Source organism: Hyperolius riggenbachi, chromosome 9, assembly GCF_040937935.1.
Source record: "Hyperolius riggenbachi isolate aHypRig1 chromosome 9, aHypRig1.pri, whole genome shotgun sequence".
In the NCBI taxonomy this organism is placed as follows: domain Eukaryota; kingdom Metazoa; phylum Chordata; class Amphibia; order Anura; family Hyperoliidae; genus Hyperolius; species Hyperolius riggenbachi.
The window spans coordinates 259,170,917-259,315,095 of record NC_090654.1 but is presented as its reverse complement, the minus strand read 5'-3'; the positions used below and the strand labels follow the sequence as shown (position 1 = coordinate 259,315,095).

The 144,179-nt window shown below is 46.4% G+C and overlaps 2 protein-coding genes across 5 annotated transcripts in view; one reads left to right on the top strand and one right to left on the bottom strand.

The window, feature by feature from the left end:
- Positions 1 to 42,512: 42,512 nt before the first annotated feature.
- LOC137533172 (disks large-associated protein 5-like) lies at positions 42,513 to 108,509 on the bottom strand. 2 transcript variants are annotated; one of them, XM_068254403.1, is made up of 20 exons: positions 108,379 to 108,509; positions 102,726 to 102,970; positions 100,765 to 100,973; positions 96,009 to 96,083; positions 95,869 to 95,929; positions 91,391 to 91,705; positions 79,405 to 79,472; positions 77,131 to 77,366; positions 72,615 to 73,450; positions 72,022 to 72,136; positions 70,662 to 70,747; positions 70,410 to 70,570; positions 69,128 to 69,220; positions 66,380 to 66,602; positions 66,092 to 66,281; positions 64,210 to 64,270; positions 60,600 to 60,789; positions 47,181 to 47,245; positions 44,289 to 44,372; positions 42,513 to 42,879 (listed from the first exon to the last, which is right to left on the bottom strand). In XM_068254403.1, exons 2-19 carry the CDS (start codon positions 102,952 to 102,954, stop codon positions 44,295 to 44,297), a joined length of 3,291 nt encoding a protein of 1,096 aa, XP_068110504.1. In that variant the 5' UTR covers positions 102,955 to 102,970; positions 108,379 to 108,509; the 3' UTR covers positions 42,513 to 42,879; positions 44,289 to 44,294. The 2 variants fall into 2 exon arrangements, with proteins under 2 accessions (XP_068110504.1, XP_068110505.1); XM_068254404.1 differs by having other exon boundaries at positions 96,009 to 96,080.
- Positions 108,510 to 118,860: 10,351 nt separating this feature from the next.
- Positions 118,861 to 144,179, top strand: part of FBXO34 (F-box protein 34) — a 78,686-nt gene continuing 53,367 nt past the window's right edge. For 2 of the 3 annotated variants that reach the window (XM_068254400.1, XM_068254401.1), the window contains exon 1: positions 125,631 to 125,896. The gene's annotated coding sequence lies outside the window, so the exon portion shown is untranslated. Of the gene's footprint in view, positions 118,932 to 125,630; positions 125,897 to 144,179 lie in introns of those variants that run through there. The other variant, XM_068254402.1, reaches the window with a different exon arrangement.

The following is a 144,179-nucleotide window of genomic DNA, read 5'->3' as shown; positions in this document are numbered from 1 at the left end:
CTTTGCTGGTTTTGCATCATATATTGGTTCATTGCCCATATATATGCATACCAGCACGTTTATTATTTTCCTTGTATTCGTGTTACGTTGATACATCAGTGACGCTGATATATACGTACACCAACTGTTTATATCCTGTGTTCAGTTAGTCAGTTCTAGCACGTTGATCACCCGTGCTGAGCTAGTTGTCCTGTTCCTGGTCCTGTTCGTGGATTGCGTTCATCTCTGCGAAGAGATAACGAATCCTTCTGAATCCTGTCCTGTTACCGTTTGTGGATTGCATTCATCTCTGCGAAGAGATAGCGAATCCTTCTGAGTCCTGTTCCCTGTATTACTCCAGTCCTAGTCAGCGTTCCTGCTTATGTCATATATCGGTTCATTGCCGATATATACATATGTTAGTCAGACGTTACAAATAGTTTCATTGATAGCTGTAATTGTAATACGCTAGGAATACATACTTATTGTATATTTGTCTGTGTTACGTTCATCTATCTTGATCCTGCTATTTCCTGACTATCCTGTCCTGTCTTTGTGAGGCACGCCATCGCCGCAACGCATTGGCTGCCTCATTCCAGTCTGTGTTATTGTGGACGCTTGCTGTCACTAAGTAGTGGCTAGTTTAGCAAGTGTTTATTCTGTTTACCTGTCCTGATCTCCTCAGTTCTGGTTTGTGCGCTCAGCGCTACTTTGCGCTGAGACGTTATAGCGAAAGCATTGTTTGTGGCTGTCAGATCTGCACCGGCTCTGTGCGCCACAATCTCCTGTTGGAGTCAGTCCTCCCCTCCACTATACTAGGGATAGCCTGTTTCCTTGTGCTAGTGTGTGTACCTCCTCCACGTCAGCTCATGCGTTGCATGCTGACTGTGGAGAATACACCACCAAGCCTTACACAGGGCAGTGGAGTTGGTACAGAAATCCACCGACTCCAACTCCTCAGTTTAGGATTCCTCTGACTCCTCGACTCTAACTCCTCTAATTTGCATATTACAATCTTGTCGATTGAAAGTATGCAAAATGAAATTAGTCCATTAACTACCAACACTTAGGAACTTTAAAAGACAACTGAAGTGATAAGGATATGTTGACTGCTATATGTATTCCCTTTAGTCATAGACTAAAACTAGTACTTGTAAAAGGTACAGACCGGAACAAAGAACATCTATTAGGCCCTAGGCAATGTAACGGTGGGTACATGTAAGGGTGATGTGCAGGTACTCTGCAGAGGAATGAGGAGATTCTTCTTCTATTACACATTCTTCATGCACAATCTGAACCAGGTTTATGGGTGATAGACAACACCTCTGTGTTCAATGTGCACAACATTCTCAGTGGATTCCCTGCAGCTCTGTGGAGAGTGCATATGTAGAGTATAGTACTACTGTGTAACAAAGTAAACCTGAGACAGATGAAGAAAACGTTTTACACATACCTGGGGCTTCCTCCAGCCCCCTTCAGGCTGATCAGTCCCTCGCTGTCCTCCTCCGCCACCACCTGGATCTTCTGCTATGGGTCCAGGTACTTGAGCCAGTCTGGCGTAGTGCGCATGCACACACTCAGGGCCGGCCCTAAACTTTTTGCCGCCTGAGGCAAATTTAGAAAAAAATTGTCTTTCTTATCAGTGAGGGTCACACTGTAGTCACTTCCTGTCTGAGTCAGGACTGAGTCAGCCACTTACATTCAGTCGCTTGCAAAAGTATTCGGCCCCCTTGAAGTTTTCCACATTTTGTCATATTACTGCTACAAATGTGAATCAATTTTATTGGAATTCCATGTGAAGGACCAATACAAAGTGGTGTACATGTGAGAAGTGGAACCAAAACCCTACATGATACCAAACATTTTTTTTCCAAATAAATAACTGCAAAGTGGGGTGTGCATAATTATTCAGCCCCCTGAGTCAATACTTTGTAGAACCACCTTTTGCAGCAATTACAGCTGCCAGTCATTTAGGGTATGTCTCTACCAGCTTTGCACATCTAGAGACTGAAATCCTTGCCCATTCTTCTTGACAAAACAGCTCCAGCTCAGTCAGTTTAGATGTACAGCGTTTGTGAACAGCAGTTTTTAGATCTTGCCACAGATTCTCGATTGGATTTAGATCTGGACTTTGACTGGGCCATTCTAACACATGGATATGTTTTGTTTTTAACCATTCCATTGTTGCCCTGGCTTTATGTTTAGGGTTGTTGTCCTGCTGGAAGGTGAACCTCTGCCCCAGTCTCCAGTCTTTTTTGCAGACTCAAAGAGGTTTTCTTCCAAGTTTGCCCTGTATTTGGCTCCATCCCTCTTCCCATCAACTCTGACCAGCTTCCCTGTCCCTGCTGAAGAGAAGCACCCCCAGAGCATGATGCTGCCAACACCATATTTGACAGTGGGGATGGTGTGTTCAGAGTGATGTGCAGTGTTAGTTTTCCTCCACACATACCGTTTTTTGCATTTTGGCCAAAAAGTTCAATTTTGGTCTCATCTGACCAGAGCACCTTCTTCCACATGTTTGCTGTGTCCCCCACATAGCTTGTGGCAAACTGCAAATGGGACTTCTTATGCTTTTCTGTTAACAATGGCTTTCTTCATGTCACTCTTCCATAAAGACCAACTTTGTGCAGTGCACGACTAATAGTTGTCCTATGGACAGATTCCTCCACCTGAGCTGTAGATCTCTGCAGCTCATCCAGAGTCACCATGGGCCTCTTGACTGCCGTTCTGATCAGCGCTCTCCTTGTTCGGCCTGTGAATTTAGGTGGATGGCCTTGTCTTGGTAGGTTTACAGTTGTGCCATACTCCTTCCTCTTCTGAATGATCGCTTGAACAGCGCTCCGTGGGATATTCAAAGCTTTGGAAATCTTTTTTTTTTTTTTTTTTTTTTTTTTTTTTTTTTTTTTTGTAGCCTAAGCCTGCTTTAAATGTCTCAATACCTCTATCCCTGACCTGTCTAGTGTGTTCTTTGGACTTGATTGTGTTGTTGCTCCCAATATTCTCTTAACCCTCCTGGCGGTTTGCAAAAAAATCGCCAGGGGGCAGCAAATCTTTTTTTAAATTTTTTTTTTTTTTTTTTTTTTTTTTTCATGTAGCGAGACAAAGTCTCGCTACATGATAGCCGCTGCTCAGCGGCATCCCCCCAGCCCCTCCAATCGCCGCCGGCGATCGGAGATCCCGTTCAAAGAACGGGATCTCCCGGAGGGCTTCCCCCGTCGCCATGGCGACGGGGCGGGATGACGTCACCGACGTCGTGACGTCAAAGGGGATTCCGATCCACCCCATAGAGCTGCCTGGCACTGATTGGCCAGGCAGCGCACGGGGTCTGGGGGGGGGGGCGGCTGCGGCGCGACGGATAGCGGCGGATCGGCGGGTAGCGGCGGCGATCGGGCACTGCACGCAGCTAGCAAAGTGCTAGCTGCGTGCAGCAAAAAAAAAATTATGCAAATCGGCCCAGTGGGGCCTGAGCGGTGCCTTCCGGCGGCTTACCCCGAGCTCAGCTCGGGCTTACCGCCAGGAAGGTTAAACAACCTCTGAGGCCGTCATAGAGTAGCTGTATTTGTATTGACATTAGATACACACAGGTGCACTCTATTTAGTCATTAGCACTCATCAGGCAATGTCTATGGGCAACTGACTGCACTCAGACCAAAGGGGGCTGAATAATTACGCACACCCCACTTTGCAGTTATTTATTTGTAAAAAAATGTTTGGAATCATGTATGAGTTTTGTTCCACTTCTCACATGTACACCACTTTGTATTGGTCTTTCACGTGGAATTCCAATAAAATTGATTCATGTTTGTGGCAGTAATATAACAAAATGTGGAAAACTTCAAGTGGGCTGAATACTTTTGCAAGCCACTGTACCTGATATTTAACTCTTTCAGGCAGAGAAAGGGGAAAAAAAGGAACACAGCATAGTTATTTGCGTGCTAGGCACTGTACATACACATGTCTATCTCATCATGTCACATGTCACTTCGGGTATCCTTTAAAGGGAACCTAAACTAAGAGGTATACGGATTTTCAAATAATACCAGTTGCCTGATTCTCCTGCTGATTCTGTGTCTCTAATACTTTTAGTCGCAACCCCTCAACAAGCATGCAGATCAGGTGCTCTGACTGAAGTCAGACTGGATTAGCTGCATGCTTGTTTCAGGTGTGTAATACAACCACTGCTGCAGCTAAAGAGATCAGCAGGACCAACAAGCAACTGGTATTGTTTAAAAGGAAACCTCCATATCCCTCCCAGTTTAGGTTCCCTTTAAGCTTAACCTGGCATGGAGAGGAAGGAGTTAATGTTTAGGTAAGGGTGGAGTTAACTAGGGATGATCAATGAGATGCAAATTTCTCTTAACAGTCAAATGTCCTCTAAATTTTATATGCAGCTTAAATTTGGACCTATGAGAATAACTGTCAGTTTTTGTGGTACAGGTTCAAGTTGTATAATTTTCATGAAATTTGAATGTTTGAAGAAATTGATTTGCTTTACATTCCGGTAATTATTATTTATATAGCGCCAACATAGTGTGTGCGCGTGCGTGGGTGGGTGTGCGCGTGCGTGTACAGAGGGGGCTGCAGCACACAACAGGAAAACCGTGACAGGGGCTCTTGGTTACGCTTTAACATGTTTAAGCTCACCAACTGCGCCAAAGTGTCCCCTGATCTGGTAAGTCCTATTCTAACCAGGCAAAAATGCTAGTTTTTAATCAGCGTTCTAGTGAGGTGTTTTTAATTTCATTTCTTCCATTTAGCTGACCCCTGGGCTTTTGGCATGGTTCCCACTAGAATGCTGATAAAAACTAGCATTTTTGCCTGGTTAGAGTAGGACTCACCAGATCAGGGGACACTTTGGCGCAGTTGGTGAGCTTAAACGCGTTAAAGCGTAACCATGAGCCCCTGTCACGGTTTTCCTGTTGTGTGCTGCAGCACCCTCTATTTATATATTTCTTATGGAGATTGGGGTTCTCCAGTGCTGCGTGCATAGTATTGCATAAAATTCGGTTTGTGCTGCTCATCCCTTGGCATATATATAGCAAGGGAGATTGACAAACTAGATCTCATGAAACGCAGATCTGTGGTGAGAACACTGTAGCCAGACATTTAGTAATGATGAGCAGATTCTACCGAGACAAATCTCTCTGAATCTTAGAGAGAGATTTGTTGGCTGCCCATACATCACAGGCGGATTCCCAATCCATTTCAGCATAAAATCTCTCTGGAATTGTCCGCTGCCGTTCCCCAGTGTATAAAAGTACTGTGTGTGTGTGTGTCCTGTCCCACCACGTGGTGCCCTTCCATCCTCTGGATGTTCTGCTCTTCCATACATGCCACCGGTGCATGGCATGTGGTGTGTGATGGCATGAATGGAAAAGCTGTGTATTCTGATGACTGGCACCATGTGGTGGGTGACACAGCACAGGTCTTACATAAATGTACACTAGGGGTATAGCGCCGTTGGTTTTGTTTTTTTCAATATCACTCGCTGTTACAGCCGTGCACCCGATTGACCATTTCAGCCTGGCATATTGCAGCATGTTCAATTGGACATGCAGTTGGCGGCACTTATTTTTTTTAATGGTTTTCTGATTTGATAATTATGGAACTGGATGGTTGATAGTTGCCAAGTCGTGTAATGTATGGGCACCTTTACTGTGTTGTAATCTCTCCCTGACACAATACAATTCTCTGACTGACCACACCCCACACACCCACACCACACCCACCACATTCTCACCACGCACGCACACCCACACGACCGCACACCCACACGACCGCACGCACGCACACCCACACGCACGCACGCACGCACACCCACACGACCGCACGCACGCACGCACACCCACACGACCGCACGCACGCACGCACACACGACCGCACGCACGCACGCACACCCACACGACCGCACGCACGCACACCCACACGACCGCACGCACGCACACTCACACGACCGCACGCACGCACACTCACACGACCGCACGCACGCACACTCACACGACCGCACGCACGCACACTCACACGACCGCACGCACGCACACCCACCCACACGACCGCACGCACGCACACCCACCCACACGACCGCACGCACGCACACCCACCCGCACGACCGCACGCACGCACGACCGCACGCACGCACGCACACCCACCCGCACGACCGCACGCACACCCACCCGCACGACCGCACGCACGACCGCACGCACGCGCACACACCACCACACGCGCACACACCACCACACGCGCACACACCACCACACGCGCACACACCACCACACGCGCACACACCACCACACGCGCACACACCACCACACGCGCACACACCACCCCACACACCACCACCACACACCACCACCACACACCACCACCACACACCACCACCACACACACCCACACACCCCACATACCACCCACCACCACACCACCACCACCACACCACCACCACACACACCACCACACACACCACACACACCACCACCACACCACCACCACACCACCACACACACAACCACACACACCATACCACACACACCATACCACACACACCATACCACACACACCATACCACACACACCATACCACACACACCATACCACACACACCATACCACACACACCATACCACACACACCATACCACACACACCACACACACCACACACACCACACACACCACACACACCACACACACCACACACACCACACACACCACACACACACCACACACACACCACACACACCACACACACACACCACACACACACACCACACACACACACCACACACACACACCACACACACACACCACACACACACCACACACACACCACACACACACCACACACACACCACACACACACCACACACACACCACACACACACCACACACACACCACACACACACCACACACACACACACCACACACACACCACACACACACCACACACACACCACACACACACCACACACACCACACACACACCACACACACACCACACACACACCACACACACACCACACACACACCACACACACACCACACACACACCACACACACACCACACACACACCACACACACACCACACACACACCACACACACACCACACACACACCACACACACACCACACACACACCACACCACACACCACACACACACCACACCACACACCACACCACACCACACACCACACACACACCACACACACACCACACACACACCACACACACACACACCACACACACACACCACACACACACACCACACACACACCACACACACACACCACACACACACACCACACACACACACCACACACACACACCACACACACACACCACACACACACACCACACACACACACACACCACACACACACACCACACACACACACCACACACACACACCACACACACACACCACACACACACACCACACACACACACCACACACACACACCACACACACACACCACACACACACCACACACACACCACACACACACACCACACACACACACCCCACACACACACCACACACACACACCACACACACACCACACACACACCACACACACACCACACACACACCACACACACACCCCACACACACCCCACACACCCCACACACAACACACACCACACACACCACACCACACACACACCACACCACACACACACACACACACACCACACCACACACACACACACACCACACACCACACACACCACACACACCACCACACACACCACCACACACCATACCACACACCATACCACACACCATACACACCACCACACACACCACCACACACCATACCACCACACACCATACCACCACACACCATACCACACACCATACCACACACCATACCACACACCACCACACACACCATCACACACCATACCACACACCATACCACACACCACCACACACCACCACACACCATACCACACACCATACCACACACCACACCATACCACACACCACCACACACCATACCACACACCACCACACACCATACCACACACCACCACACACCATACCACACACCATACCACACACCACCACACACCATACCACACACCATACCACACACCACCACACACCACACCACACCACACACACCATACCACACACCACCACACACACCACACCACACACCATACCACACACCACCACACACCACACCACACACACCATACCACACACCACCACACACACCACACCACACACACCACCACACACCATACCACACACCATACCACACACCACCACACACCATACCACACACCATACCACACACCATACCACACACCATACCACACACCATACCACACACCATACCACACACACCATACCACACACACCATACCACACACACCATACCACACACACCATACCACACACACCATACCACACACACCATACCACACACACCATACCACACACACCATACCACACACCATACCACACACCACCACACACACCATACCACACACCATACCACACACACCATACCACACACACCATACCACACACCATACCACACACACCATCACACACCATACCACACACCACCACGCACACCATACCACACACCATACCACACACACCATCACACACCATACCACGCACACCATACCACACACACCATACCACACACACCACACCACCACACACCATACCACGCACACCACACCACCACACACACCACACACACACCACACACTCTCTCTTTAGGGGAAGTATACAGAAAGCTGTCTCAGATTCCAGCTGGCTGTTTCTACAGTTAGGAACTTATTGAGGAAATGGAAGACCACGGGCTCAGTTCAAGTTAAGGCTCGACGTGGCAGACCAAGAAAAATCTCAGACAGAAGCAACGAATGTTGAACAGTCAGTCAACCCACAGACCAGCACCAAAGACCTGCAACATAATCTTGCTGCAGATGAAGATGATGTGCATCGTTCAACCATTCAGCGCACTTTACACAAGGAGATGCTGTAATGCGAGAGTGATGCAGAGGAAGCCCACAGTACAAACAGAGTCGCTTGAGATATGATAAAGCACATTTGGACAAGCCAGCTTCATTTTGGAATAAGGTGCTGCGGACTGATGAGTTATTTGGGCATAACAAGGGGTATTATGCATGGAGGAAAAAGAACACAGCATTCCAAAAAAAACATCAGCTACCTACAGTAAAATATGGTGGTGGTTCCATCATGCTGTGGCACTGTGTGGCCAGTGCAGGGACTGGGAATCTTGTCAACGTTGGTGGACGCAAGGATTCCACTCAGTATCAGCAGATTCTGGAGGAGACCAATGTCCAGGAATCAGTGGCAAAACTGCAGCTGCGCCAAGGCTGGATCTTTCAACAAGACAGCGACCCTAAACACTGCTCAAAATCCACTAAGGCATTCATGCAGAGGAACAAGTACAACATTCTGGATTGTCCTCCTCAGTCCCCAGACCTGAATATAATTGAAAATCTGTGGAATGAGTTAAAGAGAGCTGTCCATGCTCAGAAGCCATCAAACCTGAATGAACTAGAGATGTTTTGTAAAGAGGAATGGTTAACAATACCTTCAACCAGAATCCAGACTCTCATTAGAAGTTACAGGAAGGGTTTAGAGGCTGTAATGTCTGCAAAATTCATTTCTTTTTTTGTGGTGCCCAAAATTTATGCATCTGCCTAATTTTGTTTAAACCATTATTGCACACGTTCTGTAAATCCAATAGACTTCATTTCACTTATCAAAGATCACTGTGTCTCTCCTATATGATATATTTAACTGCCTTTTTGTTATCATTACAACCAACGATTTATACAGGAAAATCATGACCATTAACAAGGTTGCCCAAACTTTGGCATCCCGCTGTAGAACACAAGATGGACTGACTAATCCCTCTCTCCACTGCTGTGTATATTTGCCTGTGGTGGGATCTCTTTTCATTGGCCGTTGGGTTTGTACAACATGACGCCCACTTCACTCTTCCTGGCAAAATTTGGCACGGTTACTGGCTGTCGCTTTGACCACCCGTTTAACAAGATGCCAAATGAACCTTTTTTTTTTTTTCCATGTGTGATATTTATGAAACAAAGGTGAAAATCATATATGTGGGTATACTGTATGCTGTTGTTCTTATTAATTAAAGGGGCGTATGATTGGCCCGACATTTATTCTGCAGCAGGAAAATAAGCCCACAAATACAGCCAAAGTGATTAGGAACCATGTTTAGCATAAAAAAGTCTTTGGAAGTGATGGTTTGGCCCATAGAGACCTGATCTCCACGTGGAATGTGTCTGGGATTACATGGAGACAGAAGGTTGTGAGGAAGCCTACAACTTCACATCTACAGAAGATCTGAGGTTAATTCTCCATTGATGATTGGAACAACCTGCCAAGTGAGCGCCTTCAAAAACTGCAAGTGTACCTAAAATAATTGATGCTGTTTTGAAGGTGAAGGGCGGTCACCCCAAATATTGTTGAAGATTTCTCATCTTGTTTGTTGCATTATTTTAAATGATGAAAAATAAATGCTACTTGGATTTATAAAAATTATTTTGTCACCCAAGTTTTTTTTTTTTTTTTTTTTTTTTTTTTTTAAAACCTGCCTTAAACTTTAGCACAGAACAGAACAGAACAGAACAGAACAGAACAGAACAGAACAGAACAGAACAGAACAGAACAGAACAGAACAGAACAGAACAGAACAGAACAGAACAGAACAGAACAGAACAGAACAGAACAGAACAGAACAGAACAGAACAGAACAGAACAGAACAGAACAGAACAGAACAGAACAGAACAGAACAGAACAGAACAGAACAGAACAGAACAGAACAGAACAGAACAGAACAGAACAGAACAGAACAGAACAGAACAGAACAGAACAGAACAGAACAGAACAGAACAGAACAGAACAGAACAGAACAGAACAGAACAGAACAGAACAGAACAGAACAGAACAGAACAGAACAGAACAGAACAGAACAGAACAGAACAGAACAGAACAGAACAGAACAGAACAGAACAGAACAGAACAGAACAGAACAGAACAGAACAGAACAGAACAGAACAGAACAGAACAGAACAGAACAGAACAGAACAGAACAGAACAGAACAGAACAGAACAGAACAGAACAGAACAGAACAGAACAGAACAGAACAGAACAGAACAGAACAGAACAGAACAGAACAGAACAGAACAGAACAGAACAGAACAGAACAGAACAGAACAGAACAGAACAGAACAGAACAGAACAGAACAGAACAGAACAGAACAGAACAGAACAGAACAGAACAGAACAGAACAGAACAGAACAGAACAGAACAGAACAGAACAGAACAGAACAGAACAGAACAGAACAGAACAGAACAGAACAGAACAGAACAGAACAGAACAGAACAGAACCTTTGTGACCTATAGTTTAAATCACTTAACAAGGACGGCCTGGGGGCCCCTTGCAGGACCCGACCCGCGGTCCGCTGCGTCGGGGCCCCAGGCCTCCGGCCTGGGGGCCCCTTGCAGGACCCGACCCGCGGTCCGCTGCGTCGGGGCCCCAGGCCTCCGGCCTGGGGGCCCCTTGCAGGACCCGACCCGCGGTCCGCTGCGTCGGGGCCCCAGGCCTCCGGCCTGGGGGCCCCTTGCAGGACCCGACCCGCGGTCCGCTGCGTCGGGGCCCCAGGCCTCCGGCCTGGGGGCCCCTTGCAGGACCCGACCCGCGGTCCGCTGCGTCGGGGCCCCAGGCCTCCGGCCTGGGGGCCCCTTGCAGGACCCGACCCGCGGTCCGCTGCGTCGGGGCCCCAGGCCTCCGGCCTGGGGGCCCCTTGCAGGACCCGACCCGCGGTCCGCTGCGTCGGGGCCCCAGGCCTCCGGCCTGGGGGCCCCTTGCAGGACCCGACCCGCGGTCCGCTGCGTCGGGGCCCCAGGCCTCCGGCCTGGGGGCCCCTTGCAGGACCCGACCCGCGGTCCGCTGCGTCGGGGCCCCAGGCCTCCGGCCTGGGGGCCCCTTGCAGGACCCGACCCGCGGTCCGCTGCGTCGGGGCCCCAGGCCTCCGGCCTGGGGGCCCCTTGCAGGACCCGACCCGCGGTCCGCTGCGTCGGGGCCCCAGGCCTCCGGCCTGGGGGCCCCTTGCAGGACCCGACCCGCGGTCCGCTGCGTCGGGGCCCCAGGCCTCCGGCCTGGGGGCCCCTTGCAGGACCCGACCCGCGGTCCGCTGCGTCGGGGCCCCAGGCCTCCGGCCTGGGGGCCCCTTGCAGGACCCGACCCGCGGTCCGCTGCGTCGGGGCCCCAGGCCTCCGGCCTGGGGGCCCCTTGCAGGACCCGACCCGCGGTCCGCTGCGTCGGGGCCCCAGGCCTCCGGCCTGGGGGCCCCTTGCAGGACCCGACCCGCGGTCCGCTGCGTCGGGGCCCCAGGCCTCCGGCCTGGGGGCCCCTTGCAGGACCCGACCCGCGGTCCGCTGCGTCGGGGCCCCAGGCCTCCGGCCTGGGGGCCCCTTGCAGGACCCGACCCGCGGTCCGCTGCGTCGGGGCCCCAGGCCTCCGGCCTGGGGGCCCCTTGCAGGACCCGACCCGCGGTCCGCTGCGTCGGGGCCCCAGGCCTCCGGCCTGGGGGCCCCTTGCAGGACCCGACCCGCGGTCCGCTGCGTCGGGGCCCCAGGCCTCCGGCCTGGGGGCCCCTTGCAGGACCCGACCCGCGGTCCGCTGCGTCGGGGCCCCAGGCCTCCGGCCTGGGGGCCCCTTGCAGGACCCGACCCGCGGTCCGCTGCGTCGGGGCCCCAGGCCTCCGGCCTGGGGGCCCCTTGCAGGACCCGACCCGCGGTCCGCTGCGTCGGGGCCCCAGGCCTCCGGCCTGGGGGCCCCTTGCAGGACCCGACCCGCGGTCCGCTGCGTCGGGGCCCCAGGCCTCCGGCCTGGGGGCCCCTTGCAGGACCCGACCCGCGGTCCGCTGCGTCGGGGCCCCAGGCCTCCGGCCTGGGGGCCCCTTGCAGGACCCGACCCGCGGTCCGCTGCGTCGGGGCCCCAGGCCTCCGGCCTGGGGGCCCCTTGCAGGACCCGACCCGCGGTCCGCTGCGTCGGGGCCCCAGGCCTCCGGCCTGGGGGCCCCTTGCAGGACCCGACCCGCGGTCCGCTGCGTCGGGGCCCCAGGCCTCCGGCCTGGGGGCCCCTTGCAGGACCCGACCCGCGGTCCGCTGCGTCGGGGCCCCAGGCCTCCGGCCTGGGGGCCCCTTGCAGGACCCGACCCGCGGTCCGCTGCGTCGGGGCCCCAGGCCTCCGGCCTGGGGGCCCCTTGCAGGACCCGACCCGCGGTCCGCTGCGTCGGGGCCCCAGGCCTCCGGCCTGGGGGCCCCTTGCAGGACCCGACCCGCGGTCCGCTGCGTCGGGGCCCCAGGCCTCCGGCCTGGGGGCCCCTTGCAGGACCCGACCCGCGGTCCGCTGCGTCGGGGCCCCAGGCCTCCGGCCTGGGGGCCCCTTGCAGGACCCGACCCGCGGTCCGCTGCGTCGGGGCCCCAGGCCTCCGGCCTGGGGGCCCCTTGCAGGACCCGACCCGCGGTCCGCTGCGTCGGGGCCCCAGGCCTCCGGCCTGGGGGCCCCTTGCAGGACCCGACCCGCGGTCCGCTGCGTCGGGGCCCCAGGCCTCCGGCCTGGGGGCCCCTTGCAGGACCCGACCCGCGGTCCGCTGCGTCGGGGCCCCAGGCCTCCGGCCTGGGGGCCCCTTGCAGGACCCGACCCGCGGTCCGCTGCGTCGGGGCCCCAGGCCTCCGGCCTGGGGGCCCCTTGCAGGACCCGACCCGCGGTCCGCTGCGTCGGGGCCCCAGGCCTCCGGCCTGGGGGCCCCTTGCAGGACCCGACCCGCGGTCCGCTGCGTCGGGGCCCCAGGCCTCCGGCCTGGGGGCCCCTTGCAGGACCCGACCCGCGGTCCGCTGCGTCGGGGCCCCAGGCCTCCGGCCTGGGGGCCCCTTGCAGGACCCGACCCGCGGTCCGCTGCGTCGGGGCCCCAGGCCTCCGGCCTGGGGGCCCCTTGCAGGACCCGACCCGCGGTCCGCTGCGTCGGGGCCCCAGGCCTCCGGCCTGGGGGCCCCTTGCAGGACCCGACCCGCGGTCCGCTGCGTCGGGGCCCCAGGCCTCCGGCCTGGGGGCCCCTTGCAGGACCCGACCCGCGGTCCGCTGCGTCGGGGCCCCAGGCCTCCGGCCTGGGGGCCCCTTGCAGGACCCGACCCGCGGTCCGCTGCGTCGGGGCCCCAGGCCTCCGGCCTGGGGGCCCCTTGCAGGACCCGACCCGCGGTCCGCTGCGTCGGGGCCCCAGGCCTCCGGCCTGGGGGCCCCTTGCAGGACCCGACCCGCGGTCCGCTGCGTCGGGGCCCCAGGCCTCCGGCCTGGGGGCCCCTTGCAGGACCCGACCCGCGGTCCGCTGCGTCGGGGCCCCAGGCCTCCGGCCTGGGGGCCCCTTGCAGGACCCGACCCGCGGTCCGCTGCGTCGGGGCCCCAGGCCTCCGGCCTGGGGGCCCCTTGCAGGACCCGACCCGCGGTCCGCTGCGTCGGGGCCCCAGGCCTCCGCTTTTAAATTAGCTAAAAATGTGTTAGGAAGAATTCCAGTGAGCTTCCTCAACTTTTGGAGCAATTGGATAAGGTTGTGAACTCCGGTAAGTTTGTTAAAGGGACCCTGAAGCAAGTTGTATATTATGGTTGCCATATTTATTTATTTTCCTAAACCAGTTGCCTGGCTGTCTCTGCTTATAATGCTTTTAGCCATAGACCCAGAGCATGCATGCCTTGCAGCAGATCAGGTGTTTTTTGACATTGTCAGATCTGACAAGATTAGCTGTATGGTTGTTTCTGTTGTGATTTGGACTTTACTGCAGCTAAATAGACCGCAGGTCCGCCGGCAACTGGTATTGTTTGAACAGAAGTAACACAACATGTTTAGTGTCTAGAGCTAAGAGAGTAAATGGCAAGGCCTCGAGTCGCCTCTTAGGCCCGTTAACTGGGCCATGTCGGTGAAGGGTGGTAAACAGGCAACAGCCACCCGGCTACCTGTGCTGGAGAAGAAGGTGGGGGGTGGGGGGGACAGCCACCCGGCTACCTGTGCTGGTGGAGAAGTTATGGGGGCTGCTGCTTTTCAATTAGGAGGAGAGATACAATTGCTGTGCTGTGTGTGGAAGGAATCGATTCCTTTCTGCTGATAGTGCCAGACCACCTATTTGCTTTCTGCATGACCTTTACCTTTTTTTTTTTTTTTTTTGTCCCCTACAGTTCTAGAAGCAGACCTGAGCGCTTTATTTTGCCTGCAGCCATAGTATCCATATTGTGTGGGGGCCGGGACTGGCGTAATTCTAACACTACAATGGCCTCAATTCACTAAGCTTCATCAAACACTTTACTAAATGTTTGGTAATTTGCCTCATGGGTAAAATCTAATTTTGAATTCACGAAGGTGTTATAGATTTATTGAACATTTTATCGATAAAACATTCGATAAATCTATAACACCTTAGTGAATTCAAAATTAGATTTTACCCATGAGGTAAATTATCAAACGTTTGATAAAGCTTAGTGAATTGAGGCCATTGTATTTTTGTGTTCAGTGTATAGTCAGTACATAAATCTGTGTTCCTCTGGTGTCACATGATGTCTGATCTCTCCTCTCTGCAGTGAGTGTAGCAGTAATGGGGATTCGGTCCTGTCATACACCAGCGTACGCAGTAAAAGCTCCTACCTGGGCAGCGATAAGATGGGATCAGGTGACCTCTCATTCTAACGTTTGTAACAGGGCTGTGGAGTTGGAGGAGGAGTCGGAGCAATTTTGGGTACCTGGAGTCGAAGTTGGAGTTGGTAGTTTTATAAACTGAGGAGTCTGAGTTGGATGATTTTTGTACTCCACTCCACAGCCCTGATTTGTAAACAAGCTTACCCCATACACAGGCTCAACAAAAGTCTTTTAAATGCACAATTATAAAACAAATTGTTTGCTATTGTTCAAGCAACTGATAAGACCCAGCTCAAGTCAATCCAACTGTTGCATTGAGCTGGGTCTTATCAGTTGCTTGAACAATAGCAAACAACCTTTTTGGTTTGTTTCAATAGCAAAAGTTGTTTGTTAATTGTGCATTTAAAAGACTTTTGTTGAGCGTGTGTGTGGGCCTTTTTGGTGTTAGAACTACAGGAAATGTTTTTAATCTAAAGGACACCCGAGGTGAAAATTAAACTAATGAAATAAACAATTGTATTCATCCTCCTCCTCCTAAATATGAATTATTGATATTCCACAATTTTATTTTGTATTTAAATCTACTTTTTAAGTTTTTATTGTTTTTGCTGAATGACACATTCATTGAAGTATCCCAGAACTAAAATCTATGAACTCTTGACCCTTTTTATCTCTTTCCAATTGCAGTGATATGAACAATGAAAACATGCAGTTATGTTACAGACAAGGCTATGGGTAGACAGTCATACACAGGGGTGCTCGGATACCCCTTATCAAAATCCGAATTGATCCGGATACCCAGATATCAGGATCGGATATCAGAATCCAAACTTTGCGGTATCCGCGTATACATGGATATCCGAACGCATTATCCGAACGCATTTTTTTTTAAGGGAAACACTAATTATGTGGAGACTTAAAGGAATACTGTTGGGGGAAAATGAGTTGAACTTACCCGGGGCTTCTAATGGTCCCCGCAGACATCCTGTGCCTACGCAGCCACTCACCGATGCTCCGGCCCCGCCTCTGGTTCACTTCTGGAATTTCAGACTTTAAAGTCAGAAAACCACTGTGCCTGCGTTGCCATGTCCTAACTCCTGCTGATGCCACCAGTGGTGTATAGCACAAGCCCAGTATGGTCTGTGCACGCGCAGTACGCTCCTGGTGACATCAGTGGGAGCGAGGACACGGCAAAGCAGGCGCAGTGGTTTTCACACTTTAAAGCCTGAAATTCCAGAAGTGAACAGGAGGTGGGGCCAGAGCATTGGGGAGTGGCTGCACGGGCACAGGATGTCTGCGGGGGACCATTAGAAGCCCCAGGTAAGTTCAACTCATTTTCCCCCGACCCCCCCCCCCCCCCCCTCCCTACAGTATCCCTTTAAAATTAACATCAGGACTAGGTTCCAGACAGTGGCCGTGCAGCCCACATTGTGTCCAAAGTCCAACCGCACAACTGGGACATCAGTTTTCAGCTCAGACATCTCAAAAAAATTAAAGCTATTGTAGTGGCGTAATAACTGGTGGCAGGCTATTGTGGTGGCAGACTGGCAGTGGCAGCTGAAGATATAGTTCTGTGTGGACCCTGGTGGTGTGGTGGGGGTACCACAGACAGGAGCAGCAGGAGTAGGTAGATGCAGCTATTGTAGTGGCATAATAGCTGGTGGCAGGCTATTGTAGTGGCGTAATAGCTAGTGGCAGACTGGCAGTGGCAGCTGAAGATATCGTTTTGTGTGGACCGTGGTGGTGGGTACCACAGAAAGCCGCAGCCACAGGAGGAGTAGGTAGATGCAGCTATTGTAGTGGCGTAATAGCTGGTAGTGACAGCAGAAGATATAGTTTTGTGTGGACCCTGGTGGTGGTGGTGGGTACCACAGACAGCAGCAGCAGGAGGAGTAGGTAGATGCAGCTATTGTAGTGGCGTAATAGCTGGTAGTGGCAGCAGAAGATATAGTTTTGTGTGGACCCAGGTGGTGGTGGGTACCACAGGCAGGAGCAGCAGGTGGAGAAGTAGGTAGTCATGTAGATGCACCCTGGCAGTGGGAGCAACACAGGCAGCAGGAGACAGGAGGAGGAGAAGTATAACGTGTGGCAGGCAGCATAGATATTCCACCATGGCACCTAGCGTTGGTACCATGGCACAGTTAAAACATTACAAAGTAGAGGTTCCAGGAAGCGGTCGTACTGCTACAGTTGGGGCCTCCCCACAACTCTGACAGCACAGTTATCAGCCCAGACACCTCCAAAAAAAATTACACAGCAATTGTGTGGCACCTAGTGTGTTGGTACCACGGCTGTAAAAGAATTTTGAACCAGGCTTATTACTCAAGACGGAGCCTGGAGGTTGTGGGGGTAAAGGGTGGTAAGGTAAGGCAGGCATAGTGATTTCCAGCCACTTAATTTCCCCCTCTTGCCAACAACAGGGGCCAGGAATTCACCAACCAACCAAGCCTGATTTATTTTGGAAATGTAAGTCTGTCCACAGACTGGGTGGACAGACGAGAGCGATTCTCGGTGACCACACCACCGGCTGCACTGAAGCACCTCTCAGCCAGCACTCTGGAAGGGGGGCAAGCAAGGATTTCCAGGGCATACTGTGCCAGCTCGCTCCAATATCCAGGTGCTTGACCCAGTAATCCAAGGGGTCTACAGGGGTGTCGCTGTCAAGCCCACTGTAGGACCCCATGTAGTCTGCCACCATCCGGGTCAGGCGCTGGTTCTGGCTTTGATAGCCACATGCTGCTGCAGGCACCTCCTCAGTCGGCAGCTGTACCGGCGCGGCATTCAGCGCCTTTCTGAGAGACAGCAGGTTTGATGGGCGCTTCTTCTGCTGGACACAGGCAACTGCTTCTGTGCTGGCTGGACTGTGACAGCAGGGGGGGGGGGGGGGGGTGGAAGTGTGGGGGAAGGCTTCCTCCAAGCGCTGAACCAGGGACCGTTGCAAGTCCCTCATTCGACGCACAGGGTCTCCTCTTACAGGCAAGAACTGATGCAGCTTTCCCTTCAGCTGTGGGTCCAGCATCAGGGTGATCAAGATGTCCTCCCGACCACGCATCTGCTTCACCCTTGGGTCACTGCGCAGACACTGCAGCATGTGCGCTGCCATGGGGAAGAGGGCTGCCATCTCTGCTGACACATAATCATCACCCCCAGTGCGGTCCTCCTCCTCTGATTCCTGAGCCTCCCCCTGCTCTCTCCACTCGCGCACCATGGCAGCTGCACTCGGCTGTGCCTCCTCCTCCTCAAGGTCAGGAACCTCTAAGTCCTCAACCTCCTCCTCCTGCCGCACAGAAGTGGACTGTGCAGGTGGCTTCTGCTCCTGCTGGATCAAGGCTTTCTCTCCCACTTCCAGCAGAGCATAGAGGGACTTGTCCAGCATGCACACCGGGGCACCCACTTACACAGCGGCGCACGGTCCCGGCTGACCATGTTGGTGGCCTCCAGGAAGGGTGCCAGCACCAAGCACACCACACCATTTTGCCCCACTCAGCACTGAGGATGATTTCTGGGAGGTGGGTGGTGCCGTCCCGAACACTGTGGAGTCGGTGGTGGCTTTGGCCAGGTATTGGTTGACAGCCTGCCTCTGTTCAACCAGACGATCCAACATGGCCAGGGTGGAATTCCACTGTTAGAACGTCTATGATGAGACAGTGCCGGGGCAGGTTCAGCTCCATCTGCATGGCTTCCAGGGAGGCACCTCCCGAGCGGCGCAAATGACCCACCATTTTCCTAGCTGCTTTCAACAGGGGGTCCATCCCCTGGTAGACGCTCAAAAATGTCTGCACCACCAGGTTCAGGACATGGGCCAGACAGGGGGATGTGGGTGAGGTCTCCCCGATGGATGGCAGCAACAAGGTTGGCCCCATTGTCGTACACCACCTCTCCGACTCTCAGGCCTCTGGGGGTCAGCCAACTCCTCTTCTGTTCTTGGAGTTTGGCCAGGACATGGTCTGCCGTCAGTCTGTGCTTCCCCAGGCTGACCATCTCCAGCAGCGCTTGGCAGTGGCGGGCCTTCACACTGCTGCTGAGGCTTAAACATAATGCTTTTTTGCCAGATGGTTGAAGCTGGAGGTGCCGTAGTTGGAGGGGTTGCAACCTCTGCTCAGCTTCATCTGGCACACGTTGCAAGTTACAAACTGGCTGTCCACTGAGGGCAGATCAAAAAACTGCCAGATTGGGGATAGAAATTTGCACTTACGCCCCGAATGAGCTGTTTTTTTTTTTTGTTTTTTTTTTCCCCCTCTCCCTGCGGTGGTTGGGGCCTGGGGTTGAGTGGTGCGGCTGGTGGTAGCGGCAGAAGATAATGCAGCAGGCTGTGGGTCCCGCATTCTACGCCCACTGCTGCTCCTGCCAGCAATGCTGATCCTCCTTGACAGACCCACAGACGCATCCTCAGACTCAGAGCTAACTTCCCCCTCCTGTGGATGGTAGTCTTGGTCCTTCATCTCGTCGTCATTATCGGCATCATACTCCCCCCCCCCCCCCCCCCCCCCCCCCCCCCCCCCCAAACAACTGCTGGGATGTTGCTGACCCCCCCCCAACTCCTCTTCTGCGACACATCAGGCACGGACTCCCCCCAACAATCACTGTCCCCATCTGTGACTCCTCCACATACCCCATTGCACCCAGAATATCCTCCTCAAACTCATTGGTAACAGCCCTGATTGCGCTCGCGGTGCCTGGAGTAAAGCGCATGCTGATTGAGGGTAGGCTGCCCGCTGGGGTCGACATGATGGCCGACGAGTCCCCATGCACTGCTGGTAGGCTGCTGCTTCTCCTGCGACCAGGAGAGGTGGTGGGGGTGGAGCTCTCTGTTGTAGAGCTGGTGGTGGCCATCAGCTGCATCACAGGCTCGGCGTCTTTCTCCTCCAATTTGCGGCACCGACCCTGCTGAAAAATGGCCGCTACACGCTGCTGCGCCTCTGCAGCGTGACTCCCCCTAACAGCTGAGCGCCCAGTGCATCCACGGCCAGTGGCTAGCGGTGGAATGGACACTGACGTGGCAGAAATGCTGGCTGTGACGGTGCCAGCAATGTTCCCTCTCTTCTTGGCCTTGCTGCCCTGCCCCCGACTGCCAGTGCCAGTAGACGTAGTGCAAGTTTGTGTGGTGATATCACCAGATAGATGTAGGGTACTTGCACTTTATTGAAATCGGTGTTGGACTTTAATGAATCTGCACGGACAGCAGAGTAGAACACAGTGTGTACACTAACTGTCTATCTCACACACAAGGGCGTAACAATAGACCCTGCAAGGGGTGCAGCCTCAGGGGGGCCCAGATGCCACAGGGGGCCCCGGCCTGAGAGACTGACAACTAAGGGCAAGGAAAGAATAAACTTTCTGCTCTCTGCACAATTGTTCTAATGACTGCATCAGCTCAGCCACTGATAACGAACCATACAAATTTTTGTAAACAACGATTTGTTGACAGTCCTTATTCAGTGTACAGGGGGAGGGGGCCCCATCCAAAGTTTTGCAGCGGGGCCCAGTGATTTCTAGTTACGCCACTGCTCACACACACTGACACTCAGCAGCACAGCAGAAATGCAGTAATCTGTAGTAGTAAGCTAACACAGACAGTACTACTCTAACTAGCACTGCTGTACGAAACTATGAAGGGTAGAGATCAGCAGCACCATGAAGATGGGTACTTTCCCTTGTCTAGGATGTCACATGTGCAGCCTGATTTTTAAGGGAGAGAAGTTCAGGCATCCGTCTAAAGGTACCGAGTTCAGCATACATAGTCTTTATACATGTGATTCTTCATATGTAGTTCATCTATTAAAATGCCCACGTGGGCTGTTATATGTGGGAGAGACCACCCAGCGTCTGCATGAACGTATCCCCTCGCATAAATCTGCTATCAGGGCCGGGAATATGACTCAATCTGTCTCCGCCCACTTTACTCAATTCCACCACTCTATACCACAGCTCCGGGTACAGGTTATAGATGGGTTTCCTGCTCATTTTAGGGGTGATAGGGAAAGAGAATTACTTAGGCGGAAGGCGGGTTGGATCAGGAGACTGGGTACCCTGGGAGGGGGTGGACTCGACCATGATTATGACTTATCCTTTTGCATTTAAATTGGATAGAATTTGTGTATATATTGTGCCTCTGCTTATATGTGTGCGGTTACTCATACTGTGTTGACTGCTGGGTCCAGGTGTGTGTGTTTCCCCTACTGGGTTACACTATTCGTACACTGGGAGTTGCTGTTTTCTCATGTATGATTCTCTTTATTGCTATAGTACTTTGTACATCTGGTACCATGTTGAATTATTTTGAGAGGTCTTTTACCTATTATGGACCCTTAGCTCTACTAAACTACAGCATTACGGCCTTTTTTCTATTTTTTTGTTTAATGTTTTTGTCTTTATTAGTATTTTATTATGATGTTATTGCGTCTGTATGTGTCGTTTTGTGTGTTTATGCGTTTTGTTCTCATACTTGAGAGCAGATGTACGGTTCCAGATCGGTTTTCCGCGTGCATTTTTCCTCATTGATTTACGCATACATTTTTACACATCAGGGCGGTTTTACGCATGGAAGCGTCTAACGTCATGACGCTCGGGTTCTGTTTTTTGTTTCTATTTACCGGTTTCCGGCGGCTCGCATCTTCCATTGCCCTCTGGGAGATTGGGAGGAGTGATACGACTAAGCTGTGGTTCCCCATCAGGTCCTCCTAGGCTGGTGAGTGCTGATTGGTCCATATTGGTCTGACACTTTTTAAATTGTGCTGTTGCAACGGCTACTCATTTAAATATCTGTCTTCCATCAGGTCCTCTCATTATGCTTTGTTCTATGATTGGACACTGATGTTCACATTTATCCTGGTGTTCTGTGATTGGTCCATGTGACCTTATTGAGAATGTATATAAATGCTTTTGTGGTTGTTATTTCTCTTGTGTGAGCCTATACAGCTTGAGGAAGGAGTTCATCTCCGAAACGGCGTCTGTCGCTGTCCCTGGGCGTTATCTTTTATGCAATAAAGAGCTTAAATACATCTTCGTGGTGCTGCTGATCTCTACTCTTCATGCTTTGGGAGCTGCTGAACTACAGTGCCATATCAGCCTAGCACACGTCTACCCTCACTAGGGTGTCTGTCTAGTGTGGTGCACTAAATAACTACAAATAATACAGTAATCCTATTCCCTAAACTATACTGTAGTTAAGGCTAATAGCAGAGGCCTGGCCTGTGAGCACAAACAGCAGACACAGACATAGACTAGCAGAGCTGCTGCAGCAGAGACCGTCAGGCCTCGTTCACATCATTTAGCGCAGATGGCTGTGCGATCGGAACGCAACGCGTCCAATCGCACGCCATCTGCGCTCCTATGCGCTGCGCTGCAGATCCCATTCATTACAATGAATGGGATCTGCGCTGCGTTTCACAAAAATGCGTGCAGTACGCGATAGCGATATGATGGGAACGGTAGAAGGGCTGTCTATGCCCTTCTACCGTTCTTGCGTGTCGCACACTATACGCGCTGCCAAAATGCGCACGGCAGCGCGTATAGTCTGAACGAGGCCTTACACACACTAACTAAATACAAACAAGATACAAGCTAGCTAACTAAACAACAATCAGAGTACAGGTGTTAATGTGCAAAAACGCTAGGTTTAACACAGTACAAAGCACTTGCTTTAGCCAAACAGAACTGGAGATGTCTCTCAGTGAGCAGTCACAAAGCAAGGACGAGTTCCCTCAACATGGCCGCCTCTTTATATACAGGGGGGGGCTGGCCAGGGTTCCCCTCTGTGATTGGTTGCTAGGGCTTCTGCTGGGAGCCCTCTGATTTGGCTCAATGACATCATGGACGTCATCTCCATGGCTTCAGTACCCGGATTTGGATATCCACCAGATATCCGACCAGATATCTGGGTTGCGGATAAATATCCGCGTAGTGCTATTCGGATTTGCGAAGGAATCCGGATCCAAGGTCAGATAGCTGGAAAAGTTCGGATTATCTGGATAGTTTGGTTGTCCGGAATCCGGATGAGCACCACTGGTCATACAGTCTGCCCAGTAGAGGAGACGCACAGCAGAAATGGAAATCAATCCCATGCCTGTACTGGTGTTGGAATGTACTACCGCTGTGTAGGGGGAGCATAATCTGCCTCTCACCCAGCTGATTCATGTATGCTCCCCCAGCCAATGTGGACCATTCCTAATGAGCGATGCACTTGGAGACTCCTAAATGAATCAGCTGGGTGAGAGGCTGATTATGCTCCCCCTACTCAGCAGTAGTGCGTCCCAACGCCAGTACAGGCACAGGATTGATTTCATGAAGTTTATTTCCTGTACAACAACTTAAAAATCCTGGTGACTTGCACTCTGTATGTGTCAGCAGTAAACATCACTGATTGACACAGATGTGTTTGTGACACTGGTCCTCAGGGCAGGGGACACTCTTGTTGTTTGGTTTTCTGCATACATTTTCTGCACGCCATGTGTGTTTATATGCAGAAATACATGTGCATTTCACTGCCTATCAACTGCTCGTGGAAAAGCTAGAGGTGAGCGTAATGACTTAATTACGATTTCGCGAAATTTTGCGTCATTAGTGTAAGTACGATTATGGCCGTAAGTACATAATCGTCATGAGAAGGATTTCGCGAAATTCCGCATAAGCGTAATTTTCGCGTAGCTTTCGCATTACAGTGGGTATCGCGAAATTACGTTTGCCTTGCATGCAACCGTTTGTAAGCGTAGTTACATAACGTAATTTCGCGATACTTCATATTACTCTCATTGATCACAGTGTAATTATTGCGTAATTATAATTATAGTATAATATATTATAATTATAGTATAAAGCAAAATGCTAGAAAAGGCAAAGAAATGGTGTATATGAGTTCTGCAATGTGCTCTCTCTCTCACTCCTTCTCCTACAGAAACAACAACCCACAAAGTGAAACTAACATGGCTGCCAGATTATATACTAGGAGGGTGGGTCAAACTACAATTGGTTGTTCAGGATGTATCTCAAAAGAAGCCTGTAATATGATTGGACAATCTCCAATGCCCAGACACTTTCCTGTGTCTAGTAATTACTATTATAAACGAAATTACTTTAATTTTCAAAATTAAAATTTATTTCTTTTTATAGCTAACAATTAATTACGAAATTCGCGAAATTATGAAGAAATGCGAAATGACGTTATGGTTTAATGTGAAATTACGGTATAGTTGTACGTGAAATTACGTTATGAACGAAACGCGAAATTACGCGTTGAAAATTACGCTTACGGTATTATCAATTACGATTTTAATGTCAATTACGCTACCATAATTTCGCGCCGTAATAGAAAATTTCGCATGCGTAATTATAGTAACGCGAAATTTCGAAAATTTCGGCTCAACCCTAGGTAAAGCTAGAGATTCTGATTCAATTGACAAAGCGATCAAATTTATTAAGGAATCGACCTCAGTATGGTTGATAGAAAGTTGATCGACTAGTGACCCACACACTGCAAACTACATCCTATGCGATTCACATTCGATTTGACCGATGTTGTCTCCATGCTCTGAATGCAAATTTCGATTGTCATTTGAATGACATGTGAACAGTAGCCGATTCCTGAGCAATTGACCGATATCGTGCATCCAGCTGGTCAATTAAACATGAAATTAGCCACTTTTCATGGAATGGGAATTTTGGAACACACTCGATTCTTTCTCGATTCTATAAAATGATAGAATCGCATGGTCGATAGTACAGCTAAATCGCTAGATGTATGGCCACCTTAAAGTGAACCGAGCATCATTTTTAACTCCCAGGACAGCTCTATAGCAAATTAAAAATGCATTCTAAAAATGTGGTTTATTATTAAAACTTTCATTTTACCTCATCTTTTTACATTTAGGGGTTCAATGAAGCGGTGTCCTTCTACCTCTTCGGTCAGTGCAAGGAATTGCAGACAGAGGAGCAACAGATGACGGAAGGCAGATCTGCATAATTTTTAACACCCAGGGCAGCTCTATAGCAAATCAAAAATGCATTCTAAAAATGTGGTTTATTAAAAAGAAACAAAAAAAAACCTTTGTTTACCTAATCTTTTTACATTTAACCACTTCACCACTGAGGGGTTTTACCCCCTGACCACCAGAGCAATTTTCACCTTTCAGCGCTCCTTCCATTCATTCGTCTATAACTTTATTATTACTTATCCCAATGAAATGAACTATATCTTGTTTTTTTTTGCCACCAATTAGGCTTTCTTTAGGTGGGACATTAAGCCAAGAATTATTTTATTCTAAATGTGTTTTAAAGGGGAAATACGAAAAAATGTGGGAAAAAATTATTATTTTTCAGTTTTCGGCCATTATAGTTTTTAAATAAAGCATGCTACTGTAATTAAAACCCATGAAATGTATTAACCCATTTGTCCCGGTTATAAAACCATTTAAATTATGTCCCTATCACAATGTTTGGCGACAATATTTTATTTGGAAATAAAGGTGCATTTTTTTCAGTTTTGCATTCATCCCTAATTACAAGCCCGCAGTTTATAAAGTAACAGTGTTATACCCTCTTGACATAAATATTTAAAAAGTTCAGTCCCTAAGGTAACTATTTATGTTTTTTTTTTTTATTGTATTTTTTTTTTTTTTTTAATTACAAAAAAAAATAAAAAAAAAATTGGGGAGTGTGGGAGGTAATGAGTTAATTTATTGTGTAAATGTAATGTTTGTATATGTAAAATGCTTTTAGGGTGTAGTTTACGATTTGGCCACAAGATGGCCACAGAGTGTTTGTTTACATGCGACCTGTAAGCGTCCGGAAGGACGCTTACAGGAAGCAGTAGGAGGCTGGGAGACGCACAATGATCTCGCTGTTTCTGAAAGAAGCAGCAGATCATTGCGGGGGCTAGATCAACGAACGGGAATGGATTTTCCCGTTCATTGATCTCCGGGCGACGGCATGCACGAGCGGCGGGTGCGCGCGCACGAGCGGCGGGAGCGCGGACAGCGGCGGTAGCGCGGAAGGTACGGGTTTCTCCGTCCCTGGTTTTTTAGGAGGGAAAAAAGGGGCGGAGAAATTCGTACCGCTGGGGGTAAAGTGGTTAAAGTGATCCTTAAGTAAAAAAAAATGACTTTTACTAACCTTTTTTTATCACTTTAAATGTAAAAAGATTAGGTAAACTGAAAGGTGTTTTTTTTTTTTTTTTTTTTTTTTTTTTTTTTTTTTTTAAACCACATTTTTAGAATGCATTTTTAATTTGCTATAGAGCTGCCCTGGGTGTTAAAAATGATGCAGATCTGCCTTCCATCATCTGTTGCTCCTCTGTCTGCAAGTCCTTGCACTGACTGAAGAGGTAGACTTGAGGATCACTTTAAGGGTTAAAATAGCACCTCCAGTCCATGAAAGGACTGGGGACCCAGAGCAACAGATGATGGAAGGCAGATAAGAAATCACCTCATTAGACTTAATTGACCACAAACAAACTCCCCTTGTACTTCAAACAGAAAACAATAATCACATTTGAAGAATTTCACACCTAGCCTGGATAATGGCAGTGGAAAAGTAGCAGGGGGTTGAGCTTTTGAAACATGGCAGCCCTTTCAGCTATTTGAAGCCAGGAGCTGCTTAGATCCCTTTTTTAAAGAGGCACTGAAGTCTCCTAAAAATCCGCTTTTTATTATAAAATCCTCTTTAGCATTACTGCCCTAACTAAAATGCTGCATCCCCGCGGCTGAAATCTAACTAAATTCCCCCCCCCCCCCCACCTCTCCCCCACACAATCCACGACTTTCTTGGTCGTGGATTTTGCTGCTGGAGGAGGCAGAGCTTTCAGCCGTAGCTCTGCCTCCTTGCGCATCTATCAGCGACGGATCTCTGCCTCTCCCCCGCCCCTCTCAGTGAAGAAAGACCTGAGAGGGGCAGGCGGAGGCAGTGATCCGGCACTGACTGACAGCGTGAAGAGGAAGAACTGCAGCTGACCACTCTGCCTCTCACGGAAACACTCCCCGCACTGCCCCCCGGGGAGTTAGGGGGAATTTAGTTAGATTACAGCCGCAGGGATGCGGCGTTTTAGTTAGGGCAGTAATGCTAAAGAGGATTTTGTAATAAAAAGATGATTTTTAAGAGACTTCAGAGTCTCTTAAAGCATGAAGTAGCTATTCAGGGCCTGTTTCCACTACACACGATTTTTCTGTTTTTGTTTTTTTTTTCTCATAGGCATTCATTGGAGTCAGTTTTGCATCCAATCTGCGTGTAGTGGAAACAGGCCCTAAGGCCTTTTTTCCACGGAGAGTTGATAGGCAGTGAAATTCCACACAAACTCTCACAACTGCTTGCTACTGCCTAACTGCTCACTGCTGCCTGATAACTGCTTGCTGAACACACAGTACAACTGTCTGATGAAAAGAGGCCTTAGAGTTCTTAGTTTTTTTTATGTGCAGAAAATGCACACAACAGCCAATTGTGTCCGGTACGAGAATACTGGCCGCAGTTAGAAATGGACGCGTGTGTTGCCGCAAAGCTCATGTCTAACGGCAACGTTCATGGTTGATAGCCGTATACTTTTACATTTACATTTGAAGTAATAGAGGGGGGAGCCTGAGCAGCAGCGCAGGGAGGGCAGCCCGACCTCTCCCTTCCTATATAGCGGCTATGTGCGTATGTTTAGTGTCGGAAATATTTATTGGTTATGTCGCTGTAATATTGGGGGGGGGGGGGGAGCCGCAGGGAGGGCAGCCCGACCTCTCCCTCCCCTTCTCTCCCCGCGCCGCCCTCCGTGCTCCCATCTCGGACTCAGAGTAATGCGCACAGGGAAGCGATGTAAATAACTACCTCACCTCCAATTGCCGCCGGTCTTCTCCTCTCTACATAGCCGCTATACACACGCTTTTCAGCGTGTGTATAGCGGCTATGCAGAGAGGAGAAGACCGGCGGCGAGTGAGCGGCAATTGGAGGTGAGGTAGCTATTTACATCGCTTCCCTGTGCGCATTACTCTGAGTCCGAGATGGGAGCACGGAGGGCGGCGCGGGGAGAGAAGGGGAGGGAGAGGTCGGGCTGCCCTCCCTGCGGCTCCCCCCCCCCCCCACATATTACAGCGACACAACCAATAAATATTTCCGACACTAAACATACGCACATAGCCGCTATATAGGAAGGGAGAGGTCGGGCTGCCCTCCCTGCACTGCTGCTCAGGCTCCCCCCTCCATTACTTCAAATGTAAATGTATATGGCTATCAACCATGAACGTTGCCGTTAGGCATGAGCTTTGCGGCAACACACGCGACTGTGCCGAATCATAGCCGTTACAAAAACCGATAAATTCTGCGCGTCCATTTCATCTGGCGGCTAAATAGCCGTTGTCGAATTGTGTCCCCTACTTCAAGGCTAGTCACACTAGGGCAGACAGATACATTTACAGTTGCACTGAAGCGTACTGTTAAATGCTTCTAAACTGCTTCATAGGTAATGTGCAATGGAGCTTCCCTTCCATTGGTATATTTGTACAGGATACACAATGTGAGTCTTGGGCTTGTCCATGGCATGGAGGGGGGGAGTTAACATTTGGGGAGGGGTGGAGTTAACTAGGGATGATCAAATGAGATGCAAATTTCTCTTAACATTTAAATGACTTGTAAATGTTATATGCAGCTTGAAGTTGGACCAATCAGAACAACATTCTGTCAATTTTTATTTTGTACAGGTTCAAGCTGTATAATTTTCATGAAATTTGAATGTTAAAATAAATTATTTGTATCTCATGACAGTAATCCTTCCCAGAATTCACACACACACCATAGAATAAATCACAGCCATGCCAAAACCACTCCGCTGGTGAGTCTCAGGAGGAAGGGATGAGCAAGAGGAACTCCAGTGAAAATAGTGTAATAAAAAAAAGTGCTTTATTTTTACAATAATTATGTATAAATGATTTAGTCAGTGTTTGCTCATTGTAAAATCTTTCCTCCCCCCGATTTTTTACATTCTGACATTTTATTACATGGTGACATTTTTACTGTGGGCAGGTTATGTAGCTGCTGCTAGCTGTTTTGGCCGTTGGAGACAGCTGTAAACAGCTATTTCCTGTCTGTGAACCTTGTTACATTGTGGCAATCTGTCAAAAGTACCGCGGTCCTCAGAGCATCTTGTGGGAGGGGTTTCACCACAATATCAGTCGTACAGCGCCCCCTAATGGTCTGTTTGTGAAAAGCAATAGATTTCTCATGTAAAAGGGGGTATCAGCTACTGATTGGGATAAAGTTAAATTCTTGGTTGGAGTTTCTCTTTAGGCGCACTAACCTCAGATAAGGAGCACTAACCTCAGATAAGGAGCACTAACCTCAGATAAGGCGCACTAACCTCAGATAAGGCACACTAACCTCAGATAAGGCGCACTAACCTCAGATAAGGCGCACTAACCTCAGATAAGGAGCACTAACCTCAGATAAGGAGCACTAACCTCAGATAAGGCGCACTAACCTCAGATAAGGCACACTAACCTCAGATAAGGTTAGCGCTATAGTTTGTGCCCGCTTAGCGCCGGTTAGTGAATCAAGCCCTGATCTCCACATGGAGCGTATCTGAGATTACATGAAGAGACAGAAGGATGTGAGGAAGCCGACATCCACAGAAGATCTGTGGTTAATTCTCTCAGATATCTGCAACAACCTACCAGCCGAGTTCCATCAAAAACTGTGTGCCTTCAAAACTCCATAAATTCTTCTAGGTACGCTTGCAAAGTATGGTCACACCAAATATTGATAAAGATTTCATCTGTTCATTCACTGCATTTTTATTTTTTGTTGAATGATGAAAATAAATACTTGCGTTTATAAAAGCATTCTTTGTCAGAATTTTTTCCACCCCTGCCTTGAACTTTAGTGCACTACTGTGTATATGTATGTGTTTGTATATATGTAAATGTGTAAAATTATTTTATCGCACACGCGCACGCGCACACACACACAACACACACACACACACACACACACACGCACCACACACACCACACACACCACACACACCACACACACCACACACACCACACACACACCCCTGCCTTGAACTTTAGTACACTACTGTGTATATGTATGTGTTTGTATATACTGTATGTAAATGTGTAAAATTATTTACACACACACCACACACCACACACCACACACCACACACACACACACAGCTGGGTTGCATCGGTTGAATTGCCCGATTCAATTCGTTGTCGTTCACTAGAACGATCGTTCTTGTTTTTTTTCATGCAGGATTATCGATCCAATTATCGTTATTGGCCGTTTTGGATCGTGTACTCAGCATTAGGGTTAATATGTGGAGGGCAAGAGCGCTGCATATGTTCTTTTCTATTAGCCTCACCCTCAGCTAGATGTGCTGCATTGGTTAAATTACATTTTGGCCATGCCTATGGGGCTTGAGGCTTCGTCCCATGACAGTTATTTGACAGTTAAAATAAACCACCACATCTGACTGAAGTAAGGCTTTCCTGTCCACCCAGTTAGCAGAGTTGCCATACCATCATGCTCCTAGAGTGTCTACCATTCCTGGCCCGTCCGCCGCTGGAACCATGCATGCCTGAAATCATTCGCAAGATGAGCGTTACAGAGCTTATATCCCACTTCAACAGCTTTATGGCAGTGCTGCAAAATGATTCTACATTCCAGCAGAGGAGACACATCTACATGTGGTTTATTACAATGCTGAAGGCCAGGCCTGATGCAGCCGACCTCCTCACTGAAGATCTTGTCCCTATGGCCATTAGAGGTGTGTTGGAGGCAGAGAAGGCTGGCCATGATTTCGCCTTCCAATCTGCCCAAGAACTTCTGTACCTCCTTGCAGGGATTTATGGAGAGATTGTGTTGTATGAACTGATTTGTTCCTCCAAGCCTGATAGGTACTCTATTTGGGTTTTGAAGACCCTCAATGTGATTATAACTCGTCCCGACATGACCGATCACAGTGTGATGGCTCTGCTGCTACACCTAAACACAGTTATGGAGGCATCACACAACACAGAAGTTAGGAAGCATCTCATCAATGTCATTAGGAGCTGTATGGCATGCCTTCCACGTGATCCAGAGAAGAAGCTTACCGTATTGCGGCAATTGCTTGTAAACATCTGTGAGAACCTGGAGGCCTGGGGTAAGCAGTGCAGCCCTGAGATGACCTTTCACATTCGCATTACAAGCAATAGAATCCAGGCCTATCTGGATTCTGCTGGCCAAAGCATAAGGAGATTCCCCCTGGTGCCATTCCGCCTGGATGCGGGCTTTCCAGTTACTGTGACTCTGCTAAGACATCACCGTCTCATCAGACAGTTGGCCAAGAGGTCTGTCGAATCTTGGACATGGAAACAGATGTTCACCGTTATGACTGTCTTGCTGCGTTCGACCATCCAGCAGAATAGAAGGACCGCTGTCCTCTTCATCGCCGAAGTCCTAAAACTTGCCAGAGGCCTGAGTTCCAAGCAACACGGACTAGTTATCCGTGAAGCGCTCCACCTGCTACAAGACAAAGATAGGGTCATCCTGTCCGCTGCCTTGGACTGTATTGATCGCTCTGTAGACCAATGCCCAGAAGAAGCAGCCAAATATAAAGTTGAGCTTATGAATGCTATAATCCTGAAAATTCACCCTGCGTACAAGCGCGTCATTAATCAGCTAATGAAGACTGCTGCCATGGCTGTAGTTCCACTGTTCAGGAAGAATAAACATACGAGGCTGATGAAAAATCTCCTAGTGGTAACCACGTACTATATAACCAAGGCTGACCCTGCTACGGATCATGAAACGCTGCTCTGTTCCCTCCAGCTTTTTGGCGCCGTCGTCAGCAGACTTCGATCTTGGCCATTCAGCCCAGCAGCCGACCTCATCAAAGCACACCTTCCCATCTTCCTGCTGTTGCTTCACAGCATAAGATGGGCACTTGCTGAATGTGCAGATACCTGTGTGCGTCGGTGTCTTCCCCATCTGGGCATACGGATGGATGCCAGGGCCCTGATGAGGTCAGGGTACCTAAAGCACCTATACCGCCAGCTTGACAGAAAACATCTCTTGAAGTCTGCCCTTTTCTGTTGCATCAATAACCCTTGGAGAATCACACATGTTGATAGTCTGAGCAGACACATCTGCCTGATAAGAGACAACATGTATTGCACGGTGATGACGTCTCAAGACTTGCAAGACCTCAGGAAACTCCTGAACACAGCAAAGAACAGCACATGGCCAGAGACCAGAGAGAAGGGCATGGTGGCAATGCATTACCTGGCATTAAAGTGGCCCTGCCTGAAAACAAAAGACCCGATTATTAGCCATGACTCTGATTCCAATGTCTAGAAGATCATCCCTTCATAGATGTGTGTTTAGCGTCCAGAAGATCATCCCTTTAGGATGTGTGTTAACTGTTGTATTAAGTGATCAATAAAGTTACCAAAAACAATTATTGGCACTCTTAGTGAGATAATATTTATTGTATTTATAAAGCGCCAACATATTACGCAGCGCTGCACAATAGATAAATGGGTAACATACAAGGTAGAACATACAGGAAACGCACAACAAAACAAGATCATGCAAATTATTTGATAACAATAGTGTCATAGGTCAAAATAGACTGTTCTAGTCCACAAGAGGGGTGATTGACAGTAAGATTGCATAATTAAGCTGGAAACATTAGAGAGGAGGGCCCTGCCAGAGGCTTACAATCTAAAGAGTGGGGGTGGAGACAATAGGTTCATCTGTTGAGAGGGTGTCTAACAGAACATATTATGGTGCTGGTGTAGGGGGGTATGCGAGCATGAAAAGGTGAGTCTTGAGAGCTTGTTTGAAGGTATTAAAGGTGGGGGCGAGTCTGATGGCTGGTGGGAGTGAGTTCCAGAGAGTAGGGGCAGCCCTGGTGAAGTCCTGCAATCGTGCATATGACTGAGATATGCATGGTGCGACTAGGCGCAGGTCATTGGAGGATCTGAGGGGGCGGGCTGGTATGTGCCTGTGGACCAGATCAGAGATGTAGGTTGGGCAGGTCTTGTGCACTGATTTGTAGGCCAAGCACATAAATCTGTACATTTCCTGTCCTGTCAGTTTTGCATCAGTTTTCTACCGGTTTTACCTGATTGGACCAGAAATGTACCTTTTATGTGTGAGCACACCCATAGAAACACTTACAAAACTGATGCAAAACTGACAGGACTGGACCAGAAATGTACAGATTTATGTGTGAACACGGCCATAGAAACACATACAAAACTGACAGGACTGGATCGGAAATGTACACCTTTTATGTGTAAACACAGAGAACTGATGCCAATTGTCAGAAACAGACAATTTTTACGTGTGAACCAAACCTAAGTTAATATATGTATTGCAATATATCTTTCTAGGTAATGGTGACCAAGGGTTTTCCAGGTTGCGGAAATGCCTGTATGAATGAGCCCCAAAGTGATCCTTTCCCTTTTATATGTTTGCCCGAACTTGTAACGCTAGCATTTTTTATTTCTTTCCAGTATTTTATAAAGCAAGCTAAATAAATATTACGGTTAATGGCCTCATCTAAAAACATTTTAACCGCACCTTACTTAGTACAAGAACAAAAAGTGGGATTATAGTCAAAATTACATTATTGCTTTAAAACATTAAACACATTAAGGGCTTGTTTCCACTGTTGCGACGCGATTTCGGCCGCATTCCGACGCTTGTAAAAACGCATGCGGATGCGTTTCCACATGCGTTTTTACCCGCGATTTCGCCTGCGATTTCGCATGGCAGGATGCCATGCGAAATTAACCATGACACTGCCAGGGCTAAATAAAATTGAAAAAGGTGCGAAATCGCACGCGAAATCGCGGGTAAAAACGCATGTAACAAACGCATGCGTTTTTACTATTAAATACATTAGCGGCGATTCGCACGGATTCCCGACGCAGGCGAAATCGTTGGCTCTTTTGTGCGTTTTTTTCACGCTGAAAAAAACGCACCTCAACAACGCTACAGTGGAAACAGGCCCATCCACTTGCATTACATGTGCGGATCTGCATGCGTTGGACGCATGCAGATTCGCGATAGTGGAAACGAGCCCTAAAAATCAGATATGAATCACTATAAGGCCATAAGCCCACTACAGATCGCTAATTGCAATTCCAATTGCTCAACGTTTTGGCTAGAGTTCTTCACAGTGATTTCTAGTACTTTTTTAGAAGCGAGTATAATTTAGTGTTTAGCGATAAAAGCGACTTCCTTTTTTTTTTTTTTTTTTTTGGTGTGGTTCAGGTGGTAAAATCGCTGCTAAATCGCTTTTGTACAGCAGTCCTATACTCTTATATTGAAGTACAAACGATCCAAAAATGCTGCAGAACCTGCACTTGCGATTTGCCACTCATTCTTGATCCTCTGCGGGTGCTGGGGGAAGGAGAAGTCAGTGTGGGTGCTAGAGGAGGGAGAGGTCAGTGCAGGTGCTGGGGGAAGGAGAAGTCAGTGTGGGTGCTAGAGGAGGGAGAGGTCAGTGCAGGTGCTGGGGGAAGGAGAAGTCAGTGTGGGTGCTAGAGGAGGGAGAGGTCAGTGCAGGTGCTGGGGGAAGGAGAAGTCAGTGTGGGTGCTAGAGGAGGGAGAGGTCAGTGCTGGTGCTGGGGGAAGGAGAAGTCAGTGTGGGTGCTAGAGGAGGGAGAGGTCAGTGCTGGTGCTGGGGGAAGGAGAAGTCAGTGTGGGTGCTAGAGGGAGAGGTCAGTGCAGGTGCTGGGGAAAGGAGAAGTCAGTGTGGGTGCTAGAGGAGGGAGAGGTCACCATGGGTGCTGGGGGCGCGGGTAATTACGTGGATAATGGGTGTGGCCTCTTGCGGCTGGGGTGGAGCTTAGTTTACGTGGCCAGAAAGGGAAACTTTACAGCCCACCAACAGCTCCCGTTCTGTGCTCATTAGCCTCATATCTAATTCACAGCAACGGCACAGTGTCGGCAGTGCTGATTTCCCTCACCTGCTCTGTCTGGGCTCCCCAATTTAGCCTCCTGTCACAGCTCAATCCCTCTTCTGTTTGGCATCACATCATATGTAATCATCATGTGACGCAGGCCACTAGAGGGCACGAAGATGACACATCATTGGCACCCAGCTGGAGCACATGAGGGAACTTGGCATCTGCTGGTACTGCGCCCATGTTCTGCATTGTATTTATGTTCCCAGGGATACCACAGAACTGCGCTAGCTACCGCATGACTACCGCGTCTCGGCCGCCTCTATATGCACATGGCGCCTGTAGGCTCGAGCCTACAGTGCCTAGTGCAAAATCTTGCCCTGCTTCCAGTACCTTGGAAACCACTCAAATGCTTTTAACTGTTCATTTTATGCTGTGTTTAATGCTTTAGATCATAGACAAAATTTGTGTGTAAATTATCAAAAATAGTTTAGTTTTTTTTTTTTGTTTTGCTTTTATTAATTTTACCACCAGGTCTGATTTGCACCTTGACCATCCCTAATCCTAACATTTTTCTTTCTTTCTTGATATACTTTTGTAAACTTCTTTTGTGTTTAGAAACACTTCAGCACAGACTGATGGATTGAGTGATGTCATTGTTTTTTTCCATGCAAACAATGGCAGTAGAGGTGAGTATGAAAGGGTCGGGTCAGGACAGCTTGTTCCAACCAAAAGTGGCCAATAGTACTGTATTTTTTGGAATATAAGATGCACCTAGGTTTGGGGGCAAAATCCTCCTCCTCCCCCCCCCCCCCCCCCCTCCTCCTCGCTGGCCTCCTCTGCTCCCATGTGTAGAATAATTTGTGGCAGAGCGGCTCACCTCACAAGCAATTCCAGCCGCGACTAGCAGACCTCTCATCTTCCGCGCAGAAGCCTTCACTAGGGAAGCTGAGAGGGAGAGAAGAGGTCTGCCAGTCGCCACTGGAATTGCTTGTGAGGTGAGCCGCCCTGCCGCTAATGATACGAACCACAGGGGGAGCAGGGAAGAGCAGCGGGGGATGGAGGACCACACAGGGGGACAAGGCAGGGAATAAACCACGCCTTTCCTATCTCAATTCCTATCGATTAATTTAACCACTTGCCGACCGCGCACTCATAACGCGCGTCGGCAAAGTGGTAGCTGCAGGACCAGCGACTCACATCTGCGTCGCCGGCTGCAGGCTAATTAATCAGGAAACAGACGCTCGCGCGAGCGGCTGCTTCCTGTCAATTCACGGCGGGGGGCTCCGTGAATAGCCTGCGGGCCGCCGATTGCGGCTCGCAGGCTAAATGTAAACACAAGCGGAAATAATCAGCTTTGTTTACATTTGTACAACGCTGCTAACAGTAGCAGCGTTGTACCAGATCAGCAATCAGCGGCCAGGGATCGCTGTCACATGACAGGCAGGAGCCTGTTAGAGGCTGCACAGGACAGATCCGTTACTGTGCAGCCTCCGATCTCCGGGGAAGGGAGGGAGGAGAGGGAGCGGGGGAATCCTGCAGTGGAAGGGGCTTTGAGGTGCCCCCCCCCCCCCCCCCCCGCCAGCCACACGCAGGCAGGAGCGATCAGACCCCTAAGCACATCATCCCCCTAGTGGGGAAAAAAGAGGGCGATCTGGTCGCTCTGCCTAATGTTTGATCTGTGCTGGGGGCTGTAGAGCCCACCCAGCACAGATCTCATTAATCAGCGCTGGTCCTTAAAGAGAATCTGTATTGTTAAAATCGCACAAAAGTAAACATACCAGTGCGTTAGGGGACATCTCCTATTCCCTCTGTCACAATTTCGCAGCTCCCCGCCGCATTAAAAGTGGTTAAAAACAGTTTTAAAAAGTTTGTTTATAAACAAACAAAATGGCCACCAAAACAGGAAGTAGGTTAATGTACAGTATGTCCACACATAGAAAATACATCCATACACAAGCAGGCTGTATACAGCATTCCTTTTGAATCTCAAGAGATCATTTGTGTGTTTCTTTCCCCCCTGAGGGGGGAGTTCATAGCAGAACCACAACACTGAAGAACTTGGCAGCCTTCCAGACACAGGCTGACAAGTCTGACAAGGGAAAGATACATTGATTTATTACAGAGACAAAGATAGTACAAAGTGCTGCAGTAAGCCAGAACACATTAGAATAGCTTTTGGAACTTGTAGGATGATAAAAAACAGGATGCAATTTTTGTTACGGAGTCTCTTTAAGGGGGGGTAAAGGCTGGGTCCTCAAGTGGTTAAGCTGTGCCAAAAATGTGAGGACCTCTGTCCTCCACATCCCCTGGGTTAGAAGAAAAGAAAACATTTAAAAGATAACCGAAGTGAAAAGAATATGTAGGCTGCCATATATATTTCCTTTTAAACAATACTAGTTTCCTGGCAGCCCTGCGTGTCTGGCTGCAGTAGTGTCAAACACCTGATCTGCATATATATCTGCTTGTTCAGGGTCTATGGCTAAAAGTATAATTCTGGGTACACACGATACGTTTTTCCACCCGATGGTTTTTCCCGCTAGATTCTGCACTCGATTCTGCGCTCAATTCTCTTATCTTTCGCTCATTTTTCTTATCTTTTTCCATTCACTTCTATGAGAAATCGAGCGCAGAATCAATCGGAAGGGGAATATCGGACATGACGGGAATTATTTATCGAACCCATCGATCGACCGGAAAAACTTTTTGTGTGTACCCAGCAATAAGAGCCAGAGGATCAGCAGGATTGCCAGGCAACTGGTATTACTTAAAAGGCGATAAATATGGCAGTCTCCATATCACTCTGGCTTCAGTTGTCCTTTAAAGACTCTTGCAGAAAAGTATGTATTCTTTGTGCAATGTACATGTTTGCAGAGCAATGGAAATTTCTCCCATCCTGTAACCAACAGAGTGTAATAATACCATAAATAATATTGTGTTTGACCGGTTTCTTAGATGTCCCTTCCGGCAGGTGTGTCCCCGCCCCCACACACACACTGTCAGGCCACACACCCCCACCACAACAATTATATTGAACGAACCTCTCCCTAAAGGTGGCCACTAAGGGCTCGTTTCCACTAGTGCGGCGTACGTCTCGCAGACACCTGCCGGCACTGAGCGGGTGGGCGGGATCGCAGGCGAATCCCATGAGCTATGGGATTCGCAGCCTTCGCCGCAAATTTGCGTGGGGTTCCGGCCGAATCGCTCCCGCAAGCGATTCGGCCGTGGCGCGGTTATCCCCTATGGCAGAGTTTCCCCGTGCGATTCATGTGCGGAGAAACACTGCAGAATCGCGGCGGAAACCGCAATAGTGGAAACGGGCCCTTAAGGTTCAATTTCTAGCGGAAAATAGTACAAGCGATCGGAAATTCTGATCGGATAGGTTGTAAATCATCTCTGATGGGCACAATCTGTTACAAACTATTATAAAAAACGGTTGGATTTTTGTCAAACCAAAATTTGGATTTTCTTGTGGGTTGGGATAGATAGGAAGCAAAGATTGATTGGTTGATGGTGTAGTGAACGATTTCACTTTCAATCAGAATTTCTGATCGAATTATTTTTCGCTTGAAATTTGATCGTTAGTGGCCACCTTTAGGGAGATGTGCAAACTGTGTGGGCTTTTGGGGTGCAGCAGGAATTTCATAGCCTTATGAAAACTCCCAGAGGCAGCAAACTTGAATGGCTGACAGCAGAGGAAGTAGAACACCGAGAGAGGACCAGAAATGCTCTATATGAGATCCAGATCCTTCCCCTCCATAAGTAAGGATCTGACTTTTTTTCCCCAGATTGCTTACAGTGGACCTGAACTCAGACCTCCTCTCTGCTCTAAAAGATAAACAGCAGCATAATAACCATTAAACAAAAAACATTTCTGTGTTACAGCTGAAACAAATCCTAAAATAAATCTGCAGTGTGTCTACTTCCTGATAGAGATGTCGGCGAACCCCTCACCCTGTACTACTTCCGGGTCACTATCACCCGGAGTAGTACGGCTGCGCTGGGCCGGCGGTGCGCTTCTTTGATCGCGTGCCTGTTGCCGGGTACTTTCTGCGCATGTGCGTGACGTCATGAGTGACGTCACCCTCATGCTCAGAGAGTAGCCGGCAACAAGTGCGGGATCAAAGACGCGCACCGCCAGCCCAGTGCAGCCGTACTACTCCGGGTGATAGCGACCCGGAAGTAGTAGGGGTTTGCCGGCGAACGGTTCGCCTACATCCCTACTTCCTGGAAGCAGACATATTGTTAACATCCTATTGGCTGGATAGCGTGTGCGAGAGGCAGAGGACATTGTAACTATTTTCTCAGCCAGAGGGAACTGCAGCAGGAGTGAGTGGGTGAGCTAAGTGGCAGAGGTGTATGCCTTGCCATAAGCCTAGTGCAGTTAATCCCTGGGTCCCCTGTATAAGCGTTTGCCTGTGAACTGTAGGGGCTGGCTTTACTGTGTACTCCACATGTGGTGGAACTTTTTAATGCAACTTTTTTTTATGAAGTTTTACAATAAAACTAGACACTTTAACGCTATGAGGAGGTCCCTCCTGTCTTGCTTATTTGCACATACAGATCTGGAGCAACAGAAAGCGGATTGCCAGTGAGGCTGCTGGGTGGCCAATACCTCGAAGGCGATAATGGGCCCAGGTGGCCGCAGGATCTGGTGAGTCTCCCCCTGAAGGGGGGGGGTCTGCTTTTCATCTATCTATCCTCTGATGTTTAAAGTACAAGTATCTTAGAGCGCTGATTCCCCTTGAACTTTGATTGATGGTGCACACATCTAGGAATAGCACTCCCAACGGCCAAATCGTTGATCATATCGAGGATTGGACTGTGGTTGATGCTTGTTGGGGTTATATCACCCTAAATTAATATTTGTATTTTGCACATATATACGAGCGCAGTATTGGGGTGCTATATTTCTTCATCATTGCCTGGGCGATGGTTCTGGTCATGCTCTTCTAGAGTAAAAGAGCATTGATGGGGAAATGGTGTTGGCCGTAGATTTTCTTTTTCCGGTAGGAACTTATACTGGAGGCATCACGGTTTTTTCCTAAAATCGTACTAAGTTAATTGGTCCCTACCCCATCCATTTGCCCCATTAAACACGCTAGATTTTCAGCCCAGGTGGCCGATTAGGGCCATCTCTGCCAAGGATCTAGTGTATGTACAGTGGATCCAATCCTCCTCAACAAATCACCCACTAAAGTGCAGAATCATCTTGCCCAAAAACACTGTTCACCCCCTTATTAAAGGGGTTCTGTGGCATGTGTAAAAAAACCAAAAACTAACACTTACCTGGGGCTTCTATCGGCCCCCTGCAGCTTTCATGTCCCGCGCCATCCTCTTCCAATCCTCCGTTCCCCACCGCCGGTCCCGGTCTAATTATTTGTCTAACTAGACGAATAATGCTTGCTCCCGCGCGTGTCATCGGGAGCTTACTGTGCAGGCACAGTATGAAGTTTTCTTGTATTGCGCCGGCGCAGTAAGCTTCCGATGACGTGTGTGGGAGTGACCACACGCACGGCCACGCAGCTGCACTCTAGCTGCAGGAATAATTAGAACGGGACCGGCGGCAGGGAACGGAGGATCGTAGGAGGATGGCGCGGGACATGACAGCTGCAGGGGGCTGATAGAAGCCCCGGGTAAGTGTAAGTTTTTCTTTATTTACACATGCCACAGAAACCCTTTAAATTGAACCAGAGACGAAGCACCCTCATTTATTTTACCATATATATCAGTGGGAACATTAGAGAAAACACCTAACCTGCTCTGTTTCATTCTTCACTATTCAGCTTGCTTCTTATCAGCCCTGATAAAATCCCCGACTGAGCATTCAGTCTGGCTTTGCTATAATGACTCCGCTATGATTCCTGAGCAGAGCCACAAGGGGGCAGGCTTGGGCTTGAAAAGACACCAGAGAACACAGATTCAGCTATAATGATTCCTAAGCAAAGCCAGACTGAATGCTCAGTCTGGGATTTTATCAGGGCTGATAACAAGCAGGTTGAGCAGTGAAGAACGAAACCGAGAGCAGGGTAGATGTTTACTCTGTCCCCACTGATATATATTGTAAAATACATAAGGGTGCTTAGTCTCTGGTTCACTTTAAAGGGGTTCTGTGGCATGTCTAAATAAACAAAACATGACACCTGATATATGTCCCCACTGATGTATATGGTAAAATACATGCAGGTGCTTTGTCTCTGGTTCACTTTAAGGATGAGCTTCTGAATTTGGAACTGTTCTGAATGTGACAGAACAGAAACATACAGCATGTGGCTGGTGGCAGAGGGTTTAACTGACCTTGGTTGCTGCGCTGCAGAACGCTGACGCTTCCTCCTTCACAGCCAGAAGGAGGAAGTATCGGAAAGATGGAATGTGACATGGAGCGCTGTGGCCAGAGGCAGCGACAAGGGTTAGTTATTCCCCCCCCCCCCCCCCTTTGTCGCAACAGAGTTCCAAATGTGGAGGCACATTACCCCTCATGCTCCACTGTGTGCCACATGTTGTGCCCCTCCCCATAACACAAGACTGTGGAGTCAGAGTCAAGGAGTTGATTTTTGTACCAATTTCACAGCCCTGGTAAATATTAGACTAAGTAGCCAGAGCAATTTTGGGTACCTGGAGTCAGAGCTTTCATAAACTGAGAAGTTACATGATTTTTGTACCAGCTCCACAGCCCTGCCATAGCAACAGAACATGTTTTATAGGCTAACGAATTGTCCATAAAGTACGCTGAAAGGTCATGCCATGAAATGTCCAAGGCATCGAGTCCCCGATCCCTGCAGGTGACAGTGATTGTGCCTGTGTACGCACATTTAGACTGTGGCAGGGACTATGGTAAGTATTCATTTGTGAGCTCCTCTGAGGGACGCATTGTGACATGACTATGTAAAGTTCTGCAGAAGATGTTGGCATAGATAATAATAAATACATTTTCCAAATTAAGAGAGACAAATATTACACAGTCCACTTTATTTCGAGTTCTATAAAACAAAAACATAACATCCTCTTTTCAAAAAGAGAACACAACCCAAATAACATGTAACAGAGCTGGTCACAGTGTACCCTGGTACAGAAACAGGAAATCAGAGCATTGTAATACAACTTGTTACCGTGAGATATAAATACATGGAACAGTAAAATATAAACATTGTAAGTACTAAATACATATATATAGAAAGAACAAGATGGCCTCCGTACACTGCGGGTAAATGCATCGGTGTGTCATCTTCTTAAAATAGACTCGACATACAGGAAAGATTATTCTTCTACCACGGCTGGAGTTCAATTCTAAGAGAGGTGAAGTGATCATCGTTCTTAACATCTAAAAGAGAATAAATATATATATATTTTTACGATAAAATCCCAAGCTCATCTTCAGTGAGGTTTTGTTCACATTATAAATCGCCAGCACTATGGCAAGCACTGAGCGATTTATACTGTGATTTTTACAACGCTTTTCTAAGCGCTTTTGCTCAGCAATGGTTTTTTTTTTTCACTTCCTGACATCATTCAGGAAGTGAACTCTTTAACCCGGAAATGAATAAATATAATGTATTTATTCATAAAAGTGTTAGGGAAATCGCTATTAAAGTGCTTTTTCAAGCAATTTGCGATTTCCCTATACCTTCCATTTAGCAGCGCTCAGTAAATGGTACATGTAGCGCTTTTGTGATTTCAATAAAATGGAAACGCTTACATGTGAACGCCGTCATAGAAAATCATTACACAATCACTTTTAGGCCACAAAATCGCCAGCGCTTAAAACAAATCAGTAAATGCTCATAGTGTGTTCAGCCCTGAGATACATTTAATACTTTTTAATAAAGAGACTATTCCGTCTGATATAAACATGCTACGGATCCTCCTCTCAGATAAAGTTATAATTACTTGCCAAGTCTGTTTTCTCCAACTCTCTCCTGAACCCCACGTCTGCTGTCATGTAGCCCCGCCCCCTTGTGGAAGAGTGTCATGGCCTTTCTCTATCCAAGATACAGGACGTGTCACGGAAGCGACAGAGCATTTCTCTGCAAGGGGCCGGAAGCCGTCACACACCGGGTTCAGGGAGTGAGTGGAGAAATGTTTATCTTAGACTGAATAGTCTCTTTAACCACCCTGGCGTTCTATTAAATGTGCCAGGGTGGATGCGCAGCACTATTTTTTGAATTTTTTTTTTCTATTATGTAGCTAGCCTAGCGCTAGCTACATGACTCCCCCCTCCCTGCGGCGTCCGCCCAGCCCCTCCGATCACCGCCGGCGCATCTTCCCATAAGGAAATTCGGTTCTTAACGGGATTTCCTTTAGGGCTTCCCCGTCGCCGTTGTGACGATCGTGATGACGTCATCGGGAGTCCCGATCCACCCCGCACTGATTGGCCAGGCTGCGCACAGTGTCTCGGGGGTGCCCTCTAACACAGCATGTAGCGGCGCATCGGCGATCAAGTTAGACACGCAGCTAGCAAAGTGCTAGCTGCGTGTATCAAAAAAAAATTATCAAAATCGGCCCAGCAAATAGTACTGTTATTAATTAACGGCTTATTGGCTGGTCTGTCTTTTTACCTGAGGGAGGCGAGTCCACCCGCGTCCCTCCTTTTAGACGGTTTTTAATTATTTTATCCTTGTTGGCGCATCTGTTGGTTTTGTTTCTTCTAACTGTTGCTGTTATACTTCAAGAAAACAAATCCTGTAAAACATCCCCCCCTTCCCCCCCAAAAAAAACACAACACAAACTTACAAGTTGCTAGTGCTCCATCGGTGAAAATTCTATCAAGTCAGATGTAGCAATGCTTGGCACATAGTTTGTGGGGGTGCGATTGACCTGTAAAGAAAATCAGTAACAGTCTAAGGTGAGCTTATAATAAAGCAGGGATGCGCCCAATGGCGACTTTTCTGCACATACGTCTAGTTTCAGCGGACATTGAAAAATGGCTAAATACAATTCACCCTCTTAGTGACAACTCTGGCTCTTGCTGTGGCTGGCACCCAAATTAGTCATTGAGTGCCGCTATAGCTGTAATTCTCATTATAGCCCTTGGCGGCACCCAAAACATTGGCGAGTTCCCGACTTATGAACAGCCCCATTCCTTTAGCAGAGGATTTGCAGTGGAAGTAGCAGCGGTTCTCTCACCTGCTCCGGGTGCCTCAGAGATGAGTGACGTCTCACCCTCACTCTTGCATCACGTAATGATGGGATCAGGAAAGGCCGGCACTAGGGGAAGCAGGAAGGGTGAGAGGATGTCGCGGATTGCTAGAGGCGCTTGAGCAGGTGAGAGAACCGCTGCTGCTTCCACTGCAAATACTCTGCTAAAGGAATGGGGCTGGAGGAGCGTAGGAAACATAAGGGGGACATAACAAGGCACAGAGGGGAAGACTGGAGGTACAGGGGGACAGAGGTGGCACAGATGGGGACACTGGAGGTACAGGGGGACAGAGGTGACACAAAGGACAGTGGAGGTACAGGTGACACAGATGGTGACACAGATGGGGACACTGGAGGGACATAGAAGGGGACACTAGAAGCACAGGGGGAGATAAGGCACAGAGGGTGACAATGGAGGCACAGGGGGTCAGAGGTGACATAGAAGGGGACACTGGAGGCACAGAGGTGACATTGGAAACACAGGTGACACAGAGGGGGACACTGGAGGCACAGGGACAGAGATGACACAGGGGGGCACATGAGGACAGAGGGGACCACAGGTGACAAAAAGGGGTCACTGGGGGCACAGGGGAAAAGCGGCAACACAGAAGGGACCACTAGAGGCATGGGGGGGGGGGGGGGGGCATAGAGGAGGTACAGGGGACAGAGATGGCATAGGATTCCAACTCTACAACAGATTCAGTTTAAGAACAAACCTACAGTCCCTATCTTGTTTGTTAATCGGGGACTACCTGTAAAGTGTATGTGTGTTGACTGGCTTATGCGTGGGTGATGTGTGGACTGGATGGGGGGCTGTATGCAGAGCTGGCGTTGGAGCGTGCTGTAGAATGTATAGCTACCTCTCCTGGCTCCGCCTTGCATCTTCGAGTGTCCGTGGCAACTCCTGAACTGGCCTGTAGGGCTCACTGTGGTCACATGACAGCGCGCTTGGAGCTCTAGCAGCCAGTTCAGAAGCAGCCGGGGAATTGGCCCTTATAATACATGGAAATGGTAAGGTGTGTGTGTTTGTGTATAAAGTTTAGCAGCTCAAAGCTGCAGCGGCGAAGTGTCACCCTGACCAATACAATGCATGCTGGGAGATGTAGTATATTAAAGTGACTAAATACGAAGAGATGAGGTCACATTAACGTACTGTTTCTCCCAGTGTGCATTGCGGCAGCCAGGGCGACACATCCACCCAGTTATGAGCTGCACTCTCATAAGTTGGAGCTGTGCATTTAGACAGGGAACCAGGGAGCAGACGCTTTTAGGAAAGGAGAGGTTTGTTTTATATTTTATGGTGCTTATGTTACTTAAATTGCACTCTGCTCAGCCTACAGCAGACAGGGATGTGAGTGCTTTGTTCTGCTATTTGTTGTTTAAATACTGTTACATTTGTTTTTATTGATTTTAAATGAAATTAAAAAATAGGGAAAAAAATAAATATTGAACACATCTTTGGCTTTGGTTTGTGTATAAAATAGGTTTTATTTACAGGCTTCCAATGTGTATTTTAGAAGAAAATTGAAAAAGCGGCTTGCAGGTTGCAGACGTGTGTGTCGGGTATCAGATTCACCTGCAGAGTTGTGGGTGTGAAAAATGAGATCTGTGCAGGCCTTTAGCTCCTGTATTAAAGTGGACCTCTGCTCTAAACGATACACAACAGCATAATAACCTTTAGTGCCCATTTACACTAGAAGTGCTTTTCTGAGCGTTTTGCGATTGATTAGTGGTTTTTAAAATCGCTCCAATTCACTTTCATTAGAATCGTGGTAAAAATCGCTGTGATTTTCGCATACACTATTGCAAAATCGTGGTGATTTTTTTCCACGAATTTTACGAAAGTGAATGGGAGCGATTTTACAAAAACCACTAATCAATCGCAAAACGCTCAGAAAAGCGCTTCTAGTGTGAATGGGCCCTTAAACAAAAAACATTTCTTTAGTGCAGCTGATACAAATCCTAAAATAAATCTGCAGTTTCTACTTCCTGATTCATGGAAGCAGACACATCCTGTGCTTTTACATGGGCTTATCTGCCATGCAGTCATGTGACCCAGGGAGGGATCAAATTACAACTAGTGATTAGACACAAATGAGGGGGAATTACACAGGCTAAACTCTGTTAAAGGATACCCGAACTGACATGTGACATGAGATAGACATGTGTATGTACAGTGCCTAGCACACAAATAACTATGCTGTGTTCCTTTTTTTTTTCCCCTCTGCCTGAGAGTTAAATATCAGGTATGCAAGTGGCTGACTCGGTCCTGACTCAGACAGGAAGTGACTACAGTGTGACCCTATCCGTATGTCTCCCAGGTCTGGATTTGAGCAGCCCTGGTCATGTGACTTCATAATTGAAGACCCTCCTAGTGAGTATGGTAGAGGTTTAGGGTACACAGTCAAGGTGATTTATATCTATCCATTGGAAAAAAAAAACACCCTGGGCTTTTGGGTAATAACTACGAAGAAACCATTTATTTACCATAAATACTGAACAACGTCTGAAACTGTCATCATGGAAGTCCCGTGGATGGTGTGTCCTGACTCCTAAAAAGAGAACAAAAAATATGCCTATAGTGCTGGAATATAAACACACTTCGCAAAGTCAGTTTAGGTAAAAAAGCATCGGACTGTATTTCCTTTTAAAAAAAGGAAAAAAATTTTATGGTTTAAAGAGGAACTGTAGTGAAAATGACAATGAATAAAATTGCTTATTGTTTGCAATATTCGGTCATAGATTATTTAGTCAGTGTTTGCCCATTGTAAAATCTTTCCTCTGTTCAGAATCCGCATTGTTAGTCTGATGGTAACATACCACGGTTTTTTTTTCTCCTTCCTGTGAATGTTCTCTTGTTTTTCTTCCTGACTAGAGTGCCTTTATTTGCTCCTTGATGTGATCGCCGGTGGCAATTAATGTATGTTTACGTCTTTATAATGCTGCATTTAATGTATTGTATTTTTTTTTTTTTATACTTTTCCAAATAAACTTGGTATGTAAAAAAAAAAAAATCTATACTCTGCCCAATTTACAGTCTGAAATTTATTGCTGATGGTGACATCTTTAGTTCTGCCAGGTAATCTGTACGAAATGTTTGTTACCGAGAGTTCTATGCACAGAGGGAGTTGCTTGCTTGGCCATTATTTCCCACAATGCGAAAAGGTTCACAAAGGGCAAACTGCCAAGACCTTGGTCATGACATCACACTGTTGGAGGGGTTTCACCTCTATCAGCCACACAACCCCCCCCCCCCCCCATGTTCTATTTGAGAAAGGGTAAAGACTTCTCATGGGAATGGGGGGGGGGGGGTGTAATCTGCTACGAATTCGGATCTATCCTTGGTTATAAGTTTCTCTTTAAAGAAATGCATTCTTGCCTACAACAATACACAGTAACATAAGAAATACATGTGCTGGGGTAGGTAGGTGCTCTTTTATGCTGATACTTAGTCTGATCTGGATGAACATAGATTTGCTTTTGTTATACAATGGGTAGGTTGGTAAAACTTCTGTCTTGGACCGTGTGCTGGTGCTTTCTTTCTTTTTTTAAAGTATGACCCCGACATGATACTATTTCAGGAGACACATCTGACCAGAGACTATCCTGAGGCTACATAGGCATTGGGTGGGATGGATCATTTTATACACCTCTAACTCCCGCACAGTCTCTGTATTAGTGCATAAGAGGCTGCGGTGGACAACTATCAAAAAAAGGTAGACTCAAATGGTAAATACATTTATGTTCATGCAGAGCTTGAATCCCTCCCAATTAAGTTGAAGTATACTTATCCCCTGCTGCCAATCTCAATGTGTTTGATTCCTTTTTCCTAATGCTGCTTGATGACAGGGGACCCCCATTCTATGTATGGGCGATTTTAATTGAGTAATACAGTGCTGTTGACAGATTTCTTGCCCCAGGTCCCTGCAGGAATCCTAGTCACTCAGATTTAGCAGGATGGGGTGGTATGGTGGTTGGAGGACCTTTAACTCTGGGGACCTTTTGAGAATATATCTGGGTCTGGCTAATTCCCTTGCGCTATCAAGACTTAAAATGAAGAATCTCTTCCCAGTTACTCATTCAGATTGACAAGGAAGGGGACTCTTTTAGCTCCCCATGGAAATGTAATAGTGGCTGGATAGTGTACTTGTTAAGGGCTCTGCCTACATCAGGCAACTTGGCGGCCAATCTACCATCCGTTATGATCGAACTGGATGAAAATCAGTGCCGCCAAGTGCATGCCTGACCGACATTGTAACCAATTTTAGGCCGAAAATTAATTGCACTGTTAATCGCGCATGCTGCAAGTTGTTGGGTCAACTTGCTTGATCGGGTGCGCGGCAGGAAAGGTGTGCAATTTCACGATGATCGATTAACACGACAAAACCCCCAGCGCTGTTCCTCTTAATGAATAATGCCCCCCCCCCAGTGTAAGGTATACATCACCTATCAGCGGCCTCCGCTTATCCCCCGTTGCTCCGGGTGCACTCCGCTGTCCATACACAAGCGCCCCACGTGGTTTCCTAGTAAGAGCGCATGTTTGACATCACACACACACCCTTGCTAGGAAACCACGTGAGTTGCACATGTATGGAGAATGTGCCCCAAGTAGTGGGGGACAAGCGCAGGCTGTGGACAGGTAATGTATACATTACACTAGGCACCGAGGGAGACATTTTTCATTAGGGGACAGCATTAGGGCGGCGCACAAGGCAGATTCCGGATGGTTTCATGCTAAAATTGATCGGGAATCAGCCTGTGGTGTATGGGCAGCTGACAGATCTCTCTCTTATCAGATTTGATTAGAGATTTGTCTCTTGGTTGAATCTGCCCGTATATCGCTAGATGTATGGCTACCTTAAGCTAGCACTTATTCAGTAGGAGACCTTGGGCAAGACTCTCTAACACTGTTACTGCCTATTGAGCACGCCCCAGTGGCTGCAGATCTGGCGCTGAGTCTGCTGGGAGAATAGTTAGATATTAATGTTCTGGTTCTTGTCCGTGTCTTGTCTTTTTTGCTATCCCTATTCCCATCTCCTGATGGGATGGTCGATTAAATCACTGGGTATTTCCTTAGGAATGCGTTTACTTTCTCAGTTACTACAGTGTGGGATTCATTCAAGTGCTATTTACGCAGTTGCTTGAATGCTACAGTGTCCTTTATTAAAAGGGACTGTGAAAGTGGAACAGTTGCTTTTATCCTTTCAAAAGATGGAGAACTCTTACCAGCTCAGGTGGAATGCAAAGTGGTATGAAACTAATTATTTCTTCTTTCCTCTAAAAGATTATTTACAGCATAAAACCTATTACAAGAAAAAGAAATGGTAGCAGAGCTGCATTCAAACAGTTAAACACAGCACTTTGCTCTTCAGTGAAATGCTTGTTGCTACAGCTGAAGAGGTGATAAGTCCTGAAACTGAGTTAAAAGTAAACAGAGCTGAGAAGTGATCACTAGACAGATAATATATAAATACAGCAGCTATGCAAGAAAGTGCAATGGCAGCTTTCGGAGCAGATAGATTGTACTTTAGGAACTTATAATTTGTAAATAGACAATATTACTTGTGCATTAAAGCAAATATATTAACTGTACGAGTAATAAAAAGTAGGAAAACCTTTTTATTGAATGTTATGTCAAAGTTTAATCCCGCTTTAACCTTTATGTAAATCAAAAAGTAGAGCAGCTCTTCTTTAGTAGGCAGTCATTCTTTGTGTGGCAACTTTACTGGCAAACTAGTGGCTTAATTGGTGCTTGGGGCTTGTCCACTATTCCCTGTGTTGATGGGAGTGTTGCCGGATATACTCCTGACATACTGGAGCAGTTTGTGCATTTTTACCAATTCTATACCTCACAGTCTTGTCAGACAACTGCAGATATTAAACAATACTTGTCTGACTGTACATTCCCTACTCTATCTGCAGAACACAACAACATGCTACATGCACCTTTTATGCTGGATTAAATTGAATTGGCTGTGGCCACGCTGCAAAATAACAAGGCTCCGGGACCAGGTGGTATCAGGGACGATATGTATAAATAGTGACAGGAGCTTCTGTCCTCGGAGCTCCTTACTGTAATCCAAAGAATTGCTCCGCATACTGGTCTCCCCCAAAGTTGGAATGAGACCACAGTTGTTCTGTTAACCTCCTGAGCGTTACGCCGCTCTGGAGGTTTTGTTAGCCTGAGCCGACCCAACCGAATTTAAGAGGTTTACTGGTTGTATTACAAGTTAGGTAACACTAGGCTAGCTTTTTTTAGGTCTCCAGCACCCCCTGATAGAGCCACTATATAAATGGGCCAGCCTTGTTCCAGCGATCGCGCAGCCTTCCCACATAGCTCCATTCCTCTTTACGGGGAGGATTGTACATGTCGTCACTGACATCATGAGCAGACCCGAACCTCCCCATAGAGAGACCGGCGCTGTGCAGGAAAGCTGCACAATCGCTGGAGCCAGTGTGTATATAGCGGCTCGATCAGGGAGTGTCAGTGACCTAAAAAAAGCTAGCCTAGTGTTAGCTAACTTGTAATACAGCCAGTAAAACTATTAGAGTCACTCTGGGAGGCCAAAAATACCGCTCAGGAGGTTCAAGGACCTCTGAGGTGAAAATAAACTAATATGATAAATAATTGAATTTACCGTATCCTGCTTCTAAAAATGACTTTTTAGTTATCTCAGTTTTATTTTATATTTGCTTTTAAGTTTTACTGTTTTATGGCCTCTTCTCAATGACACATCCATTTAAGTATGCAAGAGATAAAATCTGTGAACTATTGAGCCTTTTTATCTCTTTCCTACTCTCAAAAGCCATTTACTGCCAGGAAAGTGTTATATGGCTGCAATGCCTTATCAGTGAGGGTTACATTATAGTCTGACCCGAACAGGAACCATCAGGAACAGTCACTTGCATACCTCATTTTTTAACTCTTTCAGGCAGAGGAAAAATAAGGAACCCAGCATAGTTATTTGTGTGTTTGACACTGTACATACACATGTCTATCATCAGGTCACCTCGGTTGTCCTGTAATGGGAAGCCTTTACATCCTAATGCGGCTTCCCTCATCCTCTTCACCCTCCAGGATCCAGCCCCCCAAAATACAGCTGGTTGTGGCACAATAGCTCCTGCAATGTTTACCTGCCGGACTTCAGTGCAGGTGCAGTATTGGCTTTCTAATGAGCTCTGGCGGTAATAGCCGATCCTGATCGGGTCCACCCTACCGTGCAGGCGCAAGTTACCTGCGCAGTAAAGTGGACCTGATCAGGCTTGGCTATTTCCACTGCAACCAATCAGAAAGCCTCTTCTGCGCTGGAGCCGGGAAGGTAAATATTTACATCGCCACCGTTCAGGGGTTGCCAGCGCTGGATTCTGGAGGGTGAAAAGGATGGGTAAGCCTCATTAAGATGCAAAGGCTTCCCCCTCCTGGGGTAAGTATCCCCCCCCCCCCCCCCCCCCGACATGAGAAAGATCCAAAGCATTGCGGTACATATAGACCCATCTCACTGCTTATTGTAGACTTCAAGGTGTTTACTAAAGCTCTCACCAACAGTCCTGCCAAAGTGATGTTAAGGTGGCCATACACTTGTTAGATTAGCAGCAGACAGATCAGAAAATCTACTGATGATCTATCTGATGTGTTTAGGAACATTTTTTTTTTTTTTTTTTACTAGGAACAGATTTCAGTATGAAATCTATTGAAAATCGATCTGATGGCATTGTTGCCATCAGATTACCTTTAGGTCCAATGCAAAATGATAAGCCATCTCAAGAGATAAGCCTACATTTTCCAACATGTCAGATCGATTGAAATCGATAAAAAAAAAAATCGGTTGCAAATTGATTGATTAATCGGTTTTGATCGATCGCAAATCGGCTGAGTGTATGGGCCCCTTAAACTTCATACACCCAGATCAGTCAGGCTTTATGCCTGGCAAGAGTACCTCTATTATTAATGCACTCTAATCCATTCTAAGATCCAGCACAATGTAAACGGGAGATAGAGCCCTGGAGGGATGTGGTTTTGACCAGAGATTCCTTGGGTGGGTGCAGGTTTTGTTTCAGATCCCAGGGCTAGAATCTGCTTAATCTTTAGGAGGGCAGCAGTCGGGGCTTTAGACATCCATCAGAGGTGCGGGGTCGCCCGCAGGAGGAAATATCCTCACGGAGTAAGCTTTTGGCTGCAATTGGGACAAACGGCATGAAGCGGTGCATCAGCGGTCACTTCAAGGGACCCCCCAAGTGCACTGGGGAGAAGTCTGAAATGGTGAGCTTGATGAACTTGTGGTTCTTATCTCTCGTCCGGGGGACAGTGTGAGTAACCCGCAGTGTTCTATCGTTCCCTCAGCAGCATGCAAGCATGATGTGCTATATGGGAATGTCTTTGAATAGAGACAACAATTCATATACCAATGCAAGGAGCCATATGGACTTGGGCTGTGCAATCCTTCTTTTGGGAACAGACTGTACCTTAAATCCTTTCGTTAAAGGTCACCAATATAGCGCTATATTTAGGGAAGAGGTGTGAATGCTGAGTGGGTGGCCACCGCTCCGGTTTTTTTAAAAAGAGTTTATTCAATACTAGGGGATCTGTTTGCATTATTGTATGTGGAAATTTGTTTTGTACAATACACAGCATTTGACGCAGACTTCGATTCTTGAGTAATTTGTTATTCTAAAGGTGCCCATACATAGTACAATTTTTTTATTTTTTTTTATTAGATAATTTAGTTCAATTATTCCGTTGAATTTTTCCAGCATGTCCGATCAAATTTTTCTCGAAAAAACTGGATAATCGTTACAATTTCGTAATCAAAAAAAAAAATATTTTAAACTTTCATTTGATTCAATCATGTAGATTGAATAAATGGGATAATCAAACGTTTTTATTGTACCATGTATGGCCACACACCATACAATTTTTTAAATATCTGTTCAATTTAAAAATTACAACCAATTTTTCTAATTGTAACATTTCAAAAATCTGACCAATGTACCACGCATGTATGTTCATTTTTTCCCCAATTATGATAAAAATGATTAGAAACTGTCAAAATTGCTAGGGTTGTGTACATTAATGAATTGGCAATCTAACACACACCATACAATCTTTAGAGAAATTGAAGAAAAATATCTGGTATTCCAGATCGATTAAAATCGAAAAAAAAAACAAGAAATTCGATCGGATTTTTCAATCGAATGAAAAAAAAAAAGCTTTTGATTTTTTTGGGAGATCCGATCTTTATAGAATTACTGTAAAATCGGATCACTTTATTGTATCGTGTATGGCCACCTTAAGCCGTCACAGTTTGCCCAGTGTTGCCCTTTCTTTTCTCTATAGCCATAGAAGCACTGGCTATCAAAATCAGGCCGTTACCACTTACTGTATATGGGGGCTCCCGATAGACCCATATCTGTCTATACGTAGACAACATTATTCTGTACCCATTCCTTCTTGAGAGAGGCTATGGACCTAATAATGAGTTGGGGAGATTTTCCAGCCTCAGAACCACATGAGAGAAGTCCTGCATCTTGCCCTTAGATTGTGATGCAATGAGCTCAAGTTCAACAGAATGCCCCCTACGGATAGTAAAACATTTCCACCAGCTATGGATTATCATTACTAAAAACCCCTTGTGCCTTATTCCATGCAAATATTACCCCTCTATTGTCTGATCTTCAGGCTAAATGTAAGGTCTGGAGCTGTCTTCCTTTGGTGGTAACAGGCAGAGTGAATCTACTGAAGATGATCTCATGCTCCAAGATTTTATATATTGTTCAACATGCTGCTGTTCCAAATCAAGAAATCCTTCTTTAAAAGTATACCTAAGGCCCGGTTCACATTAGCGGTTGTTTGCCAAACGGACCGGATGACCTGACCGGATCCGGTCAGGTTGCATCAGGTGGCAATCAGGATGCGATCCGGATCCGTTTGGCAAAATATACGTAAAAAAAAAAAAAAATGTTGGGGTCTGGGAGGTCAGCAGAAGGGGGACCTGTGGAATCAGGCCCTCTGCTGTTTAGCACTCACCTCCACCTCCGACATGCTGCCAACACCTCCAGCTCGTGCTGCTCCACTCCAAAATGCTTGCCCATGTGTCCCCAGCCAATATCGCCGCAAAAATCCGCATAGGAAGTGGGGTAGAAGATCCGGATTTCTCAGCCAGTGTGTTGTGCGGCCTCCGGTTCCCATTTGTTTGTATTGGCCGGATGGTGCAGTCCGGCTCCGCCCCGGATACGGCTGCCGGAGGGGCCGGATGAAAAAATAGCGCATGTTGGAACGGAGGCCGGAGTCCGGATCCGGCCCGGATCCGGTTCTGCAGAACGGACCCATGTGAACGGACGCATAGGCTTTAATTGCTATGCCGTGCGTCCGTTCCGTCCGTTCTGCAGGCGGTGCGGCTCCGGCACGGCGATTCCGGAGGGCCACCGCAAGTGTGAACCGGGCCTTAGCCCTTTATAAATTCTGGAAGAGTGAGTGAGAGAGAGTGTGAGAGTGAGAGAGAGTGTGAGAGAGAGAGAGAGTGTGAGAGAGAGAGAGAGAGTGTGAGAGAGAGAGAGAGTGTGAGAGAGAGAGAGTGTGAGAGAGAGAGAGAGTGTGAGAGAGAGAGAGTGTGAGAGAGAGAGAGTGTGAGAGAGAGAGAGTGTGAGAGAGAGAGAGTGTGAGTGTGTGTGTAGAAGTGGATAAGCTTGCTGCACCTCCCATGACCCAGCATCAGCCTCCGCTCTTCATACAATGGCCTTGGTACTGTACAATGCTGTAGACTAGTGTTCCCCAACCCTGTCCTCAAGGTCCACCAACAGGGCATTTTTTTTTGGAAAGCCACAAGGGTAGTTAATCAGCTTTGCTGAGACTGATTATCTCGCCTGTGAATGTTTGTGGTTTTCTGCAAAACATGGCCTTGAGGACAGGCTTGGGGAACTAGGTTGTAGACGACGCAGCTACAATATGTCCGAGGAAATTTTGCACACTCCAGCGGGAAGACTTAGCCAGCGTGTGTACCCTCTGACTTAGGCATACTGCACATGCATGCAGAGTATGGCCACTTGGGCACCAGAGGTGAGGTGTGCAGTTTAGACAACTTAAAGAGAACCGGAAGCAAGAGGTATAGAGAGGCTGCCCTATTTATTTCCTTTGAAACAATACCAAATCCCTGCCTGTCTTGTTGATGCTCTGCCTCTAATACTTTTAGCCATAGACCTTGAACAAGCATGCAGCAAATCACGTTTCAGGTGATCTGACAAGATTAGCTGCACGCTTGTTTTAGGTGTGCGATTCAGACAGTATTGTAGGGCTGCCAGGCAACTGGCATTGTTTAAAAGGAAATATGGCAGCCTCCATGTACTGCTCACTTCAAGTTCCCTTTAAAAGTCTAAAGGACAGGTGCAAGCTTTCCCCCCCCTCCAAAAAAAAAACAGCTGGCAGCTTATCTGTCCCTCACTGCAGCTACCTGGGATCCCCTCGGTTGCAGATGCTGACCTAGCCACGTTCTGCGTAAACACAGTACTTCTGCAGCTGTGCAGAACGCTCCAACCCACGTGAGTAAAATCACGAGCTGCGCGCTCGTGAAAGCACAGAGGATGCCGACCTGGTGAGGTTAGCATCTGCAATAGAGGGGATCCTGGGACACCAGAGCTGTAGCGAAGGATATTTTTTTTTCTTGGGGGGGGGGGAGGGGGGGGGGGGAGTTCGGGGTCCTTTAAAGAAGGATTAACCTCCCTGGCATTTTGATTCCCGCTGCCGTGCGGCTGCTGGGGGGGATTTTATTTTCTCTTTATTATCTCTTTCGAGGCGGATCGGCGGCGATTGGAGAAACACGCAGCTAGCAAAGTGCTAGCTGCGTGTTTTGAAAAAAAAAATTATTCAAATCGGCCCACCAGGGCCTGAGCATTGCCCTGCGGCGTTACTGGACGAGCTGAGCTCGTCCATAACAGACAGGAGGTTAAAGAAGTTTGACATAATATTCAATAAAAAAGGGTTTTCCTTTTTATTACCCATACAGTCATTTGCTTTTGAGCACAAGTGTTTTTGTCCATTTACAAATAAGTTCCCAAAGTACAGTTTAACTGCTCTGAAAGCTGCCATTGCATTTTTCTCCATAGCCGCTACATATATATATTATAACATATCCAGTGATCACTTCTTAGCTCTTTCTGGTTCTTCTATGTGTGCACACAAAAGAAATGTGGAGTTTTATACCACTAAGGGCTGATCTCTTATACACATCTTTTGAACGCTAAAATTGAGGGACAACAAATTGCTACAATAGGTAAGTGGAGTCAAACTATCCTCTCAATGCAAGAAGATGAATGGGGAGGATATATTCTTATCAGGTAAATTGTCATCATGTGCATCCCATAATAGGCTCATCCAGCGTTATACTAGACCGTGTCACAATGAAATGATAAGAGCACTACATCACGCTGCAAATTGTCCCAAATGTTATGCTAGAGATGCAGACATTTTTCATGGTACATGGCAGTGTCCATTGGTTGCTGAATTTTGGGGTGAGGGAACTCAAATACTATCTCACATCAAGAGCATCGCTGTTCCGTTGGAACCTAAGCTGTGTGTTTGGTATTATAGATGAGCAGCATTATTATAGCATATGTTAAAGAGAAACTCTGTTTCTAGCTAGAAAGACTATGGTTATTGTATTTCCCCTGACCAACCACAGATACCTCACTGGATGACTATAGTAGATGAGACTATTCGATCTGAAAAACTATTACAGCCTACACAATGAAAGTAAGCTGATGGCTTAGCAAAAAAGCCCTAAGTTGTGCCTGCTGTAAACACGTATAAAAACAGAAGAAAAAGAACTTTTGTTGCATAGCTAACCACCATCTATAGAAACATAAGCTATGTAATGTGTTTAAATGCACATATAACACTATACCCTACATAGTAATACATCAAAACTAATGCTGCGTACACACTGGCGACTACGGTCGTTTGAAACAGCTAATTAACGATCGTTCCGCCGACAATCGGGGAAAAAAAAAAAAAAAACTTTACCCAACGATCATTTAACACGAACGACATCGGGAAGATGGAAATATCCAACCTGACGGATCATATCTACCAACAATCGTTACAAAACTATAGTGTGTACAGACATCGGCCGAGAACGATCGTTACAAGGGCCAATGCGCCTGCGTTGAATTCTGCCCAGCTTCCGTACTTCCTTTGTAGCGCGGCCGTAAAGATGGTTACATTGCTCATTTCAATTAAACTTTATTTTCAAGTTAACAATCATATTTGTATCTATTGTAACTCCATGTTAGTGTTTTTTTTTTTATTTTATATAAATATGTACACAACATTTCCTTCTGATCGTTCTTTTCTGCGAGAACGATCGTTAAAATGTGTATGATGATCGCTGCATCCTATCGTTGCCATATCGTTCATCTTTCAATTATCGTTCCTAGCGAACGATAGTTATCGCAAGTGTGTACGTAGCATAACTGTTGACATTAACCTTACCGGAGGCTTCAAATGGTCCCCCGCAGACATCCTGTGCCCACACAGCCATTTACTGATGCACCAATCCCAGCCTCCAGTTCACTTCTGGAATTTCCGACTTTAAAGTCGGAAAACTACTGCTCTTGCGCTGTGTCCTCGCTCCCGCTGACTTCACCAGGAGCGTACTGCTGAAGCGCAAACCATACTGGGCCTGCACAATGCACTCCTGGTGATGGCAGCAGGTGCGAGGGCACAGCCGCTGTGATTTTCCGACGTTAAAGTAGCAAATTCCAGAAGTGAACCGGAGGCAGGGACTGGAGCATCGGTGAGTGGCTGCGCGGGCACAGGGCATCTGTGGGGGACCATTAAAAGCCCCAGGTAAGGTCAACAATTTTTCCCCCTACAGTAGTCCTTTATAGGACAACCGAGGTGACATGATAAGATAGACATGTGTATATACAGTGCCAAGCACACAACTAGGCTGTGTTCCTTTTTCTTTCTCTGCCTGAAAGAGTTAAAAATCAGGTATGCAAGTGACAGTTTCTGTCCGTTTTGGACTGGGCCAGATTATAGCATAACCCTCACTGATAAGTAATTACAGCCCTAAACCACTTTCCTGTCAGTAAATAACTTCAACAGGAAAGAGATTAAAAAAAGGGTCAATAGATCATAGATTTGAGCTCTGGCATACTTCAATGAAGGGGTCACTGAGCAGAGACAATGAAACAGTAAAAACTTAAAAACTAAATTTAAATGTGAAATAAACTGTGAGAGGGGGGGGGGGGGGGGCTTTCTGATGACTTGTATTGGTAGTAAAATGGAAAAAAAAACATCCTTCTGACATAACAGATTTTGCTGCCCCAAAGTCATAAGTTTTCCCCTTGGTTGCCTATAATTTACACTTTATTAAAGTTAGCAAAATAGTTTTATCAGTCTTCTGTACACATCTGTGATCACTAGTCAGGTCTAAGTAAATTATAATATCTACATCACCTGTCTGTGGCCAGGAATCAGAAGGAGAATTCACAGAAAGGAAGGAGAACAGAAATAATCAGATTTAGAAGACACCTGAAGCAAGATGAGGATATGGAGGCTGCCATATTTATTTTTTTAAGCAATACCAGTTGCCTGGCTGTCCTGCTAATCCTCAGCCTCTAACACTTTCCGCCATAGACCCTGAACAAGCATGCAGCAGATCAGGTAATCCTGACTTTTTTGGGGGTCAAATCTGACTAGATTAGCTGCATGCCTGTTTCTGGTGCGAATCAGACACTGCTGCAGCCAAATAGATCAGCAGGGCTGCCAAGCACCTGGTATTGTTTAAAAGGAAATAAGTATGGCAGCCTCCATATCACTCTCCCTTCTGGTTCCCTTTAACTAACAAATCATGCAGAATGCATAGTGTAAAGGTGATGTGGATTAGTGAACAGACTAGGGAGCAAGGGGGAGGCGAGGCAGGTCTTTTGGGCACATGCTGCTCCCGACCTGGATGCCGCCATAGACCTAATATGTTATTGTGTCTAGCAGCAGTGTAATTGGGTGCCGATAGCCAGACCCCAAATTACTTCTCCCTCCAAGTTGCTACGAGTCGGAGGGAGAATAGTAATTAAAGGCACCTGGAATTTGAGCGGTTGCAGGGTGAGCTGTTATTTGGCTTACCCTGCGCCTTAGTGACTGGGCATCAAAGATCCATGTATTCGCGGCGGGGAGGGGGGGGGGGGGGGGGGGCAGTGTTCTTGGATCTCTTCAGGAGGCAAAATTAATATAGAATTCAAATTTATCATGGAGCAGTTTAGGGCCCACTTAACAGATTTATGTTAGAAGTTCACTGATCCTGGTTTCAAAGAGGTACTGTAACGACATGTAGTAGATATACAGAATGTAAAATGTAGTAAGGTCGAGATCTACCATGAAGTCCTTTGTCATCTACCCAATGGGCACCCCTGTAGTAGACTAATACATTATTCTGTATACACAAATATACGTTATCAACATTAGAAGCACTTTATATATATCTGTATATAACCCCATCCTCCCCGTATTTCTTAGCCTAGGAGGCCTTCAGTGCACTCTGGGATACTAGTCTCAGTTTGGAACACACAAACATCCCTCAGTGATGCCCCTGCCAGCAGTAAAGATGTCACCACTTGTGATACATTTCAGAATGTAAATCAGAGTGAGGAGAGATGTTACACAGGGCAAACACTGACTAACAATGGGCAACTGCTGACTACATTTCTAGAATAATATTTAAAAAAATAAGTCATTTTATTCATTAAATTATATTCAATATAGTTCCTCTAAGTGAAATTGGATTGAAAGTGCATTCTCAGTAATTAAAAAGTACAGTACAAAAATGCAGGTAACACATGGAGATCACAGTAAGCATGCTTCTATACCGTCATCTGCTAACACATCAGAAGGGACAGTTTGGGGTGACAAGGGACCTTTTATCCCCGGATCCTTCTCTGGGCTGCTCATCACAACATCAGTAACGGCGTCTGTGGATTCCAAGGTGGACACCTCTTCCTGCACGTTCTCTGTGGGTTCCACAATGGAGGTGTCAGTAGGTGCTGGAGATCCTAGTGATGCTTCTGTGGGAACCAAGTACTTCGCCAAGTCTATTCCTGGCGGAACCTTCAAAGCAAAGATACAATGTCACTACAAGGTCTGCTTTCACGTAGCATTTCTTTGGTTAGTGTTTAATAATGGCCATACACTTTTAGGACTGGTGCACACCAAGAGCTTTTCTGAGCGTTTTTTTTAAAAACGCTAGCAGTTTGAAAAGCGCTTGGCTAATGTATTTGAATAGGGTGAAGCACACCAGAGCGATGTGCTTTTTTTCCCAAATACAAACGCGGGTCCTGCAGCATTTCTGCTGATTTCTGAGGCGATTCAGCCTCAATGTTAAAGCGGAATATAATCCTGCATTTCGACTTTGCTCTAAAACATTATTTACAGCATATTATATGCAAAAAGCAATTTTTTTTTTACTAGACCAGCATTGGAAGGGTTAAACACAGGTTTCAAGTTCCTGGAGAGATATGCAGAAGTTCAGATTGTTACATTCTATTTAGTTAGATGTATCTATTAAGAAATGTTACACACTCTTTGGCTGTCCTCAAGCTCCTTCTCAGTCAGAGAGATGAGTCACATTCAACACTTAGATACATTTATGTAAACAAAATGTATCTATTTCAGCTTCCGGATGCGTCTGCAGAAATCTCCAGGAACTTTAAAGCACTGTGTAACCCTTCCAATGCTGGTCTAGTAAAAAAAATAAATGCTGGTTGCATATAATATACTGTAAATAATGTTTTAGAGCAAAGTTGAAATGCAGGGTTATATTCCGCTTTAAGTATAGAAGGTGGAAAAGCGCTCTGAAAAGCACTAAATCAGAGTGATTTTCCAAGTGTTTTTGTTACAGAAGCTGTTCAGTTACAGCTCTACTGTAACAGAAAATAAAAAAAACACTACACCAATACTCTCAAAAAATCGCTAGGCATGCTTAGGAAAATCGCTAGGCACATGCTATTACACTAGCGCTCTTTGGTGTGCACTGGCCCTTAGAAGTAATTACTAGTTGAGCATCTCCTGCCGCCACCGACAGCGGGATGAGACATGGTTTGTACCCCACTAAAGTTTTGCTGGGCAGGGGGGGTCCCCTAATTTGTATTTATGCACAATTATAATAAAGTGGGCCACTGTACCTGGTTTTAAAAAGCTTTATTCATGTAACTAAAAAATACTCATGTCAATGTGTATACCAACTCCAATATGAATGCATTAAAACTAATTTGAGACAATGGTATGAAAGAACACTCCTTTAAAAAAGCACCAGAAGTGAGAGCAATATGGAGGCTGACATATTTCATTTGAAACAATGCAGATTGCCTGGCTGTCCTACCTCTAGACCCTGAACAAGCTTGCAGATCAGATTTTTCTGACTATTAGCTACATGCTTGTTTCTGGTGTGCGCTTTAGACAAAGATCAGCAGGATGCCAGGTAACTGGTATTGTTAAAAAGGAAATAAATATGGCAGCCACTAGGCCTGAAAGATAAATCGAATTTAAACCGAAATCGTGATCACCAAGATCAAAATTTCAGAATCGTCAAAGCAGCAATTATCGCGATCACGTAATTTCCACATGAGGATGTTTGAAGAAGTGGCTTCAAACTTCCCCAAAGTCCCAGCGCGTGCGGCCCGCAGCATCAGCAGCGTTGGACATACCTTCCGCACGAGTCCAACGCTGTCCGTCCACTATCCCCGGCTCTTGTGCTTGGCAAAACTCCATGTTCTTGTATGTCACATGACATACAGGAAGTATTTGGTGCATTAGAGCCTGCAGGAGGTTGGATAGACGGGCATCGCTGGACTTGTGCTTGAAGCTATGTCCAGAACTGATGCAGAACTTGGAGGACAGAGGAGACAGAGTGGGCACAGAGAGAGCGGGCACAGAGAGGGCACAAAGAGAGACACAGAGGGGGCACAGAGAGAGTGGGAACAGAGACACAAAGTGGGCAAGAAAGAGACCCAGAGGAGTCATAAAGAGGCAAAGGGGGCACAAAGAGAGACAGGGGGCCAGAGGAGGAACAAACAGGCACAGAGGGGGAACAAAGCTTGATTTGAAGGAAATCGTGAATTGAATCGAAATCGCAATTTCAGACAGAAATCGCTCAATTCAATTTTTTCCTAAAATCGTTCAGGCCTAGCAGCCACCCTAGCCCTCTCACTTCAGGTGCCCTTTAAAAATAGTCATATGCCGGGTATGCATTACCCTTCATTGCACAACTTCACACTAGCACTCTTGGACTCGCCTAGCAATACTATAAAACTGCCCAAGTAACTGCAAGCAATCCCCAAGGATGGTTCTTGATACTATAAAGATGGTTTGTAGCATCACATAATATTTGTCCAACAGACCTAGAATTTCTAGCGTAAATTGTATACTAAGAGTTCCACTTATACTGTAACAATTAATGATTGTGCACACTGTCCCACTGCTTTCCTCAAGCCATATCGTCCGGTCGTTCTGCCGAGCTAATTATGGTGAGCGCCCAGCTGTCATCGGCTCTCCCCTCCTATCAGGACCAGCCCTACCATGCTGCAAAACAATCATGTAATTCAGGCAGCATCCTCTAGGGGACAGCAGCGCTGTACACTGGTACAGCCGACGATCTCTCACACTCTCTGCTGCTGACACACAACAGGAGAGCTGCAAGCAGGTTTATTCTCCCCCTCATTCACTGCACTCCTGAGCTGTTCTTATGCCTGAGGAATACCTACTGTGCCATGTGTGTAGTGTGTTTGTACTGTCAGATGGCTCTCAAGGCCTGGGCATTTGCCCAGATTGACCTTATGGAAGCACCAACCCTGTATTTCCCTGTCCAGCTCCAACCGTCTACATTTTCTTGCTACCCCACTGGAAAGATGTTTTTTATTCAGAGGACAGCAGTGTTCTCCAAACATCTCCCAGCAATGTGAGATATGGCCCTCCAGTACTGGAGTTGGGCATCCCTGCGATGGGCTAAAGTTACTTTCGATATACATATGCACGGAGGGAGATATTGGTTGCTTGGCAGTTGGAAACAGCTGTTATTTCCCACAATGCAACAAGGCTCACGTCAAGTCAAGGTCCTGTGCTCAAGTCATGGTCCTGACTGTGGGAGGGGTTTCACCACAATATCAGCCACAGACACCCCCTCCCCCCCCCCCCCAATCTATTCAAGAAAAGGTAAGGATTTCTCGTGGGAAAGGGGGCATCAGCTCCTGATTGGGATGAAGTTCAATTCTTGGTTACAGTTCCTCTTTCAGTGATGGAAATGAGAAGAAAGTGAAGATTTAAAAAAATAAAAAAATAAAAATGGTTTTCATACATAAATATGGACAGAACATGACTGAAACCTCCAGCATGTTGAGATTTTTTTTGGTCTCCCCAAACCAAATTTATAGGGTGGTCTTGCAAATCTTCAGGGGACGTGTCATAGTGTTGATAGTTCCACTTTAACATCACAAATAAAAGAATATATAAAAAAAAAAAAAATATATCACTCACTTTTTCAGCTTGTGGGCTTTCAGGATGAATGACCAAAGGAGTCGGTTCATCGCTCTGCAAACTAAACAGAGAAGTTATTCAAAGAGATAAAACAGTACAGCTGTATAAATGTATGACAGCTGAGATGTGTAGGCGGTTTAAGAATTGGAACAGGTAAAATGGGTGCACGCTGCGGCTGGTAATCTGGGCGCTGCAATGTAATTAGCGGCCAGGTCGGCGTCAGGGGAGTCATTTAGACGCATGCGTGCGCTACTGTAGCCAAACTCCTGCTAGCTGATAAATAGGGGGAGGTTAGTGATAGGAGTAGGTGGGGAGAAGTTATTGTGAGAATTAGGTAACAGTGGAGAATTGTAGAAGATCGGTATAATTACTAATATTCTACTTTCAGCATTTCCTTGCACCCATATTACCAGTCGCCCCTTTTAGATGGATTACAAAATGCAAAATAAATAAAATCACTGAGGCTGGTAACACAGGCTAGTCTACACTTCAAGTACTGCTGAACTGAGAGGGGATTTCATTAATAAACTTTCTGTTGTGCAGTGCGACAAAGGTCCAGCACCAAAGTTTTGTTCCCCACAGGGGCCCCCGATCTAGTCAGCCGAAATCTTCGACTGGACTAGAACGTTGAATCTGGACGGGGAGGATATGGCAGTTATCCTCCCTGATCACACTCCCATGATGTTCATTAAAGTCCTACTCCTGGATCCAATTGCTGCCTTTTGCGCCTTGTCAGCTCTCCCATTCTGTCACCGTGTCCCCTGTGTCTGGCGGCATCTTTACTGTAATGCCGCTGACCTGGAAGTACTTTCAGGTTACTTCCGGGTCAGCGCAGTGAAGATGCCGGCAGATACGGGGGACATGGCGGCAGAAGACTGACAAGACGTAAAAGGCAGCGATTGGATCCAGGAGTAGGCGAGTTGTGCCCTTTTTTTTTTTAAACAGGTCTTAAACGTAGAGTACAGGAGTACTTTCAGTAACAATGTGCCACCTAGTGGAGAACCCCAGCACCTGGCGAACAGATTAAAAGGAAAACTGAAAGGATACGGATATGGAGGCTTCCCTATTTCCTTTTAATCTCCCTGGCGTTATGATTATTTCTGGATTTAGGGTCTAAAAGTCATGCAATTTTTTCACAAGCTTTTAGACTCTAAAAACAAGAAAAAAAAGGACATACCACAGAGAGATCTACAGCAGCTCCTGCATATAACTCACTCAGGCACAGGATTACCGCTCTGAGCTGCAGGTTTTCTGTCCCGAGCCTGACTCGGGATTACCGGTAAGGAGGTTAAGCAATACCAGTTGCCTGGCTATCCTGCTGACCCTCTGCCTCTAATACTTTTTGCCACAGACCCTGAACAAGCATGCAGCAGATCAGATGTTTCTGACAAGATGAGCTGCAAGCTTGTTTCTGGTGTGATTCAGACACTACTGCAGCCAAACAGATCAACAGGGCTGCAAGGCAACTCCGTATTCTTCCCCAGGCTCTTTTAGCCGAGTGCTCCACCCGGCTAGCTTTGGTGAGCACCCGGCTGTCATCGGCTCACTTCCTCCTCTACTGTAAGCAGAGAAGCGCTGGCCCTGTATTCTCTCATCTCGCAGCACCCGGCTACTTTTTCACGCCACCCAGCTGGGGCGAACACTGCAGCTGCTATTGTGTAAAAGGAAAAATATAGCAGCCACCATGTGCTTCTCACTTCAGTTGTCCTTTAAAAAGGCAAAACAAATATTTCTAAGCCAGCAATGCTCTTTCCCACACAGTAAAAGGCACACAAGTTACCCGTCAGTACACCATAGCTCCAAAGGCCACTAAAAAAAGTAGTCCAGGGTACTCCAGTGCTGCCTGTTCATGGCATGTTTGCAACAAAAACATAAATGTTACCTTTCCTCTTCTGTGCTGAACAGAGCTTTCCTTATAGGGGATGTAGAAGGGGTTTGCGCCCGGCATTCATTCTCATGTTCTGCAGCCTCTTTTACATCTTGAACACAGAGAACATCTGGGTTCTGCAGGTCTTTCCTGGCCGATGTGGGCGTATTGCTTCCAGGAGAAGCATTTGGTGTTCTCCTCAGGCCTAGACGAAAGGGAGGCGGGGAGACATTCCATGATGAGTGGTGGTGAAATAAAGAAGGTGAAAGCACAAAACACGAGGGTGATTGGTTAACAACTTACCACCAGCAAGTTTTGCAGGGCTTTCGATTCTGAAAAATAATGCATCAAATACAACTGTGTCTACAGGCAAAGGCGGGGCAGACACGGCGACATCTTCCATCGCCTCCTCCTGGTTTCTCGATTTGTTCCTCATCGCTGCTTTAAAGGCAAACAAACGATTTCGGGCAGCTGCTCGAGCGTTGGTGGCCTCACTTTTGTTCACAGCTGTGGGAACAGTTTTCTTCTGTGGGTTAAAAACACAAGAAAAGCTCAGTCAGTGACAAGGCTCCGAATATGTGCTCTGTAACGAAAATACAGCTAAGCTGAGAAGTGCCTGTACAAAACACTCCTCTCTGCACTTGTATATATGCCATGGTCTATAGTTCCATAGACAAAAATGAGTATCCACCCCTGAACAAGCAATTTCAAACACAACAATAATGGGGTTTTATATGAACCATTATTCTCTATTTATTCTTCGTTCACAGTGTCTTCAAATTGCAGACAGGAAGTATGGATACAGATTCAGAGTTCCAATTCACATAAAAAAGGCTGCCTATGCTCTATGGTACTCTGTGTGCTGGTACAAAATACTTTCCCTATTCCCGATGATCGCTGAAATAACTTACCGTATTATCCCTCTCAGATCAGGTTTGCTTTAAAAAGTGTACCTGAGATGGAAAAAACTTGAGATGTACCTGAGATGCAAGCTCCTCCATCTCACTCCCGTGGCCAGGAGAGTTCTGCGCCTGCACAGTTTTACTGCGCAGGTGCAGAACGCTACTGGTGATGGCAGCGCATGCATAGAATGCCCCAGACCGGAGGGCTTTCAGGGAGAATTGCGGACGCTCCCTCATCGATCCCACAGCGTCCTCTTCTCCCTCTGTTCGCCCGCTACTGGCAATAGAAAACCTGTTGGGCCAGGCACGCTCCTGTTGCCGGGAGCATTACACCAGCGCAGTAATACTGCGCAGGTGCAGAATGCTCCAGGCGATGTGAACGTGACGGGAGAGTGCGCGCGGCAGGGCCACACATGTGCAGTTGGACCCGGACCGGAGGACTATTAGAGAGAAACAGTGACCAAGAATTGAACTTCATCCCAATCAGTAGTGGATACTCCCTTTTACATGAGAAATCTATTCCTTTTCTTAAACGGATCATCAGGGGGCGCTGTAGGGCTGATATTGTGGTGAAACCCCTTCCGCAAGAAACTGAGGACCATGGTCCTGGCAGTTTCCTGCCTGAGAACCTTGTTGCATTGTGGGAAATGGCTGTTTACAGCTGTTTCCAACTGCCAAAAAAAAGCAAGCAGCAGCTACATCACCTGCCAGCAGTAAAAATTTCACCACGTGATAAATGTCTGAATGTAAATCAGGGATTTAAAAGAAGTTACAATGGGAAAACACTGTCTAAATCATTTATACATAATTATTGTAAAAATGAAGCACTTTTTAAATTATTTTCACTGGAGTTCCTCTTTAAGGGCCAATTGTGGGCGAACGGAGAGGGAGAAGAGGACGCTGTAAGAGTGGTCAGGCCGGAGGAAGCCCCAGGTATGTATATTGTAATGGTAACCCTTCAACTCGGGTTCCGTTTAAATCTCGCAAGTCTCAGGTTTACTTTAACTTGGCTTTAGCCTCAATTATTATTCAGGTTAATAAATCTTTGTAAAAAGGTTACATTTTGAGTAGGACTAACGCTTTGTACAGCTATCCAATTTTGACTCACCAACCAGTGACTAATTTTACCACCTCTTCATGTACTATGAGAGCTTGCCTACACAATCTGCTCATAGCATTCAAAATCTGGTGCCCCTCATACTACATGGAGGGAGTAGAATTAGTCAATGCCCTCCCCTTTGTGTACGACCGCAGCCCTACCGTGCAAGTGTAGTTCACGCCTGAGCAGGAGCACAAATCCACAGAGGAAAAAAATCTGTGCACAAGCGTCTTCGTGCTACTGTGCAGATTCTACTAGCACACGTGCAGCGCGGCCACCCTGGTACACGGAGAACACTGCAGCCACAAGAACATAGACTTATTAGATATGTCCAGAGGGACCCGACGTAAGAACAGTGGGATTGTGGATGGATCAGGGAACTTCTGGACTCTACTGAGGCATCTAACACTTTACTCTTGCCCCACTTTAAAGGACACCCGAGACGAAAATGAACTAATGAAATAAACGATTGTATCCATCTTCCTTCTCCTAAAAATGACTTTTTAAGATATTCCACAATTTTACTTTATGTTCTTAAGTTTTAACTGTTTTATTGTTTTTGCTCAATGACCTTTTTTATCTCTTTCCTGTTCTCAGAAGCCATTTTCTGCTAGGAAAGTGTTTTATAGTTAGAATTTCTTATCAGTGAGGGTCACCCTGTAGTCACTTCCTGTCTGAGTCAGCCACTTACATACCTGATATTTAACTCTTTCAGGCAGAGAAAGAAAAAAAAGGAACAGCATATTTGTGTGATAGGCACTGTACATACCCATGTCTATCTCATCATGTCACTTGGGGTATCCTTTAAAAGAAAATCATGCAGCATTCAGCCCCAGTACAGCTTGCCTGTGTTCTACCGCCATTAAGTGGCCGAAGTAACTTTTTGCAGAAAACGCACATTGTGATGCACATTTTTGAAGAAGGCTTCATACCAAACCTGTATCAAATCACATCAGTATTTTTATGGTATGGCGTACACAGCACAGTATGTGGTTGCTGACTGAGGTGCCAAAGACATCCCTCCAGCAGAACGTGGATTTCAATACTCACTCTTGTGACTTTCTTTGCCTGGACTGTAGTCTGCTGCCAGGAACTTGCTTCCATCTTCTCCAGGTTTATAAACTTCCTGGTCACGTCTTCAACCTGGTAGATGAAATATCACAGATTTCATTATTCAAACTAAACAGCTTTAGGTAAAAGTGGGGCTCTCTCCATACACACATTAGATTCAGTCCTGAGGGTTTTATCTAATCCAAGTTTAATCTAATTTAATATGGTCTATGGCTAAAAGTATTAGAGGCAGAAGCTTCTATGCTTTCCAGGCAACGGAGCACTTTCTTTAAATTAACCTCCCCATAAGGTTCTTAACCCTTCGCACTCGTATGTCCTGCATAGCGGGACATTGCGAATTTCCTGATGCACTCGTATGTCCCACTATGCGGGACATTTTTTCAGCGGCGGTTGGCCGCAAAGCCCAATCTCTCTCCCCATATTAGTGGGCATGTAAAACTACATGCCCACACAGTTGGTACCCCCCTCCCCCAAACCGGAAATGCGCGATCAGCGCTACAAGGAAGTGACATATGCATTGAAATGTCACTGCATTTTGCTTGCAGATTTCTTGCCGATTCCTTTTTCCAGATTGCTTGCAAAGTTGCAAAGAGGGTGGGTGTGTGTGGCGGGGGTTGGGAGGGAGGAGCATAATTACTAATCTAAGGGGAGCTGCTCCTCTGGTGTCCGTAAGGGATGCACCATCTTCTCCACCCGACCGGCCGGCAGCAATAGCAGTTTGTAACTTCACAACATTATGCACATGTGCCTGCCGCAATGCATGCTGGAAGATATAGTCCGCGAATGTGAATACAGAGATGTAGCACTCGTATTCACAGACTACATCTGCCAACATGCATTGCGGCACAACACTGCCGGAGAGGTAGAAATTATAGTGAGTCAGTGGAAAATATGGCACATGCGGATGGGGAGGTGGGGGACCAGAACAGCTGCACCTGTACGGAAATTACCTCCCCCCCCACTAAATTTATTTTAAAAAGTAATAAATCTGCGGTGCTTGGTTCCCTATAAGTCAGTCAGGGGTGTTGTATCATCCAAGCTGCCTGGATGTAGTAGAATTCGCAGATAAGCATATGATCAGGTGATGCAAGGCTTCGATTTGCTGTGATCACTACCTGCTTTAGCGTGCACGTGATCATAAGCCCAACAAATTTATATATCATTATCAAGGTTGCCTTACACATCCATCGCTTTATCAAACTGATCACATGCTCCTCTGTTCTGCATGTGCACAATTATTCTACAATCAGACAGAACATACCTGGAAAGAGACCATATCCCAGAACCCATCGAGATCTGTACATGTGGTTTCCTTTTCTCCAAGCTTAAACTCACAGTTGTCCACCAGACCCTCAAACTGCTTAAACCGCTCCGAAATCAGCAGCCTGGTCTGCCCAACAGTTGTTCTGATCAAGTCTTTCGCTAGAGGAGAGAGATGAGAGGAAATAGATGTTCACTTTATGCCTCATTAGGAGATCAGGTGATTCATCTGCTATCGCACTTCAGTACTTACAGTCTTCAGGAATTTCCACGTCAAATCTCTTCTCCCACTCTGTGCATAACGAAGCCAGCCTCTGAGTCTCAGACTTCAGCAAACCTCTGATATTAAAGCAGAATTAGGTAAGTGAACATTTTGTAATTAAAGAAAAAAATAGTTACCCAGAAGCTCAAATGCCGTGGGGGAGGGGGGGGGGGGGCATTGGTACTTGCCAGCCTTCTATCTACCTACTTTCACACAGACTCTGCAGAGTAAAGCCCAACTGTCTTAGAACCATTATCTTTAGTACTAGGACCACCTTAGGCCTAGGACCAACTAGCAGTGCTTTTCTGAGCACTTGTGATTTGTAAGGCTCTTGCTAATGTAATGCTTTGAGTGTGATCCCATTTTAAGGATGTGATTTTTTTTTTTTAAATCCATAATTACAGTACTTTAAAAAGAGCTTTACAAATTGCAAGCGGGCCTTATAGAAAACCCAAGGCCGATTGTAACGAACAGATACTTACCTAGGAAGAGGGAAGCCTAAGGGTCCTGGCAGCTGCTTCCTGTGTCCTTCAGTGTCAGAAGATTGCCCAGGAAACCATTGAAGATGGTGTCCACACTCTCTCTTCATAGACAAGTATCTGTTTTTTTGGGTCACAATCTGCCTTGGGTACACTTTAAAAGTCACACGTGCACTATTATATCCTGGAACATTAGTGGTTAAATCTCGTCATGTATACCTTCTCCTTCTATCCTATTCAACAATATGAAAAAATCCTGCAGGTCGTGCAACACTGTTAAAGGAAACCTGAGACGAACTATGCCTCAGGTTTTATACTTACCTGGGGGTTCCTCCTGCCTCGAGGCCGCTTGGTTCCTCGCCGTCTCCGCGGGCCGCTCCAGCTCCACATTGAACGGCCTGGTACTCCGAGTTGCGCTTTATTGCGCGTGCACACCCCGTCGCACTCTTGTGGCCGAGAGCATTCTGCACATGCAGATGTGCAGCAGGGCACTGGAGTGACCCGGGGAGACGGCAAGGAAGCCTCAGCTAAGTATAAGACCTGAGATGTAGTTCATCTCAAGTACACTTCAATTACTTCCATATCAATCCTTAGTTTTGAGGAATCAAGCCGTCTTCACTCCACATAGACAGCATGACTCAATAGAAGGAAGGGCGTGATCATGAGGCGAGGCCAGCATCTGTGACTGGACCATTCAATAATTAACACTGCAGGACTTTAATACGGCTGGATTAAAAAAAGAAAAGAAAAATGTATAGCAAGTATCTGTGCTTTTAGTAAACACTTCTGTTTCAGGATATGAACAAATAAGTGGTAAGGACCTGGGCAAACTATAGTACAAAATGCAATAATTATATTGTAAGGACAATAACCTGAAGTACGGCACATCATGCAGAGCCTCCTGTGACATCTCAGCGTTACTGGCTGGTGGAGACATTGGCTTATCACATACTGGAGAGATCACCGTAGCAACAGTCTCAGCTTCACCTGGACAGATCGGAAAAAATACCATAAAGAGAACAATCTTTGTCCAAGACAAGTCACAAGTGAAATATTTTAATATTCTTTTGGAAGAACATTAGTAAATCGCACCCACTGAATCTACATGACTATCCCTCTGCAGTAGCACAAAGACAACTGTGGAGTCCACCAGAATATGCAAAAAAACACATCAGACACTTCCATCCCCAGGAGGGCTCCCTCTGGTCCTCAGCAGGCGTGCAGTCAGGACACCAGCTAGAGTTTGTACGTTTTCTCTTTCAGGGGGCTACAGATTCCTTCTACATGCCATAAACATGCTGGCAGTTTAATCTGTTCCTCCTTAAAATGTGACCAAGACTGTAGGAACACCAGAGTATGTCCCTCATAAATAACTTACATAATCTTAGTAATAGATTCCTTTAAAGGGAAAAAAAAAAAAAAAAAAAAAGAGAGAGAGACAGGCACATAAACTGACTCAGTGTACCTTTAGTTTCAAAAGCAGGACTTGTGTCCATTTCAAGGTCAGCTGCTGTGTTTGGTGTGGTCTCATGAGGAGCTGCTGGGTTCACTTCAAGCTCATGAGGATGTGATGCTGGGTTTGCTTCAGGCTCATGAGGAGGAGAGGCTGGGTTCACTTCAAGCTCATGAGGAGACGAGGCTGGGTTCACTTCAAGCTCATGAGGAGACGAGGCTGGGTTCACTTCAAGCTCATGAGGAGACGAGGCTGGGTTCACTTCAAGCTCATGAGGAGACGAGGCTGGGTTCACTTCAAGCTCATAAGGAGATGCCGGGCTCACTTCAAGCTCATGAGGAGGAGATGCTGGGTTCTCTTCAAGCTCATGAGGAGGAGATGCTGGGTTCTCTTCAAGCTCATGGGGAGGAGATGCTGGGTTCTCTTCAAGCTCATGGGGAGGAGATGCTGGGTTCTCTTCAAGCTCATGGGGAGGAGATGCTGGGCTCACATTAAAGTCATGAGGAGGAGATGCTGGGTTCATCTCGAACTCATGAGGAGGAGATGCAGAGTTCACTTCAAGCTCATGAGGAGGAGATGCTGGGTTCATCTCAGGCTCCAGAGGAGATGCTGGGTACACTTCAGGCTCATGAGGAGATGCTGGGTTCATCTCAGGCTCACTAGGAGGAGATGCTGGGTGCACTGCAGGCTCATGAGGAGGAAATGCTGGATTCATCTCAGGCTCAAGAGGAGGAGATGCTGGGTTCATCTCAGGCTCACTAGGAGGAGACGCTGGGTGCACTTCAAGCTCATGAGGAGACGATGGTTGGTTCACTTTAACTTCAGGATCTCGTGTGGACACAAATTTACTAAAAAAACAAAATACATTTATTCGGTCTATGATTCCAATGGTAGATGGTCTGTCTTATTCTCATATTTTTCACACAGTATTCTGAACCACTCTGCTAAAAAAAAATTATTTACGAAAACTAGTCAAAATTCCCCCACTAAAAATCTGGGCTGAAAGTAAAAATATCCATGGGGTGGATGGAGGAATGATAAATATCAGCATTTGGCATCATTGCTTGCTGCTCTCATGAATGGCAGGTGGTGGGAGTGAGACTTCTCATATTTGTTGGAACAAGGGGTGTGTCCCTGTCATTTGACCAATTTAGGGCCAGGTATGCACATTTTTATAAGTATCTGCAGCCCAGGCGCTGCTGGCAAGCGAAATGTGGGATTCATCCATTACTATTTTACGCACTCAGGGTACCAACCCTCTCACTGAGTGACCTGAGGCAGGGGTCACACAATCAGAGGGCGCCAGCGAGGTTGAAGGCATGAGAGGACACAGGTGGAGGATCGCGCTGGCTGGATCAGGTAAGGCTTCTGCTGTAGCGCCTCACCCTACAATTGAAGCCGCTGCGGAAAAAGTGTTATTGTGTAGGTTTACTGGATACAGACTTAGTGGGGGTGGGGGGGGGAGCAGTGTTGTGGAAAAAGGGCCAGTGTTGTCCCCAGGCTATTTTAGCCGGGTGCTCCACCCGGCTAATTTTGGCGAGCACCCGGCCGTCATCAGCTTGCCACCTTATCCTCCTGCTATGCTGTAAGTAGATTTGCGCCGGCCCTGCATTCCCCCATTCCACACGGCTACTAAAAAAAATTCTAGAGAACACTGATGGGGTGTTTTTTTTGTTTTTGTTTTTTTTTTTTATTCTACACTTGCCATGGAAGACAGAAGGCATGGCGGGGGGCTCTCGGTGTGTGTGTGGGTGTCCAGGGGAGCAGGAGGTAGGTGGAGTTTAACACCTGGCACCAGGGCTGTGGAGTCGGTCCAAAAATCCACTGACTCCGACTCCTCAGTTTAGGATTCCACCGACTCAGACTCCTCTAATTTGCATATTACAATTTTGTTAACAGTATATAACATGAAATTCGTCTCTTAACTGCCAACGCTAAGGGCTCTTTCACACTACAGGCAGCAGAGAAAAGGCAAAACGCTGCGTTTTGGCTGCTGGCGTTTTCAAGGCGTTTTTAAGGCGTTTTAACGCCCATACATTAGTATCAATTGTAATGAGAAACGCCGCGGTAGGCCCAGAAAAAGCGCCTGGGAGCGTTGAAACGCAATGCTCCAAAACGCGGCATTAAGTGTGAATGGTAAAATGAAAGTCTATGGACTTTCCTTTTACCGAGGAAAACGCCAACTTCGGCCGTGGCGTTAAAACGCCGAAAAAACCCTCTGGTGTGAAAGGGCCCTTAGGAATTTTACAAGACAACTGAAGTGAGAAGGATATGTAGACTACTATATTTATTCCCTTCAGACTAAAACTAGTCCTTGGTAAGAGTACTTGTAAAAGGTACAAACCGGAACAAAGAACATCTATCAGGCCCTAGGCAATGTAACTGTGGGTACATGTAAGAATGATGTGCTAGTACTCTGCAGGGGAATGAGGAGATTCTTCCTCTATTGCACATCTGAACATGGATCAGGCCCTAGGCAATGTGACTGTGGGTACATGTAAGAGTGATGTGCAGGTGCTCTGCAGGGGAATAAGGAGAGTCTTCCGCTATTACACATTCTTCATGCACAACCTGAACAAGGTTTATGGGTGATAGACAACATTCTCAGTGAATTCCCTGCAGCTCTGTGGGGAGTCCATATGTAGAGTTTAGTACTATTGTGAAAAAAGTAAGCCTGAGACAGATGAAATTAAAGAGACTCCGTAACAAAAATTGCATCCTGTTTTTTATCATCCTACAAGTTCCAAAAGCTATTCTAATGAGTTGTGGCTTACTGCAGCACTTTCTACTATCACAGTCTCTGTAATAAATCAATGTATCTTTCCCCTGTCAGACTTGTCGGCCTGTGTCTGGAAGGCTGCCAAGTTCTTCAGTGTTGTGGTTCTGCTATGAACTCCCCCTTCCAGGCCCCTCTATGCACACTGCCTGTGTATTATTTAGATTAGTGCAGCTTCTCTCTTCTCTTTTACAAGCTGGATAAATCGTCCTCTGAGCTGGCTGGGCTTTCACATACTGGAGGAATTATACAGACAAGGGCAAAGCTGTTTGCAAGAAGAAACAAGCAGTCTGAAACTTCAGTGCATGAGAACTGCAGGGGGAAAGAAACACACAAATGATCTCTTGAGATTCAAAAGGAAGGGTGTATACAGCCTGCTTGTGTATGGATGTATTTTCTATGTGTGGACATACTGTACATCAACCTACTTCCTGTTTTGGTGGCCATTTTGTTTGTTTATAAACAAACTTTTTAAAACTGTTTTTAACCACTTTTAATGCGGCGGGGAGCAGCGAAATTGTGTCAGAGGGTAATAGATGTCCCCTAACGCACTGGTATGTTTACTTTTGTGCGATTTTAACAATACAGATTCTCTTTAAAGTTTTATACATACCTGGGGCTTCCTCCAGCCCCCTTCAGGCTAATCAGTCCCTCGCGGTCCTCCTCCCCCACCTGAATCTTCTGCTATGAGTCCAGGTACTTGAGCCAGTCTGGTGTAGTGCGCATGCACACACTCTGTCGCCGGGAGCGTACTACACCTGCGCAGCACTATTGTGCAGGTGCAGAATGCTCCTGGCTGTGGAAGCGGCACGTAGCCAGACTGCTCTGACTGGCTGAATTACCTGGACTCATAGCAGAAGATCCAGGTGGCGGAGGAGGACAGCGAAGGACTGAATGGACTGAAGGGGGCTGGAGGAAGCCCCAGGTATGTAATAAAGCTTTTCTTTTAATTCGCCTCAGGTACCCTTTAATTCATAGTCACCAAACCAAATTTTAACAAAATATTAAATTATTTAATTTCATGAGCAAAGAGAGTGCATTTGCATAAACCAGCATCAATGCAGAATTATTTCCATCTCATTGACCATCTCTATTAGTGACACGGCTACACATCAGGCTTTATTCTTACAGCATAAATGTTATTTAGTATATATAACAGATTCCTGTGTACACATCATATATACAGTCACAATCAGATGTGTATATCTGACTTTAAAAATACGGGGACTGCTTTATTGAAGCAGCACAAGTAACTAATTTTGATTGGTTTATTTCATTTTTGTGGACTGAACACAGCTATTACTGTATATATACATTATTTATAATGACTATTATCTGAGAAATAGAACATTTTATCATGTTTTCTATTTTAATTAGTTACAAATTCATTAGGAGTCGGAGCATTTTTTCCCTGACTCCAGGCACCCAAAATTGCTCCGACTCCACAGCCCTGCCTGGCACAATCAAAAATGTTCCATTTGGACCATAAGACGTATGCACTTATGGTCCGAAAAATACGGTACTTTTCTTTAGCTTGCTCATGTTTGATGCTTCTGGTTCTCTGCCGCTACTTCGAGATATGCAGTCATATTTCTTTTTCTCGATTAGCTGTAACCAGGTTGACTGCTGAACACCTGGTATCGCCAATTTGAAGCAATAAATTCCTCACCTACTCCGAGCATCCTATGGTCTATATATAAATCTGCTGAAAGCTGTATGAACGTCCAACTGATGAAGAACCAAGTTACTTACTTTTTACCAACCATAGGGCTCCATGCAAAAGTTGGACACAGAAAAGTATTAGCTCTGTTGGGCGTCATTGGCTGAAACTTGAAGGTAGACAGACCATCCAATGGCTGGAACACAAAGTTCTGTGGAGCGAACGATGGCTTGGTTTCCTCCGTCACACAGGCTTCATCTATACTCGGCTCTTTGAAGGTAAGCCCTGGCTTCAGTCTTACACTCTCAACCTGGTCAATCACAGCAGACTTAAGGAAAAAGAGTAAAGTCAGAAAACACGGCCCTGGAGAAAGGTTTCCTCATTTATCGGACCTATATAAACAAGTAGCATAGATAAGGTGAAAACAGGTGAAAAAGCATTGTGAATCATGCCCTTTAAGTTAAAGGACAATTGCTGTGAGAGGGATATGGAGGCTGCCATATTTATTTCCTTTTAAGCAATACCATTTGCCTGGCTGTCCTGCTGATCCTCTGCCTCCAATACTTTTAGCCATAGACCCTGAACAAGCATGCAGCAGATTAGTTCTTTCGGACATTGTCAGATATGACTGGATTAGCTGCATGCTTGCTACTGGTGTTATTCAGACACAACTGCAACAAAATAAACAAGCAGGGCTGCCAGGCAACTGGTATTGTAAAGGAAATAAATATGGCAGCCTCCATATCCCTCTCACATAAATTGTCCTTTAACTCAAAGGGCATGATTCACAATGCTTTTTCACCTGTTTTCACCTTATCTATGTTACTTGTTTAAAGGGGAACTGAAGTAAGAGGTATACGGAGGCTGCCATATTTATTTCCTTTTAATCAATACCAGTTGCCTGGCAGCCCTGCTGGTCTATTTATCTGCAGTAGTATCTGAACAACACCAGAAACAAGCATGCAGCTAGACTTGGCAGATCTGACTTTCATTAAAGTCTGAAACACCTGATCTGCTGCATGCTTGTTCAGGGGCTATGGCTAATAGTATTAGAGGCAGAGGATTCAGCAGGGCTGCCAGGCAACTGGTATGGCTTTAAAGGAAATAAACAGGACAGCCTCAATAAACCTCTCTCTTCAGTTCCCCTTTAAGCACCCAAAGAGTAAATATATAACTAGGCGACCTAAGTCCGCTTAAAAACGGGCTCTAGGTTTGTCACCGCCGCATATCAGCGCGCATGTGCCCACTGCAAACGTCCGCCACGCACACACACACACACACACCCACCCCTCCTGGCCCAGTCCTCTCCTGCAAGTAATGCGTCAGTATCTCTACGTCCCTGCACATGCGCAGAGTGAAAAAAAAAAAAAAAAAACACACACACACACACGGGACGCAGAGACACTTAGGTTTTATTAGGTAGGATTAAGGTAAGAAAAACTAACTATTGAAATTATTTTGATCAGGAACAACTTTGAGTGATTATTTTGCTTGTAAATGTGCTGAAAGGTTATTTTTTTTATCAAAATAGGTGATAAGTCATTTATGAGGAGCTGTCTCTAGGAGCGAAAATCTCCTACTGCGCAGTACACTCCAGCGACGTGAGCGCGGCCGCGCATGCGCTCTGGCCAGTCGCTCAAAGCCAAAAAAGCTTTGGCTCAGGTACACTTTAATACCAACCAGGACAGGTGGAGAGAGCTGGATAAAAGTACGCTTCTATATGTGAGAGACGATGGTGTGGATGTTGGTGCTGCTCATAGTATTCCACGCTCAGTGGCAGGGAGATCTGCAGAGAAGAGGGTAGGGAAAAAAACAAGGGAGAGCAGACTCAGACAACTGATACAGAGAGGAGACCAGCCGATCATAGACATATATGGGTGTCATCAGCATACAGGCTTGTGCCCCTCTCTGACCAGGGAGCGACACAAGTGTTTATGCTGATAACACCCATATGGGCATATCAGACACCATTAGGTGAGATCTGTCTACTACCGGCTGGTCTCCTCTCTATATCAGTTGTCCAAGTGCTCTCTCTCTTGTGTTTCTCGCTACCCCCTGTCCTCTGCAGGTTTCCCATTCAAGTGAGGCAATAAAAACAATCTTAGATTTTTAGCTTTAAACCTCTCCTCCTCCTCCCCCCCCCCCCCCCCAAAAAAAAAAAAAAAAAAAAAAGAAGGACTATGGGATTCCAGGAAAAGCCTATTTAGGATTAGGACTACAGATAGTATTGCTTATCTCTTTATTTTCAAACCAGGTTTGCATTAAGATAAAAAAATTGCTTTAATATCGGATTTACATGAACTGTTACTACTATTGTATTGAGCAGACATGATGGGTTAGTACTTAAATAGATAATTTATTGTTACCTCTGTCATTGTTACAGTCTTTTCCAGCTGCGGGCTGATCTTGGTAGGTCTTTTTTGAGGCTTGACAACTTATAATGGAAAAGGAGAAAGAACAATTTAAAAAAAATAAATAAAAAAAAACACACAAAAAAAAACATCACTTTAGAAAAATGTATCTGAGAGACAGCAGGTGGCCAAGTACAGTAGAAGCTTGTTATAGTAAACTGATATAGTAAACCTCTGGATATAGTAAACTCAGTCCTCAGCAAATGTGTCTGTATAAATAAACAATGTACAAGTAGTCCCCGACTTACGAACGACCCGCCGATACGAACGGCATAGATTCTCTGTTTCCATGGGAACAAGTAGAAAAGAAAAAAAAAATTCAAAGAAAAAATGGCTTTTAAACTTGTATAAGCAGGTATAGATGGCAGAGGTGACACAGAGGGAGACACTGGAGGTACAGAGGAGGTACAGGGGACAGACCTGGCACAATGTTCCGACTTAAAAACAGATTCAGGTTAAAGGAGTCATCAGGGCTAATCTAGTAAAACGAGTGGTACTTACCGGGGGCTTCCTCCAGCCCCAAGCTCCCAGGACCTCCCCCACAGCCATTCGCCGGAGCTCCGACCCGGTCCCGACGATGACGTCAGAGCAACCTGGAGGAAGCTTGGGGCTGGATGAAGCCCCCAGTAAGTACCACTCGTGTTACAAGCCCTACAGCATAGACCCAAATTAATCCATGCCATGCACTGATGAGGATCAAACAATCCGAAACAGCCTGTATGCATGTTGGATTATTATGGCTCTGTACAAATTAACAAGCTGACACATCATTGCATTCCAGCGGTTCTGGAGGTGTGTTTAGCTTTTAAGGGTAGAATGGTTAATTTGCATATTTCAGCAGTGTTGCTCTGGGAGACATCTCAATCTCACTCCAACCTGAATTATCGCAATTCTATCTGTTTTAAGAAAGCAAACTTTCGTTTTACTAGATTAGCCCTGATGACTCTAAGAATGAACCTACAGTCCCTATCTCGTTCGTTAACTGGGGACTACCTGTATAACCAATTCTGATATAGTAAACTACTTTTCCTGGTCCCTTGGAGTTTACTATAAAGGGATTCAACTATATTATTTAGTATTTATATAGCGCCAACATCTTCTGCAGTGCTGTACAGAGTACTGTATATACAGTGGGATGCAAAAGTTTGGGCAACCTTGCTAATTTTCATGATTTTCCTGTATAAAACGTTAAGTTACGATAAAAAAAAAAAAAGTCAGTTAAATATATCATATAGGAGACACACACAGTGATATTTGAGAACTGAAATGAAGTTTATTGGATTTACAGAATGTGCGCAATAATTGTTTTAATTTAACCACTTAAGCCGAACTGGACGAATATATTTGTCCAGAGTTGTTGTGGACAGTACACCACCAGTTTGCTACTAAATGAGGCACATGTGGTATAATTTTAACCATGACGAGTTGTAGAATACATTTTGGTGTGTTTAAAAGCTGTGAACCACGTCACATGAAAAATAGGTAGGGACAAACGCAAACATAAAAAGTCATTTTCAGAATTATCAGATCAAACTTTGGAAAGTTTTAGCAACACTACAAGAGACATATGTGGTATCAGGTTAACCGTGATAAGTAGTAGAATAGAGTTTAAAGAGTTTTAGGGTTAAGGCGCATGTCTCCTGTAATAAAATTTCGCAAATTCTGTACCAAAATTAAAGACTTGTAAAATGAAAACAAAGTGACAAATATGAAAGAAACAACATATTGTTACCTCAGGAACCTGGCTTTTTAAATATGAATGCCCTGAGGGTATATTACTATTTTTCAAAATAAGGCCTTGTAATCATTGATATAGTGTACAACGAGAAAGCAAAAAACAGAAAGAAAAAAAAAAAAAAAAGAAAAAAAAAAAGAGACACCTTTATTTCCAAATACAATATTGTCGCCATACATTGTGCTAGGAACATAATCTAAATGTTGCATTAACCATGATGGATGAGCAAATATAAGTAGTGTGTTTAACTTATAGTCAGCACTGTTTAATGTAAAGCTATAATGGATGTAAATGGAGAAATAGTTTGTTTTTTAAAAAAATTCCCTTGTTTTCCCTTCAAAATGCATAGAAAATAAGGTGATTACTAAACAAAATTAACACACACTAAAAGCCGAATTTGTCCGGAAAAAAATATATACATCATTTAGCTGTGATAAGGAGTAATAAAGTTATTGGTGAATAAATGGGAGCAGCGCCTATATGTGAAAATTGCTCTCGGGCTGAAGTGGTTAAAATTAGGCAGGTGCATAAGTAACTAATTATTGGAACTCAAATTGGCTTGGTAAGCTCAGTGACCCCTGACCTACATACACAGGTGAATCTAATTATGAGAAAGAGTATTTAATGGGGTCAATTGCAAGTTTCTCTCCTCTTAAGTTTCTCTGAAGAGTAGCAACATGGGGGTCTCAAAACAACTATCAAATGACCTAAAGATAAAGATTGTTCGCCAGCATGGTTTAGGGGAAGGATATAGAAAGCTGTCTCAGAGATTTCAGCTGTCTGTTTCCACAGTTAGGAACATACTGAGGAAATGAAAGACCACAGGCTCAGTTCAAGTTAAGGCTTGAAGTGGCAGACCAAGAAAAAGCTTGGATAAACAGAAGCGACAAATGGTTAGAAGAGTCAGAGTCAACGCACAGACCAGCACCAAAGACCTACAACATCATCTTGCTGCAGATGGAGTCACTGTGCATCGTTCAACCATTCGGCGCACTTTACACAAGGAGATGCTGTATGCAAGAGTAATGCAGAGGCAGCCCACAGCACAAACAGAGCCGCTTGAGGTATGCTAAAGCACATTTGGACAAGCCAGCTTCATTTTGGAATAAGGTGCTGTGGACTGAGGAGTTATTTGGGCATAACAAGGGGCGTTATGCATTCCAAGAAAAACACCTGCTACCTACAGTAAAATATGGTGGTGGTTCCATCATGCTGTGGGACTGTGTGGCCAGTGCAGGGACTGGGAATCTTGTCAAAGTTGAGGGATGAATGGATTCCACTCAGTATCAGCAGATTCTGGAGACCAATGTCCAGGAATCAGAGACAAAGCTGAAGCTGCGCCAAGGTTTGATCTTTCAACAAGACAGCGACCCTAAACACTGCTCAAAATCCACTAAGGCATTCATGCAGAGGAACAAGTACAATGTTCTGGAATGGCCATCTCAGTTCCCAGACCTGAATATAATTGAAAATCTGTGGTGTGAGTTAAAGGGGTTCTGTGGGGGCTGCTGCAGATAAACACTTACCTTGGGGCTTTTATCAGCCCCCTGTAGCTGTCGTGTCCCACGCCGTCCTGGTCCGATCTGCCGTTCCGCCACCGGGCTATTATTCGTCTAACACAAACGAATAATGCACGCTCCCGTTCGCGTCATCGGGAGCTTACTGCGCAGGCGCAGTGCGAAGTTTTCTTGTACTGTGCCTGCGCAGTAAGCTTCCGATGACGCGGGCGGAAGCAAGCAGGCCCGCGGCCCCAGCCGCAGTTGGATGCATGCCGTGCTAGACCAGGGCCGGAGAACGGTGTGGGACATTACTGCTACAGGGAGCTGATAGAAGCCCCAGGTAAGTGTCTGTTTTCATCTGCAGCAGCCCCCACAGAACTCCTTTAAGGCCCCGTTCATACTTGCGTTTTGGCATGCAAACGGACCGGATCCAGATCGGATCAGGACCCGATTTGGATCGGAACCAGGGATGTGGAGTCGGACAATTTTGGGTGCCTGGAGTCGGAGTCGGGAAAAAAATGCACCGACTCCTAATGAATTTGTAACTGTAATTAAAATAGAAAATATGATAATGTTCTATTTCTCAGATAATAGTCATAAAAAATAATGTATATATACAGTAATAGCTGTGCTTAGTCCACAAAAATGAAATAAACCAATCAAAATTAGTTACTTGTGCTGCTTCAATAAAGCAGTCCCCGTATTTTTAAGGTCAGATATACATATCGGATTGTGACTGTATATATGATGTGTACACAGGAATCTCATATATACTAAATAACATCTATGCTGTAAGAATAAAGCCTGATGTGTAGCTGTGTCACTAATAGAGATGGTCAACGAGATGGAAATAATTCTGCATTGATGCCGATTTATGCAAATGTATGCACTCCTTTTGCTGATGAAATCAAATATTTTGATATGTTGTTAAAATTTGGTTTGGTGACTACAAATTAAAGGGTACCTGAGACGGATGAAAAGTAAAGTTTTATACATACCTGGGGCTTCCTCCAGCCCCCTTCAGGCTAATCAGTCCCTCGCTGTCCTCCACCACCCGGATCTCCTGGTAATTCAGCCAGTCAGCTGTCCGGCCGCATGCCGCTCCCACAGCCAGGAACATTCTGCACCTGCGCAATAGTGCTGCACAGGTGTAGTATGCTCCTAGCGGCGGAGTGTGTGCATGCGCACTACGCCAGACTGGCTCAAGTACCTGGACTCATAGCAGAAGATCCAGGTGGTGGAGGAGGACAACGAGAGGAATGATTATCCTGAAGGCGGCTGGAGGAAGCCCCAGGTATGCATAAAACTTTAATTTCATCTGTCTCAGGTTTACTTTGTTACACAGTAGTACTATACTCTACATATGCACTCCCCACAGAGAATGCTGTGCACATTGAACACAGAGGTGTTGTCTGTTTACAATCTCCTCATTCCCCTGCAGAGTACCTGCACATCATTCTTACATGTACCCACACTTACATTGCCTAGGGCCTGATAGATGTTCTTTGTTCCGGTTTGTACCTTTTACAAGTACTCTTACCAAGGACTAGTTTTAGTCTAAAGGGAATAAATATAGTAGTCTACATATCCTTCTCACTTCAGTTGTCTTGTAAAATTCCTAAGCGTTGGCAGTTAAGAGACGAATTTCATGTTACATACTTTTAATCAACAATATTGTAATATGCAAATTAGAGGAGTCGGAGGAATCCTAAACTGAGGAGTCGGAGGATTTTTGGACCGACTCCACAGCCCTGATCGGAACCGTACGGTTCCGATCCGGATCGTTTGCATCAGGAATGTATCAGGCTGCCATCCGGATCCGTGTGGTAAAAACAGCGAAATTACTAATAAAATTGTTGGTCAGCAGAAGGTGCACCTGTAGAATCAGGTCCTCCGCTGTTTAGGCCTCACCTCCACCTCCGACATACTGCCAAACAGCTCCAGCACGTTAGTCACTGCTGCCCATGTGTCCCCATCCGAAATGGCCGCTAGAATACGCATAGGAAGTGGGGTAGAATGTCAGGTGTTTGTATCCTGTGCTTTCCTTTCCGGATGGTGCAGTCAGGCTCCGGTCCGGGTGCGTGGGCCGGATGATCCAGACCCGAAAAATAGCGCATGTTGGAAAAGTGTCCGGATCCGATCCGGCTCCGCTCTGTACGGAACGTACGCATGTGAACGTCCGCATAGACTTTGCATTGCTATGCGGAACGTACGTTCCGTTTGTACAGTATACGGTCCAGATCCGATCAAGCGGATCCGGACAGGGAACGCTAATGTGAACCGGGCCTTACCCTCTGGGCGATACAATTACATCGCCCAGGAGAGGGCGCCGCACTTTTTTTTTACATTTTTTTTTTTTTAAATCATGTAGCTAGCCTAGCGGGCTGCGCGGTACGGCGGGTAGCGGCGGCGATCGGAAGTTACACGCAGCTAGCAAAGTGCTAGCTGCGTGTAAAAATAAAAAAAATTGTGCAAATCGGCCCACCAGGGCCTGAGAAATCCTCCTGAGCGACATACCCCGAGCTCAGCTCGGGATTATCGCCCAGGAGGTTAAAGAAAGCTGTCCATACTTGGAAGCCATCAAACCTGAATGAACTAGAGATGCTTTGTATAGAGGAGTGGTGCAAAATACCTTCAGCCAGAATCCAAACTCTCATTGGAACCTACAGGAAGCGTTTAGAGGCTGTAATTTCTGCAAAAGGAGGACCTACTGAGTATTAATTTAACCACCTTAGCGGTATGGACGAGCTCAGCTCGTCCATTACCGCCAGAGGGTGCCGCTCAGGCCCTGCTGGGCCGATTTTGATCAAATAAAGAGCAGCACACGCAGCCGGCACTTTGCCCGCGATTGTGCACGCCACTGCGCATGCGCGCGCAGGCGCGGTGCGCGCACTGCGCATGCGCAGGGCGGTAATTTGGCGCCAAAGATCCTGTATAAAAGCAGCACTGGCCATTACTCCAGTGCTGCTCGTTCTGACAGCTTGGCGTAGTCCGTAGGAACTTTGTTACCCTGATCTCTGATTGACTCCTGGAATTGACCCTTGGCTTGTGACCCCGACTCCTGCTATTTGCCGCCTGCCCCGACTCTTGGATTGTGACCTCGTTTCTGCCTGCCTGCCGCCTGCCCCGACTCTTGGATTGTGACCTCGTTTCTGCCTGCCTGCCCCGACCTTTGCCTGTGACCTAACCACGCTGCTCTCTCCTGTCCTGGACCTCTGGAAACTGCCTGACCACGTCTGCTTCTCATCACACATTAGCGTCGCTGTTCTCCTGACCACTCGCTGAGGTTATCCCAGTAGTGACCTGGCTGGGCACTAGGCAGCTAAATCCTGCACTCCCCTCAAGGGAGTGTGGGCGAAGACCCGTGGTCGCTTAGATCCACTACTGGGTAACGCCTCTTCCTTCAGTGGGAAGGTCAACAGTGTCCGAAGACTTCAGGAAGAAGTTAACAGTAACGAGCAGCCAGTATGGACGCTAGTGATAGTCGCTCACCAGTGGAGATTCTTTATGAACTTGTCACACAGCTACGCTTATCGGTGGATGAAGTACAAAAAGGTTATATGGAGATCCGAGACCAACTACGGCCTCCCGCTGCTCCGCCTGCAGGACCCGCTGGGCTTGTTCCTGCTGCTGCTCCTGCCCTTGCTCCTCCCGTCAATCCTGATCCCGTTCCAGCGCAAGGTGCTGTGGGTCCGGCACCCGAACCAAGGTTGCCTCTTCCTGAGCGGTTTTCTGGTGACCGCACGAAGTTCCGCTGGTTTCAGAGTGCCTGCCGACTTCACTTCTCTTTACTCCCAAGGACCTATTCCAATGAGGAGATTAAGGTGGGCGCCGTCATCTCTCTGCTACAAGGTGAACCACAGGCCTGGGCACTTCGTATGGTGGAACAGCAGCATCCTGCGTTGAGCAACTTGAATACCTTCTTTACTACCATGGCGGAACTATATGATGACCCAGGAAGAGCCTCATCTGCGGAGTTGGTTCTGGAGACCCTACGGCAGGGAAGAAGGCCAGTAGAGGAGTACGTCACGGATTTTAGACGTTGGGAAGCCGATGTCTCATGGAATGACTCTGCATTAAAGTTCCGGTTTCGGCAAGGCCTGTCGGAGGCAATCAAGGACGAACTCGCCAGGGTGGGAGTTCCGGACACCCTAAAGGAACTCATCCGTCTTGCCATCCAAATAGACAGACGTCTTAGAGAGAGACGAGCAGAGAGGTCCGGAGGTACTCGTCCCTTAGGAAGTCTTCCCACTCCTCCTAGTTCCTTTGGTCCGGTCTTTGACTCCGCTTCCGCGAGCGAGGAGCCTGAACCAATGCAATTGGGGTTGGCCCGACCCGCTATCTCTCCTGAGGAAAGACAACGAAGGAGGGCATCCAACTTGTGTCTATACTGTGGAGCATCTGGCCACTTCCGGTTGAACTGCCCTGTTCGTCCTTCGGGTGAGCCTGATTCTACTGTCTGTATCAGCAGAGTTCCCTGTCTCCCACCTGCATCTACTCATGTTCCCCTTATGCTCTCGTTGCAGGGTCACAAAGGAAGGACAATCGAAGTTAGAGCCATCATTGACTCTGGTGCCTGCTCCTGCTTCCTGGACTTGTCTGTGGCCCAAAGACTCCAGCTCCCTACGCGTCCCAGACGCCAACCACTTACCATTCAACTGGCCGACGGATCCAGTCTTGGGTCTGGTCCTATCATCTCTGAGACCTTACCCTTACTCGTGACCATTCAAGGGGAGCATCAGGAGTATCTAACTTTCGATTTGCTCCCATCACCTCTGTTCCCTGTAATTCTGGGCATGCCCTGGCTACGTACCCATGACCCTGCTATCAGTTGGACTACTGGAAAAGTATCCTTCCTCTCCAGATACTGCCTACAATATTGTTTTCCCCGAGCCGGGGCTCTGTTTTGTTTGAGTTCTCCCAAGAAGGACATTATCCCTGCTGTGTACCATGACTTCTTGGATGTCTTTGATAAAGCTGGGGCTGATTCTCTTCCACCTCATCGGCCATACGACTGCCCCATTGATCTTCAGCCAGGGGCGCCCATTCCTTTTGGGCGGACCTATCCTCTCTCGGAACCGGAGACTATGGCCCTAAAGGAGTATATTGAAGAGAACCTCCAAAAAGGCTTTATTCGTCCTTCTACTTCTCCTGCGGGAGCAGGGATTTTCTTTGTGGAAAAGAAGGATGGGTCTCTCCGCCCTTGTGTGGACTATCGGGAACTCAACAACATCACCGTGAAGAACCGATATCCTCTTCCTCTCATGCCTGACCTGTTCCGCAGACTCCGTTCGGCCCGCATCTTCTCCAAGTTGGATCTGCGAGGGGCTTACAATCTGATCCGGATCCGGAAAGGAGATGAATGGAAAACGGCTTTTCGTTCCCGGTTCGGCCACTACGAGTATATGGTCATGCAGTTTGGTCTCTGCAACGCTCCTGCCACGTTCCAGCACTTCGTGAACGACATCTTCAGGGATTTCATTGACGACTTCCTAGTAGTGTATCTTGATGATATCCTTATCTTCTCTGCCTCTGAGGAGGAACATCACGGGCATGTGAGGAGAGTCCTCGCCCGGCTACGTACTCACAGACTTTATGCTAAACCCGAAAAATGTGAATTCAATAAAGAGAACATTCAGTTCCTAGGCTTGAAGATTTCTCCAGCTGGTGTAGAGATGGACTCTCAGAAGGTCTCTGCCATTCAGGAATGGCCAGTACCCACTGATCGGAAGGCCATCCAGAGATTTGTTGGGTTCGCTAACTTTTATAGAAGATTTATAAAGAACTTCTCATTGATTGTGGCTCCCATCACCCGGTTAACGAGTACCCGCACTGCATTCCGATGGACTCCACAGGCTCAAGAGGCTTTCGAGAGGCTTAAGACCAGCTTCATTTCTGCACCCATCCTCAAACATGCTGACCCTTCCAAGTCTTTCATCTTAGAGGTGGATGCTTCCGAGATAGCTATCGGGGCTATCCTTTCCCAGCGTTTCGGCCCTAGCTCCATCCTTCATCCAGTGGCCTTTTTCTCCAGGAAACTGAACTCAGCGGAGAGAAACTATGATGTGGCCGATAGGGAATTGTTGGCCATCAAAGCTGCACTGGAGGAATGGCGGTATCTCCTGGAAGGGGCGGAGCATCCCATACTCATACTCACCGATCACAAGAACCTTGAGTACCTTCGTTCAGCAAAGAGACTTAGACCACGACAAGCACGATGGTCCCTCTTTTTCTCCCGTTTTAATTTTCATCTAACCTACCGGCCGGGGTCCAAGAATGTCAAGCCTGATGCCTTGTCACGGATGTTCCATTCAGAGAGAGCCCCTAGCCCCGAAACAGATAACATCCTGTCGCCTCAGCACTTTCTTGTTCTCCAATCTGATTTCTTGAACTCCCTAAAGCAGTCCGAGGTACCCCAGGATCTGCTTCCAGACTTAACTAATCAAGATGGACTGTACTATTTCCAAGGCAAGCTGTTTGTACCTCCCGAGAAACGCCTCCTTGTTCTTCAGTCCTGTCACGATAATAGACTGGCAGGTCACTTTGGTGGAGACAGGACCCTTGACCTGCTCCGAAGGAACTTCTGGTGGCCTGAAATCTCCAAGGACTGCAGACAGTTTGTGGCCTCATGTGAGGTGTGTGCCCGCTCTAAGACTCCTCGTACAAGACCTTGGGGCCTCCTGAACCCTTTGCCAATACCTGAGAAGCCCTGGGAAAACATTGCCATGGACTTTGTGGTCGAGTTGCCTGCCTCTCAGGGGTTTACCACCATCCTAGTGGTCGTAGACCGCTTCTCAAAAATGGCTCACTTCCTCCCTTGCAAGGGGGTTCCATCTGCCGCTGAGACCGCTGATCTTTTCCTCAGAGAGATTGTAAGGCTACACGGCTTACCCTTGGATGTGGTTTCTGATCGTGGAGTACAATTCACGTCCCGCTTCTGGCAAGAACTTTGCAAGTGTCTTGGAATTCATTCCTCCTTATCTTCTGGGTATCACCCTCAATCAAATGGTCAGACAGAGAGGACCAACCAGACCCTCGAACAGTACTTAAGGTGTTTCATCTCGGCCTCACAAGATGACTGGGTCCCTCTGTTGGCTACGGCTGAGTTTGCCTATAATAACTCTATCCATTCAGCTACCCACCAATCTCCCTTCTTTGTGAATTATGGATTCCATCCCTCCTTTTTACCTGGCATTAACTTTATGGTCACTGTTCCTGGAGTACAAGAGAGAGTGACGGCGATCAAGGACAACTTCAGCACGGTCCAGAGGATTCTCAAACAGACTTTGGAGAGGGGGAAGAGAGCCGCTGACCGGTTAAGAAGTGAGGGTCCTGAGCTACATCCTGGAGATCTGGTCTGGCTATCTACTGCTAACCTAAGATTACACTGCCCTTCCAAGAAATTAGGGCCCAAATTCATTGGCCCTTTTTCCATACTGACCCGAATTAATCATGTGGCCTTCAAGCTTTCCCTTCCTTCCTCACTGCGAATTCACCCTGTATTTCATATTTCCTGTCTGAAGAAGGTAGTTCCCAGCAACTTCCCTGACCGTACAGTTGCTCCTCCCCTACCAATTGTAGTGGATGGGGCCGAAGAATTTGAAGTTGAAAGAATATTAGACAGCAGAAGAATCAGGAATTCTGTTCAGTACCTAGTAAAATGGAAGGGGTACGGTATGGAGGAAAACACTTGGGAACCTACCCAGAATATTCATGCACCGAGACTTCTCAGACAGTTCCACCAGAGGTTCCCTGAGAAGCCAGCTCCTAGGGGCACCCGGAGGTTGCCCTTAGGGGGGGGGCAATGTCACACTCACCATTCTGGGGTCCTACGACGCTCCCGCGGCCGTCCTGGGGTGCGCACGCACAGGGGGTCCTTAGGGCTGGTGTGTGGGCTTCCTGGTTGGCGGCGCGTGGCATTGGGCGGTGCGCGCATGCGCGCAAGTTGCGGTGCGCGCGCGTGCACGGAGTCTTGTGCGCGCGCGCGCGTCTGCCCGCGATTGTGCGCGCCACTGCGCATGCGCGCGCAGGCGCGGTGCGCGCACTGCGCATGCGCAGGGCGGTAATTTGGCGCCAAAGATCCTGTATAAAAGCAGCACTGGCCATTACTCCAGTGCTGCTCGTTCTGACAGCTTGGCGTAGTCCGTAGGAACTTTGTTACCCTGATCGACTCCTGGAATTGACCCTTGGCTTGTGACCCCGACTCCTGCTATTTGCCGCCTGCCCCGACTCTTGGATTGTGACCTCGTTTCTGCCTGCCTGCCGCCTGCCCCGACTCTTGGATTGTGACCTCGTTTCTGCCTGCCTGCCGCCTGCCCCGACCTTTGCCTGTGACCTAACCACGCTGCTCTCTCCTGTCCTGGACCTCTGGAAACTGCCTGACCACGTCTGCTTCTCATCACACATTAGCGTCGCTGTTCTCCTGACCACTCGCTGAGGTTATCCCAGTAGTGACCTGGCTGGGCACTAGGCAGCTAAATCCTGCACTCCCCTCAAGGGAGTGTGGGCGAAGACCCGTGGTCGCTTAGATCCACTACTGGGTAACGCCTCTTCCTTCAGTGGGAAGGTCAACAGTGTCCGAAGACTTCAGGAAGAAGTTAACAATGGGCTTAGCACAGAGGAGAATATGGGGTTCCTCTAAATATAGTGTGCAAACATTCCAACACAAACTCAACAAAAAAGTAAAAGTGTTCAGAATATAGAGTACCTGCAGTGGTTCTTAAGGGTGCTCTCTCTGGTGCTGGGAGCTGGCTGATGGCAGTAACAGTTGTTGGGAGACGGCTTGCAGCAGTAGCAGTTGCTGGGAGACGGCTTGTGGCAGTAGCAGTTGCTGGGAGACGGCTTGTGGCGGCAGCAGCAGTTGCTCTGCTTGTGGCAGTAGCAGTTGCTGGTAGACGGCTTGTGGCAGCAGCTGGGAGTTTGCTTGTGGTGGTTGCTGGGAGACGGCTTGTGGCAGTGGTAGTCACTGGCAGGCGGCCTGTGGCAGTTGCTCTAGTAGTTCTTGCAGGCACAATACCTATGACTACAGAACAGGAAAGGGAAGCAACTCAGTAAAATGAAGAAACAACCATTCTGAAGAAAAAAAAAAAAAGGTGGGCATCTACAATATCCAACTAAACATTAGCAGAAAGCTAGCAGAATCGTATGCTTCTCCACATGACAAGGTGCAGAAAGATACAGCTGGATTTCCACTTCAATCTTTACAGGAACCCAAGGATGAGAGACGCAGAGGCTGCCATATTTATTTCCTTTAAAACAATACCGCTTGCCTGAATGTCCTGCTAATTTATCTCCTCAGTGGTGTCTGAAACAAGAATGTGGCTAGTCCAGTCAGACTTCAGTTAAAGCAGCTGATCTGCATGCTCATTCAGGGTCTACGGCAAAAAAAAAAGTATTAGAGAATCAGCAGGACAGCCAGGCAATATGCATTGTTTAAAAGAAGAAAAAAAAAAAAAACCGTTTCCATATGTCTTTTACATCCGCCTCTTTTCCACAGACAGTTGAACTGTGTGCTCAGCAAGCCGTTACCAAGCAGCAGTGATCAGTTACCAGGCAGCAACAAGCAGTAGTGAGAGTTTGAGAGGCATTTCACTGCCTATCAACTGTCTGTGGAAAAGAGGCCTTAAAGGGATACTTAAAGAGAACCTGTACTGAGTAAAAATATTTAAAATGAACACATGAGGTAACTTCAAATGAACATTACATAGTTACCTTGCCATCAGTTCCTCTCAGAAGCTCACCATTTTTTTCTGACAATAATCCCTTCCAGTTCTGACAATATTTTGTCAGATCTGAAATATATCAGTTGCAGTCAGTAAAATATCAGTTGCTGTCAGTTATAGTTGAGAGGAAAACTGATGTGCCCGGTAATGTCCATGTTTCCCTATGGCTCAAGTGGGCGATGTTACAGTTTAACTGTGTGCTCACCAGAAAGCTGTTATGAGTAATGGCCATTTTCAAAATGGAGGACGGAGATATCCCTTGATCACAGTGAACAAACAGGACGCAGGAGGGGAGAAAGATACTGAGGAGTAGACTACATGGAAGGTAAGTATGACTTGTGTATGCTTATTTTGACTTTTAATTTTCAGTTCAGGTTTTCTTTAAAGAAAACCTGAACTGAAAATTAAAAGTCAATACAAGCATACACAAGTCATACTTACCTTCCATGTAGTCTACTCCTCAGTATCTTTCTCCTCTCCTGCGTCCTGTTTGTTTACTGTGATCAAGGGAATTTTCTGTCCTCCATTTTGAAAATGGCCATTACCCATAACTGCTTTCCGGTCAGCACACAGTTAAAAACTGTAACATCGCCCACTTGAGCCATAGGAAAACATGGACATTACCTGGTACATCCGGTTTCCTCTCAGCTATAACTGACAGCAACTGATATTTTACTGACAGCAACTGATATATTTCAGATCTGACAAAATGTTGTCAGAACTGGAAGGGATCATTATCAGAAGAAAATGGTGCGCTTCTGAGAGGAACTGATGGCAAGGTAACTATGTAACGTTCATTTGAAGTTACCTCATGTGTTTATTTTAAATATTTTTACTCAGTATAAGTTCTCTTTAAGTCTGGCCAAAAAAAATGAGTTTAACTCACCTGGGGCTTACCTCAGCCCTTGCAGCTGATCGGTGCCCTCACAGCTCCGCTCCGATGCTCCTGGACCCGCCGGTGACGACTTCCGGTTTCGCCGTCACCGGCCGACAGGCTGGGAAAGTGAGTGATTGTTCGCGCTCCCATCCACAATAGCACCCCCTAGGCTACAATTGCGGCAAGAAGGCCGCAATAGTAGTATAAATCTGAGGTTGTTGAAATCTGACAGAAGTGACAGGTTTTGGACTAGTCCATCTTTTTATAGGGGATTCTCAGGGATATATTTATTTTCAAAAGCACTTAGTGAATGGCAGTTGCTCTGTCCAACTGCCAAAAATCGGTGTAGGGAGCAGGCAAGCTTGCCAGCATCTTTGTATAAATCCTTTTCAGGGAATATCTTTATAAAGAATAAAAGCCTTGCTGAGAATCCCCTATGAAGAGATGGACTAGTCCAAAACCTGTCACTTATGTCAGATTTCTACTACCTACTGTAAGTGACAGCAACATAAGAGAAAAGTAATTTATGGCTCATTTTACTCTGGAAAAAAAAGATGTACTTATTTGTATATGTTTACACATTTTAAATTGTACAGTTTTTCACTGTAGTGCCCCTTTAAAGTGGGATTATACTCCATGTTAACTGAAAAAGATTGAATTATCTAATAAGACATTATTCATTTAGCTTACATATCCTGTTTTTAGTATTCAGTCAGATGTAAAAGAAATCGGATACGAGAAAAGGAAGACATTTCTGCAGTTTTTTTAATCTCTTTTTCAACCCAGTTTTAATTTACTGTCCACAATCCTGTTTGCACTGCACAGTTCAGAACAGGCACCAAGAAGAAGAAAAAAAAAAAAAAGAAAAAAAAAAAAAAAAAAAAGAATATAATATAAATACACACACACACACACACTTTAGGGAAAAAAAAAAAAAAAAGGGGGGGTTTACATATGGAGTATATTTGCAGCAATAACCATTTTTTGGCAAGTTTTTATTTTTGTATATTACAACCCCCTTTAAGCGGAACTGAAGATAATCTAAATATAAAGAGTTTAACTTACCTGGGGCTTCTGCAAGCCCCTTGCAGCCGTCCTGTCCCACAGCGCTCAATGATCCTCCGTTCTCCTGCCGCCAGCTACTTTCAGTTTCGCGGTCAGGCCACTGCGCCCGTGCGGCTCTGGCCACACGTATCCTTCTTTGCGTTCCAATCCGAAATAGCGCTATTGCAGACGGGAACGCATAAGAAGGATACGCTTGGCAGCCCCTCGACTTGCAAGTCAAGTAACGAAGCTAGCTGGCGGCGTGGAACGGAGGATCGTTGAGCGCCATGGGACAGGACGGCTGCAAGGGGCTTGCATAAGCCCCAGGTAAGTGAAACTATTTTTAGATTATCTTTAGTTCCGCTCTAAAAAAAAAAGCCCCAGGCAAGAGTTGAACTTGCCTGGGGTTTCGAATGGTCCCCTGCAGACGTTCTGTACCTGCGCAGCCACTCACGATGCTCTGGTCCCCGCCGCGGGTTCACTCCTGCAATCCCAGTAACGTCACCGGAAGCATACTGCGCAGGCGCAGTACAGCCTGCACTTGCGCAGTACACTCCCAGGGAAGACAAGGCCACGCAGGTGCAGTGATTCAGTTGCAAGGAAGTGAACCGGTGGCAGAGACCGGAGCATCGGCAAGTGGCTGCGCAGGAACAGAACGTCTGCTGGGGACCATTAGAAGCGTCAGGTAAGTTCAACTCTTTTTTTACCCTTTGCCCCCTACAGTATTCCTTGAACTAGTTGTTGCATAGTGGACACATTAAAACGTGCGCTCCCGACACTTGCACCAGCCGAGACTGACACATCTGTGTTTGGTGAATTCTACACTGTACTGTAGGTTGACCCTCTCAATTCCTGTGTGAGCGTTACTGGCTGTGGTCTTCAATGACAAGCATCCATACAACTCCCTCTGCTAACAAATCGCAGCTCTTTATCCAAACTCATGAACTGTGAAAAGTTATAGATCAAAGGGGTGTCCAAACTTTTTGGGCCAAGTGTCGCAAACACAGTGAATCCAGGGTGTGTCTTGAAAAATATTATACCGATAAACATTGAGGATATAGCCATGCCCAAGTTAACTTGCGCTACTATAAACGGCTCCGTCTGTCACTTATGCAAAGCAATGTATGTAGTATGAGGGAACATGCTCAATCTATAGTCTAGTAAAGTGTACCGAGCACTGAAGGGCACATCCGCAACAAAATATTGCTTCTGCGAGGCGCTGCATTATTTACAGCTCTACTACCCCCGCAGTGTAGGCTGCTCATGCTGAGGCTAAGATTCCTGGCTAATCCCTGCAGTTGTATGAGAACCTGCCCAATCCCTTTCCCCGAGCAAAGGCTGCCTAGTTTCTGCATTGGTGCTCAGAATCATCTAAGGTGTGGTTAGAACAACAAACAGGGCAGCAATGGCCGGGCAAAGGTGCATCTAAACGTGTACATCTTTTGCACAGCTGGAAGTCATAGTGGAGCCCAGTAGCCATGTTAATGAGATGAACAGCAATGTGTTGCCTGTCTAATGAAACTGCAGCTTAACTTGGGTTACCTTTATTTTCCTTATCATTCTTCCGTGAGGCTGCATGGCTGCCGGCTTTGCTCTTGGGAACCTGAAACAAAGTGTGTAACATTTAGACTCCATTCCTCCCTCCATCAGAAGAGACAGAAGACAGAATTGCCACAACCTACCTGTGGAACCTGGACTTGAGCAGTCTTCGCTGTTGCCCTCGTAATTCTGGACACAGCCACCGGAGGTGCAGGCTGCTAAAATATTTAAAATGTGAATTAACCACAAATTACTTGAATAGTAAAATTATAAAAAGCGGAGAAAAAAAACAAAAACAAAAAAAAGTCCATGATATTCAGTTGCTATGCTTGATTTTTTAACTAGTGGAAAAGTAAGATGGCACGGAGGGCAGTGGATGGTGATCTCGGGCAGCACTGTGGTGTAGTGGATAGCGCTCTTGCCTTGCAACTGGTCTTTGGTCAACTCCCAGCCAGGGCACTATTTGCCCGGAGTTTGTATGTTCTTCGTGTATCGGCGTGGATTTCTTTCGGGCACATACAGCCAAAAGTGTATTGGCTCCCTGCAGACTACGATACATACATACAGGATCTTCTTAAAAAATTAGCATATTGTGATAATGTTCATTATTTTCTGTAATTAACTGATAAACATTAGACTTTCATATATTTTAGATTCAAATACACACAACTGAAGTAGTTCAAGCCTTTTATTGTTTTAATATTGATGATTTTGGCATACAGCTCATGAAAACCCAAATTTCCTATCTCAAAAAATTAGCATATTTCATCCGACCAATGAAAGAAAAGTGTTTTTAAAACAAAAAAAGTCAACCTTCAAATAATTATGTTCAGTTATGCACTCAATACTTGGTCGGGAATCCTTTTGCAGAAATGACTGCTTCAATGCGGCGTGGCATGGTGGCAATCACCTGTGGCACTGCTCAGGTGTTATGGATACCCAGGATGCTTCGATAGCGGCCTTAAGCTCATCCAGAGTGTTGGGTCTTGTGTCTCTCAACTTTCTCTTCACAATATCTCACAGATTCTGTATGGGGTTCAGGTCAGGAGAGTTGGCAGGCCAATTGAGCACAGTAATACCATGGTCACTAAACCATTTACCAGTGGTTTTGGCACTGTGAGCAGGTGCCAGGTCGTGCTGAAAAATGAAATCTTCATCTCCATAAAGCTTTTCAGCAGATGGAAGCATGAACCCACTTTTGACCCAGAAACAGCGGCAGAAGTGCCTGACCTGGGCTACAGAGAAGCAGCACTGGACTGTTGCTCAGTGGTCCAAAGTGAATGAAAGCAACTTTTACATGTCATTCGGAAATCAAGGTGCCAGAGTCTGGAGGAAGACTGGGGACTCGGGGAGAGGGAAATGCCAAAATGCCTAAAGTCCAGTGTCAAGTACCCACAGTCAGTGATGGTCTGGCGTGCCATGTCAGCTGCTGGTGTTGGTCCACTGTGTTTTATCAAGGGCAGGGTCAATGCAGCTAGCTCTCAGGAGATTTTGGAGCACTTCATGCTTCCATCTGCTGAAAAGCATTATGGAGATGAAGATTTCATTTTTCAGCACGACCTGGCACCTGCTCACAGTGCCAAAACCACTGGTAAATGGTTTAGTGACCATGGTATTACTGTGCTCAATTGGCCTGCCAACTCTCCTGACCTGAACCCCATAGAGAATCTGTGGGATATTGTGAAGAGAAAGTTGAGAGACGCAAGACCCAACACTCTGGATGAGCTTAAGGCCGCTATCGAAGCCTCCTGGGCCTCCATAACACCTGAGCAGTGCCACAGGCTGATTGCCTCCATGCCACGCCGCATTGAAGCAGTCATTTCTGCAAAAGGATTCCCGACCAAGTATTGAGTGCATAACTGAACATAATTATTTGAAGGTTGACTTTTTTTGTTTTAAAAACACTTTTCTTTTATTGGTCGGATGAAATATGCTAATTTTTTTAGATAGGAATTTGGGGTTTTCATTAGCTGTATGCCAAAATCATCAATATTAAAACAATAAAAGGCTTGAACTACTTCAGTTGTGTGTATTTGAATCTAAAATATATGAAAGTCTAATGTTTATCAGTACATTACAGAAAATAATGAACTTTATCATAATATGCTAATTTTTTGAGAAGATCCTGTAGACATATGACTATGGTAGGGATTACATTGTAAGCCCTTCTGAAGGGCAGTTAAGAGACTAGACAATATACTCTGTACAGCTCTGCGGAAAGTGTCGGCGCTACATAAATACCAAATAATCCCCAGCAGAGCTAGAAGTTAAAATCTGGGCCAGAACACTATCCGCATGTGTGTATGTGTATATGCTCTCCAAGTTTTGTATGTGTTACAGTCAAAAACTAGAAGCGACCGTCTTACTGCGGCCAATATCAGAAATGAATTGAATCTTGGCGGCTCCGTGCTCCCCCTCCTCCTATTTACCTCTGGCAGCCGGGGACACACACATGCACACAGAGTCGTTCGTCGCTGCAGAGATTCGTGTGGCTCTTTCCTGCAGAGAGGGTGCTGGCAGAAGCAATGTCTGCAGCCTTCCCGCTGTGTTCGACAAATGGCTGTGTGCATCCCCAGCTGCCAGAGGTAAATAGGAGGGGTGCAGGGGGAGGAGCAGGAGCCGAGGATCACAGAGCCGCCAGTATTCAATTCATTTCTGACATGGGTCGCAGTAAGACAGTCAGTTCTAGTTTTGACCGGCTAGAACCTGAAGTGGCCAGACTTTGGGTTCTGGCCGTAACATATGGGATTTCTTCAGCACTCCAGTTTTCTTCCACAGCCCAAAAACACACTGTTCGGTTCACTGGCTCCCCACTAAAGCTGGCCTCTATGCTAGGTACACACGATGCAATTTTTTGACAGATTTATTTCCAACATGTCTGATCTGATTTTGGATTGATTTTCTGATCAATTTTTCGTTCAATGCTGTGGAAAATCGATTGGACATGTCAGAAATAGCCGATCTGACAGTAGATCTGTCAGAAAATTGCATCCTGTGTACCTAACATTAGACTAGGATAGGGATATAAAAACAGACTGTGGCAGGAATTAGATTGAGAGCTCCTCTGAGGGACAATTAGTGCGTACTCTCTATAAAAGGTCAGCGCTATATGAAAAAAAAAATGGTCTGCTAATCTCTTGTACCAGAAACGTCATCAAATGGTGATCTGTGCAGAAACACCATAGCAGCTGGGAATAGGACTTGCTGATAGGATAGGTCAGCTGGATCTCGGTCGTACACACCCCCTTCAGCTGTCGCTACTAATGGGTCCCCACATTGCCTGCAAACCATGTGCAGGAGTGAGGAGCAAACCAGGGCTGTGGAGTCGGAGCAATTTTGGGTACCTGGAGTCTGTGATTTCATAAACTGAGGAGTCGGAGTCAGATGATTTTTTGTACAAAATCCACAGCCCCGGTAAGTATTAGACTTAGGACCTGGAGTCATTTTGGGTACCTGGAGACGGAGTTTTCATAAACTGAAGAGTCAGAATCGGAAGATTTTTGTACCGATTCCACAGCCCTGGAGCAAATATTTCTCTAACATTCAGATTTCCATTAAGAAACAACTACATGAACGGCACCGGAGGCAACACGGGTGTCCAATACGAGACACTCTTCAACAATGTTTACATTGACGTGAACTGCCATCACCATGGTTTAAAAAAAAAAAAAAAAAAAAAAAAAAAAAAAAAAAAAAGGTTTCCATACATTTAAAATGGTACCTCAGTAGACCCCTCTCAAACAACGCTTTTGTCGACATCATCGCATTTACCGTGCGTGTGACCAGTCCCAAGAGAAAGAAACTGAACCAGCGCAAGCTACTGATAAATGAACCAGCAGGTCCTGCCTTTCACTGCCTCAATTTAGTTTCCCGTTTGGAGCACTGGAGATTTCACAGCAGGGAAATGTTACTGCCCATCTCTAGTGCACAGAGCCCTTAACCATTACTCTATGGATAAAAGCTGTGTCTGGATTGTAGAATGGTTAAGGGCTCTGTGTCTGGATAGTGGAATGGTTAAGGGCTCTGTGTCTGGACAGTGGAATGGTTAAGGGCTCTGTGTCTGCTCGTGGAATGGTTAAGGGCTCTGTGTCTGCATAGTGCAATGGTTAAAGGCTCCATGTCTGCATAATGGAATGGTTAAGGGCTCTGCCTCCGATGTAGGAGACCAGGGTTCAAATCTCGGCTCTTCCTATTCAGTAAGCCAGCACCTATTCGGAAAGGAGCTGTTTGGGCAAGACTCCCTAACACTGCTACTGCCTGCAGAGTGCGCTCTAGTGACTGCCTCACAAGCGCTTTGAGTCCGACAGGAGAAAAAGCACAATACAAAAACAAAAAAAACAAAGGAATTATACTAATAAACAGGGTAGAAAAAAATAAAAGCCACTCTCTCAGGACTGATTCACACTGTGAACGATTGCAAAGCACCAGAGTAGTGTTACCCTATGAGGGTGTTCTCACAGCAGCATTTCGATAAAAAAAAAAAGTGCCGCTGATACTATTTTTGGAGCGATTATTCCTAAAGGATTCCTTTAAAAATCCCACTCGCATTTTGTAGTGTGAAGTAAGCCTCATTCTGTTCTCACTATAACAAATCAAGCGACCCCTCATGTCCCCCATCCTATATTTACACAAGCTGTGTTGTGATCTTTTCAGTCTATGGATAGTTCCATAAAATATTTCTGCATCGATACATTTTACCTGTGTAAAAACAAAAACTACACCTGTCTTCCTGTGCCAAACACAGATACTGTTTGGCTGACTCCGCCCCTATCCCTATTATCATCCACATGAGAGACAAGACAGAGGGAATGTCCCTGGAACGACTTCATCAGATATGAAAACTGTGAATAATGACCTACACCCCTATTTACATTCACAAGCAATGAATATGAGGCGTACCTTCTCATTTGGTTTGGTTTTTGGAACAGGCACAGAACAGGTGGAAGGCAGGAATGATGGGATTTCTGGCTTGTACATGCCACATTTGAAACCCTTTTTGGCATTTTCTCGCTGTTCCTTAAGTCTCCTCAGTTCCTTTTCCTCCTTGTAGCGCTGCAGCATCGTCCGGCGCTCTTTAGCTATCTTGCCCTTCACGTTCGCGAGGGATGCTGTATTTAACAGACGTTACAAATAGAACAAAATAAGTAATTCAATAATTAAAGAAAATTGGGCCTGATCCAACAAACAGCAGTAATCTTGCCATGTGAAGACAGCGCACTGCAATATTACTGGAACTACCAGGAGCGTGTGCCGCGTTTTACGGTAATAGCGCGACCTGTGGTACTGAAGTAACACAAATGTTGCTACGATAACGAAAGGTATGCTATTTGCGTGCCGCATTACTATAGAAAAATATTTTTTTCTGAACAAATGCATAAAGATAACAGATGAACAAAAGTTGTTGAACAATATCTTTATTTAAAGAGAAACCATGACCAAGAACTTCATCCCATTCAGTAGCTGATATCCCCTTTTACTTGAGAAATCTATTCCTTTTCACAAACAGATCATCAGGGGGCGCTGTATGGCTGATATTGTTGTGAAACCCCTCCCACAGGAAACTGAAGACCATGGTCCTGGCAGTTTCCTGTCTGTGAACCTCATTGCATTGTGGGTAATAGCTGTTTACAACTGTTTCCAACTGCCAAAAAAAACTATCAGCATCTATATCACCTGCTAGCAGTAAGAAATGTCACCATGTGATAAGTCACAATGTAAAGCAGGGATTTAAAAAAATTTTTTTTACGATAATGACTAACGGGCAAATAAGGACTAAATCATTTATACATAATTATTTTAAAAATGAAGCACTTTTTTATTAAATTATTTTCACTGGAGTTCCTCTTTAACGTGAACCTGTTTAAACTTTTTTTTTTCTAGGGCAATGTATGGTGCTTGGAATAGTAACTGAATTCCACCTTGGTGCTGCATAAATTTGTTTATAAAATGTGCACAATTCCATATCAACTCACTGACCTTCCCTAGAGAGCAGTGCAGATAGGAAGGTAGGTAGCTGTGGTATAGTGAGCTGTGCACCAGTAGGTAGCCGTCACCTGCTTTGCCTGATGTGAATAAGCCCAGAAAAATCGATCATATGATTAGTTTTCAACTTGAAGCTCATTAATTAAAAAGGTTTATTTCAGGCAAAAAAATTATCCAGGATGGGATTGGCTGAAGATTATATCCATGGTAATCCTCGACTACAAATGGAGTGTCGCTGCTTGTTGGTGGTACGCACAGTAGTGGCTTTCTATTGTGCTCCAACAGAAATAGCCAAGCGAGACCGCTCTACTGCGCAGGCAGTTCAGGCTTGTGTGGTAGAGCAGACCCGATCGGGCTCAGCTATTTCCGATGGAGCCCGACCAGGAAGCCACACTGCGGAAAGTAAATAATATTGTCAGCATCTCTGCGAGGCAGCCAGTGATGGAACAAGCTTTAGAGTCTTCCCCTCCCGAGGCAAGTACCGCCCAGGGGTACTTTTTCCCTACTTGTTTATTTTAGGGACAGGCAGCTCTGGCTCTTTGCCAAGGCTTCTCACGTCCTCCTGGCCCCCACTGGTGCCACGCGAGGACCTCTGGAACATATCCAACAAGAGTTTGTCAGATATGTTACATGGCCGCACCCCTCCTCATGCATGAACATGGCCGTACTGGGCCTACACAAGTACAGCGTCCCTACACACAAAGCCAGAGCTTCTCCATGCAACTGCACAGCTGCCTGATGAGGAGCGCAGAAGCAATCTTCAAGGGGGTCCGTGGCAGCGGCAGTTGGAGGATCCAAAGACTTCATTCTTCTTATGTATCCGTTTTTTGTTTATAGCCACCTGGGATTTACTTGAAAGCCACTGATAAACATCTTACCCGGTTTATTTACGGGCTTCCCTTCATCCTCCTCTTCCGGCACCGTCAAGTCGTGCTCTTTCACCGAAGAAATGTTGATGTCCACCAGGGCCAGCCCCCGGCTCTTCCGGAACTCCTTATGCCGGTTCTCCTTCTGCGACATAGATTTCCGTCTGGCCACTTTTGCTCTTATGAGATCGACGCTGGCATCCTTTTTATACCGGCCAGCAAATCTAGACTGGATATCCATGGCTGTTTGTACTCCGCTAGGAGGGAAAAGGTATATTTTAGCTTAAGGGGACATTGTTTTGTGGCAAATTATAAATAACGCCATAAGTCCAAAAGTTATACATCTAATCGGGTTCAGTAAGCACTATACTACCCAGAAATTAACTTTAGCCAGTTGGGGTGAGGCTGTAGCTAGGTGATCATAAAGTAGGCATGGTCAATAGCAGGCAGTGACACATGCAACATATTTAGGATCTCAAAGTTACAGTGCCCCCCATTTGTGTGGTTAAAAATCAGACATCAGTGGCATGGTACTATACAACTTCAAAAGACTTGGCAACATGACGATTTCCTTCTCTGTGCAACAAGATTCCAGTTTTACCCAGAGATTCAGTAAGAATAACGGCAGTTCAGAGATAAAGCAAATACAATTCTAGACCTTAAAAGACAACTGAAGTGAGAATGCCATATTTATTTTATTTTGAATAACACCAGTTGCCTGGCTGTCCTGCCGATCTATTTGGCTGCAGTAGTGTCTGAATAAAACCAAAAACAAGCATGCAGCTAGTCTTGTCAGATCTGACAATGTCAGAAACATCTGATCTGCTGTGGTTCTGTGGCGGAAGGCAAGTCATGTAAGTCTATAGTGATGCGTGTATGTCTGCCACAGGGTTGGGTTTTTTTACACATCGTGCATGTGTTGAAGCGTATGTTAGATATACGCTTCCGCGCACATCATCGCTTCGGCCACAGGAAGTGAACGCTACTTCCTGCTTAGCCAGCTGCGGATTACCACGTACTAACACAGTAATCCCCGAACGCCCCCGGGCCACACTGCACCGCCAATCCGCACTGTGAAACCAGCCTCAAAGGAAATAAATATGGCAGTCTCCATATCCCTCCCATTTCAGTTGTCCATTAAATAGAAAATTCCAAAAAGGCCTGTCGAGACATCCACTGCAGCCTTTGCAAAAATCAGTGCTGGAATTCCTTATCTGGACAGAAGTCAGGTCTGTGGCTATAGTCTACACTTCCAGAATTAGTTGATTGACTTTGCAGGCCAAAGCCACATAGGGCTGGTTCACAAAGACCGCAGGCGGCGTTGGGGCTGCCGGAAGCCGCGCCATCCTGTGACGCCTCGCTCGGAAGAGAGGTACAGCGATCGTCGGCTTCCCGTCGCGACCTGCGTTTCTCGTCCATGAATCCACGGCGGCTAGGCGACTATGGACTTAGCATGCGGCTTCTAGGGTTGGCCGAAACGACGCGGTAAATTGGGATCGGAACGCCGCATTTGCACAATCGATGGTAATCGCCACTAACCGCTCCCATTCACTTGAATGGGAGTGTTTAGCCGACAAGTTCCAAATGCTTGGCGGTAAATGCTGCCAAGCGGCCGTGTGCACTAGCCATACACTTATAGATTTGCAGCAGATTCGACCATCAGAGAGATTTCTAATAGATGCCTGTCCAGTCGAATCTGACAGGAATCTGATGTGTGCCACATACTAGGAACAGATTTCAGAATTAAATCTAAATGCAGTATTGGACCATTAGATCCAATGCAAATCTATGAGCCATTGATCTGCTGCCAGCAGCAGGTTGACCTAGATTTTCCATCCTGTCAGATCAAATCCATCGAAATCGCAGCAAATCGATCGCTAGATTTAATACAATCGATTTCCGATCAATTCCATAGAATTGATCGATAGCTGAAATCGACCAGTGTATGGGCCCCTTTAGGCCTGATACACACCAAGCAATTTTCCAGTCATATCATCAGGAAACTTCCTATCGCTTGATAATTTCCAGCATGCCTCATCCTGCTTCCAATCAAGAAGGAGATCGATTTTGTGCAGTTTTGATCTCAAAATCAAGCGGAAGGAGATTGACATGCTGGAAATTATTGGTCTGAAAATTTCCAGTCGATCTGACAGGAAAATTGCACGGTGCGTCAAGCATTAATTAACAGGCAGATTGATTACCCAAGGACTGCAATGTGCAATACTCTATGCATTGCGGCTCGCAGGGTCCTGGTCAGCAGCAGGGATCTAGGAGAATTGGGGCAACCTCTGGCGCATTCAGAGCCTTCACTTTTCTAAGGCAAGTGTCAAGTTTTTGTTTATTTTCACATGATTAGTGATTTTCAAAAAAGGTCAGATACTGTAGAGAAGGGGTATCAAAAGTATTCACGTAAGGGGGCCAAAAGCAAAAACATAGTCGAAGTCATGAGCCAAATTGTTGATTTAACAGTTTTGAACAGTTCAAATAAAGTGGTGCTACTATAGGGACCAGGGAGGGGGTCCTGGTTCCCCGCTCCTCCCCCTTCTGCAGAGTAGCACAGTGGAGCAGCCCCTCCCCCCTTCCGGAGAGTAGCACAGTGGAGCAGCCCCTCCCCCCTTCCGCAGAGTAGCACAGTGGAGCAGCCCCTCCCCCCTTCCGCAGAGTAGCACAGTGGAGCAGCCCCTCCCCCCTTCCGCAGAGTAGCACAGTGGAGCAGCCCCTCCCCCCTTCCGCAGAGTAGCACAGTGGAGCAGCCCCTCCCCCCTTCCGCAGAGTAGCACAGTGGAGCAGCCCCTCCCCCCTTCCGCAGAGTAGCACAGTGGAGCAGCCCCTCCCCCCTTCCGCAGAGTAGCACAGTGGAGCAGCCCCTCCCCCCTTCCGCAGAGTAGCACAGTGGAGCAGCCCCTCCCCCTTCTGCCGAGTAGCACAGTGGAGCAGCCCCTCCCCCTTCTGCCGAGTAGCACAGTGGAGCAGCCCCTCCCCCTTCTGCAGAGTAGCACAGTGGAGCAGCCCCTCCCCCTTCTGCAGAGTAGCACAGTGGAGCAGCCCCTCCCCCTTCTGCAGAGTAGCACAGTGGAGCAGCCCCTCCCCCTTCTGCAGAGTAGCACAGTGGAGCAGCCCCTCCCCCTTCTGCAGAGTAGCACAGTGGAGCAGCCCCTCCCCCTTCTGCCGAGTAGCACAGTGGAGCAGCCCCTCCCCCTTCTGCAGAGTAGCACAGTGGAGCAGCCCCTCCCCCTTCTGCAGAGTAGCACAGTGGAGCAGCCCCTCCCCCTTCTGCAGAGTAGCACAGTGGAGCAGCCCCTCCCACTTCTGCAGAGTAGCACAGTGGAGCAGCCCCTCCCACTTCTGCAGAGTAGCACAGTGGAGCAGCCCCTCCCACTTCTGCAGAGTAGCACAGTGGAGCAGCCCCTCCCTTCTGCAGAGTAGCACAGTGGAGCAGCTCCTCCCCCTTCTGCAGAGTAGCACAGTGGAGCAGTTTCATATTTACCTGCTCCAATGCTGCTTCTGGTCTCCTCTGATCTTCTTGGCAGCCATGTGTTCTATGCTGTATATCTTAAGGTGGCCATACATTTATAGATTTGCAGCAGATTCGACCATCAGATAGATTTGTCAGATGCCTGTCAAGTCGAATCCAACAGTAATCTATCGGAGGTGTGCCACACATTAGGAACAGATTTCCAATAGATTTCAGAATGAAATCTATTGGAAATCGATCTAAATGCATTATTAGACTGTTAGATCCAATGCAACTCTATGGGCTGTATATTCCTGCACAGTTATGGACAGAGGTACAGAGCTCAACATCCCATTAGACAAGATGACATACACAAGAGTCCTCCTGTGAAAAAAAAATGTCCCAATATTGCCTAGCTATACAGACACCACAGTCTGCATAGCAGCATAAAGTTCAATGAATCCACTAGACCTCGATATCAGCTTCACAATCTTCACACAGGCTAGAATGCTGAAACACTCTTACCAACAGGAATGGCTGATTGAATCACAGATCGATTTTCAGGTCTGTGTATGCTGCATGTGCAGGGGCGCATAGCCAATCCAGCCTATCTTTTTTTCAAAGAAGGACACACGGGATGGAGCTACTGCGCTTGCTTCCGGCATGCCACAATAACCTCTTTTTCAGGGGGTCCCAGCTCTGAAACAGAGGTACAGAGGACGGAGCAGTGCTTTTCAGCGCTGCTAGCTTTGGGCGCAACCAGCGCCGCCATAGACTGTAATGGGAATCAGTCTATAGCGGCGCTCAGTGAGGAAGGTCGGCTCCGTCAGAAGACGGAGCCGAAGTTGTTTAAAAAACACAATAATTCGACCTCCAGCAATCGCTGGAAGCCGAATTATTTCATTCCCCCACTATCCATGTCGGCCTGGAGGGGGAATAGTAAATAAAACGCCCCGGACTTGTGCAGAAGCAGGACCAGCCATTTAACAGCTGGATCCTGCGCCCAAGTCTACCAGCGCCGTATTCAAATGTACGCACAGAGGAAGCCTCTTTTGGATCCAGGGGCTGCAGCCTGCCAAGGGGAGTACCCCATAGGGGCACTTTTTTTTTTCCTTACAGGTACACTTTAGAGGAAAGCAGAGATGTTTAAATAAGCACGTTTTATATTCACCTGGGGCTTCCACCTGCCCCATATTGGCCATGGGCTGCATCGCCGTCCTCCTGGGCCCCTCTGTTGTATCCCCCAGTATATATCCCTGTTGCAGCCAGTCACAGTTCACCACACATGAGCGACCATGACACGCTCCCGAAACCTTTCTGCGCCACAAGTACTGTGTAGGCGCAGAACGCCCCAGGCCACGGGAGCATGTCAGGAGCATTCACACAGCCACAACTAAGACATATACCAGGGGACACAGAGGAGGAACAGAGGAACCCAGGAGGACAGCAATGGAGCCTGCAGCTGACATGAGGCTGGAGGAAACCGCAGGTAAGTATGAAAGCTGCTTAAAGAAAACCTGTACTGAAAAAAGTTCCCCTGGGGAGTACTCACCTCAGTAGGGGGAAGCCTCTGGACCCTATTTAGGCTTCCCCCGTCCTCCTGTGTCCCACAGCGGTCTCGCTGCAGCCCACGGAACGCACAGGCGACAATTTGTCGGCCTGTGCAATATTTACCTTTTCTGGCTCCAGCGGGGGTGCTGTTGCGGCTCTTCTGACGGAGATGGGCGAAAATAGCCAATCTCTGTCGGGTCCGCTCTACATGCGCAGGAGACTTGCGCCTGCGCAGTAGAGCAGATACTGCGCCTGCACTGGAGCCAGAAAAGGTAAATATTTACATCGTCGCTGCTGTGGGAAGCTTCAATAGGATCCGGAGGCTTCCCCCCACTCCAGGTGAGTACCCCCCAGGGGAACTTTTTTCATTGCAGATTTTCTTTAATTAAACATCTCTGGTGCACTTTAAGAAGGCAAATTTGTGTTTTGCATAATTATCACAGGTACACCGCCTACTCCTAAATGTTTCCTTGGCTCTGGGTAGGCACTCAGCAGGACGAGCCCCCGGGGCTGGAGGCCAGCCAGTGGATGTATCAGGCAAAGCAATCATAAGCACACCCTATACAGAGCTCCACACGGGCTCCTCACTAGAGCAGTCGCCGCCCCCAATCAGCACATCCACACAGCGATAACACAATCGATACACCTCTATTTACTCACCGATACACCGCTCGGACTCCTCCAACCGCGCACAGAATGACAAATTCAAATCTGGAGACACACGCCTACTGGAGGGAGTCCTGCCTCCTGATTGGCTGAGCCGACCGTACCGCCAATAACTTCTCACGTACGTTTCAAACGTGCGTCCGTCCTCCACCCAGAGCTTGCGTTCCACACTGCGCATGCGTCAGGCTTGGTAGCAGCGACTTCCTGTACCTAACGCCAGCTTACTATATCTGCGCATGCGTAATGTTATGTCGTTCTAGGGCTAGATCTGCGTAGTGTGCAGGCGTGGGACGTTACTCTTTACGTACGCAATATTACAGACGAAATGTACCAGTACTGGCAGTACCTGGCCTTAGCATTGTGGCCCTGCGCGTGCGTAGTATACAGACATTAGTACCGTAGTTACGTGAGCAGGTAGAAGCAGGTTGTTGGAGTTTTACGTGTTTGCAGTGCATGTCCTGTGCTGGGATCGTCATCATATGGCTAAATGACATCAATGCTAATTCCAGCGGTTCAGTGTAAACTTGTATTTGATGTTGCTGAAAATGTAGTAAGAGAAGAAGTTTCCATCACAAGCAATTTTTATTAGAAACAAAGCAGTGTTTGGAAAAACAAATTATAGCTATTCATAAGGTTAAAGGAACCTTGAATAGTGGCTAAAAAAATGAAATTTGGCTCCTCTCACAGTCCCGCTGTCGGATCTGTTAATCGACGACTTCGGCCTGAAGTCGCCCAGGCGCATCCCCGCCGTGCACGCAATGCGTCATTATTCAGTCTTTGAGAACTATTATTTTCTGCCACTGTAAACCAAGGAGCTTGAGATACCATTGTCATAAGGGAAGAAAGTGAGTTTTAGCAATAAGACAGAAATTTTACCTTGTCCCTGCTCTACAAGAACAAAAGAAACAAAACACTTGAAGGAATACTGTAGGGGGAAAATGAGTTGACCTTACCCGGGGCTTGTAATGGTGCCCCGCAGACATCCTATGCCCTCGCAGCCACTCACCGATGCTCCGCCTCCGGTTCACTTCTGGAATTCAAGTCTGAAAACCACTGCGCCTGCGTTGCCGTGTCCTCGCTCCGTATCCTCACTCCCGCTGTCACCAGGAGCGTTCTGCGCAGGCACAGACCATACTGGGCCTGCGCAGCACGCTCCTGGTGACATCAGCGGGAGTAATGACATGGCAACGCAGGCGCAGTGGTTTTCAGACTTTAAAGTCTGAAATTCCAGAAGTGAACCGGGGGCGGAGCATCAGTGAGTGGCTGCGTGGGCACAGGATGTCTGCGGGGGACCATTAGATGCCCCGGGTAAGTTCAGCTCATTTTCCCCCAACCCCCCTACAGTACTCCTTTAAGCAACCCTGAAGCAATCTAAAATTGAAATTGAACCTAAGATTGAAATTTTCCCCCTTCAGAAGCCTATGGAAGCACTCGCGTCCCTGAGTGCTTCCAAAGACAGGCGCACCCATACTGTGCATGTGCAATATGGATCCACTTGTCTTTGGAAGTACTTGAGGACAGGAGTACTTCCAAAGGCTGCCTGCAGAGGGCTGAATATGTATTCCACCTGCAGGTTGAATGGGACAACGGTGAAACCATAGCAACGAGAGAGGACTGGGAAGGCTATAAGGCAGGGGTCTCAAACTCGCGGCCCGCGGGCCATTTGCGGCCCTCGGTACAATATTTTGTGGCCCTTGCCAGCAAAAGCAAAAGAGACACGGAAGCGAACTATTTTACCTTATAGTTCGCTTCAGTGCTCCCAAGTAATCCACCGCATCCCCGCCGCTAAACGAGGGCTGCAGAGCCCCCAAATCCCCCGGGCAAACATCCACGACTGCGCTGAGGGGCAGAGCTTCCAGCTGTAGCTCTGCCCCTCCTGACGTCAATCGCCGCCCCTCTCTGTGAACGTAGAGTGAGAGGGGCAGGCAGAGGCGGCGATCTGCCGCGATTGACGCCAGGAAGGGCAACGCTGAAGCTGAAAGCTCTTGCCCCTTCCAGGAAATGCCAGCGGATTGCCCCCCCGGGCGATTTGGGGGCTCTGCAGCCCTTGTTTTGCGTCGGGGACACGGGGGATTACTTGTAATGGAAGCACTGAAGCGAACTATAAGGTAGGACACTTCATGTTCAGAAGAAATAATTAAAACTGTTAATAATGACATTTGAGGACTTTTTTTTGTGTGAAATCCCAGCCTCATCCTGACTTTGCCTCCTGCGGCCCCCAGGTAAATTGAGTTTGAGACCCCTGCTATAAGGGATCCAGAGCCTTCCATCTCCACAGGTGAGTACTTAAAACTTTTTTTATTTAAATGGAATGTGAGTAGTTCTAAAAGCTGCCCAAGGAGTACTGGGGAGCTAGCAGAATAAGTTTAACCAGGGATGGTGCAAGAATGACAGGATGGACTGAGGACTCAGGACTGTGAAGGCTCTATAATATCCAGAGCTTTCCCTCCTCTTAGGTATGTATCAAACCTGAAGTGTATTTCACACTTCAGGTTTTCCTTAAAGAGAACCCAAGCTGGGTTTGAAGAATGTGATCTGCATAGTGAGGCTGGATCTGCCTATACAGCCCAGCCTCTGTTGCTATCCCAAACCCCACTAAGGTCCCCCTGCACTCTGCAATCCCTCATAAATCACAGCCGTGCTGTGAGGCTGTGTTTACATCTGTAGTGTCAGTCTCAGCTGCTCCCCCGCCTCCTGCATAGCTCCGGTCCCTGCCCCCGTCCCTTCCCTCCAATCAGCAGGGAGGGAAGGGATGCAGGCGGACACTGGAGTTGTGCAGGAGGCGGTGAGAGCAGCAGACTGACACTATAGAGATAAACACAGCCAGCTCTGACAAGCTGTTTGTCAGCAGCGTGGCTGTGATTTATGAGGGATTGCAGAGTGCAGGAGGACCTTAGGGGGGTTTGGGATAGCAACAGAGGCTGGGCTGTATAGGCAGATCCAGCCTCTGTATGCAGATAACATTCTTCAAACCCACCTCTGGTTCTCTTTAAAGTGGATCCGAGATGAACTTTTACACATTGCATAATTGTGTTCCTTTCCTATTGTTTATAGGGCATTCCTCAAGCCAAATACTTTTTTGCTTTTGTTTTAATACTCTTATTCCCTATAAACTAAACAAGCCATGCCCACAGGTTTTCAGAGAGGCAAGGCACTTTCAGACAGTAGCAAGGGCTCATGGGAGCTCAGTCTGGGCAGGAGGAGGGGAGGTATTACTAGCAAGAGATTTCAGATGCAGAGGGAGGAGGAGGGGGGATTAGGTTTTTTTGCTCAAGATGCAGATAAGCCTGCTTCTGTGTAATGTTTACAAACAACATGGCTGCTGTCATTGTATCACAGGAAGAAAGAATCATATTCTATTAAAGCTGTTTGCAGCTAGATTTGCTGTGTAAACTATCTAAACTTTAGATAAGATATATAGACAAGTTACTTGTTATAGTTAGTTTTTCATCTCGTATCCGCTTTAATAGCTCTCGGGGTGAAGTTGGACACATTCTCAGACTCAGGCACTGTGTTTTAATGTGGCAGCCAGTGGTGCCCCCCAGTATTAGGTAGCCCTCCAATTAGGCCTGAACGATTTTAGGAAAAAATTGAATTGAGTGATTTCTGTCCAAAATTACGATTTCGATTCGATTCACGATTTCCTTCAAATCAAGCTTTGTTCCACCCCTTTGTGCCTGTCTGTTCCCCCTCTGTCCCCGTCTCTCATTGTGCCCCCTTTGCCTCTTCATGCCTCCTCTGGGTCTCTCTCTTGCCTCCTTTGTGTCTCTGTGCCCACTCTGTGTCTCCTGTGTCTCTTTCTGTGCCTCCCCTGTCTCTGTGATCACTCTGTCTCTCTCTGTGCCTCCTCTGTCCCCCAAGTTGCATCAGTTCTGGACATAGCTTCAAGCACGAGTCCAGCGATGCCCGTCTATCCACTTCGCCTTCTGCAGGCTCTAATGCACAGCATACTTTCTGTATATCATGTGACATACAGGAACCCGAAGTTTTGCCAAGCACAAGAGGCAGCAGAGGGCGATAGAGGATGGAAGGTATGTCCAACGCTGCGGGCACTGGGACTTTGGGAATGTTTGAAGGCGCTTCTTCAAACTTCTTCATGTGGAAATGACGTGATCGCGATATTCGCCGCTTTGACGATTCTGAAATTTTGGTGATCGCGATTTCGATTTAAATTCGATTTATCTTTCAGGCCTACCTCCAATAGTTGGTAGCAGTGGCGTTGCTAGCCCCAAAGATCAGTGGCACGTGCCCCTGATCTATTCTAGGGTGCCCCGGATGTCCCCCAGGCAGAGTAGAGGCAAAACAGAACCCAGCATGGCACCATACAGTACCCAGCATGCCCCACAGAGGCACCACAGCACCCAGCATGGCACCTCACTGTGTCACTGCCTATTTATGTGATATGCTGCTATGTGAGGTGCTGCATTTTTTTTTGTATTAATGGAGAAGGGGGCTTCATTCACCATTTTGATAGGCAGGCCTACTCAGACCGCTGTTGAGTTCATGTAAATGTGGCTCCACCCATGGCCACACCCACATTCTGATGCATGGCCACACCCATTTTTTGGCTGGAGTGCCCAAAAGTGCCCAGGATCTCTTAGGTTGCTAGCAACGCCCCTGGTTGGTAGCCAGAGGGTGCCCCCAGAACATGTAGCCAGATGTGTCCCCCACAGCTGGGTTCCCAATGCTTGTGCTGTCCCTTGATGTCTGATGGCCTTCCAGTGAATGTTTATTTGGAGACGTGGATAGTAGCCATGGCCCATCTGCCCCTAAATGTTGATGTTGTTGCAAGTTATCTGCTGTAGTTGCATTTGATCGGTCCATTTTCCAAGCTTCAGTGTATTAAAGGAGTTCGGGGGGGGGGGGTTAAAATTAAAACGGACACTTACCTGGGTCTTCTATCGGCCCCCTGCAGCTCTAATGTCCCATGTCGTCCTCCAGCGATGCTCTGTTCCCCGACGCCGCTCCTGGTCAAATCCACCATCTAATTAGGCTGCGCGGCCGTGGCCCCGCGTGTCATTGGTAGCTTACTACGCAGGCGTAGTACAAGAACAGTTTGTACTGCGCCTGCACAGTAAGCTCCCAATGACGCATGGGAGCGAGCACTATTCATCTTCTTAGACGAATATCAGACTGGGACCGTCGGCGGGAAATGGAGCATCGCTGGAGGACGGCATGAGACATTCCAGCTGCAGGGGGCCAATAGAAGCCCCAGGTAAGTGTCCATTTTTATTTTCAACCACTCCCACAGAACCCCTTTAAAGACACTCACGCTTGTGACCAACAGTATTTCAGGCACTTTTATTGACCTGATGAAGAGGGCCAAGACCCGTGAAACGCGTTGTCTATTGTGCATGATTGACCGTTTTCCATTAATTATTGGTTCGTCCTTTTGAGAAGGTAAGACATTAAACTTCTCACCTATATAATAGCTTTAGTTGTTGTCTATCATCAAGGGCACCGCCACCAGTGGTTTTAGCATAATCCATATCCTTTGGGGTTTACAGTCACAAAGACTCTGGAGTCCTCACAACTATCCAAGGAGAGTGACCAACCAGCATCTACGTTGACAGACCTGGAAAACCGAGCGGGGATGGTTATATTCCTGTATGCTCTGATGGTGGTTGCAAGTTCTTGCAAACCACCTTTGTGAGTATATGTCTTATACTTTTGCATATACCGACTCATCCTACGATACTGCACCATTGGGCACCTGCTCTCTCATCCTATAGATACTTAGAGTTCATGTGTAACCATCAGGAATAAAAAAAAACACATTTTTATAACTAAGAGGGTTATTTTATTCAGCAAATCTTGGATTCTCCTTTTAGTGCTGTACATAGCAACAACTTTATTGAATTATAAACCTAGAAAAAGTTGAACATGCTCCAATTCAAATAATCTTGCACACATTTTACAGCAATGAACTGTTGTTAAGAAGAACAGAAAGTACTAAAAATCATTATAAAGTTAACAGTAAACAGGTGCATAAAGTCATAGGGAAATTGGATTATTCGAAGGGCATTCAAAGGAAGGAGCACCTGCAGTAATCTGTGGAAGCTAGAGTAATTCAGAGTCCAGCTCAATCTGGTCAATTTGGCATGATTGTGGATTTAAAGCGGACCCAAACCAAACATTTTTTTTATTAAAAATATTTAGTTGCACCACTCTGACACATACAAAGATAAATAAACAATCCTTCAAACCTATGATCATTTCAGTGCATGCTTTTCACCCTTCTCTTTTCATAGTTAGGATTATACTGGGGGCAGCCATTAGCAATTCCTCCATTGCCAGACACCATCTACTCCACCAGTTTGCCGGAAAAATCCCGGCAATTTGAAAGGAAGGGAGGGGTTCCTCCAATAAATGTAAAATATTTTATATTTGTCATCATGCAGTTGAAAAAAAGGCTGCTATTTATTATTATAATTTAGAAAATAGATTTTATTTCTGAAATCTTGTATTTTTAATTTGGGTCCACTTTAAGGTGTGCCTACTTACCATTTACCAAAGGTAATGAAGTTATAAACCTCATCAGAAACTATAAAAGCCATATTTATTCTACCTTTGTGATTGACCCAAGGTTGTCAAACCTTTTGGAAATGGGTCATTGTATCCAAGATTTCTTGAATTAATTTCCTCATAATCCATTTTCTGAGAGCCAGGAGAAGGTCCTCCAGCACCCAAGGCTGAGACACTAAAGTGCGCCCCTCCATCCCTCCCAACCCAGCTGCCACACACCGATTGCTATTACACTAGTTATCTGGCTTGCAGTCACTGCCATGTATCCCCTTTTCTTAATTCTCTTTGCTTCAAACACAATAGAGGAATTATAGCTGAGTGAATTGTGCGCCCCCTCCTACACTGCGCCCTGAGGCTGGAGCCTCTCTCACCTGCGCCCTGAGGCTGGAGCCTCTCTGCCCGGCCCTGCTACACAGTACTGAAGATGGTTAAACACAAATCTGATTGTTTCCACTTTGTAGCTATATGAACAGGGGCGGATTTACCATCAGGCACTGTAGGCATGTGCCTATAGGCGCCTGATGATGGAAAGGCAGCTCACTCCCCTCCGCTAGTACCCCCTCTCTCCTTTCCTATGCAGAGTTCTGAGCAGAGTGTAAATGAGAGGTTTCACTGACCAGAACTCCCTTCAGGCGGGGTCACCTTTAGCTACCTAATACTTGGGGCACCTCTAGCTACTGAATACTGAGGATAGCTCTTGCTGACTATTACTAAAGGGCACCTGTAGCTACCTACACTGGGCAGGGAAAGTAAGGGAGAAGTGACAGCTGGGCCAGCCAGCACACTTGCAGTGCAGTTTGTTAGGGGTTAGTAGGTTCATGGTAGGCGACGTCTAGGGCGCCAGGACATCTGTGCCTATAGGCTCCTGTGAAGTAAATCCGGGCCTGTATATGAACTTTAGCAAAAGAGGTCATGTGTGATGTGTGTTACGTTGGTTATGGCCCTCCAGAGGTTTGCTGCTTTTGGGCATGTCCACCAAGTATGTAAGGTACCTAGGTACCTTGTGATTGTCAACCTCGTAACCATGAAGGGGATTCTCTCTTCCAGGGATAAACAAAGACAACCTTTGAGAGACTAAGTAAGTTCTGTGTAAAGGTTTCAAAGATACATCCATGGCATTGGTCTGGTAGCTACCCCTGGATAGTGTCTCTGAGTATTGATACCAGTCTTGCAATGTCATTTCACAGTTTAGACATTGCTCCCAGAAAAGCATACACAGTATTTTAATTTTTGTCATCCGGAGGCTGATAAGTGGTGTAAGAGCATATATAACACCTTTATGTCTATGAAGTCTCTGTAAAATAGTGATTCAAGGAGTGAGCTGTATAGTGACTGGATAGTGTACAGGTTAAAGGGAAACTCCGACCAAGAATTGAACTTTATCCCAATCAGTAGCTGATACCCCCTTTTACATGATAAATCTATTCCTTTTCACAAACAGACCATCAGGGGGCACTGTATGGTATTGTGGTGAAACCCCTCCCACAAGAAACTCTGAGGACCGTGGAACTCCTAGCAGTTTCCTGTCTGTGAACCTTGTTGCATTGTGGGAAATAGCTGTTTACAGCTGTTTCCAACTGCCAAAAAGCATGCAGCAGCTACATCACCTGTCAGCAGTAAAAATGTCACCATGTAATAAATGTCAGAATGTAAATCAGGGATTTAAAAGATTTTACAATGGGCAAACCCTGACTAAATCATTTATACATAATTATTGTAAAAATGAAGCACTTTTTTTATTACATTATTTTCACTGGAGTTCCTCTTTAAGGACTCTGACGCAGGAGATAAGGGCTTGAATCTCAGCTCTTCCTGTTCAGTAAGCCTGCACCTATTCAGTAAGAAGACCTTGGGCAAGGCTCCCTAATATGGCTACTGCCTACTGTGTGTACTGTACCCTAGTGGCTGCAACTCTGGAAATTTGAAAAGCGCGATATAAATGTTCTGTGTCTTGTCTTATATAATTAAATTCGATTTTATAAAATGCACAAACAGGATGAAAAGGCACCCAGAAAATGATAAAATGAATTTAAAAAATTTAAATAAAGAAAGTTTGAGGTGGCTTACCTCAATGAAGACAATGTAATAAAAAAAAGTGCTTCATTTTTACAATAATTATGTATAAATGATTTAGTCAGTGTTTGCTCATTATAATATCTTTCCTCTCCTTGATTTACATTCTGACATTTACCACATGGTGACATTTTTACTGCTGGCAAGTGATGTCAGTGGAAAGAGATGCTGGTTGTGTTTTTGGCAGTTGGACCCAGCTGTAAACAGCAGTTATTTGCCACAATGCAATGAGGTTCACAGACAGGAAACTGTCAAGACCATGGTCCTGACATCACACTGGGAAAGGAGTTTCACCACAATATCAGCCATACAGAGCCCCCTGATGATCTGTTTGTGAAAGGAAAAGATTTCTCCTGGGAAAGGGAATATCAGCTACTGATTGTGATGAAGTTCAATTCTTGGTCATGGTTTCTCTCTAACACATTGAGGCACTTGATTTGGCCTGAGGAAGTGGGCAGGGAGCCACGAACGCATTGCCATGGCTATTGAAGTTCATTTTATATGAATTTGTCTTCATTGAGGCAAGCCACCTCAAACTTTATTTATCTTGTTGTTTTTAATTCAATTTATCATTTTCTGGGCACCTTTTCATCCTGTTTTCTCAAAACGTGAAACCCTGAAACCCTCTCTGTCTAGCCTGGACCCCCGAGTGGAGTCAGGTTTATTGATCTCCACCTGCCTGCAGTGGTTGGTTGCCCCTTTGCAAGCAGGGGTGCAGCTAAGGTTTTTGTGGCCCCAAGCGGACTGTTGGAAGTGGCCCTATCCTGCGGCGCGCTTCGCGAAAAATGGGTGTGGCTATCCCGCATAAGTGGGCGTGGCCATGACATGAAATCAAACGCAATTTGGGCACATTTTCAGCAGAAATCAAACGCAATTTGGGCACATTTTCAGCAGAAATCAAACGCAATTTGGGCACATTTTCAGCAGAAATCAAACGCAATTAGGGCACATTTTCAGCAGAAATCAAACGCAATTAGGGCACATTTTCAGCAGAAATCAAACGCAATTAGGGCACATTTTCAGCAGAAATCAAATGCAATTAGGGCACAGTTCAGCAGAAATCAAACGCAATTAGGGCACAGTTCAGCAGAAATCAAACGCAATTAAGGCACATTTTCAGCAGATATCAAACGCAATTAGGGCACATTTTCAGCAGAAATCAAACACAATTAGGGAACAGTTCAGCAGAAATCGAACGCAATTAGGGCACAGTTTAGCAGAAATCAAACACAATTAGGGCACAGTTCAGCAGAAATCAAACACAATTAGGGCACAGTTCAGCAGAAATCAAACACAATTAGGGCACAGTTCAGCATAAATCAAACACAATTAGGGAACAGTTCAGCAGATATCAAACGCAATTAGGGCACATTTTCAGAGCTGCAAAAAGAAAAGAATTTACTCACCTGGCACTGGCAGAAGTCTTCTCTCCCGGGTCTCCCTGTCTCCTCTCCCGGCCGGCTCCTCAGGCGCGCAGTTCCCACGGAGCTCCCTCCCTCCTCCAATCTCCCGCGCTGATTGAATCAGGTCTACGGGAAGATGGCCACCCGAAGCCCTGTACTGGAGGCATAAATAGTCTCCAGAGCAGGGCTTCGGCGGCGGCCATCTTCCCGTAGCCCTGCCCTGCTCTGCTCTGCCAGCCCCGCGGGGCTGCGGGGAAACAGTGACGTCACGCCGACGTCACTGAGCCGCCGAGGCCCCTACGATCTTGAGGCCCCAAGCGGCCGCTTGGTTCGCTTTATGCTTCGCGGCGCCCCTGTTTGCAAGTACCCTCTGTTTATATTGTTTTGCTTCTTCTGTCATTTGTGACGCACTGCACCATTTGGGCTCCCGGTGTCTCTGTGTTTTTTTCGTTCCAGGGCGACTGTTCACCCTCCACTTTGTCTGCCGCCTTCATAAAAGGAAATGCCTAAAGGGTGCCAAAGATTTCAAATGAGGGTAGATGATGGGTAAGCATGAAGCTACTTTCACACTGTGGAAATGCATTGCTTTCCCTGGAAAAAACAGGATCACAAAGCAGGGGAAAAGTCGCATTGCACGTTATGCCTGTGGTGCGATGGATACAGTGAAGCATACTGTGGAGTACAGAGAAAGTATGTTTCAAGAGATACTGTCGCAAAAATCTTAACATTTAAAACACATACAAATAAGTAGTACGTTTCTTCCAGAGTAAAATGAGCCATAAATTACTTCTCTCCCATGTTGCTGTAACTTACAGTAGGTAGCAGAAATCTGACATTACCGGCGGGTTTTGGGCTAGTCCATCTGTTCATGGAGGATTCCCAGCATGGCCTTTATACTTTATAAAGACATTCCCTGAAAATGATTAACACAAAGATGCTGGCCAGCCTCCCTGCTCGCAGCACACTAGTTTGGCAGTTGGATGGAGCAGCTGCCATTCACTAAGTGCTTTTAAAAATAAAGAAAACAATGAGAACCCCCTATGAGAAGATGGGCTAGTCCAAAACCTGTTGGTAATGTCAGATTTATACTACTTACTGTAAGTGACAGCAATATAGGAGAAAAGTAATTTATGGCTCATTTTACTCTGGAAGGAATGTATTTCTTATTTTTATAGGTTTTAAATTTTAAGATTTTCGCGACAGTTCCTCTTTCACTGCCACTGTTAACACGCATGGTTTATGCCAATGGAAATTGCTGGGACACATGTCTCCCCTTGCCCCCCCCCCTCCCCACCCAGCTGTGTCACTGGTGAAAAGACCCTCAAAGAATGAAGGACTGCTGTCCTCTGCATCTCTGACACCTGGTTAAAGTGGATCCGAGGTGAACTTTTACTCATTGCATAATTGTGTACCTTTCCTATTGTTTATAGGGCATTCCTAAAGCCAAATACTTTTTTGTTTTTGTTTTAATACTCTATTTCCCTATAAACTAAATAAACCACGCCCACAGGTTTTCAGAGAGCCTTGGCAGTAGCAAGGGCTCATGGGAGCTCAGTCTGGGCAGGAGGAGGAGGTGTTACTAGCCATTGATTTCAGAGGCAATGGGGAGGAGGGAGGAGGGGGGATTATGTTTTTTTTTTTTTCACAATCTGAGTGCTGATGGTGCAGATAAGCCTGCCTCTGTGTAATGTTTACAAACAACATGGCTGCTGTCATTGTATCACAGGAAGAAATAATCATTTTCTATTAAATCTGTTTGCAGCTAGATTTGCTGTGTAATCTAAACTTTAGATAAGATATATAGACAAGTTACTTGTTATAGTTTGTTTTTCACCTCGGATCCACTTTAAGCTTCAGTAAGCCAAAACAAACTGACAATTTATCATTTCTCGGAAGAGTCCAGACTGTTCTCCTACTTCCAGCTAACGCTGCAATGGCAATTAGATTGGAGGTGGAGGTTCAGGCTTCTAAAAATTGTAGTGAAAGATGTGGTATTACCAGAAGGAATAGATCTAAGCCTATCACTTCTCTAGAGGGAAGTGTAGTGCATAGCTCCCAACTGTCCCTCTTTTGGAGGGACAGTCCCTCTTTGGAAGCCCTGTCCCTCTGTCCCTCTTTCCCCCTCATTTGTCCCTCTTTCAGGACTTTGTCCCCCTTTCTATGTAAATATTTATATCTCTCTACTAAAACGTGTGTTTACTTGACTCTAAACTTTATTCTTATCCTGTAAATAGATATATTACTAATTTTAAAATGTTAATATAGGAAAATGAACCAGGATAGAAAGGACCAGTGTGGTTTGAATTATAAAACAACATATTTTTCTTATGAAATCTTTATGGTATGCGTGACTAGGGGTGTAATTGAGCATGATCAGGAGTGTGGCAGGGGCACAGCTTGTGTCCCTCTTTCTCATCTCAAAAAGTTGGTAGGTATGGTAGTGGATAGATAAGTTGGGACATGTACACCCACTTGGGATAAATTAAGAATTTAGTTTAAAATGTTTTATGTGAAATTGTATGTAGTTGTTGTATCCTTTTTTAGGACATCAGCAGGGGCAAACCCAGCATTTTCAAGGGGGGAAATTCCTGAAAGGTCTCCCTCAGCCACGCACAATACAGTATAATAATATGGTAGGACATCATGCTGGGTACGCATAATGCAATTTCCCGTCCAACCGACAACGGGATCGATCAGGAGCAGTTTGGATACAGATAATAATGAGGACAGCTGACATTGCAAATGAAGGGGAAAGTGAAGCATTCACACAGCAGGACACAGGGCTGTGTTCATTGCTGACTCCGTTAAGTTCTCCAGAGCTGCGTCGTGCTCTGTACACATGCTGCTGCTCCATGCTCTGTACACACGCTGCTGCTCCGTGCTCTGTACACACACTGCTGCTCAATGCTCTGTACACATGCTGCTGCTCAATGCTCTATACACATGCTGCTGCTCCATGCTCTGTACACACGCTGCTGCTCCATGCCCTGTACACACGCTGCCGCTCCATGCTCTCTACACATGCTGCTGCTCCATGCTCTGTACACACACTGCTGCCCCATGTTCTGTACACATACTGCTGCTCCATACTCTGTACACAAGCTGCTGCTCCATACTCTGTACACAAGCTGCTGCTCCATGATATATAGCAAGGAAATGAGCAGCGCTACTTAAAAACAGACAAGTGCCTACCTGCAAAAGAGTGCAAGCCCCACTTGTGGGGTCGAATACACACCGAGCATACACATGACCTGTCTACCACTGGAGGATGTTGGTTTCCTGTAACAGCTTGCATGCAACCTATTAAGTACTCGTCCCTCCCACTGCAAAGAAGTCAATCCTCCATGGGAGGGGCCTAACACTAACTAAATCCTAACCTATGTATATGCATAGCCTGGGTGCGCTACCAAGTAAAATTGAAAAATCGAAAATTGCGCAAAAGGTGGATCAGCACAACACCAGGCCGCCTCCGAATGGCCTCCAATCAGAGGTGCGCTGAGCCCCCCCAGGAACTACAAACGCACCTTGAACCCAAACAGAAGCTCTGCATATACACCAAAAGCATGGCTGTTAAGTGGGAGCAGCTGACCAAAAACAAATTAAATTAGTACATAGCAAGGAAATGAGCAGTGCTACTTAAAAACAGACAAGTGCCTACCTGCAAAAGAGTGCAAGCCCCACTTGTGGGGTCGAATACACACCGAGCATACACATGACCTGTCTACCACTGGAGGATGTTGGTTTCCTGTAACAGCTTGCATGCAACCTATTAAGTACTCGTCCCTCCCCCTCTGATTGGAGGCCATTCGGAGGCGGCCTGGTGTTGCGCTGATCTACCTTTTGCGCAATTTTCGTTTTTTCAATTTTACTTGGTAGCGCACCCAGGCTATGCATATACATAGGTTAGGATTTAGTTAGTGTTAGGCCCCTCCCATGGGGGATTGACTTCTTTGCAGTGGGAGGGACGAGTACTTAATAGGTTGCATGCAAGCTGTTACAGGAAACCAACATCCTCCAGTGGTAGACAGGTCATGTGTATGCTCGGTGTGTATTCGACACCACAAGTGGGGCTTGCACTCATTTGCAGGTAGGCACTTGTCTGTTTTTAAGTAGCGCTGCTCATTTCCTTGCTATGTACTAATTTAATTTGTTTTTGGTCAGCTGCTCCCACTTAACAGCCATGCTTTTGGTGTATATGCAGAGCTTCTGTTTGGGTTCAAGGTGCGTTTGTAGTTCCTGGGGGGACTCAGCGCACCTCTGATTGGAGGCCATTCAGAGGCGGCCTGGTGTTGCGCTGATCCACCATGCTCTGTACACACGCTGCTGCTCCATGCTATGTACACACGCTGCTGCTCCATGCTCTGTACACACACTGCTGCCCCATGCTCTGTACACACACTGCTGCCCCATGCTCTGTACACACGCTGCTGCTCCATGCTCTGTACACACGCTGCTGCTCCATGCTCTGTACACACGCTGCTGCTCCATGCTCTGTACACACGCTGCTGCTCCATGCTCTGTACACACGCTGCTGCTCCATACTCTGTACACACACTGCTGCTCCATGCACTGTACACACACTGCTGGTGCATCCAAAGTCATTTGTAGCAGGGAAAGAAAGTGGGAGTGCTGTGAGCTTCAGGATGCCAGCAGATATTCTGGTGTCTCAACTTATGCCTGTTCCCAGACACTGCACCAGCCCTGGTCTGAGAGGGGATTCTGGGCAGCTGTAATACCCCCGCCTGCGTTTGCCTATGATCAGAGGGTGATATAGCTGCAGCTCTTAAAATAGATCTGCACTGAGTTTGTATATTCTCCCTGTGTCTGTGTGGGTTTCCTCCAGGCATTCAGATTTCCTCCCACACCCCAAAAACGAAGTTAATTGGCTTCCCCTTAAAATTGGCCCTAGACTACGTACACCACATTATATTGTACATATATAGACATATGACTATGGTAGGCATTAGATTGTGAGCCACTCTGAGGGACAGTTAAAGGAATACTATAACCCCTAAAAAAAAATTGAGTTGAACTTACCTGGGACTTCTACTGGTCCCCCGCAGACATCCTGTACCCGCGCCAAGACAAAACGATCCTCCGGTCCCCACTGGCGGCTCGCTTCCGCTTTTTGCGACTTTAATGTTGCAAGCTACTGCGCTTGCACGGCCCTGGCTGTGCGCGCCCTTGCTCCCGCTAACGTCACTGGGAGCTTCCTGCGTAGTAGTTTGCGACATTAAAGTCGCAAAAAGCGGAAGTGAGCCGCCGGCTGGGACCGGAGGATCATTTTGTCCCGGCGTGGGCACGGGACGCCTGACGGGGACTGGTAGAAGCCCCAGGTAAGTTCAATTCCTTTTTTTTTTAGGCGTTACAGTATTCCTTTAAGTGACGAGACAATATACTTTGTACAGCGCTGCGGAAGATGACAGTGCTATGGAAATAGTAAAACAATAATAATAGATGCTAGTTAATTAGGCATGTTGCTAGTTATGCTTGTTAATTAAGTATGAACCCGCTCTTGTCTCCAGGGTGTGTATTTAAGTTGTGATGTCAGTATTATGGTTGAACGCATGAGTAAAGGTACACAGCCTGAAATGTTATGTTAACATTTCAGTAAAGCCTGAGTTTATAATGATGCAATAAAGTACACGTGAAGTAGCTGAAAATCTGGGCGAAGTGACTTCCAGCAATAATCCTTTACCTGTAAGTAAGTTTACCAACCAACAGTAAGTTTACCAGGACCTCCACAGGACTTATTTATACTGTACTTTGGTATTTAAAGAGTACCTACATTCTAAATTACAGTTTGCTTTAAACCTTAATAAGAAATAAGTTGCCAAAATGTATAACATAATAAAGTGTGATTTTCTCAACACTAGGGTCCATATTCCAAATATGGGCTTGATTCACTAAGACAAATTGCATGCCTTATCAAAGTTAGCACGCCTTATCAAAGTTAACACGCCTTATCAGAGTAACAAGCTCAAACCAATTCCTCCGCCCCAAACCCCCCCCCCTCCCCAGGTGATTTTTTTTTCTCCAAACCATAGGTGCAGAGGATGCTGGGGAATTGATGTCATAACTCCACCTCCACGTCCATGTGATCTAATCCAAGCTGGCAGACGGGCATCTGAAATAAGAATTATAGCAATCAGACAGGATAAGACAGGCTGCATCTCCGGACTATCCTCTCCTTACACACTGTGAAAAGAGAAGTAATTTGACCCAGGCAGGCAGAGAGCAGAGGAGGGAACCAGGCTGGATGGGAGGACACAATGCTTTAGCAAGGCTTCAGCATTAGGATAATTAAGGAAGTGCGTCTACAGATATAATGTGAGTCTGTTCTATCCACTACGATGTAATAGATGTAAACTTTATATGTTTGTCAAACTCTACACAGTGCATAGACTACATATATGTATTGCCATTCAAACGTTTTTTGTTTTTTTTTGGCCGGAGGTGCTTTTTAACATTCTGGACCATTAAAGGGGAGGAGAGTGCCAGTTTATATCTTGTTCTCTATAAGAACCATACTTTGACTGAGTAGACTGGGAGGCTTTTCAAGGAATGTCAGTACAAATACAGCTGCTCTGTGACGGTCTCAGAGGTTGTCTAAGAGAATATTGGGAGCAACAACACCATAAAGTCCAAAGAACACACCAGACAGGTCAGGGATAAAGTTATGGAGAAATTTCCCATTTTTTTCCCCTCTATAAGTTGATCGGGACTGGTACATTTTTCTGATCAATTTTTATGAAAATTGAATTGTATAGGGTAGTTTGTCAATGTCTTCATATATATATATATACAGCCAAGAAATGTTCTCTGAGCTTTCATTTTTTTCATAATTAGGGAACAATTTAACACATGTATGTGGTACATTGATCAGATTTTTCAACTATTACAATTAATCCGAAAAAATGATTGAAATCCTTAAATTGAAAAAAAAAATTAAAAATATTGTATGGTGTGTGTGGCCACCTTTAGTGAATTGAAGCCTATGTTGTAAAACGTTTATGTGAACCATTGGTAACCTGAATTTTTTTGTACATTTACATACATGCATATTTCTAATGTTTTTTTTTTATTATTCTCAACCTTCCATTCTGCACAGTTCTGCTATCAGCACGTGACCTCTACTCTCAGTGCCGCCAGCAGGGGGCGGGCGCGCGCTCTCCAGCCATGTATAGCTATGGCAGCAATGCGCGCCCCCGAGGCCAGGTAGCTCTAGTAGTCAGTCAGCACTGGGCGATGGAAAGGGGCGGCACTGTGGGGTGAATGGCAGGAGGGCGGTCCTATAACAAGCAGTCTCCTGGTGTCTTCTGGTGACGTCGGGTTCGTCTCCTTTGGCTGTGGTGTCGGTTGGTCGGTCGGGATTGTCTCGCTGCGGTCTCCTCCCGGAGCTGCTGGTAGCGGAGGAGTTCCCGGTGCTCCCCTGTGTGTGTGAGGCGGCCTCGTCTCCTTCCTCTGCCCTCCCGCCTGGCTCAGGCCGCCGCCTATCACAGACACACAAGGTAAGTGGAGCCCGGGGAGTGGGCCCGCCCGCCTGCTTTCCTGGCCATTGCTTGTGAGCTGCAGAGGCGCCTGTTGCTATGGGGAGGGATATCTGCCCTCTGCCTGCAGGGGGGTATTTAGTTGCCCCTCTATGCAAGTTTCTGGTTGGGTGTGTGAGGGGCAGTATTAGATCTGCTCTCCATAGCAATTTCTGGGGGTATCTGTCTGCAGGGGGGAGGGGAGTATTTATTTGCCCCCTCTCTACAAGCTTCTGGTTGTGTCCTGTGAGGGGTAGTGTTTTATCTGCTCTCCATAGCAATGTCTGGGCACTATGTATCTGTCCTCTCCTTGCTATGTGATCTTCTCTCTATAGCAATGTCTGGGTGTATCTGTCTGCAGGGGGATGGAGTATGTATTTGCCCCCTCTCTGCAAGCTTCAGGTTGTGTTATTAGAACGATTATGGGCAGATTCGACCAAGAGACAAATTTTATCTCTAATCAAATCTGATTAGAGATAAATTTGTCTCCAGTTGAATCTGCACATACACTACAGGCCAATTTCCGTCCGATTTCAGCATGAAATCTTCATGGAATCGGCTAAGCCACTGCGTCCGCCCCGCCGCTGCCCCCAAAATGTAAAAAATTTATGTAGTGTAGTGCAGTGCATTTATACATTACCTGTCCTGTAGCAGCTTCCAAACGGTGTCCGACCATCTTGCCGGGTAAGCGTCTGACGTCAGACTATGCGCTGCCGGCGTGTATGCGGAATACAAGGTAATGTATAAATGCAATACACTACATACAGTTATACATTGCGGGGCTCTCATTGCTCGTTTGTAATTCGTCCTCCGTACAGCTGCGCATATGGCCAACCAGCTTCGGCCTGAAATTTTCCAGCATGCGCAATCGACCGCGTGGCCAATTTCTGTCCCGAAATTGGTCGCTTTGTTGGTCATGCACTTGGCAGCACCAATTTTCATCCAATTCGATTATAATAATCCAATTGGATGGCCGATTGGTTTGTCGGCTAATGTATGGCCCCCTTTATATCTGCTCTCCATAGCCATGTCTGGGGAGTATGTATGTACACCCTCTCTGCTAGTCTGTAGTTATGTATGTGATCTGATCTCTATAGCAATGTCTGGGTGTATCTGTCTGACCTCTCCCTGCAAGCTCTGTACACACGATGGACCACGGTCGTTGGAAAACGAGCTATGCCTGATGGTTTGTGATGTTGCATGCTTGTCCTCTCATTACAAGCCAAGTACACATAAGACCGTATTAGTTTGAAATCTGTACACAAAATAGACTGTAGTTGTTTGAAACCAAGCGATCCCCGATGGTGAATGAACAGCGAATAACATTGGTATACATTTGGCTTCTCCCTGCAACCTACATTGTGGTCGTTGAATGTGCAATCCCAGATGGCTAATGATGGCGAATTACGTTGGTGTACAATTGGCCCCTCCGTGCAAGCTCCGTACACACACTAGACTGCGGTCCTTGAAAAATGTGTGATCCTGGTGTGTAGTGATGAGTGACGTTGGCGAACACTTGAATTCAACAATGGCCTGCTGATTGGATCATTATTTGAAGCGTGTAAATGAGGACTCAGAAGAGTTAAGGTGGCCATACACTCGTTAGATTAGCAACAGATAGATCATCAGATTTCTGATCTATCTGATGTGTTTAGGAACATTATTTACTAGGAACAGATTTCCTATAGATTTCAGTTTGAAATCCTATTGAAAATCGATCTGATGGCATTTTTTTGCCATCAGATTTCCATTAGGGTCAATGCAAAATAATAAGCCATCGCAACAGATCGACCTAGATTTTCCACTCTGCCAGATCGATTGAAATCGGCTGCAAATCGATCGTTTTGGGAATTTGAAAGAATCGATTTTTGATTGATTCTATAGAATCGATCGATTGGCTGAAATCGACCAGTGTATGGACCCCTTTAGATTTGCAAAATGTGAGCAATTTGAAGGGATCAGTTTTGTCGTCATTCTGTATGAATGACTAGCACAATTATTTCCAAAACCGATTTCTGCCAGGAAGGATCGGTTTACATGGATAATAATCGCTTACATTTTTGTCGGATGAACTATTGATTGATCGTTTCTAATGGCTGTGGACTAGCATGTGTATGGTTTCTCCCTCCTGCGCCTCCCCCAGTGTATTTATCACCCTCAACGGAAAGACCCAGGTGTAACCAATGGACAGCCTTCTTTAGGATACTGTATTTTTGATGTACATGTATTCTTTCTGCAGGAGATTAACTGAAGGGGATTGAAACATTTGAGTGAGTGAAGATGTCCTGATCTAGTGTTGTAAATGTTGTTAGTTGGGTGTGTACATTTTGCCATGAAACAGCAAGTTGTGAAGAGGCCCTCTACACCATGTAGAGGGCCTCTTCACAGCTTGCTGTAGAGTCTACTGGAACCAGTGTAAGAGCTGAGACCCACTATGAATGCTTAGTGCCTGTGCAGAAATGATTTCCCATAGTGATCGTGTTTTGGCTACTGTAGCCACTGATGTGGTCGATCTGAAATTGCTACCAAACTGCTGCAAGTAGCATTTTGTGATGAGTGGGACCACCCCCATCAGGTTCCACTGTGCAGTGTTCTCCCCAGAATTTATTTCCAGCCAGGTGGCATGAAATAGTAGCCAGGTGGCACTATAAAGTTGCTGGATGGGGCGAGATGAGAGAATGCAAGGCCAGTACTTCTATGTGCAACTTTGCTTACCGCATAGGAGAAGGTGAGCCGATGACAGCCGGGTCCTCACCAAAGCTAGCCGGGTGGAGCACCCAGCTAAGAGCCTGGGGAGAACACTGGCATCGCTTGCCGATCTGCAAAGCGCTTCAAAGTGCGCCTAATGGGTCCCACACTGAAAGCGAGTTGCATACTATTCTATGAATAAAATGCTTAGCGCCCCCCAAGCATGTGCTTGCTGGCACAGTTGGGTAAAGTCTTTCCTGATCAATTTTTGATTGATAAGACACATGTTGCAGACAGCATTTTCATTGCTGCTTAGTGTAGATCACACAACCCTTGTGTAATGGATCCTGAACCTGGAACCAACACTAGAGGAACGCCAAGAAGCAGAAAGGCTGAGCCATAGCTGCATTACTGAGCATGTAAACATAGCTTTATTTCATGCATCCAAATATTTGCATCATGTAACACATTAAAAACATTTGAAAAGCAAAATGAGCATCCCCTGTCTGCATGTATAATTTACTTCTAAGGCCTCGTTCACATCACACGGAGATGGCTGTGCGATCGCACGACATCTGCTTTTGCATGAGTGTCTGATCCCATTCACTGTAGTGAATGGGTCAGCTGCGCATTTTGCCAAAAAAAATACGCGCAGCATGCGTTTGCGCACCACACTGGTACGCAACACATGCAGCGTGAACATCAGAAAGTGCAGTCTGTGCGTGTCTGCCTCCTATACGCGTTGACGAAGAATGGATGGCAGTTTATGGGCAGCCATTAGATCTCCTTTCTGAACAGATTAGATCAGAGAGGGATCTGTTGGTCGATCTGGTGGCAAATCGACAAGTGTTATTAGCCTTAACAATGTTTTTAAGGAGGGGCAAGCAGTGGAAATGTAATCTGAAGTGTTGCTATTGATGTTTGGCTTGCGCTGTCCCTCTCGCCTTCCAGATGAGTAAATGTGAACTTGTTTGGCTCCGTCGCTCGCACACCTGCCGAGAGCCTCTTCTGTACGTGTCTTGACAAGATCCTCGTTCCTTTAGTATCAACAAAGGAAATATGTTATGGCCCGAAAAGCCCATATCCAGTGAAAGGTTTTTATTAGGTAAAGTGTATCTGAGGTGAACCCCGGGTCAAGTCATACTGCTTATCCTAAAAAGAGGGAAGTCACTGGATCCTGTAGAAGCCTCCCATGCTGTTTGCTAGTTCACTGATGCCGAGCGCTGAGTTCTTAACCCCACCCGCCACCAAGGAATCTGACAAGCTCTTGTCTGATTCCAAGCTCGTGACTACACCTCTTCAAATATGAGTGCGGCTGTACTGCACTTGCTTGCACAAGTACTCCTGCACTTTCAGGAATTGGAGCCGCTCATGTAACAGCACGCCCATGCACCTTGGTATCTCTTTAAAGAACAAGCGGCACCCATGCTAACCTAGAAATAAAAAAAAAAATATATAAGTAGATAAATACTACTTCTATTTACATAACAGATGTATTGTGCTATCCACGTAATGATTCCTATGAATTTTATAAAGGAAAAGCAGAAAATCCTGTTCTAGGCAGTGGCCATTTTGCCAAGCTAATGCTGACATCATATCCTCCCTGACTCTTGTCCCCTCCCCCCTTCCCTTTTGCTCATTGTGTCTTCATTAGCTGCCCTCCTCCCAGAGTCTTCAGACACTCCCACTGAGTTGTATACTAACAACTGCTCCTTTTTTTTTTCATACACATCCAATCACTTCAGCCTTGCTTGTAAACACAAGTAATGCTAGAGTGTTTCTGATGAGCAGCTAGGCAGGGAAATACATGGAAGAGGAGGAATATATTATAGATAAAAAGAACTCCTAGCATTCAACTGTTTTGGCACTAGGGCCAGTGCTCCTAAAGTATGTGATAACTACAAACCATAACAGCAGAAAAAGTTTTGAATGCAGGATTAGCATCTTCATCACTTAATACACTCAGACCAGTTGCTGTTGAAATGTGTTTTTTTCTTTATGGTGACAATAAAAAATACAGGCTAGATGAAACTCTGCTGGGGCGGGCGATAATGACCACCTCCACTGAATCTTTGTACAATGGCCCCAATGCCTTTGTCTGCGAGTCTGCCTTGCTGAGTAATCTGTCCGAGGGAGTTGTCCCCCCAGGGCTGTGGAGTCAGAGCAATTTTGGTTACCTGGAGTCAGAGTTGGGGTCATTGGTTTCATAAAGCGTCATCGGGGGATTTTTGTACCATTTGCACATCCCTGCCACTCACCCTGGCCGCCTCATGACATCCCTCACATGCTGCTTTGTTGGTTAGCTGCTAGGTGGTTAGCGCTCTCGCCTTGCAGCTCTGGATTCCCGGTTCGATTCCCAGCTAGGTCAACATCTGCAAGGAGTTTGTATGTTCTCCCCGTGGCTGCGTGTGTTTCCTCTGAGCACTCGTGTTTCCTCTCACATCCCAAAAACCATACGGATATGTTGATTGGCTTCCCCCTCAATTGGCCCTAGACTATACTACTTGCACTACATACGTACGTACGTACGTACGTACGTTAGTGACAAGACAATATACTCTTCACAGCGCTGCATAATGTCTGCGCTATATAAAAACTTATATAAGATGTGCTGTTGGCATTGCTTTGCTTGCAGGCTAATGGTCATTGAGGACCTCCTGAGCTTGCTTAAAGTGGATCAGAATTAAACTTTAACTTATTGCATAATTGTGTTCCTTTCATATAGTTTATAGGGCATTCCTCAAGCCAAATACTTTTTTGTTTTAATACTCTAATTCCCTGTAAACTAAACAAGCCTCACCCACAGCGCCTTTTGTGCCTTGGCATTTTCAGACACTAGCAAGAGCTTGGGCCCAGTGCACACCGAGCGGTTTTAGCAGCGATCCGCCTATGAAACCGCTTGGCTAATGTTTTTTTTTTTTTTTTAATGGGATGGTGCACACCAGCGGTTTGAGGTTTTTAGCAAACCGCAAACGTGCCTCCTGCTGCACTTTTGCGGTTTGCAGAAGCGTATCTGCCTTAATGTAAAGTATAGGAAAATCTCAAACCGCTCTGGAAAATGTTAGATCAGAGCGGTTTTCCAGGCGTTTTTGTTACAGAAGCTGTTCAGTAACAGCTTTTACTGTAACAATAATATTAATCTGCTACACAAAAACGCTCCCAAAAACCAGGGCTGTGGAGTCGGTACAAAAATCTTCTGACTCCTTAGTTTATGAAACTCCGACTCCGGGTACCCAAAATGGTTCCAACTCCTCGACTCCAACTCCTTAGTCTAATACTTATCAGGGCTGTGTATTTTGTACAAAAATCATCCTTCTCCTAAGTTTATGACATCTCCGGGTGCCCAAAATTACTCCGACTCCACAGCCCTGCCAAAAATGGTATGTGTATGTACAGTGGTGTGAAAAACTATTTGCCCCCTTCCTGATTTCTTATTCTTTTGCATGTTTGTCACACTTAAATGTTTCTACTCATCAAAAATCGTTAACTATTAGTCAAAGATAACATAATTGAACACAAAATGCAGTTTTAAATGATTTGTTTTTATTTAGTGAGAAAAAACCCCTCAAAACCTACATGGCCCTGTGTGAAAAAGAAATTGCCCCCTGAACCGAATAACTGGTTGGACCACCCTTAGCAGCAATAACGGCAATCAAGCGTTTGCGATAACTTGCAACAAGTCTTTTACAGCGCTCTGGAGGAATTTTGCAGAATTGTTGTAATTCAGCTTTATTTGAGGGTTTTCTAGCATGAAACGCCTTTTTAAGGTCATGCCACAACATCTCAATAGGATTCAGGTCAGGACTTTGACTAGGCCTCTCCAAAGTCTTCGTTTTGTTTTTCTTCAGCCAGTCAGAGGTGGATTTGCTAGTGTGTTTTGGGTCATTGTCCTGCTGCAGCACCCAAGATCGCTTCAGCTTGAGTTGACGAACAGATGGCTGGACATTCTCCTTCAGGATTTTTGGGTGGACAGTAGAATTCATGGTTCCATCTACCACAGCAAGCCTTCCAGGTCCTGAAGCAGCAAAACAACCCCATACCATCACACTACCACCACCATATTTTACTGTTGGTATGATGTTCTTTTGCTGAAATGCTGTGTTACTTCTACGCCAGATGTAATGGGACACGCACCTTCCAAAAAGTTCAACTTTTGTCTCGTTGGTCCACAAGGTATTTTCCAAAAAGTCTTGGCAATCATTGAGATGTTTTTTAGCAAAATTGAGATGAGTCTTAATGTTGTTTTTGCTTAAAAGTGGTTTGCGCCTTGGATATCTGCCATGCAGGCCATTTTTGCCCAGTCTCTTTCTTATGGTGGAGTCGTGAACACTGACCTTAATTGAGGCAAGTGAGGCCTGCAGCTCTAGATGTTGTCCTGGGGTCTTTTGCGGCCTCTCGGATGAGTTTTCTCCCCGCTCTTGGGGTAATTTTGGTCGGCTGGCCACTCCTGGGAAGGTTCTTCACTGTTCAATGTTTTTGCCATTTGTGGATAATGGCTCTCACTGTGGTTCACTGGAGTCCCAAAGCTTTAGAAATGGCTTTATAACCTTTACCAGACTGATAGATCTCAATTACAGTACTTCTAATTTGTTCCTGAATTTCTTTGGATCTTGGCATGATGTCTAGCTTTTGAGGTGCTTTTGGTCTACTTCTCTGTCAGATATCTCCTATTTAAGTGATTTCTTGATTGAAACAGGTGTGGCAGTAATTAGGCCTGGGGCTGACTACAGAAACTGAACTCAGGTGTGAAAAACCACAGTTAAGTTATTTTTTAACAAGGGGGGGGGGGGGGGGCGCAATCACTTTTTCACACAGGGCCATGTAGGTTGTGAGTTTTTTTTTTTTTTTTTTTTTCCTCACTAAATAATAAAAACCATCATTTAAAACTGCATTTTGTGTTCAATTATGTTATCTTTGACTAATAGTTAACGGTTTTTGATGAGCAGAAACATTTAAGTGTGACAAACATGCAAAAGAATAAGAAATCAGGAAGGGGGCAAATAGTTTTTCACACCACTGTATATATAATTTTTTTTTTGATCTCTGTGCAGTCACTTGTTTTTGTGGGAGTTTCGTTAACCACTTTTGCAGAGCGCTCCCGCCTTTTGATCTGGGAAAAAAAAATCCTGAAAATAAATACGTGTTTCTGTATTGTTAAAATCGCACAAAAGTAAACATACCAGTGCGTTAGGGGACATCTCCTATTCCCCTCTGTCACAATTTTGCCGCTCCCCCGCCGCATTAAAAGTAGTAAAACCATTTAAAAAGTTTGTTTTTAAACAAAATGGCCACCAAAACAGGAAGTAGGTTGATGTACAGTATGTCCACACATAGAAAATACATCCACACACAAGCAGGCTGTATACAGTCTTCCTTTTGAATCTCGAGATCATTTGTGTGTTAACAGTCTTCCCCCTTCAGCTCTCATCCACTGAAGTGACAGGCTGATTTTCTTCCTGCAGACAGCTCAGCCCGGTGTCTGAAATTCCTCAGTATGTGTCAGCCAGCTCCTTTCACAGCCTAATGCTGGATCCACGCGGTGCGTTCGCGCACTCTATTTCCCGCTCGATTCCCGTCGATTCGTTTATTTCCAACATGTCCGATTTGGATTTCGATAGATCGTTAGGTCGATTCGCATGCAAAGTATGCCAAATTGACCTAGCGATGCATCGAAATCCAAATCGGACATGTTGGAAATAAACGAATCGAGCGGGAAATTGAGTGCGCGAACGCACCGTATGGATCCAGCATTATAGAGGAGGATTTTTATCCAGCTCTCTTCTCTCACTGATATCAGAGACTTATGTAAATAATGCACGCACGCCTGGAGGGGGGCGTGCATAACAGCTCAGCACGGAAGAGTTGGCAGCCTTCCAGACACAGGGCGACAAGTCCAACAGGGGAAAGATAGATTGATTTATTACAGAGACTGTGATAGTAGAAAGTGCTGCATTAAGCCAGAGCACAGTAGAATAGGTTTAGGAACTTGTAGGATGGTAGAAAAAAGGATGACATTTTTGTGTGTGTGTGTGTGTGTGTGAACTGATATGAACTCTCTCATAGAGAATCCTTGCACAAGAGCTTTCAAGGCGATATTGAAAATTGCCCGCGCTTAAAATTTTCCAAAAAATGCATATCATGTGAACAAGGCCTCACTGCTTTCTTTCCTCAAACTGAGGCCAGGCTACATTTCCGCTATGTTCAGTGGTGCATTGCATCGGTCAATACAATTGTGTTGCCACAATGCAGTCATGTAATGCCATGATCAGGTCAGTTTGTTAGAAGTGCAGTGTGATGGAATCCGTTACTGCAATGCATGCGTCTGTTAATGCATTACTTGCTGGTTGGCAGTGGAGCATCTGAAGTGAGAGGAATGCCGAGGCTGCTCAAAGTTGGCTTCAGTGCCAGGCTCTCTGTTGTATGAAGGTAGGCTTTGCTTTCAGGTAGCTGAATTTGTTAAATAAAGATAGACCTGTTAATGCTTGCATCTTGACTTTTAAGTTTTTAGTTATACATACCTAGAGTACATTCTTGTTGATGTAGCTCACATTTTTTTTTCAAACTCTTCAATACTGTTTTTTTTGTTGTTTTTGTTTTCTGTGAGTAAAGACTGGTGTTATCTATCTCTATCCTTATCTTTAGGGTGTAGTTTTAAAACCGCTGTAAATCTGCTTTCATTTAGGGCCCTTTTCCACTAGCGAGTTTGCGCTGGCTGAATCGTAAAGTCGCAAACCGCTAGCGATTTTACAATCGCTACGGTTTGCTTTTTAACATAGGAATCACGGTAGGTCAATTCTACTACTGCGATTTGTTTTTTACAGGAACGTGAACGCGCTGCGGAACGATTATTGCCGCGATTTTGCTATGCAGTGAATAGCCTAGCAAAATCGCGACCGCAAACGGGTCGGGAAATCGCCGCAAACTTTTGTACTTTTGCGAATCAGCAATCGCTAGCGACTGCTAGTGGAAAAGGGCCCTTAGTGGTGGTTATGTATTCAGTGTGGTGTTTTTTTTTGTTTTGTTTTTTTTTGTAGTTCAGCAATAGAATATCTTTTTATACCCCCCCCCCCCCCCTCCCCTCAGGTAAATGCTTACTTAAAATGCAGCTTCAAATGCCCATACATCTCTCGGCAGCCAATCGACCATCCATTTTTAAACCATGCAAAATGCCTGGATGTCCTGCTGATCTTCTGTCTCTAATGGGGCAGATCAAATAAAGGCGCATACACACCTTTAATCTGTGTGACCCGTCAGGGTTTGGGACCCGATCCCTCTAGGGCAACATCGTTTACCAGCCTGTACAGACACGTGTCAGCTGTGTAGCTGAGGACTTGTACTGTTGCTACATTGGGGGAGGCGGTGCACACGTGACAATGGAGCGGCGCATGAGTGACGTCTCGTGGGGACAGAAAAGAACAGAGAAGGGCACCCTGTATGTATTTAGAGAGTTTAGCCTGTCTAATTTCCCCCTGACCCCATCTGTCTAACCACAAGTTGTAATTTGATCTCTCCTGTGTCACATGACTGCCATGGCAGAGATGACAGATGAGCTCATTTTGAATGCACAGGATGTCAGCAATATGTCTGCTTCCATAAATCAGGAAGTAGAAACACTGCGATTTTACTTCAGGAGTTGTATCAGCTGCAACAAATCTTTTGTTTTTAAAGGTTATTATGGTGTTGCATATCTTTTAGAGTAGAGGGGACGTTCTGAGTTCAGGTCTGCTTCAAAGAAGCTGTCAGTCTGGGTGTGTTGATCGGCAGGGCAGAACGCTTGCAGGGTGCGGGTTGTGGGTTACATATTTTGGGGCCACTTTTTTTTTTTTTTTTTTTTTTTCCTTGTATCTTAAAACCACCTTTAAGCAATCCTGCCTTCCATCCTTGGTAGAGAGCCTAGCGAGGATGTCTAACTGCTGCTAAATTGATCAGGGAATTATGGAATTTCTAAGGGCTGGAACCCACAGGAGTGCTTTTGGTAGCGTTTTGGCAGCACTGCGATACGCTAGCAGTTTGCCAAAACGCTGGGCTAATGTTAATGGATGGGGCAACTTCCACAGGAGCGTTTGCGTTTCTCAGAAACGCAAACGCAGGACCTGCAGCATTTTGGGAGCGTTAGCGCTTCAATGTAAAGTATTGAACCGCTAGCGGAAACGCTCAGCAAAACCTAAACTGAGCGGTTTTGCTAGCGTTTTGCGGTTCAGCACACTGTAACAAAATGAAAAATAATTCACAGGACCAATCAGGACAAAAACGCAAAACGCTACGCACCCGCTGGGCAAAAAAATACAATGTAGCAAAACATGACCAAAAACGCACATGAATCCGCTGGCAAACCGCTCAGACAAAACGCTAGCGGTTGCGTTTGCTGATTTCAGTGGGTTCCAGGCCTAAAAGTGTGTACATGGCTTTGATCATTAGTAATTTGTAGCAGTGTGGTCTCCAGATTCTCAACATGGCTAACAATTCTCCAAACAGAATAATGCTGTCTGTGACCTGAATTGGGACAAACTTCTATGGTTTTCCTGCCCATGCTTAATCGGGAGAAGCCTAATCTACTTCACTTTTTTTTTTTTATTCCGAGCATGGTTTGTAAATAGTTCTGTTTTTTGGTGTATTGTGTACCCAGGAAATGACATTTGGTTACAAGAAAGGAAATTTACGATTGCGTTACACCTACAGAGGACTTGTCAAAAGTTCAGCAGAACAGGGTGAGCTTTTACAGACTGTCGAGATCAAACACTTTAGAAACACCCTTGTGTACAACTGCAGTTGTGCTCATGTTTATGTCTTGGTCCACCCCTAAACCAACTTGTTTTTTATTTTCTGTTGAAGTTGTGGGTATGGATCATGTAGTAAAACTACGTGTGTCAGTCATTAGTTTCTTCAAAAGCTAAATGGTTCTAAAGAGAGGTGGCCTTTAAGTATGCCTAATCTCAAAATTTTAATTTTTAAATCCAACTCCTTCTATACCCTTTTGGAAGCATAGTTATGTACTTCCTGGAATCTCAAGGTGCCGATACAGCTAGCTATAATGGGCAGATCAGCAAAGATGGAGAGAGATCTTTTGGCTGCTTATACAATGCAGGCCAATTCTTGATTAATCTCAGCATGAAAGCACTCAGGAATCGGCCTTGTAATGCCTCTGATTCTGGCTGCCCCCCAAATGTCACAAACGATGACCCATTACCATAGGTTTTTGCTCAATGGGGAAAAACCTGGCAGTTCAAGTCACATGAACATTAAGAATCCAGCACAGGAGATTTGGGCGCAGCCAGCGCCACCATAGGCCGTAATAGGAATTACGGCTGTAGCAGCGCACAGAGTGTAACTTCGGCGCCGTCAGACGGAGCTGAAGTTACATTTAAAACCCTATAATTCCCCACCATCCATGGCGGACTGGAGGGGTAATAGTAATTAACACGACCGGGACTTGTGCAGCAGCAGGAGCAGCCATATAGCGCTGTATCCTGCACCCAAGTCTCCCGGCGCCCATTCATTTCGTACTCTCAAGTCACACCCCCTGAGATGACGTGTCAGTGTGGCTCCTTCCCAGAAGGCAGTGGTGTAAAAGCAGTGTTCCCCAACCCTGTCCTTAAGGCCCACCAACAGTACATGTTGTGTGGAAATCCACAGAGCTAGGTAATCGGCACTGCTGAGACACAGAGCCCATTCACACCTAAAATCGCTAGCCACTAGCTATTTGCGGTAGCATTTTCTGTGGGTGTGGTTTTTTTTTTTTTTTGATCCTGTAATTATCTTTTTGAAGAGTGCTAAAGACATCTTGTATGCAAAACAAATGACAGGTTCTAGAGATGGTGAGGGGATACCTCCTGCTCTGCTTTCTGCACTTACCTGTTTAATAAGGCTGAATTTACACTGTGTGTTACATAACGCACATGTTGTGTGTGTCAACTGCAATAGAGACTGGGCATAGATACAAATTCAAAGATTGCATGCTTTTGAGTTATAATAATGGGATCTATTACAACATAGACATATAAACCGCCCATTGAATTGTATGAGCAGTGAGCTGACATCAGGGCTGTGGAGTCAGAGCAATTTTTTGAGTACCTGGAGCCGGTGGTTTCATAGAGTTCGAAGGTGTGTGCGCTACAGCCCTGGTAAGTGTTAGCCTTAGGGCCAGACAATAGCGGAAATCGAGCAGAAGATAAGGAAGCGCCCGTGGGGACGTGGCTCGAGTCGATGCAGCGGCTAAACGAGCCGCCGGATCTTGCCGTGTATTCCCAGCAATGGGTACCTGGAGTCGCTGCACGGATTCCACAGCCCTGGTTGACATGCAGAATTATTCTGCAACACATCTGATGCATTGTGACCGGACCCTACAGCTTGAGCTAACCACTCCTGTCCCTCTCCCTTACCTGCTCTTATGTCCATAACTGGGTATGAAAGAGCAGCCCGTAAGAAGTATTCCTACTTTCTTCAATGCCTGGTTCCACCACTGGACCACTGGCAATGGGCTCTTTTTATATAGCGGGGCACACTACTGCAAGGTTGCATTGTGGTCTGTGGTGGCGCCCAATTTTAATTGGCTAAATCTTCACAAGTTAAATTTTAATGAGTACATAATACAGGAAGATGCTCATCACTCTGGGGCCCATTGGAGTTTTGGGGGTAAGGGGGGGGGGCCCTTAAGAGGATTGGCTGTATGGAGTTGAACTCTCCACATATGTGCCTCCCTGGGGCTGTACTCAAGGACAACTTTTTTTGCATACCACTTGGGTACTAAGCAAGCGCTTAAAGTAAACCAGAGACAAAGCACCCTCATGTATTTCGCCATATATATTAGTGGGAACATTAGAGAAAACGCCTGCCCTGCTTTCTGTTTCATTCTTCCCTGCTCAGCCTCCTTCTAATCAGCCCTGATAAAATCCCTGACTGAGCATTCAGTCTGGCTTTGCTCAGGAATCATTATAGCTGAGTCATTATAGCAGAGCCAGAAGGGGGCAGGCTTGGGCTTGAAAAGACACTACGATTCCTGAGCAAAGCCAGACTGAATGCTCAGTTGGGGATTTTATCAGGGCTGTTAAGCAAGCTGAACAGTGAAGAATGAAACAGAGCAGGGCAGGTGTTTTCTCTAATGTTCCCACTGATAAATATGGTAAAATACATGAGGGTGCTTCATCTCTGATTCACTTTAAGCAGGTCCCTTTAGCCAGGGCAGTGGGGTTGGATCAATTTTGGGTATTTGGTGGTAAGTCGGCGGTTTCATAAACTGAGGAGTCGGATGATTTTTGTACAGACTCCACAGCCCTGTCTGCAGTCTTTCTCTCCCTCCTTCCTCCCTTTATTTATTTTCTCTTTTCTACCCACCCCCCCAGTCTTCACGAAGCTTTAAAATTGCCGAGCTTTGGCATTAATATTGCATTGCACCTTGAGTCTATTTGGAGGCACTATGTCAATCGGTATATGTACAGCCCTGGAGCAGTCACATGGTGTGGTGTTTGACTATCGGTTACTGGCATTGCCTAGCTCCAGCAGCACATTTGGTAAGCTCAGATGCTTGTTCAGTCTCCTACTGACCTCTGCATGGATGGGATTTTGTATTTCAGGCATTGAGTGTTTATAATGGGAAGAAGGACCAGCTGGCAGCATGACTTTCATGTGAGCTGTCAGTGTATTTCAGGCTCTGTACACAATACAAACAGGAACTAAAGCGCTGCAAGGCTTTATAGAGCTACTCCATGCAACAGAAGAAATTCACTCTAATTTCCACGCCATATACAGCAGATCTTTTTTTATAGGAGCCTTGCATATGTCCGATACCTTTTTAAAAAGGAACTCCAGGATTATACTTCATCCCAATCAGTAGCAGATACCCCTTTTTTTTTTTTTTTTTTTTTTTTTTTTTTTTTTTTTATGAGTTAAAATTCAAAAAGAATGGAAGCAGTTCTATTACCAACGTTGTGCACATTCGCTCTTGTTGTAACTTTTGAGGTTGCCACATTTGTGCAACCTCTGAAACCACTGTCCCTTCCAAATGCTGCATGCAGCATCAGGAACCTCAATTGCCATTTATTAACAAATTACCTGTGACGCGAACGAAATGCTGCCTGTGTAAACACCTGTTGGCACGTTGTTTACGAACTTCTGCCGCTGGAAACAATGTGAACGACTGCAGGACGACCGTGTAAGCCGGATCAAACATTTCTATTGCTTTCAGCAGCCATACAAACCTGTATTATGACTTCACAGATTTTGGACACCGTTTCTTAAAAGAATGAAGACGGACAAAATAAAGGACTGTGCAATATACTGTTAAGTGAGGCATCCTGTTCCATGGCGTAACTGAAATCTTTAATTTGATGCTCCGATTTTATATTTTGTTTTATGGCGCTGCCCCTCCTGTTTAGGTTGTTTCATAATTTTCACTTGTCACTAGAGCTCACTATAAGAGCCCTGCTCAGCCTGCCAAATCTCTGCTATAGGAGCAGTGTGGCTGTGTGCATAATGGAGGTTCTCTGCTACAGCAGCCGTGTGACTGTATGTGCGCATTGTGGAGGTACTTAGCAACCGCAGCAGTGGGGCTGTATGTGCTCATTGTGGAGGTACTTTGCTACAGCAGCAGTGGGGCTGTATGTGTGCATCGTGGAGCTTCTCTGCTACAGCAGCAGTGTGGTCATATGTGGGCATTGTGGATGTTTCTAGCATTGAGCAAAAAAATGTGTAAATTCACACAGGATATTCTCAGACATCCAAGTGATTTTGGTTTGGGACTGTTGGGAGGTATTTACCTGAGATAAGAGACTTTAGTAATAAAAGCTCCAGTTCTGTATGTTTGGATTAAATGGCAATGCATTACATTTCTGTTAACTGTGTGTCTATACAGCAGCCAATCCTTGCACAGTTTAACCTGCCCACCTTCTCCTTATCTAGTACATTTCTTAGGCTAGGTTCACATTAGAGGCACTCCAGCCTAAACAAACATACCGTCATTAAGTTGCATTAGTTATGTTAATTAAAATAGATAGGTAATATCTCTTAAGGCCCATACACACGTCGGATTTGCGCGAACGACGGGTCGTTTGAACGTTCCGTCGTTCGCACGTTTCCGCATGAAATCCGGCGTGTGTACAGACTATCGTTCGGGAGATAAGACTGGTTACCAGCGATCCGCCCGGCGGATCGTTGGTAACCAGTCTTATCTCCCGAACGATAGTCTGTACACACGCCGGATTTCATGCGGAAACGTGCGAACGACGGAACGTTCAAACGACCCGTCCGCGCAAATCCGACGTGTGTATGGGCCTTTACCCACCCTGTTTTAAAAGAACAGGCAAATGTTTGATTTCATGATGGCAGCCATCTTTTTGGTTGAAAGGAGGTGACAGTTCCAACTGTCCTGTGTCCTGAGCACCTCTCCCAGTTGCTAGGCAATGGGAATAACAGGAAATCCCATCATGCTCTGCACAACATCAGGGGAAAAAAAAAGCCCGGGCTTTTTTTTTCTTTGCTGGGTGGAGCTTAGCTAAAAGGCAACTAAAAATGATGCTTTGGTAAGAAAAACAAAGTTCTTATGTTATGAAACTGTTAAAGAAACACCAAGCCTTTTCAGTTCTGCTGAGAGGATTTTTAGTCCGGAGGTTCACTTTAAGCATGCATCCGCTCCTGCGCTGCGTTCCGCTCCGTGAAGCGGAGCAGAAGGCTCGTGCAGGTCGGGAATGACTGCTCCGACGAGCAGAACTGAGTGGAACGTAGCAATGTGAACTTTCCCATTGGGAAAGCATTGCTTCCGCTGCTGTTATTTTAGGCTCCATGTGATTTTTTTTTTTTTTTTTTTTTTTTTTGCCGGAGTGAAAAATCACTGGACAGTGCAGTGATTTCTCCGCAATCGCGTTTAGCGATCTATAGCACTGAAACGCGATAGCGGGAAAATCGTCTGAAAATGCTGAAGGACTACGTGTTTGCGTTTCACGTTTTTGGGCGATTTGTGGCGATTACCGCAAATTGCCCAAGTAAGAACGGGCCCATAGGGTTTTATGACACTTGCGCTTTCAAAAGCGCTAGTTTGAGCGTCCTGCTGAAACTCGCCGGCAAAACGCTCAAGTGTGAATTGCCCCTTAAAGTGAACCCCTGGACTAAAAATCGACTCGGCAGCACTGAAAATGCCTGGTGTTTCTTTAACAGTTTCACAGCATCAGAACTTTTTTTTTCTCTTATACAAGCCTCATTTTTAGCTGCACAGAAGAAAACTGCCCGGGCATTTTCCCCTGATGCTGTGCAAAGCATGATAGGATTTCTGATTTTGTTCTCGTTCTGTTGTTTTGGTGCAATTTTTGAATTTGACATTTGAAGCCTAGCGCATGCAGCTGGGAGGGGTATTAAGGACACAGGACAGTTGGAACTGTCTCCTGCTCCTTGTCACCTCCTTTCAACCAAAAAGATGGCTGCCCCCATGACAAAGATGGCAGCCCCCATGAATCACAAACATTTGCCTGTTCTTTTAAAACAAGGTGGGTAAGAGATTATATTACCTATCTATTCTAATTAACATAACTAATGTAACTTAATGACAGTATGTTTGTTTAGGCTGAAGTTCCCCTTTAAAAGGTTAATTAAAAGCAGTGAGAAGTGGGCTCTGTTTTATAGACCTACACTTTTTTTTTTTTTTTTTTTTTTTCATGTTTTGAGTATTGGCGCTAGATAACCACTGTCTGGGTTTACATTGTGGAGCTTCACTCTTCTGTTCTGAACCGGAAGTGAACAATTTTAAAACCTTATTGGTATCTATCACTTTGTATTATGGCACATTAGATAAAATCTAGAGCAATATTCTGTCAGTCCTATTGGCCTCATAATGCAAGTTGGGTAATTATTTCTTTAATTTTCCATCATAAAGCTTTTTAATTGGCTGCTTAGCTTCTTTCTATATCCAAAGAGACCTTTTTTTTCCTTAGCAGCCTGCATTTTAAATTAATAGAAGCTCCCATGTGCCTTGTTGGTTAATATAAGCTCTGGGATTGCAGAGTGTACAGGCTGGCCGAGCGGATCAGTCAAACTCAGCCTGCCGACAGACTGTACACACGGGGAATCTGTCGCCACGTGTTTCCCTACCCCAGGCTTCATAGGAAACATAACTTTAAAGTGCACCTTGATGTTCATATGCGGAGGTGTGCCCCCCCCCCCCCCCCACATTTCAATAGGTAAAACTCCCCCTCTCCAGGCAGGGCTACAAGAAAATAGCGTCCAAAGCCCTGCACTGGAGACTTTGTCTACAGCCTAGGTTCTCAACGTGTGGTACGCGTACCCCAGGGGGTGCTTCGGATGGTTCCAGGGGGTACTCGGGCTTGATATACTTAACTAAGAATAACAAATTTAGAGTTGCAGAAAATGATAAATCTTATTAAAACAACACCAAGTTAGTGTTTTAACTAATTAAAAGCTATAGTAAATGCTTGGAAATAGTTTAGAACCAATTATAGTGTACTACAATTAAATATATATTTGTCAAGGGGTACTTGTGATAATGTTTACTATGCTAGGGGGTACTTGGTGAGTACAGTGCTTTAAAAGGGGTACATACCGATAAAATGTTGAGAAACACTGGTCTACAGTACAG

Excerpts from the sequence above, each read along its gene's own strand:
- LOC137533172 (XM_068254403.1), bottom strand. The coding sequence starts at position 102,954 with ATGGATATCCAGTCTAGATTTGCTGGCCGGTATAAAAAGGATGCCAGC. Across the intron at positions 66,282-66,379 it reads CCCTGCAAAACTTGCTGGTG|GCCTGAGGAGAACACCAAAT; the intron begins GTAAGTTGTTAA and ends CCTTTCGTCTAG. Across the intron at positions 47,246-60,599 it reads GAAGGATCCGGGGATAAAAG|GAGTCAGGACACACCATCCA; the intron begins GTCCCTTGTCAC and ends TTCTCTTTTTAG.